This window comes from Prinia subflava, chromosome 31 (genome assembly GCF_021018805.1).
Source record: "Prinia subflava isolate CZ2003 ecotype Zambia chromosome 31, Cam_Psub_1.2, whole genome shotgun sequence".
Classification (NCBI taxonomy): Eukaryota; Metazoa; Chordata; class Aves; order Passeriformes; family Cisticolidae; genus Prinia; species Prinia subflava.
Genome location: NC_086277.1, coordinates 408,972 through 516,663, shown reverse-complemented (window position 1 = coordinate 516,663; position 107,692 = coordinate 408,972). Strand labels below are relative to the sequence as shown.

Below are 107,692 nucleotides of genomic sequence, written 5' to 3'. Positions count from 1 at the left end.
GTGAGAAGAATTCAGGTCGGACTCTGCAGTCCTGCTGAAGACTTTAATAAAGAGCTGATCATTTTAATAAAGAGCTGAATATGAATAAAGGCATATGCCCTATTCACTTCACCATGATGCCTCCCCAAATATTCATCCCCCATAATTGTCCCCCCTCTCCTGTCTCCAAAGCCACCGCACAATTGTGGACACACCGAAGGGTCCATGCCCATGCACTGGCTCTGCTGGCCTTGAGGACCTCAGGGGACCCCACAGACCCCCTGTGCCCCCTCCCCACCGCTCTCTGCCTCACCAGGGCCCATCCCCAGGGTGTCAGGTCCATGCCTGGGGCACTCACCCCACAGGAGCACCCCACCTTCCTGGCCATCCCCGTGCCCCCAGCCATCCAGGCTGGCTGTCACTCACTGCTGTGGCCACCGCTCCCCTGCGTGGCGGCTCTTCGGATGCAGAGGAAGGAAGAAAGGTCACAGCTCGTCCCCACGAGTAGGTGGCCCTTGGTGGGGGCAGGGTGGGGGAAAGCTGGAGACACAGGAGGGGACAGGCTGGGGACATTAGGGGACAGTCTGGGGGCTCACTGGGGGATGGTGTTCCTAGGAGTGAGGGGTTGGGGGTCCTGGGGAACCAAGGATGTGTGTCCATGAGAATGGGGGTCCAGGGGAATTGGGGTCTCCATGCCTTGGGGGATTCAGGGATGGGACTCCTGTGGGAACATGGTCCCCAGGGATTGTAGGTCATGGGATGTGGGTCCCAGGGTTGGGGGTGCAGGGGGAAAAAGGGGACCCTCGGGAAGAGGGGTTCTGGGGGAAGAAGCAGCCCATAGGATGGGATGAAGGCCATGGTGGTCCTGGACAATGGGAGTGATGGGATGGGGGTCCCTGGGAGAAGAGACCAAGGGAATGGGGGTGCCATGGTGGGGGTGCCAGGGGAATGGGGGTCCCAGGGATGGGCAATGTCTGGGTGGGTACGGGGGTACCAGCTCCTTTCCTGAGTGCCTCAGATTTTGGGGTGACGCAGAGCCCAGCACAGCCCCTACAGTGTGCTGATGGCCAGGGAGACACCCAAGGATTGAGGCTCTGGGTCTGTGCCCCACACAGCCCAGAGATTTTTCCCGTGCCCCCCATTCCCTGGCTGAGCCATCCTAGGGAATACCTGAGCAGGTAATAGGTGAGGGGATCCCAGGAAGGGGAAAAGGGGTGTGGGGGGTGCAGGCAGAGGCTGAGGGGCTGGGGCAGATGAAAGATTTTCCCATTCTCTTTCCTGCAGCACAAGGAAGAGGCCGTTCATGCTGATCCAAGGACACGGGTTCTGTCCTGGGAGGGCACAGCCAGAGGGGTCCTGCCCGCAGGGAAAAGAGCTCCTGTGTAGTGGGGACGCCTGGGCCTTGTGCCAGGGTCTGGTCCCAGGAGGTTCCTGGTTCTGGGGGTCCCACGTCCTTGGGGATTCCTGTCCCAGAGGTGGCACATCCTGGGCACCTCTGTCCTTGGGGAGCCCTGAGCATTCCCGCAGTCCCCAGTGGGGCCCTGTTGCCTCTGGGGTGCCCAAACTTAAGGGGGCACCTGATACAGCCTTGGCCTGATGATGGTAAATGCCAGGCAAAATTTGGTTGGTTTCCATGATGCTCAGTTGGCTGAGACAAAATTTTATACTCATGAAATAAAGCTTTACACCATTTTTTTCCCAATAAAAATAAACCCAACAAAAATAAACTGACAATGTATAACATTCTCTACATAATAGGATCATTTTAATTGTTGCTCTCCCAACAATTAACTGACAAACAAATAAAACACAAACAAATCACAGAGAAATGAGACTTTTTTGGTTCTCTTTAGGAGCCCTTAGGTGCATCCCACAGCAGTGTTTGCTTATGGCTGACACCAAGTGTGGAATCTCCTGAGTGTCCAGCAGGTCCATGCCATTGTTCCCTGCCTGCTGGGCTCAACCCAGCCCATGGGGAAGGCTTTGGCTGGGCCATGTCGAGGAACTCTTCCCAGTTTTCTCATTCCCACCCTTAATCTTGATTTACTCCGCGTGGGTTCTGCTCCCAAAACAGGAGAAGCTCAGTCCATGCTTGGAACAGTGCACAGGGATCCGTGGAAATGCCCGTGTGTCCATCAGGCTGTGCTCCCCTGGGAAATGCACTCCACCCTGCCCTGAATTCCCCTGCCTGGGCACTCCCTGCTCCTGCTGGGACACCCCGGCTCCCCAGACCCACGTGTGGAGCCCCTGCTCAATATTTCCACACTTTTCCCTCTCTTCTGGTGTCCCCGTGCAGAACTCAAACATTCTTCCTGGGAGGTTCCAAAGGGCTGCAGGTTTTGTTCAAGAAGGAGGGTCCCAGTCAGGTTGTGGAGCAGATGGGTGTGGGATTTGCAGCACTTTTGGGGCTCTCTCAGCCCCTTGCTGAGAGGGACAAACTGATCCCTTGCTGCATTTCCGGCCTGCTTCCCTCACAGCTGCCCCTGCAGGGGCGGTTTCCAGCCAGCCCTGCTCTCCAAACCATCAAAGGCCCTCCCAGAGCCACTGCTTGGGCTGCCATTGGCTTTTGTGCTTCTTGCAGGGCTGAGCAAGCCACAGGCAGGCCTTTTTCCCCCACACAATTCTCACCTTTGCAGCAGCTCTAAAGCTGCCACAATGCAAGCCAAGGGGGCAGGGGGCAACCTCAGGTGCTGGCTGCCCCCTGGGGCTGGCCAGAGCAGGGCTGGCCAATGCCCATCCCTGTGCAGTGGGGCTGGGCCGTGGCTGGGCCCCACACTTGGATGGCCAGTGGCTTCCAGGAGGAGGAGTTGGGGAGCTCCTTCCTGCCTGGGGCTCCATTCCCCAGCTGCTCTTGCCAGCTCAGACCCTGCAGGGGAGGAGCGAGAATGGTGATGTTTTTACCCACCCAGATCTGCCATTCCCCTGGCCAGGACCCTCCTGGCCGGGACATGTTCACCCTGGGACTGGACCCCCCCAGGATGTGTCACTCCCAGAACAGGGCACACCCTGAACAGGGCCTGACCCTCCTGCGTGACCCCAGAACAGAACCCAAACCCTCCTGCACAAACAGGATCTTTGTTTTACTGCGTGAAAGGGAGAGTGTTGGGGTGCACAGCCGGACACCCCCATACCCCACAGCCCCTATATCTCCTCCTGCAGCCCCAGGATCCCCTTTGCCCTTTCCCCAATGTTCCCCCAAGTCGTTTCCTGCTCAGGAGCTCCCCAGGATCACCATACCATGGACTGAGAGATGTGAACCTGAGGGATAAAGGAAGGAAATGGAAATGAAGAGAGGGAAAAGCCCCTAGGGCGCAGGGGGTACACAACCCCAGAGCCCCTCAGAATCTGGCTGGGCTTACCCCCACAAACAAGGGGCAGTTTGCGTGGGCTGTGCTGGGCTCTGGGTCACACCAAAATCTGAGGCACTCAGGGAAAGAGCTGCAGCCCACGGGCCCACCCAGCAACAGCCCATTCCCGGGACCCTCATGCCCCTCGGAATTCAGCATTGGGACCCCCATTCTTTATGTTCCCCCTCCCTGGGAGCCAAATCCAAGGACTGCCACTGCCTAAGAACTCCATGGCCCAGGACCCCCATTCCCAAGGAATATTCTCCCCAATTCCATCATCGATAATCCCCTTTCACGTTCCAGGAACTTGATTCTCCTAGCAACTGCCAATTCCTATGTAACCCCCCGATTCCCCCTGACCTCATCCCCAGGACTCCCATCCCATGACCCCAAATCCTTGGATCCCACGTTTCCCTGGGACTCCCATCCCTGAGTTCCCCCATTCCTGGGATCCCCATTCTCCTAGACACCCATCCCTGGCTCCCCAAACCCCTGACCCCCCCACTCCTGAGAACACCATGTCCCACCGTGTGCCACCCAGCCTTGTTGCCAGACTGTCCCCACCCTGTCCACAGCCCGTCCCCAGCTTGTGGCCACCCTGCCCCCACCAGGTGCCACCTACATGTGGGGACGAGCTGTGACCTTTCTTCCTTCCTCTGCATCCGAAGAGCCGCCACGCAGGGGAGCGGTGGCCACAGCAGCGAGTGACAACCAGCCTGGATGGCCAGGGACACGGGGATGGCCGGGAAGGTGGCACTACTGCTGTGGGGTGAGTGCCCCGGGCATGGGCCTGACACCCTGGGGATGGGCCCTGGTGAGGTAGAGAGTGGTGGGGAGGGGGCACAGGGGGTCTGTGGGGTCCCCTCAGGGCCCCAAGGCCAGTAGGGCTAGTCTGTAGGCACGGACCCCAGAGTGACCAGAGTCATGGGGTGGCTTTGGGGACAGGAAAGGGGTAACAGGAACAGGGGAACAGGGATGTGGGGACAGGAACATGGAAATAGAGATGTGGGGACAAGGCTGTGGCAACAGGAACCTTGGGGCTGGGGCAGCAGTGGGGGCAGGGGCACAGGGATGCAGGGACAGGGACAAGGGCCACGTACCATGCAGATGGGGCATGGGGACAGGAGCCATGGGAATGGGATCATGGGCACAGGGCCATGGGGATGTGGCTGTGGGGACAGGAGCTGTGAGGATGGTGGTGGTGACTTGTGCCAGCATGGGGTGTCCACAGTGTCCCCATGTGCTGCCTCAGCCCAGGGTGACCGAGGTGTCCCTGTCCTCAAGACCTCCGTGCTACACCAGTGTTCACTGGGGACAGTCTGGGGACAGACACCACACCTCATCCCCCAGGTTCTCCTGTCCCTGCAGCGCCACCCCCACCCAGCCCTGTCCCTTCTCCCTTCCAGCACAGACCCTCGGCCTTGCTGGTGAGTCCTCGGGGGATGCCGTGTCTCTGCCCCGCTCTCCCCAGCCCGGCAGTGGCCCTGGCAGGCTGGTGTCCCCTGTCACCCGCAGGCGCCCAGACCACCCAGCTCCTGGTGGAGCCCCCCTGGACACCAGCAGTGCTGTGGGACCGGGTGACACTGACCTGCCACGGCTTGGGGGCCGCCAGTGCCACCACCTGGTACAGGGATGGGCAGCAATGGGGGCAGAACAGACGAGACCATGTCACTGTCACCGAGCGTGGCAGCTACAGCTGTGACAGACCTGGCAGTGGGCTCAGCCCCCCCGTGAGAGTTTTAAATGGTGAGTGGGGATCCTAAATGATCAGGGTGGCCCCTGATAGGTCTGGGTGGGCTCCACTCCATGGCTGGTCTCACACCCCTCATGTGGCAAGAGCCTGTCCCCTGCACACAGGGACACCCCAGTGCATCCCAGTGTGATGGGACACCCATGGGGACACCTCTGCCACGGGGTTGCTCCTGCTGTCCCTGGGTTCCTCCAGTGCAATGGAGACTCCACCCAGATGTCCCTGGTGCCATGGCCCCCCACCTTGGACCTTTCTTGAGCCCCTCAGTGCGACGGGACCCTCCTGTCCCACAGATACGCTGGTGCTGCAGGTGCCAGCACTGACGCTGCTGGAGGGGGACACGGTGACATTGCGCTGCCGGGCCAGGCACAACCTGTTGATCAGCAGGGTGAGATTTTACCAGGATGAGAAGGATCCAGAGGGGTCCTTCAATGGGACCGAGCTGTCCCTATCCCCTCTGCAGCTGCACCACAGTGGCTGCTACCGCTGCCATAGCTGGGTGAACTCCGAGCCATCGGTGTGGGCACAGTCAGCGCCGGTGACAGTGACAGTGCACGGTGAATACTCCACAGCCGCCACCACAACACTCCTACTATCCTCCCCCAGGGAGTCAGGGTCCCAAATCTCCCTCCCCTCTCCTTCCCAGAGCTCTTCTCGGTGCCGGTGCTGCAGGGTCCCCCTGAAGTCACTGAGGGGTCCCCCCTGACTCTCAGCTGCCTCAGCAACCCCAGCCCCCTGGAGCACCGAGCCCCCCTCCTGCACCTCTTCTACCGGGACAGGCTGTTGGTGGGGGGCCCGCAGGGGTCCCCGCAGTTCCTGGTGCCTGCTGTGGGGGTCTCCCACTCAGGGAATTACAGCTGCCAGGTGCAGTCCGAGGGGGGGGCCGTGCGGAAGAAGAGTGCCCAGCTCGGCGTCACGGTGCACAGTGAGTGCGGGGATGGGCACAGGGAGCCACCACAGCCTCCCTGGGTCCCTCATCCTTGCTCAACCCTCTGCTTGCCGTCCTGCCTTCCCAGGTCTGTCCCTGGGTCCTCCCATCACCTTCCCTGCATCCCTCTCCAGTTCCCCTCACCCCTCTTTAGCTTCACCTCTTCCTTTCTGAGGTCCCTTCCTTGTCTACATGTCCCACCATCCCTGTCTGGGTCCTCAGAACCTTCCCTGTGGTTCCCTTCAACCCTCTCCAACTGTCCCCTGGCTGAATCTCCCACCCTTCCCTGGGGTCCCTTTTCAGCCCCTTCCAATCCTCCCCCCATCTCTGGGCAGTGCTCTTCCTTACTGGGATCCCCCCACCCCTCTCTGATCCTCTCCCTCCCTGAGTCCTTCACTGCTCCTTGGTGTCCCCAACTCCTCCCATGACCCCAGTCCCTCCTGTGTCCCCTCCCACCCACAGAGGTCCCACCCTCAGGGGTGCCCCTGTCAGCACAGGCCCCTGGGGCAGAGGTGGCACTTGTGATCCCCTGGTGCTGAGCTGCACGTTGACAGCAGGGTCAGGTCCCCTGTCCTTCACCTGGCACTGGGGGGCCTTGGGGACACTTCTGGGCACTTTTGCTCACCTGGGGCTGCACCACATTGGGACAGCAATCACACCACGGCAGGGCCAGTGACAGGACAGTGTGGCTGAGAGCCCCACATTGAACGTCACTCTGCTGGGCGAGTGGAACCCTTGGGCCGAGAGTGATCCCACCCATAGTGTCCCCAGTTCCACACATTCCCATTCCACCTCAACCCCCCCACACCATCCCCAGCCCACCCCAGGTCACAGCCCCCACCCCTGGGTGTCACACACTGGGTGAAGGAGACCCTCTGACTCCAGGTGCCACCACGCAGAATCTCTCATTCCCCCACAGCAGGTGCCAGTCCCTCCTCCTGGTCTCATTCCTGTCTCTGTCCCCACAGTTCCTGTGGCCAATGCCACCATCAGCCCCGGTCCCCCGGCACACCAGGTGCGCACAGGTGACCCCGTGACCCTGCGCTGCTCGGTGCAGGTGGACTCAGCCCCTGTCACCTTCACCTGGCTGCACAACGGGCAGGAGGTGGCCCAGGGCCCCGTCCTGGAGCTCAGGGACGTCAATGTGAAACACTCGGGTACCTACCAGTGCGTGGCCACCAGCCAGCTGAACGGGAACCGCGTGTTCCGGGCACTCAGCCCTGAGCTGGCCTTGGAGGTGACACCACAAAGAAACTGGAACACAGGTAGGGTCACACAAGGTCATCAGGATTGCAGGACCCCCAGAGTGACAGGTGACCCTGACGTGTCCCTTGTGTCCCCAGCAGTGGCCACTGGCGTTGGCGGGTCCCTCCTCTTCCTGGTACTGCTCGGGGGTGTAGTTTTCGGCTGGCGCCGGTGGAACCGCATGGGTGGGTGATAACGGGGGCAACAGGGGCCCTAGGGAGGTGGGGCCACCTAGAATGTGGGGATGATGGGTGGCACCCACAGCCCCTGACTTGGGAAGTGCTGAGTGCTCAGGACTTTTGCTCAGGGCCCTCAAATATTTGGGGTGGTCTTGCAGGAATGTTGGGGGTTCATTCAGTGATCCTGGGGGAATTTGGTGGGTTCCTCTCCCTGCCAGGCTTGGACTTCTGGGCAACCAGGGGAGCCAGAGCACTGGGTTAGTTCAGGGGTTTTGAGGGCATCAGGGATGCTTTGGAGTCCTGGGAGAAATTGAGGGTCCAGTGGGGTTTCAGGATTCCTGAGGGGGCCTTGGGGACCCCACAGTTACCCCTCCCCTCTTTGCTTTGCAGCTGCCAGGAAGCATCACGAAAGGTGAGTGGGGGGCTCAAACCACACTGTCCCCTTTTACCCCAACCCCAAGACCTCCCATTCCCCCTACACATCCCCTTTATCCCCACAGGGCCCCCCCAGATCCCCTAGCCCCCCCAGAGGAGGGGGAGGTGCTGTACACCCACGTCATGAGCACCAAGCAGATGGGAGGTGAGTACAGGGTGGGACACACACAGAGGGACACGTCCCCCACGAGTGTCACCCCCACCCAGATCCCACAGCCAGTGTCTCTTGCAGTGACCCCCCCCGCCACCACACTCCAGGATCCCCCGGTGGCCTACGCGGAGCTGCGGGGACCCCACGGGCGACTGCAGGAACTCAGTGACATCCATGGGAACGTGCTGTGACACTTGAGGCACGGGTGGGCACTGGGGGGCTCTGGGGGAACTGGGAGGCAGTGGAGGACCCCACCCATGGGCAGCCACACGTGTGAGTCCCCCCCACTTCTCCCGTGGGTGCCCAACATTCACGGGTTGGTGGGCACAAGTGGGGGTCACATGTGGGGCTGCACAGGGCACCCAGAGCTCCCCATGCCACCAGAACCCCAGAGGGCTTCCCCACCCCCCTTCCACTACAACCAGTGGCTCCCCATTCCACATCCAAGTGCTCCCAGTAAAATCACAGACTTCCCCATTCCCTCCCCACAGTGCTCTCAGTAGCCCCAGGGGCTCCCTATTTCCCCTCCCAGAGCCTCTCCCTTGCTCCCAGTAGATCCAGGTGTTTCCCATTCTGTCTCCCAGCACCCCTCCACTCCCAGTGGCTCTGCAATCCCCCTCTCAGCACTCCCAGTACACCCATGGCTCCTCATTTCTTCTCCAGTGCCAAGGTAACACAGGACTCATTTCCCTGTTTATTGGCACCAAAATGCAGCTTTTTGGTTAAACTGGCAGAAATGTGTTTCTTTGTTCAGCTCTGTTGGGCTTTAGGAATGGGATTCTCCAATTCTGGGTTGTCACTCAAAACCAGGGTCTGCTGCCCCAGCCCCTGGCAGTGGAGGCACAAAAGGCAAAGATCTCAAAGGCCTGAGAGAACAACAATTTCCTGACACAGCAATGAGAAAACAAAACCAGCAGCAACAGTGACAAGTGTTGCCTTCTGATAGAGGGGCAGGTGACCTGGTCTCAGGAAACAGCACAGCAGCCTGGCCTTGCCCAAGCCACTCCGTCCTTTGACACTAACACCAATGTGGTGGATGGTCAAAAGGGCGTTTATTACCTTACATCGTGGAGTTAAATAGTCAAGGGGGCTTTACTATGTCAGAGGGGGACGGTGGGACCAGCTAGGGTTAGTAAAGGAGTGGAAAGTTAGTGGAGTTAGGGAGGTTCACATACCACGGGGGTAATTACATATCACAGGGGATGAGGGGGGAAGGGTCCTGCTGCTTTTCCATCACATCCTGAAATCTTCCGTCCGCCTGTCCCTATCTACCACATCTCCACACGCCCCATCCCCCCCAAATAAATGAGGTAGTCATAAACATAGGCACTAAAATGAGGTACGAAGTAGTAACTTGATAAGGGGAAGGGGGTTTTGTACACCTGAGTAAATTCCGCAAGGCAATTTAAAAAACCTTGCAACTGGCAATGTTCACAGGTTGGTTTACAGCATTTGTTGCTGGCCTACAAACAGAATGTTGACCCATTCCAGGCGGGTCTGAACAAATGAGACCAGCTTGTTCAGCAGGCATGGTCCAAAGGTGAGAGCTAAAAGCAGCATTGCCAGTGGACCTATCAGGGTGGAAATTAGGGTGGTGAGCCACGGTGACTGATTGAACCAGGACTCGAACCAAACCTGTTGAGCTTCCCTGTCTTTCTTCCTCTGAGCCAATCTATCTCGGAATTCTGCCACGGAGTCTCTAATGAGTCCCATGTGGTCCGCATAAAAGCAGCAGTCCTCTCCGAGGGCTGCGCAAATGCCTCCTTGCTGCATAAAAAGAAGGTCCAGTCCGCGTCGGTTTTGCAGCACCACTTCAGAGAGGGATGAGACAGATTTCTCCAGGAAGGAGATGGACCTCTCAATGCGTTGCAAGTCCTTGTCCACAGTGACCTGCCATTGGGAGAGGCCTCAGTTCTGGGTGACAACGGCTGAAATACCTGTGCCTGCACCTGTTGCTCCCAAACTGAGCAGCATGGCAATGGTGATGCTCGTCAGCAGCTCTCTCTTCAGGAGCCGGTGGCCAGGGTCCTCAAAGTGGAGATACATGTCCTCTTCCCTGTGGTACAAAAGCCTGGGAATGATCAGGACCTGTACACAGAAGTCTGCAGAATCGTTAAATTTGGGAAGGTACACACAGGGACTCACGCCTGTCAGATGGCACACCCACATTCCTGGCTGGGATGGGACCATCCATTTTCAGGGTCCTCTCAGGGGTGTGATCACCTCGGTACAGATGTTCCCCCTTCGCCTCGCCAGGGTCGCGTTGCTGAAGCATACGCCTTGGCCAGTGACATAGCTTATAGTGATTCCTCTCTGGGGGGTGTCCCGTCTGCATTGGTGGGGGTTGTCAGCTGTGGAGTAACTGAAGGAGGTGTTTAAAGCAACTCCCTGGTAGAAGAGAGGTTTAACATTGTAGCAAAGCCAGCAGGAATCAGTTAGGTTCGGGTTGGATTCATATTTCAACTCCCTCTCGGTGTAGACTGAGGCTTTATTTGACTTTGCTTTAAACCACGCTTGACTCACTCCCTCTCTCTTGGAGACCGTGTCAGTTTCTGACAGCTCATTTGAGCTGCTGGTGTCAGAGTCATTGTCGGATGTGGAGTGATTCAGCATTTCCTGGCTCTGATGCCTTTTTCGGGTCCCGACCCTGCCTACCCCTCCTGTGGGCAGACCACTCCTTCCCCCTGGGCTCGCCCTGCCTCCTGCTAGGGGAGGCTCTTGCTGTATAAGGATATGCTTTCAGGTGAGCCGTCTGGTTGGCCTTTTGCCCCCCTGCCGAACTCTCCTCCCGCCTTGGTCCGCACGCATTTGAAACTTCTGACCGACCTTCTTTGTTCCTTCCGACCTCTAGTGTGGCTCCCTCTCTTCCCCGCACACATGAGTTTGCAACTTTTAACAGACTCTCTTTGTTCTCGCTGGCCGCGTCTGTCTCCCACTCCCACCTCTGCCGCCCAGCACTACATTGTACTGGATAGGGCGGGGGTCTGCTCCTGGCCCCCCGTTCTCTGAACTGACGGCGGCATTTCTGGCTTCCTCCGCCAGCTCATCCTACCGCCACCACGCTGGTGCCCTTCCCTCTTCAGACGGGCCTGGGTTCGGAGGCTCTGGGGAGGGCTCTCGCTCTTGTGAGCTTTTGTCCCCGGCAGAAATACTTTCGCCCTCAGTCTGCGTAGATGCCCCCACCCCCAGCTGCAGCGTGGCCAGCAGGCAGCTTTGTGCGGCTTTCCAGGTCTCTTGCTCCTGGAGGGCCTTTTGCAAAGCCTGCATGACTTTCCCCCATGCTTTAAGGTTTTTGCCGGAGGATTTACTGTCCTCGGCCAGAGCTGTGGTGCATTTGTTCCACAACTCCGGATGTAAAACATCCACGGGTCTACTAAAGACTCCCAATTCCATGAGCCTTGCAATAGCAAGATAAAAAATGCCCGAACTTGCAGTCAATTCCCCGCTGCTCGTAGATCTGACTTACGAAATTTGCGATAGCATCCATGGCTCTCGCTGGTCCAGGGACATTGCCCTCGCCGAAGTCGGTACCTGCTGCTCCGGCCGCTGTTCCTTGTCCAGGTGAACCCCGAATCCCCGATCGTTTTCTCCCGGGTTTCGGCACCAGAATGTTGCCTTCTGACAGAAGGCAGGCAACCTGGTTTTCAGAAAGCGGCACGGCAACCCAGCCTCTCCTGGGCCACTCGGTCCACAGACACACTGGCATCAATGTGATGGATTGTCACAATGGCGCTTATTCCTTTACTTCGTGGGGTTAAATAGTCAAGGGGGCTTTACTACGTCAGAGGGGGGACGGAGGGTCCAAAGGTTAGTGAGGAGTGGAAAATCCTGGGGTTAAAAGGAGCTGCCACAGGGAGGGTGGGGGAAGGGTCCTTATGGCTTTCCGTAACATCCCGAAAATTTCTACTACACTCCCTGCTCCTGCTGGGACACCCCTGCTCCCCAGACCCACGTGTGGAGCCCCTGCTCAATATTTCCGCACGTTTCCCTCTCTTCTGGTGTCCCCATGCAGAACTCAAACATTCTTCCCAGGAGGTTCCAAAGGGCTGCAGATTTTGTTCAAGAAGGAGGGTCCCAGTCAGGTTGTGGAGCAGATGGGTGTGGGATTTGCAGCACTTCTGGGGCTCTCTCAGCCCCTTGCTGAGAGGGACAAACTGATCACTTGCTGCATTTCCGGGCTGCTTCCCTCACAGCTGCCCCTGCAGGGGCGGTTTCCAGCCAGCCCTGCTCTGCAAACCATCAAAGGCCCTCCCAGAGCCACTGCTTGGGCTGCCATTGGCTTTTGTGCTTCTTGCAGGGCTGAGCAAGCCACAGGCAGGCCTTTTTCCCCCACACAATTCTCACCTTTGCAGCAGCTCTAAAGCTGCCACAATCCAAGCCAAGGGGACAGGGGGGACCCTCAGGTGCTGGCTGCCCACTGGGGATGGCCAGAGCTGGGCTGGCCAGTGCCCATCCCAAAATGTTCCCTGCTCAGGAACTCCCAAGGATCATCAAGGCAAGAACTGGGGGGTTGGGAAATTGAGGGATAAAAGGAAGGAGATAAAAATGAAGAGAAGAAAAAGCCCCGTGGGGATGGTGGCTCACAGACCCAGAGCACCTCGGAATCTGCCTGGGGGGATCACCAGGCCACGAGCACCTCAGGGGGCAGCTCTGGGCCCTGGCTCATCCCAAAATCTGAGGCACCCAGGGAAGGAGCTGTGACCCAGGGGCTCACCCAGCCACTGCCCACCCTGGCATCCCCATTCCCCTCTGACCTCAACCATAAGGCCCCCATTCCTTCTGCAGCCCCTCCCTGGGCCCCCAGTCCCAGGACTGGCACTCCCCAGGATCTCCATGGACCAGAACCCATTCCTGAGGACCCTTCTCACACTCATTCCTTCCACTACAAGGCCTCTTCTCCCAGGACCCCCATCCCCCTGGCATCCCATCCCTGGGACCCCGCATTCCCCTGGACACCCATCCCAAACCCCTGAGCCCCCCACTCCTGAGAACCCCATGTTCCACCATGTACCACCCAGCCTTGTCCCCAGCCTGTCCCCACCCTGGATACAGCCTGTCCCCAGCTTGTGGTCACCCTGCCCTCACCAGATGCCACCTACGCTTGACGAAGGGACCTGACCCCGCTTCCTTCCGCCCTGGCCGAAGAGCTGCCACGCGGAGGACAGCAGCTCCTGGCAGCGAGTGACAGCCAGCCTGGATGGCCAGGGACACAGGCATGGCTGGGAAGGTGGCACTGCTCCTGTGGGGTGAGTGACCCGGGCACAGGCCTGACACCCTGGGGATGGGCCCTGGTGAGGCAGAGAGCAGTGGGGAGGGGGCACAGAGGGGCTGCGAGGTCCCCTGAGGTCACCAAGGCTCCAGAGCCATTGCATGGAGGTGACCGGGGCTATGAGGTGGCTTTGGAGACAGGAGAGGGGAGACAATAATGGGGGATAGTGATTTGGGGAGGCATCCAGGGACTGCTGCTGCTGTGGTGACAGGGACAGGGGCACAGGGATGTGGGGATGGGGACAAAGAGACAAGTGACATGCGGATTGGCCATGGGGACAGAGGCCTTTGGGGCTGACCTGTGCCAGCACGGGGGGGTTGTGGTGTCCCCATTTCTGGGGTGCCCGCAGTGTCCCCATGTCCTGCTTGAGCATGGAGTGGCCACGATGTCCCAGTCCCTGTGAGATTCATGCCACTCTGATGTCCCCAAAGGGAAACTTTGGAGACAGTGTCACAACCTGAACCCTGGGTGCTGCTGTCCCTGCAGGGCCACCCCCACCCAGCCTTGTTCCTTCTCCCTTCCAGCCCAGACCCTCGGCCTCGCTGGTGAGTCCTCAGTGGATGCCGTGTCCCTGCCCTGCTGTCCCCAGCCCCGTGGTGCCCCAGGCAGGCTGGTGTCCCCTGTCACCCACAGGCGCCCAGACCACCCAGCTCCTGGTGGAGCCCCCCTGGAGGCCGGCAGTGCTGTGGGACCAGGTGACACTGACCTGCCAGGGCTTGGGGGCCGCTGGTGCCACCACCTGGTATAAGGATCAGAAGTGCTGGAAGCAAAGGGAACCTGACCAAATCATTGTCACAGAGCGTGGCACCTACAAGTGTGACAGATCCTGCACCAGCTGAACGCCCCCGTGACAGTTTTAGATGGTGTGTGGGGGTTTGGGTGTCCCCAGAGTAGCACCAGTGGGGCCCCGAGGGCTCTGGGTGGGTTTCGCTCCATGGGTCACCCCCTGGTATGACCAGAGCCTGTCCCCTGTACATGGGGACATCCCAGAGCATCCCAGATCAAGGGGATTCCTTCCTTGCAATGGGTGGCCCCTGGTGCCCCCCGTGGCCACCAGGACCCTCCAGATGCCCCTGTTGTGACGGGACCCGTCTGTCCCACATCACCATTGGTGCTGCAGGTGCCACCACAGGCACTACTGGAGGGGGACACGGTGACACTGCGCTGCCGCAGCTGGAAGAACAAATCACTCACCAGCATGAGCTTCTACCATGAGGAGAAGGACCTGGGGGAGCCCCGTGATGGGACCAAGCTGTCTCTGTCCCCCCTACAGCTGCACCACAGCGGCCACTACCACTGCAGGGGCAGGGTGGAGGCTGCAATTCCACAGTGGAGAGAGTCGGAGCTGGTGACAGTGACAGTGCACAGTGAGTGAGGGATGGGGACAGGCAACCCCAACATCCTCTGAGGGTTTCCCCACCACTGCCTGCATCCTTCATCCCTCCCTTTATCCCTCCCTGGGTCACCCCAAATTTCCCAAGTCCCTCTTGGTTTCTGCCATGACTGCCTGGTCCCCTCTCCAGATCCCTCATCCCTCTCTCTGTCCCCCAATCCATCCCTGTCATTCCTCACCCCTTCCAATGTCCCTGCTCCATCCTATGGTCTCCCTTCCCTCCCTGGGTCCACCCACCCCTCTCTAAATCCCACATCATCCCCTGAGTCTCCTCCATCTCTCGTGTGGACCCCAATCCCTGCCTGGCTCTCTCCACCTTTCCATGGGGTCTCTCCATTGTCCCCAGGTCCCAATTTGCCTCCCAGGGTCCACTTCTGATCACTGGGGTCCTCTGCGCTCCCCTCCAATCCCCCTCTTTACCCTCCCATGTGCCCCACCCATTCTGGGTGCCCCATCCCACCTGTGTCCCTTTGCAGGCGTCCCGCTCTCGGGGTTGTCCCTGTCAGCACAGCCCCACGGGGGACAGGTGGCACTGGGGGACTGCCTAATGCTGAGCTGCACGGTGGCCGCAGGGACAGGTCCCCTGTCCTTCACCTGGCACCTGGGGGGCTCAGGGCACCACTGAGAACCGGCCCCCACCTGGATCTGCGGAACATTAGGGACAATGACAGTGACCACTATCACTGCCGGGACAGCAATGAGGACAGCGTGACCGTGATTGTCCCACTGAATGTCACCATCCTGGGTAAGTGGGACCCTCGGGCTTGGGTTGACTCCACCCATGGCACCCCCATCCCACCTTGCCCAGTGCCAGCCCTGTCTGTGTCCCGACAGTGCCTGTGGCCAATGCCACCATCACCCCTGGTCCCCTGTCACACCAGGTGCGCACAGGTGACCCCGTGACCCTGAGCTGCTCGGTGCAGGTGGGCTCAGCCCCTGTCACCTTCACCTGGCTGCACAACGGGCAGGAGGTGGCCCGGGGTCCCATCCTGGAGCTCGGGGACATCACTGTGGGACATTTGGGCACCTACTGGTGCGCGGCTAGCAACCAGCTGGGACAGGACGGGCACCGCGTGTTCCCGGCACTCAGCCCTGAGCTGGCCTTAGAGGTGACAGCACAAGACCACTGGAACACAGGTGGGGTTACACAGGGTCATTAGGATTTCAGGACCTCCAGAGTGACAGGTGACCCTGACGTGTCCCTTCTGTCCCCAGCTGTGGCCATAGGGCTTGGGGGGTTCCTCCTCCTCTTGGTGCTGCTCGTGGCTGTAGTTGTTGGCTGGCGCCAGTAGAACCACATGGGTGGGTGGCAATGGAGGCAGAAGGGGCCCTGGGGAGGTTGGGGGCCACCAAGAATGTGGGGGTGATGGGCAGCAGCCACAGCCCCTGACATGGGCGGCGCTGAGTGCTCAGGACCTTTGCTCAGGGCCCTCAAATATTTGGGGTGGTGTTGGAGGGTTTTGCAGGAATTTTGGGGGTCCTTTCAGTGATCCTGAGGGAATTTGGCATGGTCCTCTCCCTGCTAGGCTTGGGCTTCTGGCCATTCAGGGGGGCCAGAGCACTGGGGTGGTTCAGGGGTTCTGGAGGGCATCAGGGATGCTCAGAGGGTCTGGGAGAAATTGAGTGTGCAGTGGCATTTCAGGACTCCTGAGGGGCCTTTGGGGACCCCACAGTTACCCCTCCCCTCTTTCCTTTGCAGCTGCCAGGAAACAGCAGGAAAGGTGAGTGGGGGGCTCAAACCACACTGTCAACAAAAAGTTAAACAAAAAGTTAAAAGCAAGACTCCAGGGGGGTCTAGCTTCTTTTAAGTTCTAGTTTTAGCAAAAAAACATCTCTTCTCTCCTGCTCAGTTACTAAGCTGAGTAGGGGAGAAAGCTACGTAGGTAGTCTAAAAAAAACCACGGTGCAGACTAAAGTAAGCTGGGACCCTAAGAGAAGAAGTGACAAGCTTTAAGTTAAGCTAGCCTTATCAAGGCTAAAAGAGTAAAAAACTGTTGAAGTGCTTTCTTTTCTCTCCTTTCTCCTGGAGAAGGTGCTCAGCTCCGTAAGAGTTGCCAAGACTAAAAGTGCCTGAGCCTGCAGCCCCTTGCCGAGAGCCAAAAACTGTTAACTCTTTCTGAAGCAGAAAAAAACCTTTTTCTCAGACATTAATTCTCATAGCTAGTAGTTTCAGAAAAAAAAGAAAAACAGCCTAAGACTGAAATAATAAAGAACAATTAAAAAAACCCCAATAGGCAGAGAATTTAAAAAAAGTAGCTTCTGAGCTAGACTTTTCTTACATAATATTAGCCATAAACTAAACTCAAGTCTCTTTTAAACATAAACTGCATTTTAAAGTAGATGTATCCTAGCTCAACTTACTACAGTAAAGTAAACAGAAGAAAAAAGAGAGAGTGTAATAGCGCCCTCTGCCCGCAGAGAAAAAAAAAAAGCCCTCGGCCCCAAGAGAAAGATAGAGAGAGCTCAGCATAAAAGCATCCTTAAAAGAGCCCTATATGCAGTTTCAGCCTATAAACAGTAGTAAGAACACTAGACATAAAAAAGAGAAAGTGTCCCCTAGCAAACTTCTCCGGGCAGTGCCACGGGTGACATAAAAACACAAAGAGTAAACCTGTGTTTCCTAAAGAGCAGTCTGTAGTGCAAGAGAGACTCCTCTTTCTACCTTGCTGAATTAAAGATTAGGGTTTTTTTGAGTAGTAATTGTTTAATTTAAAACCCAAAAGTTTGATCTATAAAAAGTAATGTGTAAAGAGTAAAAACTAAGAGAAGAAAAAAAATGTTCTAAGAAGTTTTTATTTCTGTTCTGTGTGTGTTTAGAGTTTTCTATCTCTAGTCTTATGTAATGTAATAAAGTTTTGTTTTTCTGTTTTTAAAGTTTAAACCTTCTATACTCTGTTCCTAATCACATCCCACAGTAGTTGTTAAAAAAACCCCATATATTCATAAGTACATTAACATCTAGCCAGTGCTAACCCATGACACTGTCCCATGGCCGTGTTGCACAACTACAATTACAAGATTTTCTTCATTTCCCTGACACAAAAAGTAACTTTGTATTTCACAGTCCCCACTCTGCTTGTATAAATTTTTATTTGTCTTACTTATTCGTGTCTGGGTTTCGAATCTGGCCAAAACTTCAGCAACTTTTTCTCCTTCGTCTTTTTTCTTCAGTTTCATTATTTTGGATATTTCAGATGTTTTCTCAAAATGGCCAAATTCCCTTGTAGCTAGTTCAGGATCTACTGGCATCACAGCGACCTGCATACCTTGTATCACAGAGTGGATAAGCTGAACAAAGCATAGAATTAAGCAAGGTAAAAACAACAATCTAGTCAATGAACACAATATTATAAATACTATTTTCTTCTACTAAGCCTTTTCTCCAAACAACTGGTCCCACCATGAAACTTTAAGGATAGAATTCTATTGTTGAACAGGCACATGTGCTATTCTTTTAATGTCTTCTGCTATTTGTGAGACAAGCTCTCCATTGTCATTTATTTCTAGACAGCAAACAGAAGTGTTAAATTTTCTACATACTCTACCTTCTTCAGCTAACAAATAATCTAAAGCTAACTGACTTTGGTATACTGCCACTCAAGTTTGGGTTCATTGTGTAGCTAGCAGTTTCAATGCCCTGGAGATCTGATTTGTTATTATTTCCACTACTGCTTGCAGCCGGATTATACGATTTTACATGTATATTTGGGTTCTATAATCCAAACTACTATCTTGAGCCTATGTAGCAGGACTATAGTACTCAATTATTCTTTCTGGGGGCCATTCCTCGTCTCTCCATGTTTGAATTCCACCCACCAAGCTTTGTCTTTCTCTCATTTTCATTTGCTCATATAAAGGTTTTCCTAACACCTTCCCTTGCTCTTGTGGTAGCAGGAAAAACCCTGGTTGTATTATCCCAATTGTACAGGTCCCTTTCTAATTTTTTGGCAATTTACTGTATGCCCTCTTCCCACATATCTAAAACAAACTTTTTGGAGTGTCTCACTCAATTGTCTGATTCGCAAGAGTTTCCCAATATTTTCTGAGGTTCTCAGCTTCCTGGAAAGGGTTTGCTCCACTTTTGTTACACTAATACAATCTAGTAGCATCTAATTCACAATCAGGCATTTGTCTGTTACTTAAATATCCTTCAGGTTTTTGTGGCCACTACTGATTTTTGGATAAATCTGTGGTATAGACTCTTTTGCAAGGGGTTTCTCCTACCTTTGTCCTAAAGGCTTTCCCTTTCCTGGCTACGCATTCCTGGCCCATCACTACATTCGTTAGTACCCATCCCTCTGGCCGTTCTTCAGGTTTTTGTAATTCCTGTTTGGTTCTACTTTAAAATTTGTGCTGCTTCTAACCCTTCTCCTCTCTAAGGCCATTGCTCTGTCATTTGGGTCCTACCACAAATCCAGCACTTGGAAACATTTAATTCTGTTACAATTCGTTGCATTAAATCTATGAACAAATTGTGTCCAAAAGTGGAAGGGTCTGACTCTGGCAGCTGTTTCCTTAATTTCTCATACAAATGTTGGGAATCAGCTTTAGATTCAGAGTGGGTTTTCAACCCTTCTACTGTTTTCTGCACTAAATTCTCCTTATATTGGTCTTGAACTCCTCCTCCATCAGTGTAACCCCATATGCCTGCTTTGGTAAAACATTTATTCTTCTCCTCTTGGACATGTCTGGTAATTACGGCCAGCTCCTCCTCTTGCTCCTAAATTCTTTGCCATCCAAAATTCCCTTCCTTGCTCTTCACAAATACTTAACTGACTTTCATCATAACAACTTTTGTTTATATGGGTGTGACCAACAAAGGAAATGCTGTGACTCCTCTCTATTTCACTGACTGATGACATCCGTGATAACTGCCAATTACCTTGGCAGTGCTTACACACATGATCAGGTGTATAATGAGAGGTCCAGTATGACATACGTTTCTACTCCTCCAACCTATTGGGTTGCTGCCAGCAGTTGGGATTTTCATCTTCTTGGTGGCAAAGGCAGAGGTCTTGCCCTCTATTTATTCTTACTTGTGAATTGTTGCCAGGCCCACTGAAGCTTAGCTCTGTGCCACTCCTTTATTTCAATTTGGTATCCGTCTGGTATCCAGTTGTTGTAATCACACTCAATTCTTTCCAATTTTGCTTTTGCTTCTTCTTGCAGATCAATCCCAGCCTGTGTCCCGTGCAGCCAGGTCCCCCATCAATCCTTATCACTTACTTTGATGTATCCTTTCTCTACTGTAGCCCTTAGTGTTCTATCTGTCTCTTTCTCTATCTCATCCCTACAATTCCAGCAAAGGGTACTAGGGATCCTTGCCCCCACCAAGTTTGTATACCACAATTTCTGACACTCAATGCACTTGAAACAACCCAAAGGAAAACATTCACAATTTTGGTTAGGACATTTCACTTCTCTTGGAAGGTTTTGATTCTGAAGCCTCAGGTACAAGTGTTTCCGAAACATGTGTTAGTCCTTTGTAAGTCTTATTTTCAGTTCTCCAGGAGCAGAAGTGATTTTCCACTGAGGCTCAGCAGGTGCTTCTGTCGGTGGTCCCACTGGTCTTTTAATGCGAGACGCGTGGGTCCAGCCTTTCTCTGCAGTCCGGATGGCTGTATCAGTGGTTAAGAGGGTTAAATATGGGCCTTTCCATTTAGGAGATAAGCTCTCCTCTTTCCAGCTTTTAACCAGCACCTAGTCACTTGGTTTTATTTTGTGTATGCTAAATCTTAGAGGGGTGGATTGAGCTAATATTCCTTTTTCTCTCAACTCTAATACACGTTGTCCAATTGTTTGAATATATTTCTGAATAGTCATATCTTCAATTATTACTGATGTTTGGGGTATCTCCTGGGAATATGGCATTCCATAAAGCATTTCATATGCTGATAGCCCAGTATCTGCATTAGGAAGTGTTCTTATATTAAGCAATGCTAAAGGTAAACATTTTACCCAGGACATCTTGGTTTCAATCATTAATTTGGTTAATTGCTGCTTTATAGTTTGGTTCATCTTTTCTACCCTCCCAGAGCTCTGAGGGTGCCAAGGGGTATGGTATTCCCAGGAAATACCCATGGCTTGTGTTACTTCTTTGATGACACTAGAGGTAAAATGGGAGCCTTGATCAGAGTCAATGACTTGAATAACCCCAAATCAGGGAATAATTTGTTCTAATAGTATTTTAATTACAAATTTGGCAGTGGCTCTTACAGCTGGGTAAGCTTCTACCCAATAAGTTAGATGGTCTACTACTACTAACAGATACTTCCACTTACTGACTTTTGGAAGCTCAGTATAATCTACTTGAACTCTTTCAAAAGGTCATAAGCTATTTTCTTACCCCCTGTTGGGGCTTGCCTCATTATCTTTTTGTTGACCTTCTGACACACCCCTGTGTTACTTGTTTTGCTATTTCAAAAATCCTAATACACCCATAATATTTTAAAAAAATGATCACACAAGACCCTGGTTCCCCAAAGAGTACGCTGATGTAATTGGCTCAAAATCCTTTGTGCATCGGCTTTGGGTAAAATTTTCCTCCCATCTAAGAATATCCATTTTCTTTGTTCTTTCTTAGCATCTAATTTCTTTATAGCCTCCTCCTCTTGGGAGCTATAAATTTTTTGCAGTTCTCCTCGAACTTCTGTTACAGTATTCAACTGAATTGTTTCTTTCAGTTCAAAAGCTGCCTCTTTTGCAGCTTGGTCAGCCATGTTATTTCCTCTTGCTAAATAACTTGTGTCTCTTTGATGACCTCTTACATGTGTGACAGCTATCCTTTTTGGTCTCTTTAATGATTCAAGCACTTTAAGTAATAATTCTTGGTGGATCAACCCTTTCCCTTGGGTATTGATCAACTCTCTTTCTTTCCAGATCTTCTCAAAAGTATGTACAATTCCAAAACTATATTTGTAATCTGTATAGATGGTCTCTACCTTGTCTTTTAACAGTTCTAAAGCCCGATACAATGCGTATAATTCACAGGTTTGTGCGGACCAGCTGGAACTCAACCTTCCCCTTTCTACTATTGACATGTTACTTCCCTCTACAATCGCATATCCTGACCTCCACTTCCCTTCTACAATCCTGGAGGAGCCATCAATGAAATATTTCTCCCCTTCAGATAATTCTATTTCGGTTAAATCTGGTCTTACTTTTGTCTGCAATTCAATTAGCTCTATGTAATCATGAATCAGTGTTTCTGTTGGCTCTCCATATAAAAATTGAGCTGGATTTTGGGCAGGAGTTACTTTAAGTTCCAAGTCAGGGTAGTGTATTAGAATGGCTTCATATTTCAAAATCCGGCTCTCAGTAAGCTACTTTTCTGCTTTTTGAGGTAGTATGCTCCTAACATTATGAGGTGTATACACTGTTAGAGGGGCTCCAAAGGTAACCTTTTTTGCTTTTTCTGCTAAAAGTGCTGTAGCTACAATGGCCTGCAAACACACTGGCCATCCTCTGCTAACTAGCAATTTAGAGTAGTACTCCACCAGTTTCTTATCCTCTCCCCAGTCCTGGGTAAGTACTCCATAAGCCGTCTGTTCAGAAACATTTACAAATAACTGAAAGGGTTTATCTAAGTCTGGTAAGCTAAGCACTGGGGCCTGGATTAGGGCACCCTTCAAGTGCTCTAACTTCTTTTCATCCTCTTGGTTCCATTTTACTGTTTTTAATGTTAACTTTTCATATAAAAATTTTGCTTTTTGACTATACCCTTCTATCTACTGCCTACAATACCTTAATAGCCCCAACAGCTGTCTTATCTCTCTCTTTGTTCTGGGGGAAGGTAAGGCAAGTATGCCTGATATCTTTTCAGGATCCAGTTGCTTTGTTCCCTTACTTAACCAATGACCCAAGTATTTCACTTCTGCTTCTGCAAATTGCAGCTTGGACTTTGAAACTTTTAAACTTCTTTTCCCAAGAAGTTTAGTAACTTAATTGTGGCTTCTCTTACTTGATCTTGATCTTTCTCTGCTATTAATAAATCATCAACATATTGTATCAATTTTGTTCCTTCTAGTTGCTCAAAATCTTGTAAAATTTTTTCAAGAGCCTGACCAAAAAGGTTTGGTGCTTCTGAGAATCCCTGCGGTATGACTGTCCATCTTAATTGTTGCTTTTCCCCAGATTCTGGATCCTGCTACTCGAAAGCCAAATAGTCTCGGCTTCCTTCTAAGGGGCAGGTCCAAAAAGCATCCTTCAAATATACCACGCTGTACCACAAAAATTCAGGGGATATCTGACTCAGCAAAGTATACGGATTAGCCACAACAGGAAACCGAGTGATGGTTCGCTGATTGACAGCCCTTAAATCTTGTACCAAACGATAGCTCCTGTCATTTTTCTTTACAGGGAGTATAGGTGTGTTGTGTGGTGACATAGATGGTTCCAAAGTTCCTTGTTTCACCAGATCATCAATCACTGGCTTAAGTCCTCGTCGGCCATCCAGGGGAATAGGATATTGTTTTACCCTTACTGGGAATTCGGGATTTCAATAGTAACTTTTATAGGTTCAATAGGTAGCTTACTGTCATGGGTTGGCGCTGGCCAAATGCCAGTGCACCCATGAGTGTATGTTTTTCCTAATGAGCTACTTTGAGATGTGGTCAAGAACAGACCAGAGCAGGCCCAAAACTTGAAATAGAAAGACAACTTTATTAAACTACATAACAACAGACAACAGAAAAGAAAACCCAAACATCCAGAAACACAAATGAAAACCTCACAGAACATTTCTTCTCCTCCCCTCAGTTTCCATCCCTTACATGCTCAACAGTTAACACATGCACATTACCCTCATCCTACTTGCTTAAACCTTCCACAACCCTGGGTTCCCCATCAAAGTCATCATCCCTTAAAAAAACAATCTTCAATTCATCCAAGGACAGAGGAGTCTCTCTCGCACCACAGACCCTCCACTGGAAACACAGGTCCATCCTCCCGTGTTCCCATGTCACCCATGGCACCACCCGGAGAATTCTACCAGGGTGACACCCTCCTTTCCATGTCCAGTGCTCTCACCACCGTCCATGGACCAAAATTGCATAAAGGGCTCTTTTAAGGATGTTTGGACAAATACCAAAAAACAGCCATCTTCTCATATTGGGACTAGCAGTCCCCCTCACATTTACCCCTGGGGCCAAGGGTTCCAAGAACGAGGCCACAAAGTCTTTGGTTTTGAGCCAAAATGCATCCACCCAAATACAGTCTTATTTATGTTCAGGAGAGTTCAGGGTCCATCTATGGCTAACATTACGCAAGAAAAGTCCAGCCCAGAAGCCACTCCTCTTCACCTCTAGCCGTCGAGGGGTTCTTTTCATTGTCCTTTATCATCTTGGTCCCAGGCTGTCCCTCTCTCTTCTGAAACCACCAGCCATGGGAATCAATGTCTGGGAATAGTTTTCTTCTGCCTCAGAAAGAGTTAAAAGCTTCTGTCTCCCAGCAAGGCCACAGGCCCAGGCACTTGCAGGCCCAGGCACTTGCAGGCTCCGGCAACTCCCACACGCAGTAGCTCGGCACCTTCTCCCTGGGGGGGTGGATACGGGACGAGGGGGGAAGGCGGGGAGAGACAAGGACGGGGGGACGGAAGGCACCTCCAAAGTTCTCCACCCCTCTATCCTGGATGGGGCTGGCCCAGCGCCATTCCCGTTCTCTCTCTTTCCCCACCCTGGGGCCTGAGGCCTACCTCAGCCTGACCACCTGGCCCCCCTCCCCCACCCAGCCTGGTAAGCTGGGCAGGGGAGGAGGGAAAAGATGCTTCTCTCCTGAAAGCGGAGCCAGAAAGAGGAAGTCCCTCTGGGAGTCCTTGCTTTTAACCCCTTGTGTCCTCAGAGGCACGTCCAACCCCTCAGTGGCCACCGAAGGTGCCAACATTCCAACCTGACCACTGATTGGTTTGACCTCAGCTTCCTGAAAAACTCATCTCCCCTCAAACCAGGACACTTACTAATTTCCCCAGGGGTATGCCATACACTAGGGCATATTTTCTCTTCATCTTGGTCAGTCAGCTTGTACAGCTGTACTTGTAGTTGACCATCTTGAGGTTTAATGCCTATTCCCAATGCCAACATTAAATCCCTACCTAACAGATTACATTTGGCTTCTGAAACTAATAACAAATTGCTAATTTCTATTTTTTTCTCTGATTCTACTAATACATCTTTAATAATGGGGACTTTAAAGGCCTCCCCCTTTGCTCCAATTACTTGAGCTCTTTCTTGGCTAATTCTACATCTTTTTGGTAGCCTTTGAACTGTTGACCGTTCTGCCCCTGAATCAACTAAAAATGTAAATTCTTCTTCTTGGGGACCTATTTTTAATTTTATCAAGGGCTCCTGAGATGTTCTGATAGATAGAGCCCCTGACATCTCTATTCCTGTATAAACAGTTTTTGATCTGCCTCTTGTTTTCTACAATTTTTCTTTATGTGTCCTTTCTTTCCACAGTAAAAGCAAGTCATTGAGGTAGGATTTTCAGGTTTCTTTAAACCCACCCCTGTTGTCTCAATAAGGGTTTTCGTTTTGTTCCCTGGGGATGAACCCCCCTTCTGGGCTTCCCTAACTGCGGCCACAAAAACCTTAGCTTCTGCTTTTACTTTTTCTTCATTTCTACACACATAAACCTTTTGTGCTTCTCTCAGCAATTCTTGCAATGCCCTCTCCTGCCAGTCATCTAGTTTTTTTAGTTTCTTCCTTATATCTACCCACGATTTTGCTACAAACTGGGATTTACTTAATGCTTCTCCCACCACTGTGTCAAGGTCCAAGCCTGAATACATCTGTATATTTTTTCTCAATCTCTCTAACCAGTCAGTTGGTGACTCATCTTTCCTTTGGTGTTTACTAAAAGCCTTGTTAATATTTTGTCCTCTAGGGACGGCTTCTCTAATCCCTTGAATAATCATATTCTTGAGATCTACCATATTCTGCCTATGGTCATCATTATTGTGATCCCAGTTAGAGGCCACATCTGGCCATTTCACATCTCCTAGGGGTCCCTGCTGATGATTTCTTTCCCAAATCCTTATACCAGCCTGTCTTATCATTTGTCTTTCTTCTGTGGTAAATAGAATGGCCAGAATCGACTGTATTTCTGTCCAGATGTAGGTGTTGGGCCCCAGGAACTGATCTAGTCTGTCAGACACCCCCAGGGGATCTTCAAGTAATCTCCCCATTTCTTTTTTAAAAGCTCTCACATCCTCAGTGTTCAGTGGTACTGATACATATCTAATAGCCGCCCCCTTTGGTTTCCTGCCATTGGTACCTCCCTTAGTCGATACAGCTGACCCCTTTCAGTCTCATCATCACTGTCCTTGCACCTTTCTGCTCGAACCCTCTCCCTGCTTCTTGTTCTATGTGCAGGTGGAGAATCTGGAGGACGAGGCAGAGCCATAGGGGCTTGAGGTGCAGGGGTTGCTGGATTAGGCACCTCTGGTGGGACAGCCGGTTGTGGTAGATAAGGGGGGGGAAGGTGATCTAAGGGGTCCTATGGATTCTTCTCTTTTTTTGTTTTTAAAGCATACAGGGGAGAAGGCCAGGACCCATGCCATAAAGCAGCATAACCGCTCTCTTCTTGGTTTATTGGATCTTTTTTATTTACACAGGCATTCAGAGCCTAACAGATCCACCCCTCAGATGACCTGTATATTGGACAGTACAAATTACCGGGTCGTATCATTTCTTTAGTCCACTCCACTATGCAATATTGTATCATTTTCTCTTTACTTTTTCCTTTCCTGGATTCACATTCATCCCAGAATTTTAACATTAACCCCAGGGGACTGTCCTGTGGTATATTTGGTAAAAAGTTCTCTCTTTTCCCAGTACCTTTAGTACTTCTATTTTCCTGTTAGTTTATACCAACCCCTGGGTCCTTGCCTTGGCACTGACCCACCCTAAGAAACGGGTATTCCCTCACTTGCCTGGACCATACTCTTTCTGACTTTAGCAATGAAAGTCCTTCCTATTTTCTCACTTGTCTAGGATTTCTTTAATAAAAAGTCCCTTCAACCAGCACCGCTTCCCGCCGCTGATTTACTGTGAAGAAATCCTCCCCAACTATTGCCACATCCCGCCCCCGATCTTTTTATATAAAAGAATTCCTCTAACCTCCGCTCGCTTCGTTCCTTCACCTGCCGCTCCCCTTGCAGGGAAACGGAACCGAGGTTAGAAGAACTCCACAATCAGTTTGTGGCCAGGCCATGTCTCACACACACACCACTCGCACTCTCACACGTGTGTACCCCCCGTTTCTTACCCCACCTAACCAAGCGATACTTACAGCCTCCTTTTCTCGCCTGGGTCTCTGTGCACAAGTTATTACAGATGAATTTCACTGCAGCCTTATCTGGGAGCTCACAGTTCCTTCCTCACAATTTACCTCAAGGATCTCCTTCTCCCTGAAAGATTCCCTAGTCACTCAGGGCCGCCTGAGGCGAGAGCCTCCAAGGTGGGGCGCCTCCCCGAGATCAGGGGCCTCCCCCAATGGATTGGAAATGCCCACATTCTCCACCAAATTGTTAGAAATGAAACGCTTGACACAGCCAATATATCAAGCAGCAATTTAATAATTAATTAATTAATGTGATAAAGTGTGAGCAAAGGAAGCACTGGGTACAGTGCCAGGGGTTTTCTCTTCCGACTGCACACCCATTGCTGGACTTGCTGGGATTTTATTTGCTATATTCATACATATTCATAGGCTTTCTCAGCAGTTTTCATTTCTAGTTTTAATGTTACAATTCAATACCTAACAGCCATAAATCTATAGAATGTCCTGTATAATTCTATAGACTATTGTGATCTATTTCGATATTTCAATACTCCAGGATGTACATCCAGGATATGTTTTCCCAGATGGTGGGATCTGTCTTCCAGATGTGGGGGCCCCATCTCTATTCCCAGGTCTATCAATCTCGGGTAGTGATGTTCAGTTTCTTTCTCCAGGAGCCATAAATTATTGAGCTGAAGCCTTGTCTTTGTGTCCAGGATGTTTTTCCACCCTCTGTGAAGGCCTGAACCCCCTCTTCACTTCCTTCTTTTGTCTAAAAAAACCTTTTTACATTCTAAAACTACAGTTTAAAATTCTTTAATACAAAGCAAGCTTCTAAAGTTATAATTAAAAGACACTTACTACAGAATAGCTTGAGACTTATAATAGGTAATTGCAAGCAAAAGATTTATTCAAAAACTTCTTTCCATGCTTTCCTCAGTTGTTTATTAGAACTTATCTTTATAACTGTCCTATGACCGTGTTCCATAACTACAATTACACAGATTTTCTTCATTTCCCTGACACGAAACATAACTTTGTATTTCACAGGAAGCAGGGGTGAGGGGTCTGCAGGGTTGGGATGCTGTGGGGGATGGGGGTGCCTGGCTGGCCCCAAACACTTTCTCTTCCTCTCTGCCACAGCAGAAGGAAGAGGCCGTTTCTTCTGAGTGTCACACGGGGGGAAAGGTTCTGTCCTAGGGGGACACATCCAGGGGGGTCCTTGCCAGGGGGATGACAGAACTGGGTGGGTCCAGGATTTTCCATTCTCACTCATCCCCTGCAGGGTCTGAGCCAGCAAGAGCAGCTGGGGAATGGAGCCCCAGGCTGGAAGGAGCTCCCCAACTCCTCCTCCTGCAAGCCACTGGCCATCCAAGTGTGGGGCCCAGCCACGGCCCAGCCCCACTGCACAGGGATGGGCATTGGCCAGCCCTGCTCTGGCCAGCCCCAGGGGGCAGCCAGCACCTGAGGTTGCCCCCTGCCCCCTTGGCTTGGATTGTGGCAGCTTCAGAGCTGCTGCAGAGGTGAGAACTGTGTGGGTGAAAAAGGCCTGCCTGTGGCTTGCTCAGCCCTGCAAGAAGCACAAAAGCCAATGGCAGCCCAAGCAGTGGCTCTGGGAGGGCCTTTGATGGTTTGGAGAGCAGGGCTGGCTGGAAACCGCCCCTGCAGGGGCAGCTGTGAGGGAACCAGCTTGGAAATGCAGCAAGGGATCAGTTTGTCCCTCTCAGCAAGGGGCTGAGATAGCCCCAGAAGTGCTGCAAATCCCACACCCATCTGCTCCACAACCTGACCAGGACCCTCCTCCTCCATCCTGCCTTGCCATGGATGGACAGTGGCCGGATGCCCTGCACCCACCAAAGCCTCTCTCTCACTGCCCTTCACTCCTGGACGAGGAGAGAAATTTAGATGAAGGGTTCCTGGGTTGAGTCAAGGACCAGGGGAGATCACTCATCAAATCCTGTCACAGGCAAAACAGCATCACAATTCGAGATATGAACTGAAGGTATTGCTGACAAAATCAGAGCAGAATAAGGAGACATCAAATAAACCCTTCAATTCACCTTCCCCATGGTAAAAATAACTATGTAGTCATTGGCTTTTGCTATTACACTGGCTTTTGCAAATTTGTTTGATATAATACAGCTTGTAATGAGGTTTTAACTAATTTTGATATAGTAGAATTTTTACCCTAATCAGCCTTTTTACCCTAATCCCTGTGTAGATTCTATATTTTAGTGTGATAAATATATTAGTTTAGACCCCTGCAAAATATCAAAATAGAGACTATTTGCTGTGTATTATAACAGTAACTGTCGCAGAAGTAGCTAATGCCTGTATTTGTGTAACTAACTGACAACAGTGAGAATAATTCTCATCATTTTGTGAAATAGCCCTAATGTTGATTTAATGTACTGGTGGGGTCTTAGCTGTATGATAAGATAACATTGAAAAGAAGCAAGTAAATAAATATCAAAAGAAAGAATGCAAAGAGAAATTTACCACTGACTCTTCCATTACCAAGATCTGTCAAACCACAGAACAGGGAGCCTTGTGAGGAAATAAAATAAATTCATTTCATCGGCAGTATGGCATTGTAGTGGTTTCAGGTTCTCCAGTTTCTGTATCTGAGCCATGGCACCAATTTGTGTAGTGGTTTGAGTGCCCACTAGAATTATTTACTCTTTTTTCTGCTGTGAGGTAAGATTACCAGAAAAGCAAAGCAGGCTCAAAATTGAAAAGGGTATGAAGACAAGTTTATCTACAAAACTACAAGAGAGAGGAAAAAATTGATAAGAACCAGAATAAAACCTTCAAAATGCTTCCTCTTCTAACCACAAACTCCTTTCTTTCTCTCTGACAACAACCAGAGACAAAACTTAGACTTTGGGCCAGTTGCAACCTCTAAAATAGTCTTTCATCAGTTCTCTCTGAGAGAGAAGCCTCTTTTGGTCTGCCATGGAAACTTCCTCACAAGAAAGAACAGTTCTCTTGTGATTTTTAATTCTCACAAGAGCACTCGCCCGGGACTCTGCATTGGTGAAGTCCCTCCCCTATCACGCAGCCTTCCCACAGCTGCATAATGGCCCGTGTAAACTCACGGGGCACCATTTTAAAGATGAACATTTCAAAAGGAAAGGTTTCTTCATCTCTAGGAACAGAGATCTTTTCTCTCACTGCGGGCAGCTGTTCATCTTCAGCTCATCTCTCTCTCTGTTCAAACTTCTCATACTATCTCAACTACATCAATATTTACTTAGTTCAACACAAATGCCTTTGCTCAAACCTACAATTTGAATACTCTCATCTCCCCATCCATGCCTTCCATGACTGAGAGATGCTCTAGTAGATCCCAGTCCATTACCATGGCTTACAAAAGACTTTCAGCCTAAAGCCAAGGCATCTTCTCCTTCCCTTCCCAGCTAAGATTCAACTCCTCCTTTTCTGACTTTGATATCTTCATATTGTCTCTCCTCGTGTTTTCACTCTGTCCTTTCATCTCACTCAAGAGAGGATTAGTGCTTTGCAAGTTTCATCTGTGCAAAGAAAGAGTCACCATTGTCCCAGGCCTGCAGAGGGCACGACAGTTCTCCTGGGCAGTGGCCCAAGGTGGTAAATTCAGCACAGGCACGAACTTTGAGAAAACGAGTCAAGGGTCAAACCAAGCAAAAGAATTCCCAGAACGCATAAACTGGAAAGAATGTTTGAATATGTATCATCTTCTTGAATATGTGTTTCACTAATACAATCAAAAGGTGCATAAGAAGAATTATTGTAGATAACTGTGTGCCTTTGGCAGTTGCCAAGCACTCAGCAAGCTGTCTGCTGTCCCCTTTATCCCTTCCTGAACATTTAAAAATTTCAAAGAGTGAGATTTGTTTCTCAAACAGTTTAATCAAAAAGCTGCATTTTGGGTACAATAAGAGGGAAAAGGGTCATGTGCGTGCCCAGCACTGGGTGAGGGAATGAGGAGCCCTGTGGCGTGCTGTGAAGAGGAAGAAGGGACACCTGAGGGGAATCGATGTCCCCCAGTGCCCCCAGTGCTCCCAGTGTCACAGCACGTTCTCGCAGATGTTGCTGGGGTCCCGCTATCCCTTGTAGACTCCCGGCAGCTCCACGTTGGTCATTTGAAGATCCCGAGGTGGGGCAGGGTCAGGGGACACTTGTGGGAGCCCTGGAAGTGACACCAGTTGTGGGGACCTGGGTGGGGGGAGACACCTGTGGGTGATGTGTCCCTGTCCCCCCCTGTACTCACCCCCTGCCTGCTCGGTGCCCACAACATGGGGGTCCAGCACCGCCCCCTCCTCTGGGGTTGTCCTGTGGGAACAAGGGAAGGTCCAAGGGTTGTCTGGGGAGAGGAAAAGGGGACTCCCAGCTGGAGCCCCCCACTCACCTTTCCTGGAGCTTCCTGGCTGCTGTAAGGGAAAGGGGAGTGGGGGACTGAAGGGACCCCAGGACCCCTGACCCATTCTCTGGCCTTAGCAGCTCCAACAACCCACAGGACCCCCAAATCTCCACTAGACCCCCAAATCCCCACTGGAGCCCTGAGTCCTCCCAGACACTCCAAGCACCCCTGAACCCCCCAGAACATCTGCATCACCGCAGTGCCCCCAACCCCCCCAGTGTCCCCGATCCTCTGAGCCCCAGAATCCCAAGCCCGGCAGGGAGGGGCTGCCCCCATGACTCACACAGGAGCCTAGAAAGATCGCCCAACATCCCTGCATGGCCCTCCAAGACTTCCCCAAACCCTCCAGGAGCTCCAGTGCCACCCCAATGTTCCTCAATGCCCACCCAGGGATTCCCCTGGAGCCCAACCAAGACCCGAAAAATTCCCCCCACAACACTCAGGACCCCCTGCCAAGGTCACTGTGGGCTCAGTTTCTCACAGCTCAGGGGCCCTGGGGGCTGCCCTGTCTCGGTTCACAGCCTGGGGGCTTCACCTACTCCAGGAACCCCATTCCCCCCCATTGTCACCCACCCCAGTGGTGCCAGCAGTGACAGCCCCCAGTGACAGCCAGGAGCAGCACAAGGAACAGGAGGGTCCTGCCCACATTCACAGCCACTGCTGGGGACAGAGGAGGACACATTAGGGTCACCCAGAACTCCGGACGTCCTGAACAGCCCGGGGACCCCGTGTAAACTGACCTGTGACCCAGGGTGAGCCAGGGGTCACCTCCAGGGCCAGCTCGGGGCTGAGTGCCTGGAACATGCGATGCCCGTCCTGTCCCAGCTGGTTGGTGGCCACGCACTGGTAGGTGCCCAAATGTCTCACACTGAAGTCCCCAAACTCCAGGATGGGACCCCAGGCCACCTCTTGTCCGTTGTGCAGCCAGGTGAAGGTAACAGGCTGAGCCCACCTGCACCGAGCAGCGCAGGGTCACGGGGTCACCTGTGTGCACCTGGTGTGACAGGGGACCAGGGTGATGGTGGCATTGGCCACGGGCACTGCGGGGACATAGGCAGGGCTGGTACCAGGTGAGGTGGGATGGGGGTGCTGTGGGTGGGGTCACCCCAAGCCCGAGGGTCCTGCTCACCCAGGACAGTGACATTCAGGGGGACACTCTCTGCCACGCTATCCCCGTCGCTGACCCGACAGTGATAGTGGCCGCTGTCATTGTCCCCAATGTGCCGCAGCTCCAGGTGGGGGCCAGCGCCCAGCAGTGCCCCTGAGCCCCCCCGGTGCCAGGTGAAGGACAGGGGACCTGTCCCTGCAGCCACTGCGCAGCTCAGCACCAGGCTGTCCCCCAGTGCCACCTGTCCCCCAGGGGGCTGTGCTGACAGGGACACCCCTGAGAGCGGGACCCCGGCAGGAGCGGGGGACACAAAAGTGAGGGACATGGAGAGGACAGAGAGGGGTAGGGGGACCCCAGTGAGGAGGAAGGGGCAAAGAGCTGGGGTGGGACTGGAAAGGAACCCCAAGTAAGGATTAGGTTTTCAGGGAGGGGACACCTGGAGAGGGATGGGGGAGACACCAGGAAGGGTGTGGGGACACAGGGTCAGGATAGTGGAACCTGGGGACTGTGGAGGGATATTAGAGAAGGGTGGGGTTGACTCAGGGATGGGCAAAGGGACCCAGTGACAGATGGGGGAGCACAGAGGGGGAGCCAAGTAGTGATGGGGGTACCTGGAAAAAGTTTACAGGAAATATGGGGGTACCCACATACGGCTGGGGAACCAATCAGGGGAACCAGGGAAGGATGGAGCACCTGCAACAGGGACAGGCGATCCAGGCAGTAATGGGGGTCCCCAGGCAGGGATGGGAACCTGGAGAGGCAGGAGGGGCTCCCCGTGCCCATCCCCGCACTCACTGCACACTGTGACGCCGAGCCGGGCGCTGCTCTTCCACACGGTCCCCCTCTCAGAGCGCACCTGGCAGCTGTAATTCCCTGAGTGGGAGACCCCCACGGCGGGCACCAGGATCAGCGGGGACCACTGCGGGCCCCCCACCAACTGCCCGTCCTGGTAGAGGAGGTGCAGGAGGGGGGCTCGGGGCCGCAGGGGGCTGGGGTTGCTGAGGCAGCTGAGATTGAGGGGGGACCCCTCAATGGGCTCGGAGGGACCCTGCAGCACCGGCACCGAGAAGAGCTCTGGGAAGAGAGAGGAGGGGGATTTGTGACCCCAATTCCCTGGGGCGGGGCTGTGGGCTGCTGAGGTGTGAGGTGTGGGGTTCTAACCGTGCACTGTCACTGTCACTACCACCAACACGGCCACCCCTGTGATACCTCAAACTTCACCCGGCCCTTGCAGTGGTAGCGGCCGCTGTGGTTCAGCTGCAGAGGAGACAGGGACAGCTCGGTCCCTTTGAGGGACTCCCTCACCTCCTCGTCCCCACGGTAAAATTGCACTCCGGTGACCGGCGTGTTCCTCCAATGCTGGCAGTGCAGTGTCACCATGTCCCCCTCCAGCAGTGGCCGTGCTGGCACCTGCAGCACCAACAGATCTGTGGGACAAGGGGGTCCTGCCACACCGGGGGACTCCCATTGTCACGGGGACGCCCCCATGGTGTCACACCCAGTGCACCAGGGGTCCCCAGTCCCACGAAAAGGGTCCCCCAGCACTTGGATGCTCTGGCATGTCCCTGTGTGCAGCGGACAGGCTCTGGTCACACCAGGGGGTGACCCATGGAGAGGAGCCCACCCAGAGCCCTCAGGATACCACAGCTGCCACTCTGGGGACACCCAAACCCCCCTCACCATCTAAGGCTCTCAAAGGGGAGCTCAGGCCAGTGCCCGGTCTGTCACAGGTGTAGGTGCAGCTCTCGGTGACAGTGACGTACTTGGGTCCCTTCTGCCCCCACCGCTGCCCGTCCTTGTACCAGGTGGTGGCACCAGCGGTCCCCGAGCCCTGGCAGGTCAGTGTCACCCGGTCCCACAGCACTGCTGGTGTCCAGGGGGGCTCCACCAGGAGCTTGGTGGTCTGGGCGCCTGCAGGTGACAAGGGAAACCACACTGGCAGGGCCACCATAGGGATGGGGACAGCAGGTCAGGGACACAGCATCCCCCAAGGACTCACCAGTGAGGCCAAGGGTCTGTGCTGGAAGGGAGAAGGGACAGGGCTGGGTGGGGATGGCCCTGCAGGGACAGTGGCACCTGGGGGATGAGGTGTGGTGTCTGTCCCCAAACTGTCCCCAGTGGAACACTGGTACAGCACAGAGGTCTTGAGGACAGGGACACCTCGGTCACCCTAGGCTGAGGTAGGACATGGGGACACTGTGGTCACCCCATGCTTGCACAGGTCACTTCCACCATCCTTACAGAGCCTGTCACCACAGCCACATCCCCATGGCCCTGTGCCCGTGATCCCATTCCCACAGCTCTTGTCCCCATGCCCCACCGGCATGGTAGGTGGCTCTTGTCCCTGTCCCGGCATCCCTGTGCCCCTGTCCCTGTCCCCACTGCTGCCCCCACCCCAAGGTTCCTTTTGCCACATCCTTGTCCCCTAAATCTCTATCCCTCTGTTCCTGTCCCCACATCCCAGTTCTCCTGTTCCTGTCCCCCTGTTCCTGTCCCCAAAGCCACCCTATGACTCTGGTCACTCTGGGGTCCATGCCCATGCACTGGCTCTGCTGGCCTTGGGGACCTCAGGGGACCCTGCAGCCACCCTGTGCCTCCTCCCCACCGCTCTCTGCCTCACCAGGGCCCATCCCCAGGGTGCCAGGCCCATGCCCAGGGAACTCACCCCACAGGAGCAGTGTCACCTTCCCGGCCATGCCCGTGTCCCCGGCCATCCAGGCTGGCTGTCACTCGCTGCTGTGGCCACCGCTCCCCTGTGTGGCGGCTCTTCGGATGCAGAGGAAGGAAGAAAGGTCACAGCTCATCCCCACGCGTAGGTGGCACCTGGTGGAGGCAGGGTGGGGGAAAGGTGGAGACACAGTAGGGGACAGGCTGGGGACATTAGGGGACAGTCTCGGGGCTCACTGGGGGATAGTATTCCTAGGAGTGGGGACCTTGGGGGTCGTGGGGAACCAAGGATGTGTGTCCATGAGAATGGGGGTTCAGGGGAATTGGGGTCTCCATGCCTGGGGCGACCCAGGGATGGAGCTCCTTGGGGAACATGGTCCCCAGGGATTTTGGGTCATGGCATGTGGGTCCCAGGGTTGGGGTGCAGGGGGAAAAAGGGGACCCTTGGGAAGAGGGGTTCTGGGGGAAGGAGCAGCCCATGGGATGTTACCAAGGCCACGGTGGTCCTTGGCTATGGGAGTGGTGGGATGGGGGTCCCAGGGAGGAGAGACCAAGGGAATGGGGGTGTCATGGTTGGGGTCCCAGATGAATGGGGGTCCCCTGGATTGGCAATGGCTGGGTAGGCAGAGGGGTCCCAACTCCTTCCCTGAGTGCCTCAGATTTTGGGGTGCAGAGCCCAGCACAGTCCCCACAGTGTGCTGATGCCCAGGGGGGCACCCCAGGGTTGAGGCTCTGGGTCTGTGCCCCACACAGCCCTGGGCTTTTTCCCGTGCCCCCCATTTCCTGCCTCAGCCATCCCAGGGAACACCTGAGCAGGTAAAAGGTGGGGGGATCCCAGGAAGGGGAAAAGGGGGCTGAGGGGTGCAGGCAGTGGCTGGGGGCTGTGGGAGATGAAAGATTTTCCCTTTCTCTTTCCTGCAGCAGAAGGAAGAGGCCATTCATGCTGAGCCGAGGGTGTGGGTTCTGTCCTGGCAGGGCACAGTCAGAGGGGCCCTGCCTGCAGGGAAAAGAACTCCTGTGGTGTAGGGACACCTGGGTCTTGTGCCAGGGGGGTCTTGGTTCTGGGGGTGCCAAGTCCTTGGGGATTCCTGTCCTAGAGGTGGCACATCCTGGGCACCTCTGTCCTGGGGGGGCCCTGAGCATTCCCACTGTCCTCAGTGGCTCCCTGTGACCTCTGGGGTGCCCAAACTTAAGGGGGCACCTGAAACAACCTTGCCCTGATGATGGTAAATTCCAGGATAAATTTGTGTGACTTCCCTGATGCTCACTTTTTTGAGACAAAATTTTACATCCATGAAATAAATGAAATAATCTTTTCTCACACCCTTTATTTCCCATTAACAATAAACTCAGCAAAAATCAAACTGACAATGTATTAAATGGTCTGGATGACAGAATCCTTTTAATCATTGCTCTCCAAACAAATCAGTCACAATATAACACAAACAAATCACAGAGAAATGAGACTTTTTTGGTTCCCTTTGGGAGCCCATTTGTGCATCCCACAGCAGCATTTGCTTGTGGCTGACACCGAGTGTGGAATCTCCTGAGTGTCCAGCAGGTCCATGGCATTGTTCCCTGCCTGCTGGACTCAACCCAGCCCATGGGGAAGGCTTTGGCTGGGCCACATTTAGGAACTCTTCCCATTATTCTCATTCCCACCCTGAAACTTTATTTACTTTGCGTGGGTTCTGCTCCCAAAACGGGAAAAGCTCAGTCCATGCTTGGAACAGGGCACAGGGATCCGTGGAAATGCCTGTGTGTCCCTCAGGCTGTGCTTCCCTGGGAAATGCACTCCACCCTGCCCTGAATTCCCCTGCCTGGGCACTCCCTGCTCCTGCTGGGACACCCCGGCTCCCCAGACCCATGGGTGGAGCCCCTGCTCAATAGTTCCACACTTTTCCCTCCCTTCTGGTGTCCCTGTGCAGAACTCAAACATTTTTCCCGGGAGGTTCCAAAGGGCTGCAGGTTTTGTTCAAGAAGGAGGGTCCTGGTCAGGTTGTGGAACAGATGGGTGTGGGATTTGCAGCACTTCTGGGGCTCTCTCAGCCCCTTGCTGAGAGGGACAAACTGATCCCTTGCTGCATTTCCAGGCTGCTTCCCTCACAGCTACGCCTGCAGGGGCGGTTTCCAGCCAGCCCTGTTCTCCAAACCATCAAAGGCCCTCCCAGAGCCACTGCTTGGGCTGCCATTGGCTTTTGTGCTTCTTGCAGGGCTGAGCAAGCCACAGGCAGGCCTTTTTAACCCACACAATTCTCACCTCTGCAGCAGCTCTAAAGCTGCCACAATCCAAGCCAAGGGGGCAGGGGGGACCCTCAGGTGCTGGCTGCCCCCTGGGGCTGGCCAGAGCAGGGCTGGCCAATGCCCATCCCTGTGCAGTGGGGCTGGGCCGTGGCTGGGCCCCACACTTGGATGGCCAGTGTCCCAGGAGGAGGAGTTGGGGAGCTCCTTCCTGCCAATGGGAGCTCCATTCCCCAGCTGCTCTTTCAGCCCTCAGGACAGAAATCCTGTGGAGGATATAGTGGGGACCAGGAGAGAGCTGGGGCAGCCCCCCGTATCTTCACCCAATCCCAATTTTTATGGTTTTAGTCCTTCGCCATCCAACTGGGGCCACATCAGCCATTTCCATTGTAAAAACTGCAGTTTTCACAGTGCTGTGGGAGAGGCATCAGAAGCATTCTTGTGGATGCTGGGGGAACTCTACGGGATTTTTTCCTTGTTGGGGGCTTTCCCTAGAAATTGTTCCTTTTGTGACCTTTTAGATTCTGAAACTTGTTGCTGTTGCTGTTGGTTTTTTTCTCTCTTTGCTCTTTCAGGAAATTGTTCTTCTCTCAGCCCTTTGGGGTCTTTGCCTTCTGTGCCTCCAAGGGGAGTGGGAGAGGCAGCAGCCCCAGGTTTTTAGTGTTTTGGAGGTGAGGATTTTTCCTCTTGTTTTCTTTCTCTCCAGGTGTTTTCTCCCATGTGTTGCTAAGAGAGAATAACGACCATCCCTAAGAGGGACTCAAGAAGTGGCCAAGGTGGGGGGAAGGGGTGCAGCTGGCTGGAGCCTCTCAGCCCAGCTGAGAGGGGTTTTTCTCTTGGGAGGGGCAGAGATTCAGCAAGATTTTGGCTTGGGTGTGAGGGTCTGGGCTCATCCCCCAGCTCTCTCGCCCTCTGGGAATCAGAAGGAACTGTCAAACTGCTTACTGCAGGGAGAATTCACTGCCACCGCCAGAATCCAGCCCTGTATGGCTTCTTCCTTACGGTGAGTGAGCCTCTGCTCAGAAGAGCAGCCATCGAACTGCGACCTTATTGACATCCCCTTTGACTGGAAAGAACCTTCACCAATTCCTCAGGCACCTCAGGGGAAAACCCTGTGAGGGAGCCTCTCCTGGCTGCGTTGGGAACCAGGCTGCCGCTGCCCAGCCCTGCCGTTTTTCTGCCTTTGCTCTGTTTTTTTTCTACACTGGAAGTCAGCACCGCGTGCCTGCTGGGACACCCCGCGGCTCTTGCTACAGCTGTGGAGTTTCTGTTACTTTTTGTTTTGCCACTCTGGGGTCTGCTCGCCTCTGCCATTCCAGCTTGCTGCTTCCGAGGTTCCTGCTACAGCACGTTTCACTATCCAGAGGGAAACGGGACAAATTCCCTGCCGTGAGTTTGTGAAGGAAGCCGCTTTTCCACCCCTTGCACCGGCTGTGCCTGCCATTACCAGAGAGAGAGAGAGACAGACAGACAGACAGACAGACAAAGAGAGAGGAGAGCCGAGCTGGCGCCGCAGCGCCCCATGCAGCTGTGGGGGAATCATCGCACTCGCCCTGCCCGGCCGGGAGCCCCCAGCGGCCCTGCCGGCTGTGACCAGAACTGAACCAAAGGGGAAGGTGCCTAAAGCTGTTTTTGAGTTTCTGGCTCTGTTTGTTGCTGCTGTTGTTGTTGGTTTTTTGCCTTGTTATCCATATATATATATGTAATAACAACACAGATCTGAAGTGGGAATGAGTTATTAAAGTTTCATTGAGAACAAAAATAAACACACAAAGCAAAAGGCTTGTCCGCCAAATGGTGTCTTCACCTTTCATACCCCTGGTGTTGCATCAGTTTGATGCATGTTCATTTTGATTTTACACAGTCTCAGCCCCTGTCACTCTCCTCAGCGCCAACGCAGTTTCATCACCGTGGTCCTCAGGGCCATCACTGGATGAAGTTCCGCTCCTCTTAAGGTCATGCCCTAAAGGCTTGGCCAGCAATGGTCCATGCAATGTAAACCCACAAAACCCACACCGCAACACACAAAACCATCCCCATTAAAATCAACCTTGCAACCGGGCCACCGCAAGAACATCAACCACTCCACAAGACATCTCACTATCCCAACACTAATCACAATATTTATTCAACAATATAATCAATAATGTAATATCAATTCATATAATAGCCAGCAAGTCAACTTCCATTAGCTTGTTTCTCGTAATACATTCTAGTAAAGAACTGTTATTCCTGCTCCCATATCTTTGCCTGCAAAACCCTTAATTTCAAAGTTCTAATAAGTATGAGGGAAAAGGGTTTATATTTTCCATTCCAAGGGAGGTTCCTGCCTTCCTTGGCAGACACCTCTCTTTCAAATCAAAACATATTAGCAGCCCCAAACTGGAGAATTCTGTTCCTAAAGCCTGAAGAGCTGAACAAAGAATCACCATTTCTGCCAGTTTAACCCAAAAGCTGCATTTTTGTCCTGGGAGCAGGAAACCAGATCCTGTGCCCCCTTGGAACTGGGATGGGAAACACTAAGCCACCTGGTGTACTGGGAGCACTGGGAGGGCGATTGCAGAACCACTGGGAGCATGGGGATTGAGAGGAACCAATCTGATTTTTATTTATGTCTAAACATGAGCTAGGCATGAGGTGAAAAATTACTCCAGGGGCTGTACATATGCTGGGAACCCTGTCCCAGGGAGGCTTCACTAAACAGCCGATCAGGGGAGAGAAACTTCCATGAGTGGGCTGTGAGCAACCCTCCACTGGTTGGTGGGACAAATGCCTGGACGGGCAGGAAAAATGTCAGGGAAAAATGCCTAGGAAAAGGTGCCCAGGAAATCACGCTATGGGAGGAACCGTAGCAAATAAAAGCAGTTACCTGTGACACAACAGGAGCCATTTTGCTTTGGGCTTCTTGGAGGGATCAGGGGCTCGCTCAGACGGTCAGCTTGGCTCTCATCCCCCCATCTACTTTTCCTCCCTGTCTCCTTCTTCCCTGTCCTCACCCGTTCTTCCCTGCTTTGCTGCTTCTGGGAGGCAGCTCGTTCCTGTGACCACCTGGTGCTCCACTGCTTCCCCAGCCTGGTGCTCAAATTTCCCTGCCTGGTGCTCCAGCACTTCCTCAGCCTGGTGCTCTGCTGCTTCCCCAGCCTGGTGCTCCAATTTCCCTGCCTGGTGCTCCAGCACTTCCCTAGCCTGGTGCTCCACTGCTTCCCCAGCCTGGTGCTCCAGTTCCCCCAGCCTGGTGCTCCACTGCTTCCCCATAGCCCCAGTACCGCAGCACCAGCCCACAGCCAGCTCGCAGCCATCGCTCACCAATGCCAGAAACACAGAGGTGCTGCCACTTGGAAATCACACCCAGCCACTCACAAAAGCCATGAGGGCTCACCACACACACACTCCATCTGCTGAAGTAATGCCAACAGAGTACCCAGGGTTCTTGTGGTAACGCTGTCCCTGTCTTCTCTTTCTCTCTCTGTCTCTCTTTTTCCCTCTCTACTCTCTCTTCTAATCCCCCTTCGGTAAGAACACTTACCCTCCTTTATCAATAAACAGTTCTCAGATATAATATTGCCCCGTTTTTGTTTCATTTTCATTTGAGAAATTGATCAGAAAGGATCCTCCCCGACTGCTCCTTTTACAGTGGGATGGGACAGGGGGAGTGGGAGGGGGAATGCGGAACCCCTGGGTGTGCTGCGAGCACTGTGGGGAGAGGATGGGGAGGTCACTGAGGGCACTCGGAGCACTGGGATGGGGGTTGGGGGGCCCCTGGGAGTACTGGGAGAGGAAATGGGGAGCACAGGGTGCCCTGACTCATCACCACCTCCCTTGGAAGGATGGGCAACCACTGGGGCCATGGTGGGAGCAGCCCCAGTGCTGCCCAGTGCCTCCTGCTTCCCAGGGTGTCACAGCTTCTGTTGTAGATGGTCATAGATGTCACTGGGTTCCCACGGTTGCCTGTGTGGCCCTTTCAGCTCCATGTAGGTCGCCTGAGGATCATCTCTGGGGGGGGTCAAGGAATCTGAGGGTGCCCTGTGGGAATAAGGGGGGGTGTGGAAGGGGATGGGAGGTCCTTGGGATGTGGGTAAAAGGTGTATCATGGCTGGAGGCTGCACTCACCTTTCCTGGTGATTCCTGGCAGCTGCAAAGGAAAACTGGAGGGGTGACTTTGGAGTCCCCACCAGTGCCTGAGTCCCTCATCCCTCCTTTGATCCCTCCCTGGGTCACCCACACCTTCCCATGTCCCTCTCGGATCCCTCCATCTTTGTCTGCGTGGACCAGGGAAATCCTGAACCAGCACCAGGTCCTCAACTCCCCCCTGGTCCCCCCAGAATCCCTGATGCCGCCCAGAAACCCTGAACCACCCCACTTCCCCCAACACCCTGAGCCCCCAGACCCCAGAGCCTGGCAGGGAATGGGAGCCTCTGAACCACTCCAAAACCCCTGATAGAACCCCCAACATCCCTGCACAACCCTGCAACACCTCCCCAGACATCCCAGGGTCCTCAGCCAAGGTCACTACTGGGGCTCAGCCCTCCCAAGCCAAGGGCTGTGGGTGCCACCCATCACCCCCACATTCTCGGTGGCCCCCAACCTCCCCAGGGCCCCTGTTGTCCCCATTGTCACCCACCCATGTGGTTCCACCGGCGCCAGCCAACAACTCCACCCACGAGCAGGACCAGGAAGAGGAGGGACCCGCCAACCCCAGTGGCCACTGCTGGGGACAGAAGGGACACGTCAGGGTCACCTGTCACTCTGGGGGTCCTGCAAACCCAGTGACCCTGTGTGACCCCACCTGTGTTCCAGTGTCCTTGTGGTGTCACCTCCAGGGCAAGCTCAGGGCTGAGTGCCTGGAACACGCGGTGCCCATCCTGTCCCAGCTGGTTGGTGGCCACGCACTGGTAGGTGCCCGAATGTCCCATAGTAACAAATCCAAGCTCCAGGCTGGGACCCCGGGCCACCTCCTGCCCATTGTGCAGCCAGGTGAAGGTGACAGGGGCTGAGCCCACCTGGACCGAGCAGCGCAGGGTCACGGGGTCACCTGTGCGCACCTGGTGTGACAGGGGACCAGGGGTGATGGTGGCATTGGCCACGGGCACTGTGGGGACACAGACAGGGCTGAGGTCAGGAGGAGGGACTGGCACCTGCTGTCAGGCACTGAGGGAGTCTGTGTGGTGGCACCTGGGGACAGAGGGTCTCCTTCACCCAGTGTGTGACACCCATGGGTGGGGGCTGTGACCTGGGGTGGGCTGGGGATGGTGTGGGGTGGCTAAGTGGAATGGGAATGTGTGGAACTGGGGACACTGTGGGTGGGATCACCCTCAGCCCAAGGGTCCCGCTGGCCCAGGACAGTGACATTCAATGTGGGGCTCTCAGCCACGCTGTCCTGTCACTGTCCCAGCCCTGCTGTGGCCGCTGTCTTTGTCAAAACGTGCCACAGCCCCAGTGGGGGCTGGTGCCCAGCGTTGCCCCTGAGCCCCCCTGGTGCCAGGTGAAGGACAGGGGACCTGTCCCTGCGGACACCGCACAGCTCAACACCAGGGGGGTCACCAAGTGCCACCTGTCCCCCGGGCGGCTGTGCTGACAGGGACACCCTCGCAGGTGGGACCCCTGTGGGTGGGAGGGGACACAGGAGGGACTGGGGTCATGGGAGGAGTGAAAGACACCAGAGAGCAGTGAAGGACTCAGGGAAGGGGAGGATCAGAGAAGGGTGGGGGGATCCCAGTAAGGAAGAGCACTGCCCAGAGTTGGGGTAGAGGATCGGAAAGGGCTGGAAGGGACCCCAGGGAAGGGTGGGAGATTCAGCCACGGGACAGATGGAGAGGGTTGAAGGGAACCACAGGGAAGGTTCTGGGGACCCAGACAGGGATGGTGGGACCTGTGGACAAGGGAGGGACCTCAGAGAGGGAGAGGCGTACCCAGGGAGGGGTGAGGGGAACTGCTCAGGGATGCAGGGAAGGTGATGGGAAGACCCAGGGAGACATCTGTGAAGGCAGGGCAGCAGGCAGAGGGTTGAGCAAGGATGGGGGACTTGGGAGGGCTATGTGGGCTCCCCGTGCCCATCACCGCACTCACTGCGCACCGTGACGCCGAGCCGGGCGCTGCTCTTCTGCACGGTCCCCCTCTCAGAGCGCACCTGGCAGCTGTAATTCCCTGAGTGGGAGACCCCCACGGTGGGCACCAGGATCAGCGGGGACCACTGCGGGCCCCTCACCAACTGCCCATCCCGGTAGAAGAGGTGCAGGAGGGGGGCTCGGGGCCGCAGGAGGCTGGGGGTGCTGCGGCAGCTGAGAATCAGGGTGGACCCGTCGGTGACTTCAGGGGGACCCTCCAGCACCGGCACCGAGAAGAGCTCTGGGAAGAGAGGGGAGGGGGATTTGTGACCCCAATTCCCTGGGGCAGGGCTGTGGGGGTGCTGAGGTGTGAGGTGTGGGGTGCTCACCATGCACTGTCACTGTCACCGGCACCGACTCCTGCCACCCCCGTGATGCCCCGGAGATCCCCCGGCCCTTGCAGCGGTAGTGGCCGCTGTGGTGCAGCTGCAGAGGGGACAGGGAAAGCTCGGTCCCGCTGAGGGTCCCCCTCACCTCCTCGTCCCCATGGTAGAATTGCACCCCGGTGACCGACTCGTCCCTCCAGCCCCGGCAGCGAAGTGTCACCGTGTCCCCCTCAAGCCATGGCCGTGCTGGCACCTGCAGCACCAAGAGACCTGTGGGACAGGAGGGTCCTGTCACACTGGGGGACTCCTGTTTTCAAAGTGCACCAGGGGTCCCCAGTCCCACAAACAGGGTCCCCCCACACTGGGATGCTCTGGGATGTCCCTGTGTGCAGGGGACGGGCTCTGGTCCCACAAGGGGGTGACCCAATAGGAGCCCACTCAGAGCCTTCAGAGTCCAGCAGGTGCCACTCTGGGGACACCCAAACTCTCCTTACCATTTAAGACTCTCACGGCGGGGCTGAGCCCACTGCCAGGTCTGTCACAGGTGTAGTTGCCACTCTCGGTGACAATGAGGTGGTTGGAAGCCTCCTGCCACCATCGCTGCCCGTCCCTGTACCAGGTCGTGGCACTGGCGGTCCGCGAGCCCTGGCAGGTCAGTGTCACCCGGTCCCACAGCACTGCTGGTGTCCAGGGGGGCTCCACCAGGAGCTGGGTGGTCTGGGCACCTGCGGGTGACATGGGACACCAGCCTGCCAGGGCCACTACGGGGCTGGGAACAGCAGGACAGGGACACGGCATCCACCGAGGACTCACCAGAGAGGCCGAGGGTCTGGGCTGGAAGGGAGAAGGGACAGGGCTGGATGGGGGTGGCCCTGCAGGGACAGCAGCACCCGGGGGATGCGGTGTGGTGTTTGTCCCCAGACTGTCCCCAGTGGAACACTGGTGTAGCACGGAGGTCTTGAGGACAGGGACACCTTGGTCACCCTGGGCTGAGGCAGGACATGGGGAAACTGTGGACACCCCATGCTCGCACAAGTCACCTCCACCATCCTCACAGCGCCTGTCCCCACAGCCACATCCTCATGGCCCTGTGCCCGTGATCCCATTCCCATGGCTCCTGTGCCCATGCCCCATCTGCATGGTACGTGGCCCTTGTCCCTGTCCCTGCATCCCTGTGCCCCTGTCCCTGTCCCCACTGCTGCCCCAGCCCCAAGGTTCCTCTTGCCACTTCCTTGTCCCCACATCTCTCTCCCCCTGTTCCTGTCCCCACATCCCAGTTCCCCTGTTCCTGTCCCTCTGTTCCTGTCCCCAAAGCCACCCCACAGCCCTGGCCACCTCCATGCACTGTCTCTGCTGGCCTTGGGGACCTCAGGGGACCCCCCAGCCCCCCTGTGCCCCCTCCCCACCACTCTCTGCCTCACCAGGGCCCATCCCCAGGGTGTCAGGCCCGTGCTCTGGGCACTCACCCCACAGCAGCAGTGCCACCTTTCCGGCCATCCCCGTGTCCCTGGCCATCCAGGCTGGCTGTCACTGGCTGCCAGGACCTGCTGTTCCCGGGGTGGCAGCTCTTCGGACAAAGGGGAAGGAAGTGAGGTCAGGTCTTATCTCCAGGAGTAGGTGGCCCTTGGTGGGGGCAGGGTGGTCACAAGCGGGGGACAGCGTGGGGACAAGGCTGAGGGGCACACAGTGGGACATGGGGCTCTCAGGAGTGAGGGGCTCTGGGGAATGAGGATCCAGGGATGGGAGGACTCAGGGCTGGGAGTCCCAGGGGAACGTGGGATCCAAGGATTTGGGGTCACGGGATGGGCGTCCTGGGGATGAGGTTGGGGGAATGGGGGGTGACATGGGAATGGGGGCGGTGCTAGGAGAATCAAGTTCCTGGGTGAGGGGGGATTATAGATGATTGAATTTGAGGAGAGTATTCCTTGCGAATGGGGGCTCTGGGCCATGAATGTCGTGGGGGGTCCCTGTGAAAACGGGGGTCCCCAAGTGTGACAGGACCCTCCTGTCCCCCAGACTGGCTGGTGCTGCAGGTGCCAGCATGGCCACTGCTGGAGGGGGACACGGTGACATTGCGCTGCCGGGGCTGGCAGGACATGGTTGTCATCTGGGTGCAATTCTATCGTGCAGATGAGGAGGTGAGGGGTGAAAAGAACAGGGCATATGCCTTTATTAATATTCAGCTCTTTATTAAAGTGATCAGCTCATAATTAATGTCATCAGCAGGACTGCAGGGTCCAATCGGAGTTTTCCACGCTGCTGCAGCCATCCGAAGGAGCAGGTGCTGTCCCAGTGGATGTTGAGTCCTTGTTCCCATAGAAACAGCTGGCAGTTCTCTCTGGTCAACCCTCAGAAGGCAGAGCAGTGGCAGTCAGCTCTTTGCCCTCAGGGAAAAGTTTCAAGAGTTTCCCATTCTCTGCTTAAGTTGCTTCAGCTGGCTGGTTCCCATTCCATCCGAACTCCTCATAGGTTATGGTGAATCTTCAAACTAGGTCAGGGGGTGCATCCACTTCGTGCTCGGCCAGGGCATGATCTAATTCTCCTCCGATGCCTCTAGCTTCTTGTCCTGGGGTGCAGTTTCCCTAAAAAAATCCTCTCAGGATCCACCAGGGTGGTTTTATTTGCATATAGACATGCATATGCATTTGTCCTGATCATAGCTGAGGTTACTCTTGCTAAATGAGGTAGTTACAAAGGACAATAGGGCTATCTAGGTGTGGGCAGCTTCTTTTCACATTTCAATTAGGTAGGAAAAAGTCTCCAGGCTACTTTCCTTCAGGGCAGCTCTCCCTACTCAGATTGGCTGGGGTGTGGGGGGGTTACTCTAGCCAGGAGAAGGTAATTTGTGGGGTGGGTTTTTGGTTTTGGTTTTGGTTTTTTTGTTGTTTTTTTTTTCTTTCGTTCCTAACAAGGGGGACCTTCAGGGGGACCGAGCGTTCCCTGTCCCCTCTGCAGCTGCACCACAGCGGCCACTACCGCTGCAAGGGCTGGTTGAACTCCAGGGTATCACGGGGGTGGCAGGAGTGGGTGCCGGTGACAGTGACAGTGCATGGTGAGCACCCCACACCTCACACCTCAGCACCCCCACACCCCCGCCCCAGGGAATTGGGGTCACAAATCCCCCTCCCCTCTCTTCCCAGAGCTCTTCTCGGTGCCGGTGCTGGAGGGTCCCCCTGAAGTCACCGACGGGTCCACCCTGACTCTCAGCTGCCTCAGCATCCCCAGCCCCCTGCGGCCCTGAGCCCCCCTCCTGCACCTCTTCTACCAGGACACGCAGTTGGTGGGGGGCCTTCAGGGGTCCCCGCAGCTCCTGGTGCTCGCCGTGGGGGTCTCCCAGTCGGGGAATTACAGGTGCCAGGTGCGCTCTGAGGGGGGGGCTGTGCAGAAGAGCAGCGCTTGGCTCAGCGTCACGGTGTGCAGTGAGTGCAGTGATGGGCACGGGGAGCCCCCATAGCGTCCCTGGGGACCCCACCCCTGCCTGGAGATCCCCATTACTGCCCAGAGCCCCATCCGTGTCACGGGTCCCCCGTCCTTCCTGGGTCTCCTGCCGGCTCCCCCAGCCCATAGTGGGTACCCCCATCTTCCCCATTAAACTTTTCCCCCATCCCCCCGTCCCTGCTCGGCTCCATCTCTCACCGGGTCCCTTCAGCCATCCTTGAGTCAACCCCACCCCTCTCTGACCTCTCCCCACAGACCCCAGGTCCCACTGTCTCCTCCCTGCTGGTCCCCCCACTCCCTCTCCTGGTGTCCCCTCCCTGAGCCCCATTTCGTTCCTTGGGGTTCCTTTCCAGCCCCACCCCAGCTCTGTGCCCCCTCTTCCTCACTGCCATCCCTCTGCCCCTCCCTGTTTTGCCCCGGGTCCCTCACTGTCCCCTTGGTGTCTCCTTGCAGGGGTCCCACCCTCTGGGGTGTCTCTGTCAGCACAGCCCCCCGGGGCACAGGTGGCACTGGGGGACAGCCTGGTGCTGAGCTGTGTGGTGGCCGCAGGGACAGGTCCCCTGTCCTTCACCTGGCACCGGGGGGGCTCGGGGGCACCACTGGGCACCGGCCCCCTCCTGGAGCTGTGGCATGTTGGGGACAATGACAGCGGCCACTATCACTGCCGGGTCAGCGATGGGGACAGCGTGGCAGAGAGTGTCCCCCTAAATGTCACCGTCCTGGCTGAGCGAGACGCTCGGGCTGGGGGTGACCCCACCCATGGCACCCCCATCCCACCTCGCCCAGTGCCAGCCCTGTCTGTGTCCCCACAGTGCCCGTTGCCAATGCCACCATCACCCCCGGTCCCCTGTCACACCAGGTGCGCACAGGTGACCCTGTGACCCTGCGCTGCTCGGTGCAGGTGGGCTCAGCCCCTGTCACCTTCACCTGGCTGCACAATGGGCAGGAGGTGGCCCGGGGTCTCGTCCTAGAGCTTGGGGACATCGATGTGACACATTCGGGCACCTACCAGTGCATGGCCACCAACCAGCTGGGACAGGACAGGCACCGTGTGTTCCAGGTACTCAGCCCCAAGCTTGCCCTGGAGGTGACCCCTGGCTCACCCTGGGTCACAGGTGGGGTCACATGGGGTCCCTGGGGTGTTCAGGACCCCCGGAGTTCAGAGTGACCCCAATGTGTCCCTCACTGTCCCCAGCAGTGGCTGCAGGGGTCAGCAGGTCCCTGCTGTTCCTGGTCCTGCTCGTGGCTGTCATCGAGGGCTGGCGCTGGTGGAACAACGTGGGTGGGTGACAGTGGGGGGGGAATGGGGGTCCTGGGGTTTGGGGTGAAGCCCCCCTGAGTGCCATGGCCATAGGGGGGCACCAACAGCTCCTGACTCGGGTGAAGCTGAGCCCCCAGAGACCTCGGCTGGGGGTCCTGGAGGATTTGGGGACGTCCTGGAGGGTCGTGCAGGGATGTTGGGGGTTCTGTCAGGGGATTGGGGGCTCAATGGGTTGAAGGGTTTCAAGGTTTTCAAGACCCCAGTTCAAGGCTTTTAGGGTTCTTCAGGGATGCTCGAGGGTCCCAGGGGTGGTCAAGGGTCCCAAGGGTGTTCGGGGGCCCTTAGGACCCCTCACTCACCCCTCCTCCCTTCCCTTTGCAGTCATCAGGAAGCAGCAGGAAAGGTGAGTGGGGGGCTCCAGGTCTGACCCCCTATTTTACCCTCACTGCAACCCCCCCACCCCCACAGACACCCCCTTATCCCCGCAGGGCCCCCCTGGAGTCCCCAGGTTTCCCAGAGGAGGGGGAGGTGCTGTACGCCCACATCGTGGGCACCCAGCGGGCAGGGCGTGAGTACAGGGGTGGGGGACAGGGACACGTCACCCACGGGTGTCACCCGCACCCGGATCCCACAGCCAGTGTCTCTGGCAGGGCCCCCCCCCGTGCCACCCTCCCCAGGTGACCTACGCGGAGCTGCCACACCCCCCCAGGGACCCCCTGGGTGACAGCGGGACCCCGGTGACATCTGCGAGAGCACACTCTGACACCGGGGGCACTGCTGGCACTGCCCGTGGATGTCCCCCCCTGTCCCCATCTCCCGTGGGTGCCCACGAGTGGGGCGTCCCGTGTGGGGCTGCCCAGAGCTCCCTGTTCCAGTGCTCCCAGTTCTCCCAGTGCCCCCAGGGGCTCCCCATTCCCTCCCCCAGTGCCAGGGGACACAGGACCCCGTCCCTCCCACTGGACCCAAACCGCAGTGTTTTGATTAAAGCTGCAGAAATGGTTTTTGTTTGCTCGGCTCGGACGGAGGAGGCTCCGCTCAGGCTGTTGTGCAGATCCGTGTGGGATTTGCAGGAGTTTTTGGGGCTCTCACAATCCCTTGGGAACAGGGACAAAATGATCAATTGGGGCATTTCCGGGCCGGTTCCGTCACGGCTGCCCCGCAGAGCGGAAGGAGCTGCCTCTCCCCGTTTGTCCCCTCTCGGTGACACCGGCCAAGGGCTCGGGGAGCTGCGGCGGTGCCGCCCCGCGCTCACGGGCACCGATCCCGCCGCTGCCGAGCCCCTCGGGCCGAGCCGGAGCCCCGGGGGGGGGGGGCGGGGGTGTCCCCAAATCCCACCCCAAAGCCCGCCCATCTCCAGCCCTGCCGGTACCCCCGGTGCCCCCGGTGCCCCAAGCCCCGCAGCCGGCGCTCCCCGAGCTCCTCCGGAGCTGCTGCGGAGCCTCGGCCGGGCCCGGCCCGGGGCGGGCGGGGGGCGCGGGCAGGGAGGGGCAGGGAGGGCAGAGGGGACCGGGGGTCCGCGGAGGAGCCCCTGGCGCTGCGGGAGCCGAGCCCTGCCCTCGGGTCGCTGTCGCGGGTGGCGGCTGCGGGCACCGACAGTGGCCGTGTTTCGCGAGCGGCGGTGGCAGCGTGTCCGAGGCCACTGTCGCGATGTGTCGCGACTGGCTGTTGCCACGGCAACGGCACCAACAGCTCCGGGCAGTGTGGGGACAGCCGAGGTCACCTTCCCCTGCCCCAGCACGGCCGGGGGTGGGCGGAGGCACTGCTCGATCTTTCCACGCTGGGCGCCACGACGGGGTCCCCGGGATGTGCCACCCCCAGGACGTGTCACCCCTAGGACCTGTCACCCCCAGAACAGGGACAACTCAGAACAGGGATATCCCAGAACAGGGACAGGGTCCCCTGGATGTGCCACCCCTGGATGTGCCACCCCCAGGACAGGGACACCCCTGAAGAGGGACAGGACCCCTGGATGTGCCCTCCAAGGACAGAGCCCCCACCCCCGTCTGACTCAGCACAAACGGCCTCTTCCTTCTGCCGCAGGAGAAAGTGAAAGTGTTAGGGGGGCACAGCTGGACACCGCCATCCCCCAAACCGCCTCCCCCAGCCTCCCCTCCAGTCCCACACCCCCAGGGCCCCTCTCCAGCCCCGCACCCCCTTTCCGCCTCCCCGGGGTCTCCCCAGCCCGTCCCTGCTCAGGAGTTCCCCGGGATCACCAAGCCATGAACGGGGGGGCGGGGTGTGAAAGTGGCAGAAAAAAGGAAGGAAATGGAAATGAAGGGAGGAAAAAGCCCCTGGGGGGCGGGGAGAGAACCTCGGAATCCACCTGGGGTGACGCCCCCAAACCACGAGAGCACCGGGGGAGGGCAGCGAGGGGCCCTGGGTCACCCCAAAATCTGAGGCACCCTGGGAAGGAGCTGTGACCCAAAGGCCCACCCAGCCACTGCCCATCCTTGGGACCCTCATTCCCCTTTGACCTCAACCATGGGACCCCCATTCCTTGTGTCCCCCCTCTCTTGGACCCCCATCCTGGGACTGCCATTCCCCAGGATCTCCATTCCCAAGGGACCCTCTCCTGTTCATTCCATCCCCCCAAATCCCCCTTCCCTCAGCCCTTGATTCTCCCAGGGCCCCCCATTCCAGTGACACCCCCATCCCTGGAACCCCCATCCCATGACCCCAAATCCCTGGAGCCCTCGTTCCCATGAGACCCTCATCCCTGAGTCCCCCCAGCCCTGGGGACCCCCATTCCCATTGCACCCCCATCCCCATGGCTCCCCCTCCTCAGGACCCCCCATTCCCCTGGACACCCATCCCTGGCTCCCAAAATCCCTGAGCCCCCTACTCCTGAGAAACCCATGTCCCACCGTGTGCCCCCCAGCCTTGTCCCCACCCTGTCCCCAACTTGTGACCCCCCTGCCCCCACCAAGGGCCACCACCATGTGGGGAGGGGATGTAAATCCTCTTCCTTCCCCTTTTAACTCAAGAGCCGCCACGCTGGGGACAGGTGGCCACAGCAGCGAGTGACAGCCAGCCTGGATGGCCGGGGACACGGGGATGGCTGGGAAGGTGGCACTGCTCCTGTGGGGTGAGTGCCCAGGGCACGGGCCTGACACCCCGGGGATGGACCCTGGTGAGGCAGAGAGCGGCGGTGGGGAGGGGGCACAGTGGGGCTGCGGGATCCCCTGAGGTCCCCAAGGCCATCAGAGCCAGTGGGGACAGAGCCAGTGACCCACCTGTGTCACCGGGGTTGTGGGGTGGCTGTGGGGACAAGAATGGGGGGACAGGGATTTGGGGACAGGGATTTGAGGTTTGGCACCTTGGGGCCAAGGCAGCTCTGGGGACAGGGACAGAGGGATGTGGGGACAGGGACAAGTGGACAAGCACCATGGGGGTGTGGCCCTGGGGACAGGTGCCATCAGAATGGGACAATGGGGACAGGGCCATGGGGATGTGGCCGTGGGGCTGGCGGGGGTGACCTGTGCCAGCCCGGGGTGGCCGTGGTGTCCCTGTGTCCTGCCTCAGCCCGTTGTGGCTGTGGTGTCCCCGAGGCGTCCGTGCCACCTGAAAGTGGTGCATGGGTGGCTGCGACACCGAGCTGTCCCCTGGGAGCCTCTCCAGACCTGCCGGGGACCATCCCCGAGCACTTTCCCACAAGAAGCGGTGTCCCCATGGGGACAGCTCGGGGACAGCCCCACACCACGCCTCCGTGTGCCGCTGTCCCTGCAGTGCCACCCCACCCAGCCCTGTCCCTTCTCCCTTCCAGCCCAGACCCTTGGCCTCGCTGGTGAGTCCTCGGGAGATGCCGTGTCGCTGTCCCGCTGTCCCCAGCCCCGTGGTGGCCCTGGCAGGCTGGTGTCCCCTGTCACCTGCAGGCGCCCAGACCACCCAGCTCCTGGTGGAGCCCCCCTGGACACCAGCAGTGCTGTGGGACTGGGTGAGACTGACCTGCCAGGGCTTGGGGACTGCCAGTGCCACTACCTGGTACAGGGACGGGCAGTGGTGGTGGAAGAAGGGACTCGAGCGCATCACTGTCAGCAAGAGTGGCAACTACACATGTGACAGACCTGGCAGTGGACGCAGTGACAGTCTTAGATGGTGAGGGGTGTGTGGGTGCCCCAGAGTGGCACCTGTGGGATCCCGAGGGCTCTGGGTGGGCTCCGCTCCATGGGTCACCCCTGGTGTGACCAGAGCCCGTCCCCTGCACACAGGGACATCGCTGTGCCAGGGGACCCTGTTTGTGGGATTGGGGACCCCTGGCGAGCTGGGGGGGTCCCGGTGCCATCAGGTGTGACGGGACCCCTCTGTCCCCCAGATTGGCTGGTGCTGCAGGTGCCGGCGTGGCCACTGCTGGAGGGGGACACGGTGACACTACACTGCCGGGGCTCGAAGGACAAGTCTATCACCTCGGTGTTACTCTACCACAAGAAGGAGGAACTGTGGGGGCTCCGCGATGGCCCCGAGCTGTCCCTGTCACCTCTGAAGCTGCACCACAAGGGCCACTACCGCTGCAGCGGCAAGGTGGACTACTGGTGGCAGGAGGAGTTGGTGCCAGTGACAGTGACAGTGCACGGTGAGCACCCCACAGCCGCCACCCCCCACAGTCCTGCCCCAGGCAGTTGAGTTCACAAATCCCCCTCCTCTCTGCTTCCCAGAGCTCTTCTCGGTGCCAGTGCTGGAGGGTCCCCCTGAAGTCACCGACGGGTCCCCCCTCAATCTCAGCTGCCTCAGCACCCCCAGCGCCCTGCGGCCCTGAGTCCCCCTCCTGCACCTCTTCTACTGGGACGGGCAGTTGGTGGGGGGCTCGCGGGGGCCCCGCAGCTCCTGGTGCCCACCGTGGGGGTCTCCCACTCGGGGAATTACAGCTGCCAGGTGCGCTCTGAGTCGGGCCGTGCGGAAGAGCAGCACCTGGCTCGGCGTCACGATGCGCAGTGAGTGCGGTGATGGGCATGGGGAGCCCCCGCAGCCTCCCCGGGCTCCCCAGCCCTGCCTGGGGACCCCCAGCCCTCCCTGTCACCATTCCCGGCTCTCCCCGTCACTGCCCAGGTCCCTCCCAGGTCTCGTTCCATCCTTTCCTGGTTCCCGTTATCCCTTCTCGAATCCCACCCTTAATCCCCCCATCTTTCCGTGACACCTTTTCCGCCTGCCCCCATCACTGCTGGGGTCCCCCCATTATTTCCCGGGTCCCTCCCTGGGTCCCCCCATCCTTTCCCGGGTCCCTCCAACCCGTCCCCAGTCCCACTCCGTGTCCCCTCATCGCTGTCCCCGGTCCCCTCACCCCTCCCTGGGTCCCCTCCAGCCGTCCCTGGGGTCCCCTCCCTCAAGCCCCAATGGTTCCTTGGGGTTCCTTTCCAAGCCCCGTCCCCCAGCTTTGTGCCCCCTCTTCCTCACTGCCATCCCTCTGCCCCTCTCTGCCCCCTCCATGTCCCTCACTGTCCCCTTGTGTCCCCTTTCCTGCAGGGGTCCCGCCCTCGGGGGTGTCCCTGTCAGCACAGCCCCCTGGGGGACAGGTGGCACCGGGGGACCGCCTGGTGCTGAGCTGCGCGGTGGCCACAGGGACAGGTCCCCTGTCCTTCACCTGGCACCGGGGGAGCTCAGGGGCACCACTGGGCACTGGCCGCCACCTGGAGCTGTGGGACACTGGGGACAATGACAGTGGCCACTATCACTACCTGGTCAGCAACAGGGACAGCGTGGCCAAGAGTGTCCCCCTGAATGTCACCGTCCTGGCTGAGCGGGACCCTCGGGCTGGGGGTGACCCCACCCACGGCACCCCCATCCCACCTTGCCCAGTGTCACCCCTGTGTGTGTCCCCAGAGTGCCCGTGGCCAATGCCACCATCACCCTCGGTCCCCTGTCACACCAGGTGCACACAGGTGACCCCGTGACCCTGCGCTGCTCGGTGCAGGTGGGCTCAGCCCCTGTCACCTTCACCTGGCTGCACAATGGGCAGGAGGTGGCCCGGGGTCCCAGCCTGGAGCTTGGATTTGTCACTATGAGACATTCGGGCACCTACCAGTGCGTAGCCACCAACCAGCTGGGACAGGATGGGCACCGCGTGTTCTGGGCCCTCAGCCCCAAGCTGGCCCTGGAGGTGACACCACAAGGACACTTGAACACAGGTGGGGTCACACAGGGTATTTAGGATTGCAGGACCCCCAGAGTGACAGGTGACCCTGATGTGTCCCTTCTGTCCCCAGCAGTGGCCACAGGGGTTGGCGGGTCCCTCCACTTCCTGGTGCTGCTTGTGGGTGGAGTTGTTGGCTGGCGCCGGTGGAACCACATGGGTGGGTGACAATGGGGACAACAGGGGCCCTGGGGAGGTGGGGGGCCACCGAGAATGTGGGGGTGATGGGCAGCACCCACAGCCCCTGACATGGGCAGTGCTAAGTGCTCAGGACCTTTGCTCAGGGTCCTCAAGGACTTGGGGTGGTGTTGGAGGGTCCTGCAGGAATGTTGGGGGTTCTTTCAGTGATCCTCAGGGAATTTGGAGAGTCTCTTTCCCTGCCAGGCTTGGATTTCTGTGCACCCAGGGGGGCAGAGCACTGGAGTGGTTCAGGGGTTCTGGAGGGCATCAGGGATGCTCAGGGGAGCTGGGAGAAATTGAGGGTCCAGTGGGGTTTCAGGATTCCTGAGGGGATCTTGGGGACCCCACAGTTACCCCTCCTCTCTTTCCTTTGCAGCTGCCAGGAAGTACCAGGAAAGGTGAGTGGGGGACTCAAACCACACTGTCCCCTTTTACCCCACCCCCCAAGAGCTCCCATTCCCCCCACACATCCCCTTTATCCCCACAGGGTTCCCCTGGATCCCCCAGCCCCCCCAGAGGAGGGGGAGGTGCTGTACACCCACGTCATGAGCACCAAGCAGATGGGGGGTGAGTACAGGGTGGGACACACACAGAGGGACACGTCCCCCACGAGTGTCACCCCCACCCAGATCCCACAGCCAGTGTCTCTCGCAGCGTCCCCCCGTGCCACCACACTCCAGGATCCCCCGGGTGACCTACGTGGAGTTGCGTGGACCCCGCGGGCGACTGCGGGAACTCAGTGACATCCACGGGAACGTGCTGTGACACTCGGGGCACGGGTGGGCACTGGAGGACTCTGGGGGAACTGGGGGGCAGTGGAGGACCCCACCCATGGGCAGCCACACATGTGAGTTCCCCCCCACTGCTCCCGTGGGTGCCCAACATTCATGGGTAGGTGGACACAATTGGGGGTCACGAGTGGGGCTGCACAGGGCACCCAGAGATCCTCATGCCCCCAGAACCCCAGAGGGCTTCCCCATCCCCCTTCCATTACCACCAGTGGCTCCCCATTCCACATCCAAGTGCTCTCAGTGCCCTCACAGACTTCCCCATTCCCTCCACACAGTGCTCCCAGTAGCCCCAGGGCCTCCCTATTTCCCCTCCCAGAGCCTCTCCCTTGCTCCCAGTAGATCCAGGTGTTTCCCATTCTGTCTCCCAGCACCCCTGCACTCCCAGTGGCTCTGCAATCCCCCTCTCAGCACTCCCAGTACACCCATGGCTCCTCATCTCTCCTCCCAGTGCCAGGGGAACACAGGACTCATTTCCCTGTCATTGGCACCAAAATGCAGCTTTTTGGTTAAACTGGCAGAAATGTGTTTCTTTGTTCAGCTCTGTTTGGCTTTAGGAATGGGATTCTCCACTTCTGGTTTGTCACTAAAAATCAGGGTCTGCTGCCCCAGCCCCTGGCAGTGGAGGCAAAAAAGAAAAAGATCTCAAAGGGCTGAGAGAAGAAAAATTTCCTGTAGACAGCAAAGAGAGAACAAAACCAACAGCAACAGCAACAAGGTTCAGAATCCAAAGGGTCACAAAAGGAACAATTGGCAGGGAGAGCTCCCCAAAAGGAACAAATCCCGGACCCTTCGCTCAGCACGATTCCTCCACCAGATGAACCTGCCAAGGCCCTGGACCTTCCTTGCTCTAATGACGAAAGTGGCCTTCAGGAGGCTCTGGATTCTCTTCTTCCCTGTCCCAAACCCTCCTCTGTTGTGTTCCACACACACTGATGTCATCAAGGCCCTGTGGGTGTGCTGGAGCCTTCCACTTTTCCAGGGCAGCCAGAATGAGCCTATGGCACAGGGTGGGGTTGAGTTTCCAGTCAGTTCCTGGATGCTGCTCCAGGTCAATGCAAACTGTGCCGTGCCCTCTGTTGCCAAAGGGATGGTATCCTGCTTGAAAGGTGTCTGCCAAGGGAGGCTGGAACCTCTCTTGGCATGGAAAATATGACCACCTTCCCTCCAAAGTATTATAACTTCAAAATTATGGGTATTTCAGGCAGAGATATAGGAAAAGGAATAACAATTCTTTACTAGAATATGTAAAACAAGACAAACAAACAACAACACTGCCAGCAACAACAAACCAAAGCACAACCCCAGGCCCAGCCCTGTCTCAGCCGCAGGCTCTTCCCCTCCGGTGCAGTTCCGGGCACGACCGGCAGGGGCGCTGGGGGCTCCCAGCCGGGCAGGGTGGGTGCGATGATTCCCCCGCGGCTGCAGGGGGCGCTGTGGCGCGGGCTCGGCCGTCTCTCTCCGTGGTTAGTGGAGACTTCGCCAGCGGGAGAGAGAGAGAAGCTTCCTTCCCTCCCTGACGGGGTGGGGGCAGCGGGGAACGGAGCCACTGCGGATAGCAAAACGGGCTGCAGCAGGAACCCTGGGAGTGGCAGCTGGAACGGCAGGGGAGGCACAGCCCAGGGTGGCAAAAGAAGAGTAGCAAAAACTCCAAAGCTGTAGCAGGACTGCAGGGATCAGGGTCATGTTCCAGACCTCTCCATTCTCACTCGTCCCCTGCAGGGTCTGAGCCAGCAAGAGCAGCTGGGGAATGGAGCCCCCATTGGCAGGAAGGAGCTCCCCAACTCCTCCTCCTGGAAGCCACTGGCCATCCAAGTGTGGGGCCCAGCCACGGCCCAGCCCCACTGCACAGGGATGGGCATTGGCCAGCCCTGCTCTGGCCAGCCCCAGGGGGCAGCCAGCACCTGAGGTTGCCCCCTGCCCCCTTGGCTTGGATTGTGGCAGCTTTAGAGCTGCTGCAGAGGTGAGAATTGTGTGGGTGAAAAAGGCCTGCATGTGGCTTGCTCAGCCCTGCAAGAAGCACAAAAGCCAATGGCAGCCCAAGCAGTGGCTCTGGGAGGGCCTTTGATGGTTTGGAGAGCAGGGCTGGCTGGAAACCGCCCCTGCAGGGGCAGCTGTGAGGGAAGCAGGCCGGAAATGCAGCAAGGGATCAGTTTGTCCCTCTCAGCAAGGGGCTGAGAGAGCCCCAGAAGTGCTGCAAATCCCACACCCATCTGCTCCACAACCTGACCAGGACCCTCCTCCTCCTTCCTGCCTTGCCATGGGTGGACAGTGTCTGGATGCCTGCACACACCAAAGCCTCTCTCTCACTGCCCTCCATGCCTGGATGAGGACAGAAGTTTCAAAGAAGGGTTCCTGGGCTGAGACAAGGACCAGGAGAGATCACTCATCAAATCCTGTCATGGACAAAACAGCGTCGCAATTCAAGATATGAATTGAAGGTATTGCTGACAAAATCAAAGCAGAATAAGGAGACGTCAAATAAACCCTTCAATATACCTTCCCCGTGGTAAAAATAACGATGTAGTCATTGCCTTTTGCTGTTACACTGGCTTTTGCAGATTAATTTGATATAATACAGTTTGTAATCAGGTTTTAACTAATTTTGATACAGTTGAATTTGTCAGCCTTTTTACCCTAATCCCTGAGTAGATTCTATATTTTAGTGGGATAAATATATTAGTTTAGACCCCTGCAAAATATCAAAATAAAGACTATGTACTGTGCATAAGAACATTATCTGTTGCAGAAGTCAATAATGCCTTTATTTGTGTAATTAACTGACAATGGTGAGAATAACTCTGATCATTTTGTGAAAGAGCCTGATGTTGATTGATTTAATGTACTGGTGGAGAATCTTAGCTGTATGATAACATTGAAAAGAACCAAGTAAATAAACATCAAAAGAAAGAATGCAAAGAGAAATTTACCACTGACTCTTCCATTACCAAGATCTGTCAAACCACAGAACGGGGGACCTTGTGAGGAAATAAAATAAAATCATTTCATCGGCAGTATGGCATTGTAGTGGTTTCAGGTTCTCCAATTTCTCTATCTGAGTGATGGCACCAATTTGTGTAGTGGTTTGAGTGCCCACTACAATTACTCTTTTTTCTGCTGTGAGGTAAGGTTTCCAGAAAAGAAAAGCATGCTCAAAACTGAAAAGACAGGTTTATTAACAAAACTACAAGAGAGAGGAAAAAATGTATAAGAACCAGAATAAAACCTTCAAAACACTTCCTCTCTTTCATGGGTTGACATTAGACAAAATGCCAATGCACCCATGAGGGTATATTTTACCCAATGACCTACTGTGAGATGTGGTCAAGAACAGAGCAGAGCAGGCCTAATACTTGAAACAGACAGACAATTTATTATACTACATAACAATGGACAATAGAAAAGGAAAGAAAAACCCAGCCACCCAAAAGCAGAAGAGAAAACCTCCCAAAAACACTGCTTCTCCTCCCCCCAATTTCCATTCCATACATGCTCACTCAGTTGACTCCAGCACATTACCTTCATCTACTTGCTTAATCCCTCAACAACCCTGGGTTCCTAATCCAAATCATCATCCTTTAAAATTCAGACAATCCACATTCCATCCAGGACGAGAGGAGTCTCTCTTGCACCACAGACCCCCTCCCCCCACAGGAAACACAGGTCCACCATCCCGTGTTCCCACGTCACCCATGGCACTGCCTCGAAGAGTCTGCCAGGGTGACACCCTCCTTTCCATGTCCAGCACTCTCACTGCCGTCCATGGACCTGAACTGCAACAGGGCTCTTTTTAAGGATGTTTTGGCCAAGTACCAAAAACCAGCCATCTTCTCATTTTGGGACTCAAGTCCCCCCCATTTACCCCTGGGGCCGGGGGCTCCAAGAAACAGGCCAGAACGTCTCTGGGTTTGAGCCAAAAACATCCACCCAAACACAGTCTTATTTATAGTCAGGAGGGTCCAGGGTCCGTCTATGGCTATCATTATGCAAGAAAAGTCCAGCCTCATAGGCCACTCCTCTTCATTCCGGCAATCGAAGGGGCTTCTTTTCATCTCACATTACCCTCTCGGTCCCAGGCTGTCCTCTCTCTTCTAAAACCATCAACTATGAGAATTCAGCGTCCAGGGATAACTCTCTTCTGCCTTAGAAAGAGTTAAAAGCTTTTATCTCCCACCACCGAGGTCAGGCACAGGCGATCGCAGGCACTGCAGCTCTCACAAGCAGCTCCAGCTCGGCACCTTCTCTCTGTGGGGGGAGGAGAGAGACGGGACCGGAGGGGGGGAAGGGGGGGGGGGGAACGGGATGGGACAGGGAGGGGGACGGAAGGCACCTCCAAAGTTCTCCCTCCACCCCTCCATTCTAGATGGAAGCTGGACCAGCTCCACTCCAGCTCCCTCTGTTCCCCACCCCGAGGCCCACCTTGCTAAGCCAGGCCCACCTTGCTCCCCTCCCCCACCCGGCCTAGCCAGGCCGGCAGGGGAGAGGAGAAGACGCTCCCTCTCCGAAAGCAGAGCAGGAAAAAGAGAGTCCTGCTGGGAAATCCGGCTTTTAACCCCTCGTGTCCTCAGAGGCGTGTCCAACCTCTTAGTGGCCAACAAAGGTGCCAATACTCAGACCTAAGGACTGATTGGTTTGACCACTACTTCCACAAAAACTCACTTCCCTTCAAACCACGACACTCTCCTACCCACAAAATCCTTTCTTTCGCTCTGACAACATCCAGAGACAAAACATAGACTTTAGACCAGTTACTACCTCTGAAATAGTCTTTCAGCAGTTCTCTCTGAAAGAGAAGTCCCTTTTGATCTGCCATGGAAAGTTCCCCACAAGAAAGAACAGTTCTCTTGTGGCTTTTTAATTCTCACAAGAGCACTCACCCAGGACTCTGCATTTGTGAAGTCCCTCCCGTATCACGCAGCCTTCCCACAGAATCATAATGGGCCTTGTAAACTCAGGGGGCAACATTTTAAAGATGAACATTTGAAAAGCAAAGCTTTTTTTCATCTCTAGGAACAGAGATCTTTTCTCTCTCTGTGGGCAGGTCTTCATCTTCAGCTCATCTCTCTCTCTCTCTGTTCAAGCTTCTCACAAGATCACAACTACTTCACTATTTACTTAGTTCATCACAATTGCCTTTGCTCAGATCTACAATTTCAATACTCTCATCTCCCCATCCATGCCTTCCATGACTTAGAGAGATGCTCTAGTAGATCCCAGTCCATTACCATGGCTTACAAAAGACTTTCAGCCTAAAGCCAAGGCATCTTCTCCTTCCCTTCCCAGCTAAGATTCAACTCCTCCTTTTCTGACTTTGATATCTTCATATTGTCTCTCCTCGTGTTTTCACTCTGTCCTTTCATCTCACTCAAGAGAAGATTAGTGCTTTGCAAGTTTCATCTGTGCAAAGAAAGAGTCACCATTGTCCCAGGTCTGCAGAGGGCACGACGGTTCTCCTGGGCAGTGGCCCAAGGTGGCAAATTCAGCACAGGCACGAACTTTGAGAAAACGAGTCAAGAGTCAAGCTCTAAAGCTGCCACAATGCAAGCCAAGGGGGCAGGGGGCAACCTCAGGTGCTGGCTGCCCCCTGGGGCTGGCCAGAGCAGGGCTGGCCAATGCCCATCCCTGTGCAGTGGGGCTGGGCCGTGGCTGGGCCCCACACTTGGATGGCCAGTGGCTTCCAGGAGGAGGAGTTGGGGAGCTCCTTCCTGCCTGGGGCTGCATTCCCCAGCTGCTCTTGCTGGCTCAGACCCTGCAGGGGACGAGTGAGAATGGAGGAGTCTGGAACAGGTTTTCTCTCAAAACCGAAGAAACCCAAAGGGTCCCAGGCCCTCAGGACAGAAGCTCTGTAAGGGATATAGAGGGGATCAGGAGAGACATGGGGCAAGCCCCAACATTTTCAGCCACTACAGATCTGGGCAGTCTCAGCCATACAGCTGCAATTTGGAGCCAAATCAGCCATTTTTTCCCAAGGGAAAAAGCTGCAGTTTTCCATCTCAGTCCTGGGGCACAGGGGGCAGGATTATCCTTGGGTGTTGTGGACAGAGAGGAGACGTTTGGGGGTGGCACAAGTGTCTCAGCTGGAGGGTCTTGTCTGTCCCCTGGTTCCCAGCTCTGGGATGCTTCAAGGAATGGAGGATTGGGGCCGTTATGGGGGGTTGTGGGGTTGTCTCTGCCCTCCCCACCTTAAAACAACCTCATGTAATCTCCCTTATACTGTAAACCCTGGGGGGCTTCTCACCCCCAGCCCCTAGGATGTCATATAGCCATCCTGTGATGTCACAGCCCACTCTCTGATGTCACACATCTCCTTTTCTATGATATCAGAGTCTGCCCCAGGAATCCTTGGCACTGATTCTCTCAGGGGAGGGGATTTCAGGAAGCCCAAAGGGCATCGTTGGGCTTTGGCAGAGCTGCTGTGCAGACAGAGGCAATTCCACAACTCAATCTCTGCCCTGGGCTCTCCCAGCACCCTTCTGCTATGGGGCTGCTGAGGGTGCAAGAACAACTTCTCTTGGGAAGGGCAGACAGACCGTGAGATTTTGGCTGGGGCTGAGGAGCTGGGCTCGACTCCTCTCTCTCTTGCTGCTGGCACCGGAGGTGGGACAGGGCTGCTGTTGCCCAGGGGACAATCGGCTGCCACCGCGCAGTCCCACCCTTCCCTGCTTCTCCTGCCATGAGTGAGGCTTTGTTCATAAGAGCATTTCTTGAACTGGGACATTCCAACACCCGATCTCACTGCAAAGGACCCTCACCATATACTCAGGTGCCTCAGGGGAGAACCTGGGACCCAGAGCCACTTCCCTTCCCTGAGGGAGCGTCTCCTGGCTGTGTGCAGCAGCTGTTTGCGGGAGCTCGGCTTTCACTGCCCATGTCCGATGATTTCTGCCGCTGCTTTGGGATTTTTGCTACACTTTAACCTGTCACCCCTGTCCCAGCTGAGCTCTGCAGTTCCTGCCACAGCTTTGGAGTTTTGCTACACTTCCTTTGCCACCCTGGGCTGTGCCTCCCCCGCCGTTCCAGCTGCCACTCCCAGGGTTCCTGCTGCAGCCCGTTTTGCCATCCGCAGTGGCCCCGTTCCCTGCTGCCCCCACCCCGTCAGGGAGGGAAGGAAGCTTCTCTCCCTCTCCCCCTGGCAGAGTCTCCGCTAACCATGGAGAGAGACGGCCGAGCCCACGCCACAGCGCCCCCTGCAGCTGTGGGGGAATCATTGCACCCGCCCTGCCCGGCCGGGAGCCCCCAGCGCCCGTGCTGGCCGTGCCCGGAACTGCACCAGAGCGGAAGAGCCTGTGGCCGAGAGAGGGCTGGGCCTGGGGTTGTGCTACGGTGTGTTGTTGCTGGTGCTGTTGTTGCTTGTTTGTCTTGTTATACACATTCTAGTAAAGAACTGTTATTCCTGTTCCCATATCTCTGCCTGAAATCCCTGTAATTTTGAAGTTATAATACTTTGGAGGGAAGGTGGTCATATTTTCCATTCCAGGAAAGGTTCCAGCCTTCCATGGAAGAAACCTTTCAAGCAGGATACCATCCCTTTGGCAGCAGAGGGCACGGCACAGTTTGCATTGACCTGGAGCAGCATCCAGAGCTCCTGGAACTGACTGGAAACTCAGCCCCACCCTGTGCCATGGGCTCATTCTGGCTGCCCTGGAAAGTGGGAGGCTGCAGAACACTCACAGGGCCTTGATGACATCATTGTGTGGGGAACACAACACAGGAGGGCTTTGGGACAGGGAAGAAGAGAATCCAGAGTCCCTTGAAGGCCATTTTGGCCATCAGAGCAAGGAAGGTCCAGGGTCTTAAAAGGTTCCTCTCCTGGAGGAAATGTGCTGAGGGAATGGTCCAGAGTTTGTTCCTTTTGGGGAGATTTCCCTGCCAATTTTTCCTTTTGTGACCCTTTGCATTCTGAACCTCGTTGCTGTTGGTTTTGTTCTCTCTTTGCTGTTTACAGGAAATTGTTCTTCTCTCAGCCCTTTGGGATCTTGACCTTTCGTGCCTCCACTGCCAGGGGCTGGGGCAGCAGACCCTGATTTTTAGTGACAACCCAGACTTGGAGAATCCCATTCCTAAAGCCCAACAGAGATGAACAAAGAAACACCATTTCTGCCAGTTTAACCAAAAAGCTGCATTTTGGTGCCAATGACAGGGAAATGAGTCCTGTGTTCCCCTGGCACTGGGAGGAGAGATGAGGAGCCATGGGTGTACTGGGAGTGCTGAGAGGGGGATTGCAGAGCCTCTGGGAGTGCAGGGGTGCTGGGAGGCAGAATGGGAAACACCTGGATCCACTGGGAGCAAGGGAGAGGCCCTGGGAGGGGAAATAGGGAGGCCCTGGGGCTACTGGGAGCACTGGGGAGGGAATGGGGAAGTCTGTGATTTTACTGGGAGCACTTGGATGTGGAATGGGGAGCCACTGGTGGTAGTGGAAGGGGGGTGGGGAAATCCTTGAGGGTTCTGGAGGCATGGGGAGCTCTGGGTGCCCTGTGCAGCCCCAAATGTGACCCCCACTTGTGCTCACCGACCCGTGAATTTTGGGCAAGCACGGGAGCAGTGGAGAGGACTCAGACGCATGGCTGTCCATGTGTGGGGTCCTCCAACTGTTCCCCAGTTCCTCCAGAGCCCCCCAGTGCCCACCCATGCCCCAAGTGTCACAGCATGTTCCTGTGGATGTCACTGAGTTCCCGCAGTCGCCCGTGGGGTCCACGCAGCTCCACGTAGGTCACCGGGGAATCCTGGAGTGTGGTGGCGTGGGGGGACGCTGCGAGAGACACTGGCTGTGGGATCTGGGTGGGCGTGACACTCGTAGGGGATGTGTCCCTCTGTGTGTGTCCCACCCTGTACTCACCCCCCATCTGCTTGGTGCTCATGACGTGGGTGTACAGCACCTCCCCCTCCTCTGCGGTGACTGGGGAATCCGAGGGGACCCTGTGGGGATAAAGGGGATGTTCGGGAAGAAGGGGAGGTTTTGGGTGTTGGGGTAAAAGGGGACAGTGTGGTTTGAGCCCCACACTCACCTTTCCTGGTGCTTCCTGGCAGCTACAAAGGAAAGAGGGGACGGGTAACTGTGGGGTCCCCAAGGCCCCCTCAGGAATCCTGAAACCCCACTGGACCCTCAATTTCTCCCAGCTCCCCTGAGCATCCCTGATGCCCTCCAGAACCCTTGAACCACACCAGTGCTCGGCCACCCTAGGTAACCAGAAGCCCAAGCCTGGAAGGGAGAGGAACCCTCCACATTCCCCCAGGATCACTGAAAGAACCCCCAACATTCCTGCATGACCCTCCAACACCACCCCAAGTCCTTGAGGGCCCTGAGCAAAGGTCCTGAGCACTCAGCACTGCCCAACTCAGGGGCTGTGGCTGCCGCCCATCACCCGCACATTCTCGATGGCCCACCACCTCTCCAGAACCCTGTTGCCCCCGTTGTCACCCACCCATGTGGTTCCACGAGCGCCAGCCAACACCTCCACCCACAAGCAGGACCAGGAAGAGGAGGAACAAGCCAACCCCAGTGGCTGGGACTGCTGGGGACAGAAGGCCATGTCAGGGTCACCTGTCACTCTGGGGGTCCTGCAATCCCAAATATCTTGTGTGACCCCACCTGTGTTCAAGTGTCCTTGTGGTGTCACCTCCAGGGCCAGCTTGGGGCTGAGTGCCTGGAACACGCGGTGCCCATCCTGTCCCAGCTGGTTGGTGGCCATGCACTGGTAGGTGCCTGAATGTCCCACAGTGATGTTCCCAAGCTCCAGGACAGGACCCTGGGCCACCTCCTGCCCGTTGTGCAGCCAGGTGAAGGTGACAGGGGCTGAGCCCACCTGCACCGAGCAGCGCAGGGTCACAGGGTCACCGGTGTGCACCTGGTGTGACAGGGGACCGGGGGTGATGGTAGCATTGGCCACGGGCACTGTGGGGAAACAGACAAGGGTGGGATCGGCAGAGGTGGGAGTGTGTTGCCGAGGGTGGGGTCACCCCCAGCCCAAGGGTCTCTCTCACCCAGGACAGTGACATTCAGGGGGACACTCTCGGCCATGCTCTCCCCATTGCTGACACATTGGTGACAATGGCTGCTGTCATTGTCCCCAGTGTGGTGCAGCTCCAGTGGGGGCCGGTGTCCAGTGGTGCCCCTGAGCCCCCTCGGTGCCAGGTGAAGGACAGGGGACCTGTCCCTGTGGTCACCATGCAGCTCAGCACCAGGCGGTCCCCCAGTGCCACCTGTCCCCCAGGGGGCTGTGCTGACAGGGACACCCCCGAGGGCGGGACCCCTGTGGGTGGGAGATGACATAGGAGGGACTTGGGACATGGGAGGAGTGGGGGACAGCAGGGAGCAATGAAGGACTCAGGGAGGGAGAGGACAAGAGAAGGGTGGGGGGACCCAAGTAAGGAAGAACATGGCCCAGACATGTCGGGGAGGATTGGAAAGGGCTGGAAGCGACCCCAGGGAAGGGTGGGAGATTCAGCCAGGGGGCAGATGGAGAGGGTTGAAGGGAACCACAGGGAAAATTCTGGGGACCCAGAGAGGGATGGTGGGACCTGTGGACAATGGAGGGACCTCCGAATGGGAGAGGTGCAGCGAGGGAGGGGTGAGGGGACCTGGTGAGGGATGCAGGCACCAGGGAAGGTGATGGGAGGACCCAGGGAGAGACCTGAGAAGGCAGGGTGGTAGGCAGAGAGTTGACCAAGGATGAGGGAGATGGGAGGACTGTGGGGGCTCCCTGTGCCCATCCCCGCACTCACTGTGCACCGTGATGCCGAGTTGGGCGCTGCTCTTCCGCACGACCCCCCCCTCGGAGCACACCTGGCAGCTGTAATTCCCCGAGTGGGAGACACCCACGGCGGGCACCAGGAGTTGCGGGGACCCCTGCGGGCCCCCCACCAACTGCCCGTCCCGGTAGAAGAGGTGCAGGAGGGGGGGGGCTCTGGGCCGCAGGGGGCTGGGGGTGCTGAGGCAACTGAGATTGAGGGGGGACCCCTCGGTGACTTCAGGGGGACCCTCCAGCACCGGTGCTGTGAAGAGCTCTGGAAAGGAGAGGGGAGGGGAGGACTGTGACTCTGAGTCCACTGGGAAGTGGCTCTGGGGCTGTCAGGATATTGGAGTTCCAGCCGTGGTGGTGCTCACCCTGCACTGTCACTGTCACCGGCGCTGACTGTGACTGCCAAAAGTTCACCAAACCCCTGCAGTGGTAGCGGCCGCTGTGGTGCAGCTGCAGGGGGGGCAGCGACAGCTTGGGCCCCTTTAGGGACGCCCCCAGATCCTTCTCATCTCGGTAAAATTTCACCCTGCTGACTGACGTTTCCTGCCTGGCCCGGCAGCGCAGTGTCACAGTGTCCCCCTCCAGCAGTGGCCGTGCTGGCACCTGCAGCACCAACTGGTCTGTGGGACAGGAGGGTCTCATAGCACTGAGGGGCTCGAGAAAGGTCCAGGGTGGGGGTCCATGGCACCAGGGACATCTGGGTGGAGTCTCCATTGCACGGGAGGATCACAGGGACAGCAGGAGCAACACTGTCGCACAGATGTGGCCACGGGGGTGCCACTGGGATGCCCTGGAATGCACTGGGATGCTCTGGAATGTCCCCATGTGCACAGCAGAGGCTCTCACCATCTGAGGGGAATGAGACCACCCATGGAGTTGAGCCCACCCAGACCTGTCAGGGGTCACCCTGATCATTTAGGATCCCCACTCACCATTTAAGACTCTCACGGGGGGGCTGAGCCCACTGCCAGGTCTGTCACACCTGTAGGTGCCACTCTCGGTGACAGTGATGTGGTCTCCTCTGTTCTGCCCCCACCGCTGCCCATCCTTGTACCAGGTGGTGGCACCGGTGGTCCCCGAGCCCTGGCAGGTCAGTGTCACCCGGTCCCACAGCACTGCTGGTGTCCATGGGGGCTCCACCAGGAGCTGGGTGGTCTGGGCACCTGCGGGTGACAGGGGACACCAGCCTGCCAGGGCCACCACGGGGCTGGGGACAGCGAGGAAGGGACACGGCATCCCCCGAGGACTCACCAGCGAGGCCGAGGGTCTGTGCTAGAAGAGAGAAGGGACAGGGCTGGGTGGGGGAAGCCCTGCAGGGACAGCAGCACCCAGGGGATGAGGTGTGGTGTCTGTCCCCATATTGTCCCCAGTGGAACACTGGTGTGGCACAGAGGTCTTGAGGACAGGGACACCTCGGTCACCCTGGGCTGAGGCAGGACATGGGGACACTGTAGATACCCCATGTTTGCAGAGGTCATCTCCACCATCATCACAGTGCCTGTCCCCACAGCCACATCCCCATGGCCCTGTGCCCGTGATCCCATTCCCATGGCTCCTGTCCCCATGCCCCATCTGCATGGTACGTGGCCCTTGTCCCTGTCCCTGCATCCCTGTGCCCCTGTCCCTGTCCCCACTGCTGCCCCAGCCCCAATTTTCCTTTTGCCACATCCTAGTCCTCATATCTCTACCTCCCTGTTCCTGTCCTCACATCCCAGTTCCCGTGTTCCTGTCCCCAAAGCCACCCCACAGCCCCGGTCACCTCCATGCACTGGTTCTGCTGGCCTTGAAGACCACAGGGGACCCTACAGACTCCCTGTGGCCCCTCCCCACCGCTCTCTGCCTCACCAGGGCCCATCCCCGGGGTGCCAGGCCTGTGCCCGGGGCACTCACCCCACAGGAGCAGTGTCACCTTCACGGCCATCCCTGTGTCCCCGGCCATCCAGGCTGGCTGTCACTCGCTGCTGTGGCCACCGCTCCCCTGTGTGGCGGCTCTTCGGATGCAGAGGAAGGAAGAAAGGTCACAGCTCATCCACACGAGTAGGTGGCCCTTGGTGGGGGCAGGGTGGGGGAAAGGTGGAGACACAGGAGGGGACAGGCTGGGGACATTAGGGGACAGTCTGGGGACTCACTGGGAGATGGTGTTCCCAGGAGTGGGGGGATTGGGGGTCCTGGGGAACCAAGGATATGTGTCCACGAGAATGGGGGTCCAGGGGAATTGGGGTCTCCATGCCTGGGGGGATTCAGGGATGGTGCTCCTGTGAGAACATGGTCCCCAGGGATTTTGGGTCATGGCATGTGGTCCCAGGATTTGGGGTGCAAGGAGAAAAAGGGGACCCTCGGGAAGAGGGGTTCTGGGGAAAGAAGCAGCCCATGGGATGGGATCAAGGCCATGGTGATCCTGGGCAATGGGAGTGATAGGATGGGAGTCCCAAGGAGGAGAGACCAAGGGAATGGGGGTGCCATGGTTGGAGTCCCAGGGGAATGGGGGTCTCAGGGATGGGCGGTGGCTGGGTGGGCACAGGGGTCCCAGCTCCTTCTATGGGTGCCTCAGATTCTGGGGTGACTCAGAGCCCAGCACAGCCCCCACATTGTGCTGATGGCCAGGGGGGCACCCCAGGGTTGAGACTCTGGGTCTGTGCCCCGCACAGCCCTGGGCTTTTTCCCGTGCCCCCCATTCCCTGCCTCAACCATCCCAGGGAACACCTGAGCAGGTAACAGGTGGGGGGATCCCCGAAAGGGGAAAAGGGGGGTGAGAGGTTCAGGCAGTGGCTGGGGGGCTGTGGGGGATGAAAGATTTTCACTTTCTCTTTTCTGCAGCAGAAGGAAGAGGCCGTTCATGCTGAGCCCAGGACATGGGTTCTGTCCGGGGGGGGCACAGCCAGAGGGACCTTGCCCACAGGAAAAAGAGCTCCTGTGGTGTGGGGGCGCCAGGGTCTTGTGCCAGGGTCTTGTCCCAGGGGGGTCCTGGTTCTGGGGGTGCCACGTCCTTGGGGATTGCTGTCCCAGAGGTGGCACATTCTGGGCACCTCTGTCCTGGGGGGGCTCTGAGCATTCCCGCTGTCCCCAGTGGGGCCCTGTGACCTCTGGGGTGCCTAAACTAAAGGGGGCACCTGATACAACCTTGCCCTGATGATGGTAAATGCCAGGTTAATTTTGCTTGAATTCTCTGATGCTCAAGTGGTTGAGACAAAATTTTACATCCAAAAAATAAACGAAATAATCTTTGTCCACACCATTTTTTATCCCAAATGAAAAATAAACTCAGCAAAAATGAAACTGTAAATATATTAAATGGTCTGGATGAGGGAATCCTTTTAATCGTTGCTCTCCAAGCAAATCACTCACAATAAAACACAAAACAAATCACAGAGAAATGAGGCATTTTGGTTCCATTTAGGATCTCATTGGTGCATCCCACAGCAGCGTTTGCTTGTGGCTGACACCGAGTGTGGAATCTCCTGAGTGTCCAGCAGGTCCATGGCAGTGTTCCCTGCCTGCTGGGCTCAATCCAGCCCATGGGGAAGGCTTTGGCTGGGCCATATCCGGGAACTCTTCCCATTTCTCTCATTCCTACCCTGAAACTTGATTTACTTCCCATGGGTTCTTCTCCCAAAAGGGCAGAAGCTCAGTCCATCCTTGGAACAGTGCAGAGGAACCGTGGAGATGCCCGTGTGTCCCCCAGGCTGTGCTTCCCTGGGAAATGCACTCCACCCTGCCCTGAATTCCCCTGCCTGGGCACTCCCTGCTCCTGCTGGGACACCCCGGCTCCCCAGACCCACGTGTGGAGCCCCTGCTCAATATTTCCACACTTTTCCCTCTCTTCTTGTGTCCCCCAGATGTGGAGAACCCAAACATTCTTCCCGGGAGGTTCCAAAGGGCTGCAGGTTTTGTTCAAGAGGGAGGGTCCCGGTCAGGTTGTGGAGCAGATGGGTGTGGGATTTGCAGCACTTCTGGGGCTCTCTCAGCCCCTTGCTGAGAGGGGCAGACTGATCATTTGCTGCATTTCCGGGCTGCTTCCCTCACAGCTACGCCTGCAGGGGCGGTTTCCAGCCAGCCCTGCTCTCCAAACCATCAAAGGCCCTCCCAGAGCCACTGCTTGGGCTGCCATTGGCTTCTGTGCTTCTTGCAGGGCTGAGCAAGCCACATGCAGGCCTTTTTCCCCCACACAATTCTCACCTCTGCAGCAGCTCTAAAGCTGCCACAATCCAAGCCAAGGGGGCAGGGGGGACTCTCAGGTGCTGGCTGCCCCCTGGGGCTGGCCAGAGCAGGGCTGGCCAATGCCCATCCCTGTGCAGTGGGGCTGGGCCATGGCTGGGCCCCACACTTGGATGGCCAGTGGCTTGCAGGAGGACGAGTTGGGGATCTCCTTCCTGCCTGGGGCTGCATTCCCCAGCTGCTCTTGCTGGCTCAGACCCTGCAGGGGACGAGTGAGAATGGAAAAGTCTGGAACAGGAGCCTTGATCCCCACAGCTCCTGCTACAGCGTTGGAGTTTTTGCTACACTTCCTTTGCCCCCTGGGCTGTGCCTCCCCTGCCGTTCCAGCTGCCACTCCCAGGGTTCCTGCTGCAGCCCGTTTTGCCATCCGCAGTGGCCCCATCCCACGCTGCCCCCACCCCGTCAGGGAGGGAAGGAAGCTTCTCTCTCTCTCCCGCCGGCGGAGTCTTCGCTAACCACAGAGAGAGACGGCCGAGCCCGCGCCACAGCGCCCCCTGCAGCCGCGGGGGAATCATCGCACCCGCCCTGCCCGGCCGGGAGCCCCCAGCGCCCCTGCCGGCCATGCCTGGAACTGCACCGGAGGGGAAGAGCCTGTGGCCGGGACAGGGCTGGGCCTGGGTTTGGGCTTTGGTTTGTTGTTGCTGGCGGTGTTGTTGTTTGTTTGTCTTGTTTTACATATTCTAGTAAAGAACTGTTATTCCTTTTCCTATATCTCTGCCTGAAATACCCGTAATTTTGAAGTTATAATACTTTGGAGGGAAGGCGGTCATATTTTCCATTCCAGGAGAGGTTCCAGCCTCCCTTGGCAGACACCTTTCAAGCAGGATACCATTCCTTTGGCAGCAGAGGGCACGGCACGGTTTGTCTTGACGTGGAACAGCATCCAGGAACTGACTGGAAACTCAGCCCCACCCTGTGCCATGGGCTCATTCCGGCTGCCCTGGAAAAGTGGAAGGCTCCAGAACACCCACAGGGCCTTGATGACATCATTGTGTGGGGAACACAACACAGGAGGGCTTTGGGACAGAGGAGAAGAGAATCCAGAGCCTCCTGAAGGCCACTTTGGCCATCAGAGTAAGGAAGCTCCAGGGCCTTGGCAGGTTCCTCTGGTGCAGGTATCGTGCTGAGGGAAGGGTCCATGGTTTGTTGCTTTTGGGGAGCTCTCCCTGCCAATTGTTCCTTTTGTCACCCTTTGGATTCTGAACCTTGTTGCTGTTGCTGCTGGTTTTGTTCTCTCATTGCTGTTTACAGGAAATTTTTCTTCTCTCAGCCCTTTGGGATCTTTGCCTTTTGTGCCGCCACTGCCAGGGGCTGGGGCAGCAGACCCTGATTTTTAGTGACAACCCAGACTTGGAGAATCCCATTCCTAAAGCCCAACAGAGATGAACAAAGAAACACATTTCTGCCAGTTTAACCAAAAAAGCTGCATTTTGGTGCCAATGACAGGGAAATGAGTCCTGTGTTCCCCTGGCACTGGGAGGAGAGATGAGGAGCCATGGTGTACTGGGAGTGCTGAGAGGGGGATTGCAGAGCCTCTGGGAGTGCAGGGGTGCTGGGAGGCAGAATGGGAAACACCTGGATCTACTGGGAGCAAGGGAGAGGCACTGGGAGGGGAAATAGGGAGGCCCTGGGGCTACTGGGAGCACTGTGGGGAGGGAATGGGGAAGTCTGTGATTTTACTGGGAGCACTTGGATGTGGAATGGGGAGCCACTGGTGGTAGTGGAAGGGGGGTGGGGAAGGCCTTGGAGGTTCTGGGGGCATGGGGAGCTCTGGGTGCCCTGTGCAGCCCCACACGTGATCCCCACTTGTGCTCACCTACCCGTGAATGTTGGGCACCCACGGGAGCAGTGGGGGGGACTCACATGAGTGGCTACCCATGGGTGGAGTCCTCCACTGCCCCCCAGTTCCCCCAGAGCCCCCCAGTGCCCACCCGTGCCCCGAGTGTCACAGCACGTTCCCATGGATGTCATTGAGTTCCCGCAGTCGCCCGTGGGGTCCCCGTAGCTCCGCGTAGGTCACCGGGGGATCCTGGAGTGTGGTGGCGCAGGGGTCACTGCAAGAGACACTGGCTGTGGGATCTGGGTGGGGGTGACACTCGTGGGGGACGTGTCCCTCTGTGTGTGTCCCACCCTGTACTCACCCCCCATCTGCTTGGTGCTCACGATGTGGGTGTACAGCACCTCCCCCTCCTCTGGGGGGACTGGGGAATCCGGGGGGGCCCTGTGGGGATAAAGGGGATGTGTGGGGGGAATGGGAGGTCTTGGGGAGTTGGGGTCAAAGGAGACAGTGTGGTTTGGGCACCCCACTCACCTTTCCTGCTGCTTCCTGGCAGCTGCAAAGAGGGAAGAGGTAACTGTGGGGTCCCCAAGGCCCCCTCAGGAATCCTGAGACCCCACTGGACCCTCAATTTCTCCCAGGACCCCTGAGCATCCCTGGTGCCACCCAGAACCCCTGAACCACACCAGTGCTCTGCCCCCCTGGGCGTCCACAAGTCCAAACCTGGCAGGGGAAGAGACCCTCCAAATTCCCCCAGTGTCACTGAAAGAACCCCCAACATTCCTGCATGACCCTCCAACACCACCCCAAATCCTTGAGGACCCTGAGCAAAGGTCCTCAGCACTCAGCACTGCCCAAGTCAGGGGCTGTGGGTGCTGCCCATCACCCCCACATTCTCGGTGGCCACCACCTCCCCAGAGCCCCTGATGCCCCCTTTGTCACCCACCCATGTGGTTCCACCGGCGCCAGCCAACAACTCCACCCACGAGCAGGACCAGGAAGAGGAGGGACCCGCCAATCCCAGTGGCCACTGTTGGGGACAGAAGGGACACGTCAGGGTCACCTGTCACTCTGGGGGACCTGCAATTCCAATGACCCCTTGTGATCCCACCTGTGTTCCAGTGTCCTTGTGGTGTCACCTCCAGGGCCAGCTTGGGGCTGAGTGCCCGGAACACGCCCATCCTGTCCCAGCTGGTTGGTGGCCATGCACTGGTAGGTGCCCGAATGTGTCACAGTGACGTTCCCAAGCTCCAGGACGGGACCCCAGGCCACCTCCTTCCCAATGTGCAGCCAGGTGAAGGTGACAGGGGCTGAGCCCACCTGCACCGAGCAGCGCAGGGTCACGGGGTCACCGGTGTGCACCTGGTGTGACAGGGGACCGGGGGTGATGTTGGCATTGGCCACGGGCACTGCAGGGACACAGACAGGAGTGAGGTTGGAGGAGTGGCTGGCGCCTGCTGTGGGGGAATGAGGGAGTCTGCGTGATGGCACCTGGAGACAGAGGGTCTCCACCCAGGACTGTGACCCCATGGTGGTGGGGATCATCATGTGCTGTGGGGTGAGGCTATGTGATGGATGAGGGGTGAGGGATGAGGATGGGATGAGAATGAGGTGAGGGTGGGATGAAGGCTGCTGTGTACAAGGCTGGTGATGGCCGTCACCTTGTGGAGAGCAGCAATGGCATGGGTGGGATGCGATGGGTCTGATGAGGCACACCAACAGGGGCATCACCCAATCCCGTGTCTCACTCCCCTGGCAGGGTTTCCCTCAGTAGGGTGAATGTGACCTGGTGGGGTGTGTGGTGTATGACAGCGGGCATTAGGGATCCATGGCTGGGATGTCCTGGGTGGGGGCACCTGGAGCCAGATTGTCCCTGTGACCCTGGGCTGTGACACCCAGTGGTGGGGGCAGTGACCTGGGGTGGGCTGGGGATGGTGTGGGGGGCTTGAGATGTAATGGGAATGTGTGGAATTGGGGACGCTGTGGGTGGGATCACCCTCAGCCTAAGGGTCCCGCTGGCGTGGAACAGTGACGTTCAATGTGGGGCTGTCAGCCACGATGTCCCATCAATGGCCCAGCCCTGGTGTGGCTGCTGTCCTCATCCCCAATGTGCAACAGCAGCAGGTGGGAGCCAGTGCCCAGCAGTGTCACAAGCCCCGCCGGTGCATCACTGCGCACCGTGACACCGAGCCGGGCGCTGCTCTTCTGCACGGCCCCCCCCTCAGAGCGCACCTGGCAGCTGTAATTCCCCGAGTGGGAGACCCCCACGGTGGGCACCAGGAGCTGCGGGGACCCCTGCAGGCCCCCCACCAACTGCCCGTCCCGGTAGAAGAGGTGCAGGAGGGGGGGGGCTCTGGGCCGCAGGGGGCTGGGGGTGCTGAGGCAGCTGAGATTGAGGGGGGACCCCTCGGTGACTTCAGGGGGACCCTCCAGCACTGGCACCAAGAAGAGCTCTGGGAAGGAGAGGGGAGGGGAGGACTGTGACTCTGAGTCCTCTGGGAAGTGGCTCTGAGGCTGTCAGGATATTGAAGTTCCAGCCGTGGCGGTGCTCACCGTGCACTGTCACTGTCACCAGCGCTGACTGTGACTGCCACAAGTTCACCGAGCCCTGCAATGGTAGCAGCCGCTGTGGTGCAGCTGCAGGGGGGGCAGGGACAGCTCGGTCCCCCTGAGGGACCCCCCTGGATCCTTCTCATCTTGGTAAAATTCCACCCTGGAGACCAACATATCCTTCCAGCCCCGGCAGCGCAATGTCACCATGTCCCCCTCCAGCAGCGGCCGAGCTGGCACCTGCAGCACCAGCCGATCTGTGGGACAGGAGGGTCCCATGGCACTGAGGGGCTCGAGAAAGGTCCAGGGTGGGGGTCCATGGCATCAGGGACATCTGGGTGGAGTTTCCATTGCACAGGAGGATCCCAGGGACAGCAGGAGCAACCCCGTGGCAGAGGTGTCCCCATGGGTGTCCCATCCCACTGGGATGCACTGGGATGCACTGGAATGTCCCTGTGTGCAGGGGACAGGCTCTTGCCAGATGAGGGATGCGAGACCACCCATGGAGTTGAGCCCACCCAGACCTGTCAGGGGCCACCCTGATCATTTAGGATCCCCACTCACCATTTAAGACACTCACGGGGGGGCTGCGTCCACTGCTAGGTTTGTCGCACGTGTAAGTGCCACTCTCAGTGACAGTGACGTGTTCTCCTCTGTTCTGCCCCCACCGCTGCTCGTCCTTGTACCAGGTGGTGGCACTGGACGTCCTCGAGCCCTGGCAAGTCAGTGTCACCTGGTCCCACAGCACTTCTGGTGTCCATGGGGGCTCCACCAGGAGCTGGGTGGTCTGGGCACCTGCGGGTGACAGGGAACACCAGCCTGCCAGGGCCACCACGGGGCTGGGGACAGCGGGGAAGGGACACGGCATCCCCTGAGGACTCACCAGCGAGGCCGAGGGTCTGGGCTGGAAGGGAGAAGGGACAGGACTGGGTGGGGGTGGCCCTGCAGGGACAGGAGCACCCAGGGGATGAGGTGTGGTGTCTGTCCCCAGACTGTCCCCAGTGGAACACTGGTGTAGCATGGAGGTCTTGAGGACAGGGACACCTCAGTCACCCTGGGCTGAGGCAGGACCTGGGGAAACTGTGGACACCCCATGCTGGCACAGGTCACCTCCACCATCCTCACAGTGCCTGTCCCCACAGCCACATCCCCATGGCCCTGTGCCCGTGATCCCATTCCCATGGCTCCTGTCCCCATGCCCCATCTGCATGGTACGTGGCCCTTGTCCCTGTCCATGCCTCCCTGTGCCCCTGTCCCTGTCCCCACTGCTGCCCCAGCCCCAAGGTTCCTTTTGCCACATCCTTGTCCCCACATCTCTCTCCCCCTGTTCCTGTCCCCACATCCCAGTTCCCCTGTTCCTGTCCCCCTGTTCCTGTCCCCAAAGCCACCCCACAGCCCTGGTCACTCTAGTGTCCATGCCTATGCACTGGCCCTGCTGGCCTTGGGGACCTCAGGGGACCCCACAGACCCCCTGTGCCCCCTCCCCACCACTTTCTGCCTCATCAGGGCCCATCCCCATTGTGTCAGGCCCGTGCCCGGAGCTCTCACCCCACAGGAGCAGTGCCACCTTCCCAGCCATCCCTGTGTCCCCGGCCATTCAGGCTGGCTGTCACTCGCTGCTGTGGCCACCGCTCCCCTGCGTGGCAGCTCTTCGAATGCAGGGGAAGGAAGCAAGGTCACAGCTCATCCCCACGAGTAGGTGGCCACAATCTGTGGAAGGACAGGGTGGAGACAGGCTGGGGACAAGGCTGGGTGGCGCACGGTGGGACATGACCTTCTCAGGAGTGGGGGGCTCAGGAGTTTGGGGAGCCAGGGATGTGGGGACTCAGGGATTGGAGTCCCAGGGGAACGTGGGGTCCAAGGATTTGGTGTCACGGGATGGGGGTCCTGGGGATGAGGTTGGCGGAATGCAGGGTTACGTGAGAATGGAGGGGGGTCCTGGGAGAATCAGGTTCCTGGAAAGTGAAAGGGGATTATAGGGGATGGAATTTGGGGAGAATATTCCTCGGGAATGGGGGTCCTGGGCCATGGAGGTCTTGGGGAGTGGCAGTCCTTGGATGGGGCTCCCAGGGAGGGGGAACATAAAGAATGGGGGTCCCAATGCTGAGTTCCCAGGGGCATGAGGGTCCCAGGGATGGGCAGTGGCTGGGTGGGCCCGTGGGCTGCAGCTCCTTCCCTGGGTGCCTCTGATTTTGGGATGACCCAGAGCCCAGCACAGCCCACCCAAGGTGCTCGTAGTTTGGGGGTCACCACAGGCAGATTCTGAGGGGCTCTGGGTCTGTGTCCCCCCTGCCCCCATGGGGCTTTTCCCTCTCTTCATTTCCATTTCCTTCCTTTTTCCCTCAGTTTCGCACCTCTCAGTTTGTGGCTTGATGATCCTGGGGAGCTCCTGAGCAGGGAACGAGTTGGGCGGACACTGGGGAAGGTGAAAAGGGGTTCTGGGGCTGCAGGAGGAGATTTGGGGGCTGTGGGGGATGTGGGTGTCAGGCTGTGCACCCCAACACTCTTTCCTTCACGCATCAAAAGGAAGATCCTGTTTGTGCAGGGGGGATGAGGTCTGTCCAGGGGTCACCCAGGAGGGTCATGTCCTGTTCAGGGCATTCCCTGTTCTGGGACTGACACATCCTAGGGGGACCAGTCCCAGAGGGGGACACGTCCCAGCCAGAGGGGTCCTGTCCTGGGGAATGGCAGCTCCAGGATGGTTCCAGACTTTTCCCTTCTCGCTGGTCCCCTGCAGGGTCTGAGCCAGCAAGAGCAGCTGGGGAATGGAGCCCCCATTGGCAGGAAGGAGCTCCCCAACTCCTCCTCCTGGAAGCCACTGGCCATCCAAGTGTGGGGCCCAGCCACGACCCAGCCCCACTGCACAGGGTTGGGCATTGGCCAGCCCTGCTCTGGCCAGCCCCAGGGGGCAGCCCGCACCTGAGAGTCCCCCCTGCCCCCTTGGCTTGGACTGTGGCAGCTTTAGAGCTGCTGCAGAGGTGAGAATTGTGTGGGGGAAAAAGGCCTGCCTGTGGCTTGCTCAGCCCTGCAAGAAGCACAAAAGCCAATGGCAGCCCAAGCAGTAGCTCTGGGAGGGCCTTTGATGGTTTGGAGAGCAGGGCTGGCTGGAAACCGCCCCTGCAGGGGCAGCTGTGAGGGAAGCAGCCCGGAAATGCAGCAAGGGATCAGTTTGTCCCTCTCAGCAAGGGACTGAGAGAGCCCCAGAAGTGCTGCAAATCCCACACCCATCTGCTCCACAACCTGACCAGGACCCTTCTTCTTGAACAAAACCTGCAGCCCTTTGAAACCTCCCAGCAAGAATGTTTGGGTTCTGCACGGGGACACGAGAAGAGAGGGAAAAGTGTGGAAATATTGAGCAGGGGCTCCACCCATGGGTCTGGGGAGCCGGGGTGTCCCAGCAGGAGCAGGGAGTGCCCAGGCAGGGGAATTCAGGGCAGGGCGGAGTGCATTTCCCAGGGAAGCACAGCCTGATGGACACACGGGCATTTCCACGGATCCCTGTGCACTGTTCCAAGGATGGGCTGAGCTTCTCCACTTTAAAAGCAGAACCCATGGGAAGTAAATCAAGATTCAGGGTGGGAATGAGAGAAATGGGAAGAGTTCCTAAATGTGGCCCAACCAAAGCCTTCCCCATGGGCTGGGTTGAGTCCAGCAGGCAGGGAACAATGCCATGGACCTGCTGGACACTCAGGAGATTCCACAGTCGGTGTCAGCCACAAGGAAATGCTCCTGTGGTGTTGGAGTCCAGGATATTCTTCTGGCCTCCCTGGAGGGTTTGGAGACCAGACAGGGGGGTCTGGGATCGGTACAGGGGGGTCAGTTAGACCCACACAGATCCCAGGAGCACACTGACTCTGATTCCTGTCCATGGGAGTGAACACTCACATGCAGGAAGAATCACAAATCCTAAGAATTTAAAATAAGTAGTGGATGTGGATGGTTTATTATAGAATATAAATATAGAAATTAGGATTCTTAGCATATGGGGCTGAAGAGACAAGATGGAGGAATTGGGGAGTGGCCCCTGTCCTCCCTGTTCTTGCTCTCGTCCCCCATCTTGTGCTGAGTTGGGTTTCAGAGACTGGCTTAGAGTAGAACTGACATGTTAGTATAGGTAGTAGGTATTGGTAAAATTTTGTAAATAAAAAATACGTCTCGGACGGTGGTTGGGTCAAGGGTACCGTACATAAGGTGAAGGGCTCTCTGATCCGCCCAGTCTGCCGCGTGTCCTGCTCTGCAGAGATGCCTCACAGAGCTGAGACAGAACTAAGATAAGGTACCCTGCCAGGGAAGTGCCTGGCAGAGCTGAAAAAGGGCTGATATAATGAAGAATAAACAACCTTGGAAATGTGCACCAGCGGACTCAGCTTGTCGTCTCTACCTCTGGTGTGTAACACTTAGGGCAAAGAGAAGACTGAAAACCTTATTACCTCTGGGAACAGCAACCCAGGGGAAACTCCCAGGGAACAGCAACCTTGGGAGAACCCTTATTACCTTGGGGGTCAGCAACGCCAAGGAAAATCTCAGGGAAACAATAACCCTGAGACTGTGGGATGCACCCATGGGCTCCTCAAGGGAACCAAAAAGTCTCATTTCTCTGTGATTTGTTTCTGTTTTATTTGTTTGTCAGTTAATTGTTGGGAGAGCAACAATTAAAAGGATCCTATCATCTAGAGAACTTCATCCATTGTCAGTTTGATTTTTGCTGAGTTTATTTTTATTGGGAAGAAAAATTGTGTGGGTAGATTATTTCCTTTATTTCATGGATGTAAAATTTTGTCTCAGCCAATTTGGCATCAGGGAATTCAACCAAATTTAGCCTGGCATTTACCATCCTCAGGGCAAGGTTGTATCAGGTGCCCCCTTAAGTTTGGGCACCCCAGAGGTCACAGTGAGCCACTGAGGACAGCGGGAAGGCTCAGGGTCCCCCCAGGACAGAGGTGCCCAGGATGTGCCACCTCTGGGACAGCAATCCCCAAGGACGTGGCACCCCCAGAACCAGGACCCCCCTGGGACAAGACCCTGGAACAAGACCCAGGCATCCCCACACCACAGGAGTTCTTTTCCCTCTGAGCAGCGCCCCTCTGGCTGTGCCCCCCCAGGACAGAACCCATGTCCTTGGCTCAGCAAGAACGGCCTCTTCCTTCTGCTGCAGGAAAGAGAAAGGGAAAATCTTTCATCCCCAAGAGCCCCCAGCTACTGCCTGCACCCCCCACCCCCCTTTTCCCCTTCCGGAGATCCCCCCCCCTGTTACCTGCTCAGGTGTTCCCTGGAATGGCTCAGCCAGGAAATGGGGGCTGTCATGGGTTAGCACTGGCCAGATGTTAGTGCACCCATGAATATATGTTTTTTCTCTAACAACTCCTGTGGGATGTGATCAGGAACAGAGCAGAGCAGGCTTAAATCTTGAAAACAAAAAAAAACCCACCAAAACTTTATTAATTACATAAGAACAGGGACAGAAATACTCTTAAACACACACAGAGACAGAAATAAAAACTTCTTAGAACATTTCTCCTCCCAGTTTCTACCTCCCCACCCATCACTCTTCACAGACCAACCCCTGGGTTTTAGATCAAACAATCACCACTCAAAAACAAACTAATCTTCAATTCAGCAAGGGAGAGAGGAGTCTCTCTCGCACCACAGACTGTTCCTCAGAAAACACGGGTCCACCCCTTATGTGTTTCCATGTCACCCATAGCACCGCCCAGAGAAGTCTGCTAAGGTGACACTCTCTTTTTCCTATGTCCAGCGCTCTCACCGCTGTCTCATAGGCCAAAACTACATACAGGGCGTTTTAAGGATGCTGCATGCCGAGCTCTCCCCCTTTTTACCCAGGGGCCAGGGTTCCAGGAGCAGGTCTGCCCTGAGGGCAGAGGGCACCACCTCACCCTCCCCCTCTTTTCTCTGCTCGCTCCAACTCTTCAAGTGCCAGTCACTGTAGCAAAAGCAGGGGCAGCTGCATCCACCCAAAAATGCAGTTTATGTTCAAAAGAGACTCAAGTTCAGTCCATGGCTGACATTATGCAAGAAAAGTCCAGCTCTAAGGCTACTCCTCTCATTCTTCCATCGAGTTCCTTCCAATCATGCTTTATCCTCTCAGTCCCAGGCCGCTTCCCTCTCTCCGAAAACCACCAGTCATGAGAATCAATGTCTAAGAAAAGTTTCTTTCTGCCAAGCAAGGGTTAACAGTTTCTTCTCAGCAGAGTGCAGGCTGAGGCACTCCCAGGCTCAGCAACCCCCCACGTGGCTGAGCACCATCTCTCGGAGTTTGGGGGGGAGGAGGGGGGTGAGCACACACAGAAGGCACTTTCACAGTTTTCCACCCCTCCATCCTGGACAGGGCAGCTCAGTTCCAGTTCTGTCCCTTCTCTTCTCCCCCCCCCCCGGGGGGGCTCCGGCTTACCTGAGCCGACCACGTGTTTCCCCTCCCCCACCCAGCCTCGTGGCCAGGCGGGGGAAGGAGACTGGAGACGTCTCTCTGCTGCAAACCCGGATCCGAAAAGAGGCCGAGCCCCTCAGACTCCTGCTTTTAACTCTTTGTGTCCTCAGAGGCGTGTCCAAACCTCAGAGTGACCAACCCAGGTGCCAGCAGAAAAGCTGATCACTGATTGGACTGCCCACATCCCCCTGGAGGAATTCACCTCCCCCCCCAACCACGACAGGGCACAGGAAAAAGCCCAGGACTGTATGGGGCACAGACCCAGAGCCCCAACCCTGGGGTGCCCCCCTGGGCATCAGCACACTGTGGGGGCTGTGCTGGGCTCTGAGTCACCCCAGAATCTGAGGCACCCATAGAAGGAGCTGGGACCCCCGTGCCCACCCAGCCACTGCACATCTCTGGGACCCCCATTCCTGTGGGACCCCAACCATGGCACCCCCATTCCCTTGGACTGTCATCCCTGGGACCCCCATCCCATCACTCCCATTGCCCAGGACCACCATGGCCTTGATCCCATCCCATGAGCTCCTTCTTCCCCCAGAACCCCTCTTCCCGAGGGTCCCCTTTTTCCCCTGCACCCCCAACCCTGGGACCCACATGCCATGACCCACAATCCCTGGGGACCATGTTCCCCCAAGAGCCCCATCCCTGAATCCTCCCAGGCATGAAGACCCCAATTTCTCTGGACCCCCATTCTCGTGGACACACATCCTTGGTTCCCCAGGACCCCTCAGCAACCCCACTCCTGGGAACACCATCCCCCAGTGAGCCCCCAGACTGTCCCCTAATGTCCCCAGGCTGTCCCCTCCTGTGTCTCCACCTTTCCCCCACCCTGCCCCCATCAGGTGCCAACTACATGTGTGGACGAGCTGTGACCTTGCTTCCTTCCTCTGCATCCGAAGAGCCACCACGCAGGGGAGCAGTGGCCACAGCAGCGAGTGACAGCCAGCCTGGATGGCCGGGGACACAGGGATGGCTGGGAAGGTGGCACTGCTCCTGTGGGGTGAGTGCTCTGGGCACGGGCCTGGCACCCCGGGGAAGGGCCCTGATGAGGGAGAGAGCGGTGGGGAGGGGGCACAGGGGGCTGTGGGGTCCCCTGAGGTCCCCAAGGCCAGCAGGGCCAGTGCATGGAGGTGACCAGGGCTGTGGGGTGGCTTTGGGGACAGGAACAGGGGGACAGGAACAGGGGAACTGGGATATGGGGACAGGAACAGGGGGAGAGAGATGTGGGGACAAGGATGTGGCAAAAGGAACCTTGGGGCTGGGGCAGCAGTGGGGACAGGGACAGGGGCACAGGGAGGCATGGACAGGGACAAGGGCCACGTACCATGCAGATGGGGCATGGGGACAGGAGCCATGGAAATGAGATCGTGGGCACAGGACCATGGGGATGTGGCTGTGGGAACAGGCACTGTGAGGATGGTGGAGGTGACCTGTGAGAGCATGGGGTGTCCACAGTTTCCCCAGGTCCTGCCTCAGCCCAGGGTGACTGAGGTGTCCCTGTCCTCAAGACCTCCATGCTACACCAGTGTTCCACTGGGGACAGTCTGGGGACAGACACCACGCCTCATCCCCTGGGTGCTCCTGTCCCTGCAGGGCCACCCCCACCCAGTCCTGTCCCTTCTCCCTTCCAGCCCAGACCCTCGGCCTCTCTGGTGAGTCCTTGGGGGATGCCATGTCCCTGCCCCGCTGTCCCCAGCCCCGTGGTAGCCCTGGCAGGCTGGTGTTCCCTGTCACCCGCAGGCGCCCAGACCACCCAGCTCCTGGTGGAGCCCCCATGGACACCAGCAGTGCTGTGGGAACGGGTGACACTGACCTGCCAGGGCTCGGGGACCGCCGGTGCCACCACCTGGAACAGGGATGGGCAGGGGTGGGGGCAGAACAGAGGAGACAACGTCACTGTCACTGAGAGTGGCACCTACACGTGTGACACACCTGGCAGTGGACGCAGCCCCCCTGTGAGAGTCTTGAATGGTGAGGAGAGACCCTAAATGATCAGGGTGGCTCCTGATAGGACTGGGTGGGCTACAGTCCACGGGTGGTCTCACACCTCTCATCTGGCAAGAGCCTGTCCCCTGCACACAGGGACATTCCAGTGCATCCCAGTGCATCCCAGTGGGATGGGACACCCATGGGGACACCTCTGCCACGGGGTTGCTCCTGCTGTCCCTGGGATCCTCCTGCGCAATGGAGACTCCACCCAGATGTCCCTGGTGCCATGGACCCCCACCCTGGACCTTCCTCAAACCCCTCAGTGCCCTGGGACCCTCCTGTCCCACAGATGAGCTGGTGCTGCAGGTGGCAGCACGGCCACTGCTGGAGGGGGACACGGTGACATTGCGCTGCCAGGGCTGGCAGGACACGTCAGTCAGCACGGTGAAATTTTACCAAGATGAGAAGGATCCGGGGGGGTCCCTCAGGGGGATTGAGCTGTCCCTGCCCCCCCTGCAGCTGCACCACAGCTGCCGCTACTGCTGCAGGGGCTCGGTGACCTTCTGGCTGTCACAGTCAGCACCGGTGACAGTGACAGTGCACGGTGAGCACCGCCACGGCTGGAACTCCAATATCCTGACAGCCCCAAAGCCACTTCCCAGAGGACTCAGAGTCACAGTCCTCCCCTCCCCTCTCCTTCCCAGAGCTCTTCTTGGTGCCAGTGCTGGAGGGTCCCCCTGAAGTCACCGAAGGGTCCCCCCTCAATCTCAGCTGCCTCAGCACCCCCAGCCCCCTGCAGCCCCGAGTCCCCCCCCTCCTGCACCTCTTCTACCGGGATGGGCAGTTGGTGGGGGGCCAACAGGGGTTCCCGCAACTCCTGGTGCCCGCCAGGGAATTCCCACTCAGGGAATTACAGCTGCCAGGTGCGCTCTGAGTCAGGGGCCGTGCAGAAGAGCAGCGCCCGGCTCGGCATCACGATGCACAGTGAGTGCGGGGATGGGCATGGGGAGCCCCCACAGCCCTCCCAACTCCCCCATCCTTGTTCAACCCTCTGCCTGCCGCCCTGGCTTCCCAGGTCTGTCCCTGGGTCTTCCCATCACCTTCCCTGCATCCCTCACCAGATCCCCTCACTCCTCCCTGGCTGCACCTCTCCCTTTCTGAGATCCCTCCCTTGTCCACAGGTCCCACCATCCCTGTCTCGGTCCCCAGAACCTTCCCTGTGGTTCCCTTCAACCCTCTCCATCTGCCCCCTGGCTGAATCTCCCACCCTTCCCTGGGGTCCCTTCCAGCCCTTTCCAATCCTCTCCCCCAACTCTGGGCCGTCCTCTTCCTTACTGGGATCCCCCCACCCTTCCCTGATCCTCACCCTCCCTGAGTCCTTCACTGCTCCCTGGTGTCCCCCACTCCTCCCATGACCACAGTCCCTCCTGTGTCCCCTCTCCTGCAGGGGTCCCACTCTCAGGGGTGTCCCTGTCAGCACAGCCGCCCGGGAGACAGGTGGCACTGGGGGACCACCTGGTGCTGAGCTGCAGGGTGGCCACAGGGACAGGTCCCCTGTCCTTCACCTGGCACCAGGGGGGCTCGGGGGCACCGCTGGGCACCGGCCCCAGCCTGGAGCTGCACCACGTTGGGGACAATGACAGCGGCCACTATCACTGCCGGGTTAGCAACGGGGACAGCGTGGCCAAGAGTGTCCCCCTGAATGTCACCGTCCTGGTTGAGGGAGACCCTCGGGCTGGGGGTGACCCCCCCCACAGCACCCCCATCCCACCTTGCCCAGTGCCAGCCCTGTCTGTGTCCCAACAGTGCCTGTGGCCAATGCCACCATCACCCCCGGTCCCCTGTCACACCAGGTGCACACAGGTACCACGTGACCCTGCGCTGCTTGGGGCAGGTGGGCTCAGCCCCTGTCACCTTCACCTGGCTGCACAACGGGCAGGAGCTGGCCCAGGGTCCTGTTCTGGAGCTTGGAAACGTCACTTTGGGACATTCGGGCACCTACCAATGCGTGGCCACCAACCAGCTGGGACAGGACGGGCATTGCGTGTTCCGGGCACTCAGTCCCCAGCTTGCCCTGGAGGTGACCCCTGGCTCACCCTGGGTCACAGGTGGGGTCACACGGGGTCCCCGGGGTGTTCAGGACCCCTGGAGTTCAGAGTGACCCCATTATGTCTTCCTGTGTCCCCAGCAGTGGCTGTGAATGTGGGCAGGACCCTCCTGTTCCTGGTGCTGCTCGTGGCTGTCATTAGAAGCTGTCACTGCTGGCACCACTGGGGTGGGTGACAATGGCAGGGGATGGGGTTCCTGGAGTGAGGGGAAGCCTCCAGAGTGGCAGAAGACAGGGCAGCCCCACCAGGGCCCCTGAGCTGGGAGAAACTGAGCCCACAGTGACCTTGGCTGGGGGTCCTGAGTGTTGTGAGAGGGAATTTGGAGGGTCTTGGTTGGACTCCAGGGGAATCCCTGGATGTGCTTTCAGGAACATTGGGGTGGCACTAGGAGGGACGTGCAGGGATGTTGGGGGATCCTTCAGGTATCCTGGGGTTGTTTGGGGAGTGCCCCTTCCTGCCGGGCTTCGGGTTCAGGGGCTCAGAGGATCAGGGACACCGGGGTTTGGGGCACTGTGGGCTGCAGACGTTCCGGGGTGCTTGGAGTGCCTGTGGGGGAATCAGGGATCCAGTGGGGATTTGTGGGTCCAGTGGGTGGTTAGGTGCAGAGGCCAGAGAAAGGGTCAGGGGTCCCGGGGTCCCCACAGTCACCCCCTCCCCTTTCCCTTGCAGCAGCCAGGAAGCCCCAGGACAGGTGAGTGGAGGGCTCCAGCTGGGACTCCCCTTTTCCTCTCCCCAGACACCCCTTGGACCTCCCCTTGTTCCCACAGGACAACCCCAGAGGAGGGGGCGGTGCTGGACCCCCACATCGTGGGCACCGAGCAGGCAGGGGGTGGGTACAGGGGGGGACAGGGACACGTCACCCACAGGTGTCACCCCCCACCCAGGCCCCCACAACCAGTGTCACTTCCAGGGCTCCCACAAGTGTCCCCTGACCCTGCCCCACCTCGGGATCCTCAAGTGACCAACGTGGAGCTGCTGGGACCCTACGAGGGACAGCAGGACCCCAGCAACATCTACGAGAACGTGCTGTGACACTGGGGACACTGGGGGCACTGGGGGGGCATCAATTCCCCTCAGGAGTCTCTTCTTCCTCTTCGCAGCACCCCACGGGGCTCCTCATTCCCTCACCCAGTGTTGGGCACACACATGACCCTTTTCCCTCCTATTGTACCCAAAATGCAGCTTTTGGATTAAACTGTATGGGAAACAAATCTCACTCTTTAAAAGTTTTCAGTGTCTAAGAAGGGATAAAGGGGACAGCAGACAGCTTGCTGAGTGCTTGGCAACTGCCAGAGGCACACGGTTATCTATAACATTTCTTCTTATGCACCTTTTGATTGTATTGGTGAAATACATATTCAAGAAGATTATACATATTCAAACACTCTTTCCAGTTTATGTATTCTGGGAATTCTTTTGCGTGGTTTGACCCTTGAATCGTTTGCTCAAAGTTTGTGCCTGTGCTGAATTTACCACCTTGGGCCACTGCCCAGGAGAACTGTCGTGCCCTCTGCAGGCCTGGGGCAACCGTGACTCTTTCTTTGCACAGATGAAACTTGCAAAGCACTAATCCTCTCTTGAGTGAGATGAAAGGACAGAGTGAAAACACGAGGAGAGACAATATGAAGATATCAAAGTCAGCAAAGGAGGAATTGAATCTTAGCTGGGAAGGGAAGGAGAAGATGCCTTGGCTTTAGGCTGAAAGTCTTTTGTAAGCCATGGTAATGGACTGGGATCTACTAGAGTATCCCTCTAAGTCATGGAAGGCATGGGTGGGGAGATGAGAGTATTCAAATTGTAGATCTGAGCAAAGGCATTTGTGGTGAACTAAGTAAATATTGAAGGAGTTGTGATCTTGTGAGAAGCTTGAACAGAGAGAGAGAGAGATGAGCTGTAGACCTGCCCACAGAGAGAGAAAAGATCTCTGTTCCTAGAGATGAAGAAACCTTTCATTTTGATATGTTCTCCTGTAAAATGGTGCCCCGTGAGTTTACACGGGCCATTATGCAGCTGTGGGAAGGCTGTGTGATATGGGAGGGACTTCACAAATGCAGAGTCCCGGGCGAGTGCTCTTGTGAGAATTAAAAATCACAAGAGAACTGTTCTTTCTTGTGAGGAAGTTTCCATGGCAGACCAAAAGAGGCTTCTCTCTCAGAGAGAACTGATGAAAGACTGTTTCAGAGGTAGTAACTAACCTAAAGTCTAAGTTCTGCCTCTGGATGTTGTCAGAGTGAAAGAAAGGAGTTTGTGGGGAGCAGAGGAAGCGTTTTACAGGTTTTATTCTGGTTCTTATTAATTTTTTTTCTCTCTCGTAGTTTTGTTAATAAACCTGTCTTTATAGCCTTTTCAGTTTTGAGCCTGCTTTGCTTTTCTGGTAACCTTACCACACAGCAGAAAAAAGAGTAAATAATTCTAGTGGGCACTCAAACCACTACACAAATTGGTGCCATGAGTCAGATAGAGAAATTGGAGAACCTGAAACCACTACAATGCCATACTGCCAGTGAAATGAATTTATTTCCTTACAAGGCTCCCTATTCTGTGGTTTGACAGATCTTGGTAACGCAAGAGTCAGTGGTAAATTTCTCTTTGCATTCTTTCTTTTGATGTTTATTTACTTGGTTCTTTTCAATGTTATCTTATCATACAGCTCAGATACTCCACCAGTACATTAAATCAACATTAGGGCTATTTCACAAAATGATCAGAGTTATTCTCACCATTGTCAGTTAGTTACACAAATAAAGGCAATATTGACTTCTGCAACAGATAATGTTCTTATGCACAGTACATAGTCTCTATTTTGATATTTTGCAGGGGTTTAAACTAATATATTTATCCCACTAAAATATAGAATCTACACAGGGATTAGGGTAAAAAGGCTGAAAAATTCAACTGCATTAACATTAGTTAAAACATGATTACAAACTATATTATATCAAACTAATTTGCAAAAGGCAATGACTACATAGTTATTTTTACCATGGGGAAGGTGAATTGAAGGGTTTATTTGACGTCTCCTGTCCTGGGGTGACAGGACATTTTCACGCTTTGTATCCCAAATCGTGTGTTTCTGTTCCCATGTTCCCAGTTTGTTTTGTCTATAGCTGAGCCCCTCCCGCGGCTGCTGGCTTTTGGCTTGCTTGCTGCTGGCTTTAGGCTGCTTTGCTGGCTTTGCTCTCTTGCTTTCTGCTTTTTTGCTTGCTTTTTGCCATTTTTCTGCTTTTGTCTTTCCCCTTCTTTCCTTCCTCCCTTCCCTGAAGACATCGGACCTGCTTCGGGCCCTAATTCGGGAACGTCAAGGGAACACCCCCCGGAGTCTGCACCTGAAAGAAGCTTTGGCACCCTCCCCAGCAGAGACTGCTCACCCTCTCTTGGACTGGTGAAAACATTTGTTGTCATCTCGGACTGTTTTTCTTGTGTTGGGGAGTGTTTTTTTTGGTTTTTTTCGTTGTTTCTCAATAAACAAGTTTTTTCCACTTTTTTTCCTCTGAGGAAATTCCTCCTGTACCTGGTGGTTGGGGAGGGAGTTGTGGAATTTTGTCCTAAACCAGGATAAACATCTTTGGTGGCCCGTACGGGGAGACGATCATACAAAGTGGAAAAAACTTTATTCTAATAATATTTTGGTTTCTGTTGTTTTGTGGGCATATTGGTATGTCTCTTTTTGAAGGTATAATGTCATTTGGAGTGAAAGCCTGCCTCTATTTCTGGTCATTAGGGTTCTTTGAAGTTTTAATACCTTTGTGGTCCCTAGGTTTATTTTCTTATCCAGCAATAGCTCCGATATTGTCCCTGATGCATAGCTTTTGTAACCGTGGGGCACTAACCAGAATATTTATCAGGCTGGGCTTGGTTGTGATGATTTGCAAGAGGTTTATAAAAATGTTGCTATCGGTTCCAGGAATGTATGGTTCATGGTTGTGGTTGTGTACTCAGTTTGTTAGGGGAGAAGCAGGGGAGGAGGCTTTTCAGCCTTTGCTTTCCTTCTTCTCCTCTGACTTGTTTACATCTCTATTAGAAAATGTTTGGTCCTCCCTGACTGCCAAGGACACCATCTTTCTGGCATTTAATTTAGTAAGCTTTCTTTATACTGTCTGCAGTTTATATAAGATGAAGGCTGAGATTTCTAGAGGGGCTGGTGAGACTCTTGATTTAGGAGTAAAACCAAGGGTGAAGAATTCTGAGTGGCGTGGGAAATGGGAGGATATGGGCCAAATTTTAAAGGAGTTTTCTGATCCTGTAGTCTGGGACTTTCCATCTGAACAAATTCAGAACCCAGCTGAGGTGGTAAAGTACCTGAAAGAGAGGTGCCATGGTAACACTAAGGAGGAAAGAATCATTGCAGTGAGCTGGGCCCTGGCACATGCTTATCGCACCCTGCTAGATACTGTAGGGCAGCAGATAGAGGAAAGGGAACAGGGAGATAAATTAGTTACTGTCCCAGTCACTCAGGCTGCAGCAAACATCCCAGGCACCAGGCCAGTAGTTAAACCAGAGAGTAAGCCTCAACCAATGGCTGTTGCTGCAAATACAAAAGGTGGAAAGTGCAAAAGCAAGAGTGACCAAAGGGTAGAGGATGATGATGATCCAAGAGAAGGACCATCACCAAAATCAGAGACCACAGCAAGTGGCATAGATTCCGGAGCCAATATTGATTCCTTCTCCCTGAAGGACCTTCGAGGCCTAAGGAAGGATTATAGACAACAGCCGAATGAATCTATAATTAGTTGGCTAGTCTGCCTTTGGGATGCTGCAGGCGAGGCTACCATTCTGGATGGCACTGAAGCGCGGCATTTGGGATCCCTGTCACACGATCCTGTCATCGACCAAGGCATGATGAAGAGGGCTAGCCCTCACAGCCTCTGGGAACGGGTCCTGGACAGCGTAGCACAAAGATACCTGTGTGCAGATGACCTCTATATTCAGCAGACACGGTGGAACACCATAGAACAGGGGATCCAATGCCTGAGGGAGATGGCAGTGGTAGAGATCATTTTTTCAGATGACATAACAACTAGGAATCCAGACTTCGTACCGTGCACACCTGTAATGTGGAGGAAAGTTGTGTGCCTTGGGCCACCTGAATATGCTTCTGCTCTAGCAATAATGAAGCGGGATGAGATATATGAGACTGTGCTCGATATGGCAAAGAAGCTTCGGGCATATGCGGATGCTGTACATGGCCCAACTCATGCTAGAATTGCAGCTGTGGAAACACGACTGCAGAAATTAGAAGACAAAATAGAGGAAAGTCGTAAGAAACTCAGGGAAGAGATTAAGGAGGACCTCCTCCAAATCTCAGCTGTACAAATTAGAGGCCCTAGTATCCAACGCAGACGTTCCTCTGTTGGGGAGAGAAGGTACACCCCACGAGCTGAGTTGTGGTTTTTCCTACGTGAGTCTGGAGAAAACATGAGGAGATGGGATGGGAAGCCTACTGCTGCTCTGGCACAACGGGTGCATGAATTGAAGGAAGGTAAGAAAAGGGAAGCAGCTCCAGTTGCCCATACTCGAACTGTCAGGCATAATGATGATGATGACTTGTCCGATCCCCTTGAAGGAACCTCCAAGACATATGTCTCAGGAAAGAAGGATAACCAGGCTTAGAGGGGCCCTGCCTCTAGCCAGGTAGAGGTTAGGGAAAACCGAGTTTTTTGGACAGTATGGGTTCTATGGCCTGGCACATCAGAGCCACAGAAATATAAAGCTTTGATTGATACTGGTTCTCAGTGTACCCTAATGCCATCGGAACATGAGGGAACAGAACCATTGCCGGTGTGACAGGAGGATCACAAGAATTGACCCTATTGGAAGCCAAGATGAGCCTGACTGGGAAGGAGTGGCAGGAACATCCTATTGTGACTGGCCCAGAGGCTCCGTGTATTCTGGGCATAGACTATCTCAGGAATGGCTATTACAAAGACCCTAAGGGGTTCAGATGGGCTTTCGGAATAGCTGCCGTGGAGGCAGAGGGCATTAAGAGATTAAACACCTTGCCTGGACTGTCAGAGAACCCATCTCCAGTAGGACTCTTGAAGGTAGAAGAGCAACGAGTACCTGTTGCCACCTCGACAGTGCATCGCCGGCAGTATCGAACTAATCAAGATGCTGTGATCCCCATTCACAAGATGATCCGAGAGTTAGAGAGCCAAAGGGTGGTTAGTAAAACCCACTCACCCTTCAACAGTCCCATCTGGCCTGTGCGTAAATCTGAAGGAGAATGGAGATTGACCGTGGATTACCGTGCTTTGAATGAAGTGACTCCACCACTGAGCGCTGCCATGCCAGACATGCTGGAACTCCAGTACGAGCTGGAGTCCAAAGCAGCGAAGTGGTACGCCACAATCGACATCACTAATGCATTTTTCTCCATTCCTCTGGCTGCAGAATACAGGCCCCAGTTTGCTTTCACCTGGAGGGGCGTGCAGTACACCTGGAACCGATTGCCCCAGGGGTGGAAGCACAGTCCTACCATCTGTCATGGACTGATCCAGACCACACTAGAAAAGGGTAAGGCTCCAGAACATTTACAATACATTGATGATATCATTGTGTGGGGAAACACAGCAGCAGAAGTGTTTGAGAAAGGAGAGAAAATCATCCAAATTCTCCTGGAAGCTGGCTTTGCCATTAAGAAAAGTAAAGTTAAGGGACCTGCTCGGGAGATCCAGTTCCTGGGAGTGAAGTGGCAAGATGGACGGCGCCAGATTCCTTCTGATGTCATCAACAAAAATCACAGCTATGTCCCCACCAACCAACAAGAAGGAAACACAAGCTTTCTTAGGTGCTATAGGTTTCTGAAGGATGCACATTCCTGAATATAGTCAGATTGTGAGCCCTCTTTATTTGGTTACACGTAAGAAGAATGATTTCTATTGGGGCCCTGAACAGCAGCAAGCCTTTGCCCAGATCAAGCAGGAGATCGCTCATGCGGTAGCCCTTGGCCCATTCAGGACAGGACCAGAGGTGAAGAACGTGCTCTACTCTGCAGCCGGGAACCATGGCCTGTCCTGGAGCCTTTGGCAGAAGGTGCCTGGTGAGACCCGAGGCCGACCACTGGGATTCTGGAGTCGGAGCTACAGAGGGTCTGAAGCCAACTACACCCCAACAGAGAAAGAAACCTTGGCCGCGTATGAAGGAGTCCAAGCTGCTTCAGAAGTGATTGGTACCGAGGTACAACTCTTCCTGGCACCTCGACTACCCGTGCTGGGGTGGATGTTTAGAGTAAAGGTTCCTTCCACCCACCATGCCACCAATGCTACGTGGAGCAAGTGGATTGCCCTCATTACACAGCGCGCCCAAATTGGGAAACTAAATCATCCTGGGATTTTGGAGGTAATTAAAAATTGGCCTGAGGGTGAAAGCTTCAGTCTCACTGGTGAAGAGGGAGAAGAGCAAGTGACCCATGCTGAAGAAGCTCCACCATATAACCAATTGCCGGCAGAAGACACACGCTACGCTCTTTTTACTGATGGTTTCTGTCGCCTTGTGGGGATGAACCGGAAGTGGAAAGCAGCCGTATGGAGCCCCACACGACAAGTCGCACAAGCTATCGAAGGAGAAGGTGGATCGAGTCAACTTGCGGAGCTCAAAGCCGTTCAGTTGGCCCTGGACATTGCTGAAGCAGAGAAGTGGCCAAAACTTTACCTTTATACTGATTCCTGGATGGTAGCCAATGCTCTGTGGGGATGGCTGAAGAGATGGAAGGAGGCAAACTGGCAGCGCAGAGGAAAACCAATTTGGGCTGCTGAAGAATGGAAAGACATCGCTACCCGGTTAGAGAAACTACCTGTGAAGGTTCGCCATGTAGATGCCCATGTCCCTAGAAGCAGAGCTAATGAGGAGCAGCAGAACAATCAGCACGTAGATCAGGCTGCAAAGATAGGGGAGTTGAAGATAGATCTTGACTGGGAGCACAAAGGAGAGCTGTTCCTAGCACGATGGGCCCATGATGCCTCAGGCCACCAGGGTAGAGATGCCACCTATAAGTGGGCACAAGACCAAGGGGTGGATCTAACCATGGATAGCATTTCTCAGGTTATCCATGACTGTGAGACGTGTGCTGCCATTAAACAGGCTAAGCGGGTGAAGCCCCTCTGGTATGGGGGGCGGTGGTCCAAGTACAAGTATGGGGAAGCCTGGCAGATTGATTACATCACGCTGCCTCAAACCCGCCAAGGCAAGCGCCATGTGCTAACCATGGTAGAAGCCACTATGGGATGGTTGGAAACCTACCCCGTGTCTCATGCTACAGCCCGCAACACCATCCTGGGCCTTGAAAAGCAGGTCCTTTGGAGGCATGGTACTCCTGAGAGGATTGAGTCAGACAATGGGACTCATTTTAAAAATAATCTTATTAACACCTGGGCTAGGGAACATGGCATTGAGTGGGTGTACCACATCCCCTACCATGCACCAGCTGCAGGTAAAGTGGAGAGGTACAATGGATTGTTAAAAACCACTTTGAAAGCACTGGGTGGGGGGTCTTTCAAGAACTGGGAGCAGCATTTAGCAAGAGCCACCTGGTTAGTTAACACTCGAGGTTCCACCAACCGAGCAGATCCTGCCCAGTCTGAGCCCCTTAATATAGTAGATGGAGATAAAGTCCCAGTGGCCCATGTCAGAGGTTTGTTGGGGAAGACAGTATGGATTAATCCTGCCTTGAGTACAGGCAAACCCATTCGTGGGATTGTCTTTGCTCAAGGACCAGGTTATACCTGGTGGATAATGCAGAAAGATGGGACAACCCGTTGTGTACCTCAGGGACATCTGATTGTGGGATGATATCATTGTTTGCTGAGCATTACCACCATTATCTGTACGTTAGATCATACAGATATGAGGCAGAAGGAAACGTGAAAGTGTCAAAGGTCTGAGCAAGTAAGATGGAAGGAAATGTGTAAGTGTGGAAGGTTTGAGCAAGTGAGAAGAAAGTTTTTTCATTGTGTTCAGTAATATATTCACGATATGGGATAAGGGGTGGAATGTCCTGGGGTGACAGGACATTTTCATGCTTTGTATCCCAAATCGTGTGTTTCTGTTCCCATGTTCCCAGTTTGTTTTGTCTATAGCTGAGCCCCTCCCGTGGCTGCTGGCTTTTGGCTTGCTTGCTGCTAGCTTTAGGCTGCTTTGCTGGCTTTGCTCTCTTGCTTTCTGCTTTTTTGCTTGCTTTTTGCCATTTTTCTGCTTTTGTCTTTCCCCTTCTTTCCTTCCTCCCTTCCCTGAAGACATCGGACCTGCTTCGGGCCCTAATTCGGGAACGTCAAGGGAACACCCCCCGGAGTCTGCACCTGAAAGAAGCTTTGGCACCCTCCCCAGCAGAGACTGCTCACCCTCTCTTGGACTGGTGAAAACATTTGTTGTCATCTCGGACTGTTTTTCTTGTGTTGGGGAGTGTTTTTTTTGTTTTGTTTTTTTCGTTGTTTCTCAATAAACAAGTTTTTTCCACTTTTTTTTCCTCTGAGGAAATTCCTCCCGAACCCAGTGGTGGGGGAGGGAGTTGTCGAATTCTGTCCTAAACCAGGAAATCTCCTTATTCTGCTCTGATTTTGTCAGCAATCCCTTCAATTCATATCCCGAATTACGATGCTGTTTTGCCCATGACAGGATTTGATGAGTGATCTCTCCTGGTCCTTCTCTCAACCCAGGAACCCTTTGTTGAAATTCCTCTCCTCATCCAGGGGTGGAGGGCAGTGAGAGAGAGGCTTTGGTGGGTGCAGGGCATCCAGCCACTGTCCATCCACGGCAAGGCAGGAAGGAGGAGGAGGGTCCCGGTCAGGCTGTGGAGCAGATGGGTGTGGGATTTGCAGCACTTCTGGGACTCTCTCAGCCCCTTGCTGAGAGGGACAAACTGATCCCTTGCTGCATTTCCGGGCTGCTTCCCTCACAGCTGCCCCTGCGGGGGCGGTTTCCAGCCAGCCCTGCTCTCCAAACCATCAAAGGCCCTCCCAGAGCCACTGCTTTTCTGCTTTTGTGCTTCTTGCAGGGCTGAGCAAGCCACAGGCAGGCCTTTTTCCCCCACACAATTCTCACCTCTGCAGCAGCTCTAAAGCTGCCACAATCCAAGCCAAGGGGGCAGGGGGGACTCTCAGGTGCTGGCTGCCCCCTGGAGCTGGCCAGAGCAGGGCTGGCCAATGCCCATCCCTGTGCAGTGGGGCTGGGCTGTGGCTGGGCCCCACACTTGGATGGCCAGTGGCTTGCAGGAGGAGGAGTTGGGGAGCTCCTTCCTGCCTGGGGCTCCATTCCCCAGCTGCTCTTGTTGGTTCAGACCCTGCAGGGGACCAGCGAGAAGGGAAAAGTCTGGAACCATCCTGGAGCTGCCATTCCCCAGGACAGGACCCCCTGGCTGGGATTTGTCCCCTCCCCCAGGACAGGATCCCCCCAGGACAGGACTGCCCTGGATGAGCCCCCCTAGGACAGAACCCACCCCTCGTGTGACCAGAGCACCAACGGCCTCTTCCTTCTGCTGCAGGAGAGAGAAAATGAAAGTGTTGGGGTGCACAGCCGGACACCCCCATCCCCCACAACCCCCAAAGCTCCTCCTGCAGCCCCAGAACCCCTTTTCCCCTTTCCCCAGTGTCCCCCCAACTCGTTCCCTGCTCAGGAGCTCCCCAGGATCATCAAGCCATAAACTGAGAGATCCAAAACTGAGGGAAAAAGGAAGGAAATGGAAATGAAGAGAGGAAAAAGTCCCTGGGGGGCAGGAGGGACACAGACCCAGAGCCCCTCAGAATCTGCCTGTGGTGACCCCCAAAACCACAAGCACCTTGGGTGGGCTGTGCTGGGCTCTGGGTCATCCCAAAATCAGAGGCACCCAGGGAAGGAGCTGCAGCCCACGGGCCCACCCAGCCACTGCCCATCCCTGGGACCCTCATGCCCCTGGGAACTCAGCATTGGGACCCCCATTCTTTATGTTCCCCCTCCCTGGGAGCCCCATCCAAGGACTGCCACTCCCCAAGACCTCCATGGCCCAGGACCCCCATTCCCGAGGAATATTCTCCCCAAATTCCATCCCCTTTAATCCCCTTTCACTTTCCAGGAACCTGATTCTCCCAGGACCCCCCTCCATTCTCACGTAACCCTCCATTCCGCCAACCTCATCCCCAGGACCCCCATCCCGTGACACCAAATCCTTGGATCCCACGTTCCCCTGGGACTCCAATCCCTGAGTCCCCACATCCCTGGCTCCCCAAACTCCTGAGCCCCCCACTCCTGAGAGGGTCATGTCCCACCGTGCGCCACCCAGCCTTGTCCCCAGCCTGTCTCCACCCTGTCCTTCCACAGATTGTGGCCACCTACTCGTGGGGATGAGCTGTGACCTTGCTTCCTTCCTCTGCATCCGAACAGCCGCCACGCCGGGGAGCGGTGGCCACAGCAGCGAGTGACAACCAGCCTGAATGGCCGGGGACACAGGGATGGCTGGGAAGGTGGCACTGCTCCTGTGGGGTGAGAGCTCCGGGCACGGGCCTGGCACCCTGGGAACGGACCCTGGTGAGGCAGAGAGTGTTGGGGAGGGGGCACAGGGGGGTTGCACGGTCCTCTGAGGTCCCGAAAGCCAGCAGAGCCACTTCATGAGGTGACCAGGGCTGTGGGGTGGCTCGGGGGACAAGAACAGAGGGACAGGAACATGGAAACTGGGATGTGGGGACAGGAACAGGGGGAGAGAGATGTGGGGACAAGGATGTGGCAAAAGGAATCTTGGGGCTGGGGCAGCAGTGAGGACAGGGACAGGGGCACAGGGATGCAGGGACAGAGACAAGGGCCACGTACCATGCAGATGGGGCATGGGGACAGGAGCCATGGGAATGGGATCACGGGCACAGGGCCATGAGGATGTGGCTGTGGGGACAGGCGCTGTGAGGATGGTGGAGGTGACCTGTGCCAGCATGGGGTGTCCACAGTGTCCGCATGTCCTGCCTCAGCCCAGGGTGACCGAGGTGTCCCTGTCCTCAAGACCTCCATGCTACACCAGTGTTCCACTGGGGACAGTCTGGAGACACCACACCTCATCCCCTGGGTGCTGCTGTCCCTGCAGGGCCACCCCCACCCAGCCCTGTCCCTTCTCCCTCCCAGCACAGACCCTCAGCCTCTCTGGTGAGTCCTCAGGGGATGCCGTGTCCCTGCCCCGCTGTCCCCAGCCCCGTGGTGGCCCTGGCAGGCTGGTGTTCCCTGTCACCCACAGGTGCCCAGACCACCCAGCTCCTGGTGGAGCCCCCATGGACACCAGCAGTGCTGTGGGACCAGGTGACATTGACCTGCCAGGGCTTGGGGAACACCAGTGCCACCACCTGGAACAAGGACGGGCAGCAGTGGGGGCAGAACAGAGGAGACAAAGTCACTGTCACTGAGAGTGGCACCTACAGCTGTGACAGACCCGGCAGTGAGCTAAGCCCCCCTGTGAGAGTCTTGAATGGTGCGCAGTGAGTGCGGGGATGGTCACGGGGAGCCCCCACGGCCCTCCCAGCTTCCCCATCCTTGCTCAACCCTCTGCCTGCTGCCCTGCCTTCCCAGGCCTGTCCCTGGCTCCTCCCATCACCTTTCCTGCATCCCTCACCAGTTGCCCTCACCTCTCCCTGGCTGCAGCTCTCCCTTTCTGAGATCCCTCCATTGTCCACAGGTCCCACCATCCCTCTCTCGGTCCTCAAAACCTTCCCTGTGGTTCCCATCCACCCTCTTCATCTGTCCCCTGGCTGAATCTCCCAACCTTCTTTGGGGTTCTTTCCAGCCCTTTCCAATCCTCTTCCCCATCTCTGGGCCGTGTTCTTCCTTACTGGGATCCCCCCTCCCTTCACTGATCATCCCCTTCCCTGAGTCCTTCACTGCTCCCTGGTGTCCCCCACTCCTCCCATGACCCCAGTCTCTCCAGTGTCCCCTCCCACCCACATGTATGTCGATCTCAGGGGTGTCCCTCTCAGCACAACCCCCCGGGGCACAGGTGGCACTGGGGGACAGCCTGGTGCTGAGCTGCACGGTGGCCACAGGGACAGGTCCCCTGTCCTTCACCTGGCACCAGGAGGGCTCAGAAGCAATGCTGGGCACCAGCCCCCACCTGGAGCTGCGGCACATTAGGGACAGTGACAGTGGCCACTATCACTGCCGGGTCAGCAACGGGGACAGCGTGGCTGAGAGTGTCCCCCTGAATATCACTGTCCTGGGTGAGGGAGACTCTTGGGCTGGGGGTGACCCCACCCACGGCACCCCCATCCCACCTCGCCCGGTGCCAACCCTGTCTGTGTCCCTGCAGTGCCTGTGGCCAATGCCACCATCACCCCCGGTCCCCTGTCACACCAGGTGCACACAGGTGACCCTGTGACCCTGTGCTGCTTGGTGCAGGTGGGCTCAGCCACTGTCACCTTCACCTGGCTGCACAACGGGCAGGAGGTGGCCCAGGGTCCCAGCCTGGAGCTTGGGGATGTCACTGTGGGACATTCAGGCACCTACCAGTGCATGGCCACCAACCAGCTGGGACAGGATGGGCACCGCGTGTTCCGAGTAATCAGCCCCGAGCTGGCCCTGGAGGTGACACCACAAGGACACCGGAACACAGGTGGGGTCTTACAGGGTCATTGGGATTGCAGGCCCCAGAGTGACAGATGTCCCTGATGTGTCCCTTCTGTCCCCAGCAGTGGCCACAGGGGTTGTTGGGTCCCTCCTCTTCCTGGTCCTGCTCGTGGGTGGAGTTTTTGACTGGCGCCGGTGGAACCACATGGGTGGGTAACAATGGGGGCAACAGGGGCCCTGAGGCGGTGGGGGCCACCGAGAATGTGGGGGTGATGGGCAGCACCCACAGCCTCTGACGTGGGCAGTGCTGAGTGCTCAGGGTCCTCAAGGATTTGGGGTGGTGTTGGAGGGTCCTGCAGGGATGTTGGGGGTCCTTTCAGTGATCCTGGGGGAATTTGGAGGGTTCCTCTCCCTGCCAGGTTTGGACTTCTGGGTGCCCAGGGGGGCAGAGCACTGGGGTGGTTCAAGGGTTCTGGGGGGCATCAGGGATGCTCAGGGGAGCCTGGAGAAATTGAGGGTCCAGTGGGGGTCTCAGGATTTCTGAGGGAGCCTTGGAGACCCCACAGTTACCCCTCCCCTCTTTGCAGCTGCCAGGAAGCAGCAGGAAAGGTGAGTGGGGTGCCAAGCCTCCAGGTCAATGCAAGCTGTGCCGTGCCCTCTGCTGCCAAAGGGATGGTATCCTGCTTGAAAGGTGTCTGCCAAGGGAGGCTGGAACCTCTCTTGGCATGGAAAATATGACCACCTTCCCTCCAAAGTATTATAATGTCAAAATTACTGGGGTTTCAGTCAGAGATATAGGAAAAGGAATAACAGTTCTTTACTAGAATATGTAAAACAAGACAAACAAACTACAACACCGCCAGCAAACAACAAACCAAAGCACAAACCCAGGCCCAGCCCTGTCTCGGCTGCAGGCTCTTCCCCTCCGGTGCAGTTCCAGGCACGGCCGGCAGGGGCGCTGGGGGCTCCAGGCCGGGCAGGGTGGGTGCGATGATTCCCCCGCGGCTGCAGGGGGCGCTGTGGCGCGGGCTCGGCCGTCTCTCTCCGTGGTTAGCGGAGACTCCGCTGGCGGGAGAGAGAGAGAAGCTTCCTTCCCTCCCTGACGGGGTGGGGGCAGCGGGGAACGGAGCCACTGCGGATGGCAAAACGGGCTGCAGCAGGAACCCTGGGAGTGGCAGCTGGAACGGCGGGGGAGGCACAGCCCAGGGTGGCAAAGGAAGTGTAGCAAAAACTCCAAAGCTGTAGCAGGAGCTTCAGGGCTCGGCTGGGACAGGGGTGACAGGTTAAAGTGTAGCAAAAAGCCTAAAGCAGCAGCAGAAAACAACGGACATAGGCAGCGACAGCCGGGCTCCCTCAAACAGCTGCTGCACACAGCCAGGAGACGCTCCCTCAGGGAATGGCAAGGGGCTCTGGATCCCGGGTTCTCCCCTGAGGCACCTGAGTATATGGTGAGGATCCTTCGCAGTGAGGTCAGGTGTTGGAATGTCCCAGTTCAAGGACTGCTCGTATGAACAAAGCCTCACTCATGGTAGGAGAAGCAGGGAAGGGTAGGACTCCATGGTGGCAGCTGTGAAGGAGTATCTCCGTGACGGTAGAACCGGCGACAAAGTATCTCTATAAGCAATGAGCAGGGGTAACACGTGGTTTATTGTGAAGGCCTTGCTTGTAGCTGCTGGGCACAGCTAAAGCAGGCCAGGAGAGCAGGAACAGCGAACCGAGCCGAGAGAGAGCGAGAGAGCCCTGAATCCCGTACATTAAATATCTTTCTAAGTTGAAGAGTATGAGTTGGACCAACCAATCTAATACAAGATGACAACACATACAGCCAATAGAAATGTCCCACCACCCAAGGCAAGCAGAAGGGGATTGTTTAATCAAACGATCTGGCCCTCAGCTTAGCAGAAGTATATTGTTTAATCAAGGGAGCTGGCCCTCAGCTTAGCACATCGTTATTCACTAGCTGATGGCCTTGCACCCTACACCCTAAATTTCAAAGCATGCTTTCATTTCTATCTCGCTTGTTGAACTCAGACTCCCAGAATCTAAACCACTATATTTGTAAGGTCTTTCTACTTCATCCTTCCCAACATCTCCCCCGTTCTGATGAACAATTAAAATACTAGAAACTGCTTTACTCATAATTTTCTGCACATACTGAAGTATGCAGGGAACTACTACTAAAACTACAACTATTACTATTACTATTAAAATGAACAGGCTTATTTTGCAAAGTTCCTTTAGCTAAGGTACAAAACTCTAACCATCAAACAAACAATTTAGCTATTGTCTTTTAAAAGTGTTGTTGATTTGGAGGTTGCCAAAGTTCGCCAGGATCTTGGTGATAGTAGGTCTGGGTCAGTACTTGGGATTCGACTGGTAATGTAGCGGAGTGTTGTGGAGTCGGGGCATTCATAAATTTTGCCTCGGGTGCTTGGGATGCCACTATTTGTTTCGTCACGTGACGGCATTGCGCGCTCGCTTTGGAGTTTTTTGGAGAGTGGGTTTGCCTTGTGTCATGCTTAGCTCGACATTGCCAGGCATGATGTTTCCCTTTCTTGCAGGCATGGCAGCGATGTGGTGCTTGTGCACCTCTTTTAATTTCTGGGCAATTTCTCACAATATGACCAGGTTTTTTACAAAAGTAGCAAGGTGCTGAGGTTACAGAAGTTTGCATAACAGCCATGGTGTTGTTTTGTTGCTGGGAGTTCAGGTGCAAAGCAGCTAGAATTTCAGTCAGTTTTTGGTCTCGTGCCTCTGCTTGTGTTGCCTGAGCCGTAAGAGCTCGTTCAATTTTTTCTCCTAAAGTCTTTCCAAGTTCATTTGCTTGGATAGCTGCCACTTGCTGTGGACTTCCAATTTTGTTGCAAGCTTCAATCATTTCAGGTACTGTGGGTCTTTGTTTTCCTAGGGCTTTGATTACTCTTTTACATTCAGCATTGGCATTATTTTCAATAATGTCTCTTATCATAATTGGGCGAGCTATATCATCGCCACATTGCCTTTCTGCTGCTTGTATCACTCGGTCTGCAAATGCAGTAAATGGTTCAGACAGCTCTTGACTGATCAGATTGTAGGCTTTTTCAAAACTTCCTGCAGGCTGAATCTGCAAAAAGGCTCTACGAGCCATTTTTTTAATGTCATCAAATACTATTCTGGGTAGGTTCACTTGATCTTCATTCCGGTCATCAGGATGTTCACCAGTCAACTTAGATATGGTAAGGGTGCGAAGGGTTGCATCAGTGCTTTGCCTGTAAGTGGTCAAAACTCCTGTAAGCATTCTTCTCCATATGTGTTCCCACAGCATATATTGTGAATCTGTGAGAATTACACTGGCAAGATTTTTACAGTCATTTGGTGTCAGCGTGTGTTCTTCTATCATACTTTTAAGCAATTGTTTAAAATAGGGTGAGCAAATGCCACTGTCTTTCACTGCTTTTCGTAGTTCTTTTATTTCATGAGGTGGGATAGCTGTCCATGTTCTTGGACCTTCGGCTTGCTGGCTGAATAGCACAGGCATAGCTAGAGGATTCAGACTTTCCTCTTTGCAAATCAAGCGTTTGACTTCATGCCAGTCTGTGAACTGGGAATTGTCGAAGCACTTCTGGGGGTTTTGTACTTTTGGGATTGATGTTAGTGAATAATCAGGGTTTAATGTCTCATTTTGGGTTGAGAAGTCTGTCCCAAACACAGGGACAGGGGGGCCTGTAGAGCTGTTTGGGAACAGACTTAGTTGTTTTTCAGGGTTCTCTTGTATTTGAATCAAAGGGTTGTCATTTGGAGGGACAAAATAGTTCTCTGTCTGTCCTGTATTTATTGAAGCAGCTGTTGTATTCCACTCTCCCCCTTTTCGTTGCATGGTTTGTGTGCATGGCTGGGACTGTATGGACGAGTTGTGATACAATGAAGTCTCACTGGGTGCTAGGGGTGCGGAGGGCGGGAACGCAGCTGGGTGACCGAGGAGATTCGGTGGCTGGGGTAGGGCAGCAGGCATCGGAGGCAGAGGAGCTGACAGTAAAGGCACATCAGCTGTTAGCTGGGCAGGGTCGTGCGGTGGTGAGGGGTCTCTCAAAGATGTGGCTGTGCCCGGGACGGCGGCGTATGGCAGAGAGGGTGGCGCAGAAGGATGCGTCCAAAGCGGTGCAGGAATCGGCTGTAGTGGTGTTGTCTGTGGACTCGGCGGTGGCGGCGGAGGGATGTTTGGGGGCTGCAGATGCGTGGGTGCCGTGTGCTGGTGCCGTGGTGGTGGCGTGGCGGGCCGAGCTGCGGGAGGGATTATTTGCGGAGAGGCTGCAGCTGGGGCTGTCGGAGCAGGAACTGGCCGGGCTGGCGGCGCGGATGGATACAGTTCTGGAATTGCGAATATCGGCTCTGGTGGCGGCGGCGACGGCCGTGCAGCTTGGCATGGGGGCGGCGGGCACAGGGATGCCGGCTGGGGCTGCACCGTAGCAGGCGGCGGGTCGGGACCGGCAGGCTGTGTCAGAGCCGCGGCAAAGGCTGCGGGAGGCGGAGGCGGGGCGTGCTGGTTCCGGGGAAGCGGCAACTGCGCATGCGCGGGCCACCCCAGCGGTTCCGCGTGATGCGGGACAATGGCGCACGTGCTAGGCAGGGCTTGCCTGTCTGTGTCCATCAGCGCCGCAGCCGGGACTGGGGGCGCGGGGGGCAGCGCGGCCGCGGGCGGGAACGGGGCATCGGCGGTGGCAAGAAGCGGCGGGGCGACTCCACGCAGCAGCTCGGACGCAGGGGGCTGCGGCGGAGCCGGCACGGCCCGGGACGGAACGGCGAGCAGCGGCGGCGCGGCGAACAACGGAGGCGCTCCGGGGGGACCGGGGGCGGGAGGCTGGGCTGCCGCTGCGGGCGCGGAGGAAGGCACGGCTCTGGGCGCGGCGGCTGCAAACGTAGGGGTCCGCGCGGGCATGAGCGGAGCCGCTGGGGCGGCGGGACCGGGGGGTCGGGCCGGAGCGGCGGCGGGAAGGGGGGAGGGCGCCGTTTCCAACACGGGAACAGCCGCGGCGAGTACCGGGGCTGGCGGAGGGCGGTGCGCCGGGGCACCGGCCGCAGCTGGGGCTGCGGTGTTCAGCGCAGCTTCTACGAGGTCCCGCGCAGCAGCGCCGGGACAAGGGAGCTCTGCCGGCACGCCGGGGCACGGAAACCTCGGCGGTACACCGTGACAGGGGAACCGCGCCGCAACGCCTGGACCCGGGAACCGCGTAGGAGCCCCGAGGGGGACAAAGGGAGCAGCGGGCACGGGCATAGGGGGCGCTGGGGGAGGGGAAGCGGCGTGGCGCCGTGGGGGACACGTGGTGGTTGAGGCCGCGGCCAGGGGAGCTGGGACGACAGCAGCTGGCAGACACGTGCGTGGGCAGGGGCAAGCGGCCGGCCCGGCGGGACTTAGAGGGGCTGATAGGGGCGCAGGGACAGCGGTGGGCGGGCTCGCTGGGGCAGAAGTGAGGAGGGGGACCGCGGCAACGCCGGTGGAACCGGGGGCCGACCCCGCTGGAGCCGGGGCAACAGGGAGCAGCGGGATGGCGCGGATCGGGGTGGAGTGGGGAGTAGTGGGGGTAGGTGGGGTGCCAGGGGCCGCGGGGAGAGGGGACGGGGCGGCAGGGGCTAGCGGGATGGTGGGTACCGGAGCCACGAGGTTCGGCTGGAAGGCGGTGGGCGTGTCCTGCTGCAAACTCGCGGCGGGAACGGCGTTCTTCAAAGCAGCTACCGCGGGTCGCTCCTTCGCAGCAAGAATTTCTACAAGCGCCCTGCAGGCTGGGACGAGCTCACCGGCCGCGAAATCACGGCGGGAAATGTTATTAAAGAGCTTAATTCCAACTGTGTCCCAAAATTCTTTGGTGAATACAGCTGACCGGTCAACATTTGGGAAATTAATCAAAGTCCAATCTAAGAGGTTTTTTAGCTCTTCTTTTGGTAACTTACTTTGACTAGAGTACAATAAATGCTTTAGTTGCTTATAAAGATATTTATCACTGGTAGAGTGTGATTGCCCCATTATTAGACTGATTTTTTCTTTCTCACCTGTGTGTCGCCAAAGCAAGGTCCTTAGCTCGAACGGCGTGGGAGTGCTGGCCGGGCACTCCCGTCGGCGTGGACGCTGCTTCACGTCCCTCTTCAGAGCACTGGCTTCGGCTTGCCGTGCTGGGGACGTCCCACTCAGAGCTGTAGTGCGGGCGGTGCTTTCAGCAACACTCGCGTGTGCTCTGACACGTAGCAGATTCCCTCAGCAGAGCTCCGGCACGCCGCTGCCAGCAACGGCGAGAGAGGGCTCGAGGGTAGCTACGCAAATCCTCAGGAGAGCTCCAAGGAGCCGCTGCTCAGCGGCGGCCCCGTGCTCGAGGACTGCCAGGTAGATTCTCCTGAGAGCTCGAGGAGGCTGCTACGGCAGTAACAGCTTCCCGTGCTCCAGGTGTACCTCGGCAGATTTTAAGAGCTCCAGCTATGGTGCTGCGCTGCAGCCGTAAGCTGTGCTCGCGACACTTTCAGGTGGCTAAAACTGGGTATTTAGTTACCGTCCATGGAGAAATCTCCTACGGGTGGAAAAGGCTGGATCCGTCGTTCATCCACGGCTGGGCGCCAATTGAAGGAGTATCTCCGTGACGGTAGAACCGGCGACAAAGTATCTCTATAAGCAATGAGCAGGGGTAACACGTGGTTTATTGTGAAGGCCTTGCTTGTAGCTGCTGGGCACAGCTAAAGCAGGCCAGGAGAGCAGGAACAGCGAACCGAGCCGAGAGAGAGCGAGAGAGCCCTGAATCCCGTACATTAAATATCTTTCTAAGTTGAAGAGTATGAGTTGGACCAACCAATCTAATACAAGATGACAACACATACAGCCAATAGAAATGTCCCACCACCCAAGGCAAGCAGAAGGGGATTGTTTAATCAAACGATCTGGCCCTCAGCTTAGCAGAAGTATATTGTTTAATCAAGGGAGCTGGCCCTCAGCTTAGCACATCGTTATTCACTAGCTGATGGCCTTGCACCCTACACCCTAAATTTCAAAGCATGCTTTCATTTCTATCTCGCTTGTTGAACTCAGACTCCCAGAATCTAAACCACTATATTTGTAAGGTCTTTCTACTTCATCCTTCCCAACACAGCTGATTGTCCCCAGGGCAGCAGCAGCCCTGTCCCACCTCCGGTGCCAGCAGCAAGACAGAGAGAGGAGCCGAGCACAGCCCCTCAGCCCCAGCCAAAATCTCACGGTGTCTGCCCTTCCCAAGAGAAGTTGTTCTTGCACCCTCAGCAGCCCCACAGCAGAAGGGTGCTGGGAGAGCCCAGGGCAGAGATTGAGCTGTGGAATTGTCTCTGCACAGCAGCTCTGCCAAAGCCCAACAATGCCCTTTGGGCTTCCTGAAATCCCCTCCCCTGAGAGAATCAGTGCCAAGGATTCCTGGGGTAGACTCTGATATCATAGAAAAGATGTGTGACATCAGAGAGTGGGCTGTGACATCACAGGATGGCTATATGACATCCTAGGGGCTGGGGGTGAGAAGCCTCCCAGGGTTTACAATACTGGGGGGGTTACAGGAGGTCGGTGTCATCTGGGGAGGGCACAGACACCCCCACAACCCCCCAGAACAGCCCCAATTCCCCATCCCTTGAAGCATCTCAGAGCTGGGAACCAGAGGACAGACAAGACCCTCCAGCTGAGACACTCGTGACACCCCCAAACATCTCCCCTCTGTCCACAACACCCAAGGATCATCCTGCCCCCTGTGCCCCAGCACTGCGATGGAAAACTGCAGCTTTTTCCCTTTGGAAAAAATGGCTGATTTGGCTCCAAATTGCAGCTGTGGGGCTGAGACTGCCCAGATCTGTAGTGGCTGAAACTGCTGGGGGTTCCCCTGCTCTCTCCTGATCCCATCTATATCCCCCATGGAGTTTCTATACTGAGGGCCTGGGACCCTTTGAGCCCAAAGGGTTTTGAGAGAAATCCTGTTCCAAACTTCTCCATTCTCACTCATCCCCTGCAGGATCTGAGCCAGCAAGAGCAGCTGGGGAATGGAGCCCCAGGCAGGAAGGAGCTCCCCAACTCCTCCTCCTGCAAGCCACTGGCCATCCAAGTGTGGGGCCCAGCCATGGCCCAGCCCCACTGCACAGGGATGGGCATTGGCCAGTCCTGCTCTGGCCAGCCCCAGGGGGCAGCCAACACCTGAGGGTCCCCCCTGCCCCCTTGGCTTGGATTGTGGCAGCTTTAGAGCTGCTGCAGAGGTGAGAATTGTGTGGGGGAAAAACCCCTGGCCCCGAGGGCTCTGCAGCTGCAGCTGGAGCACAGGGACAGCTGAGGCCAGGAGCAGTGGCTTGAGAGGGCAAAATGGGGCAAAATTGGAGCTGGTTGGGCCAATGCTCCTGTTCTGCTCTGGGTTCTGCACAGCCTTAACGAGGCGATGTAATTAGGGCAGGGGTTCCTAAAGCTCAGCCATGCCCCTAAACCATCCCTGAGCACAAACACACAGCTCTGCTGCCTCTCCCAGGGGTTTTGAGCTTTGGACACATTTTGGGGGACAGGTGCCCCCAGCTCTGCCCACAGGAAGCTATTTTGGCTGCCAGGAAGGGTTTCTGTTGGCTTTTGCTGGTGTTGTGCATGATTCTGAGACATGTGGCCAGTGCTGGACACTGGCCAGCCAGGAAGGCCGAGCTGGATCAGCAGCTGAGGCAGGAGCGGCTGGAGCAGGTGGCCACGGGAACAGCACCTGGCCATGCAAGTGGGGCAGGAGTGCCGGGAATTGAGCAGGGGGCCTCCACTGGCAGGGGAGGGCCAGTTTTTAGTGGCAGCACACACAGGTGTGGTTGCCCATTGGTTGGGGACCCCCAGTGCCCCCC

The 107,692-nt window shown here is 56.1% G+C and overlaps 5 protein-coding genes, 1 long non-coding RNA gene and 3 pseudogenes across 11 annotated transcripts; 4 read left to right on the top strand and 5 right to left on the bottom strand.

Moving 5' to 3' along the window:
• The first annotated feature begins 320 nt into the window (after positions 1–320).
• LOC134562769 (Fc receptor-like protein 2) lies at positions 321–8,205 on the top strand. The gene is given in 12 exon segments (XM_063420274.1): positions 321–497; positions 3,995–4,076; positions 4,733–4,753; positions 4,842–5,072; positions 5,370–5,633; positions 5,723–6,001; positions 6,467–6,523; positions 6,526–6,726; positions 6,973–7,269; positions 7,348–7,438; positions 7,929–8,008; positions 8,096–8,205. Coding segments are annotated over 12 exon segments (1,890 nt in total).
• Positions 8,206–13,229: 5,024 nt separating this feature from the next.
• Positions 13,230–49,223, top strand: LOC134562768 (Fc receptor-like protein 3; annotated as a pseudogene).
• LOC134562922 (Fc receptor-like protein 2) lies at positions 30,885–40,625 on the bottom strand (annotated as a pseudogene).
• LOC134562842 (Fc receptor-like protein 4) lies at positions 39,147–45,367 on the bottom strand. 6 transcript variants are annotated; one of them, XM_063420432.1, is made up of 9 exons: positions 45,267–45,366; positions 44,614–44,634; positions 44,295–44,525; positions 43,804–44,070; positions 43,437–43,715; positions 42,157–42,459; positions 41,992–42,078; positions 41,481–41,502; positions 39,152–41,393 (listed from the first exon to the last, which is right to left on the bottom strand). In XM_063420432.1, exons 1-9 carry the CDS (start codon positions 45,313–45,315, stop codon positions 41,267–41,269), a joined length of 1,386 nt encoding a protein of 461 aa, XP_063276502.1. In that variant the 5' UTR covers positions 45,316–45,366; the 3' UTR covers positions 39,152–41,266. The 6 variants fall into 6 exon arrangements, with proteins under 6 accessions (XP_063276499.1, XP_063276500.1, XP_063276498.1 ...); XM_063420428.1 differs by having other exon boundaries at positions 39,149–41,393; positions 41,992–42,075; positions 44,295–44,789; XM_063420427.1 differs by having other exon boundaries at positions 39,150–41,393; positions 44,295–44,789.
• A 2,330-nt stretch (positions 49,224–51,553) lies between the features above and the next one.
• LOC134562767 (Fc receptor-like protein 1) lies at positions 51,554–55,568 on the top strand. The gene is made up of 10 exons (XM_063420273.1): positions 51,554–51,584; positions 52,263–52,283; positions 52,372–52,584; positions 52,785–53,069; positions 53,957–54,230; positions 54,314–54,618; positions 54,697–54,783; positions 55,180–55,201; positions 55,291–55,381; positions 55,458–55,568. Exons 1-10 carry the CDS (start codon positions 51,554–51,556, stop codon positions 55,566–55,568), a joined length of 1,440 nt encoding a protein of 479 aa, XP_063276343.1.
• A 3,373-nt stretch (positions 55,569–58,941) lies between these two features.
• Positions 58,942–60,160, bottom strand: LOC134562916 (uncharacterized). Its single transcript, XR_010083286.1, has 2 exons — positions 60,011–60,160; positions 58,942–59,733 (listed from the first exon to the last, which is right to left on the bottom strand). It is a non-coding gene; the product is annotated as an uncharacterized LOC134562916 (long non-coding RNA).
• A 4,070-nt stretch (positions 60,161–64,230) lies between these two features.
• On the bottom strand, positions 64,231–71,060 carry LOC134562766 (Fc receptor-like protein 2). The gene is given in 13 exon segments (XM_063420271.1): positions 64,231–64,340; positions 64,428–64,507; positions 65,010–65,100; positions 65,181–65,483; positions 65,573–65,677; positions 65,680–65,841; positions 66,314–66,595; positions 66,696–66,950; positions 67,263–67,493; positions 67,582–67,602; positions 68,240–68,321; positions 70,655–70,744; positions 70,944–71,060. Coding segments are annotated over 13 exon segments (1,929 nt in total).
• A 1,430-nt stretch (positions 71,061–72,490) lies between these two features.
• Positions 72,491–78,358, bottom strand: LOC134562765 (Fc receptor-like protein 6; annotated as a pseudogene).
• A 3,561-nt stretch (positions 78,359–81,919) lies between these two features.
• LOC134562764 (Fc receptor-like protein 3) lies at positions 81,920–86,389 on the top strand. Its single transcript, XM_063420270.1, is given in 13 exon segments — positions 81,920–81,979; positions 82,220–82,301; positions 82,952–82,972; positions 83,061–83,291; positions 83,599–83,853; positions 83,954–84,137; positions 84,139–84,233; positions 84,697–84,990; positions 85,056–85,115; positions 85,118–85,357; positions 86,027–86,048; positions 86,125–86,186; positions 86,268–86,389. Coding segments are annotated over 13 exon segments (1,728 nt in total).
• Positions 86,390–107,692: the final 21,303 nt, after the last annotated feature.

What these genes read in the sequence shown, in the direction of transcription:
- LOC134562842 (XM_063420427.1), bottom strand. Translation starts at nt 45,315, where the DNA reads ATGGCCAGGGACACGGGGATGGCCGGAAAGGTGGCACTGCTGCTGTGG. An exon ending in GGTGGCACTGCTGCTGTGGG is followed by an intron (nt 44,790 to 45,266) that starts GTGAGTGCCCAG and finishes GTCCTGCCTCAG; the next exon opens with CCCAGGGTGACCAAGGTGTC. An exon ending in GCGCCGGTGGAACCACATGG is followed by an intron (nt 41,503 to 41,991) that starts GTGGGTGACAAT and finishes TTTCCTTTGCAG; the next exon opens with CTGCCAGGAATCACCAGGAA.
- LOC134562767 (XM_063420273.1), top strand. Translation starts at nt 51,554, where the DNA reads ATGGCTGGGAAGGTGGCACTGCTCCTGTGGG. An exon ending in GCGCCGGTGGAACCACATGG is followed by an intron (nt 54,784 to 55,179) that starts GTGGGTGACAAT and finishes TTTCCTTTGCAG; the next exon opens with CTGCCAGGAAGTACCAGGAA. An exon ending in GCCAGGAAGTACCAGGAAAG is followed by an intron (nt 55,202 to 55,290) that starts GTGAGTGGGGGA and finishes TTATCCCCACAG; the next exon opens with GGTTCCCCTGGATCCCCCAG.